Here is a 137,186-nt window from a genome sequence, read left to right on the forward strand (position 1 = left end):
ATACTGCAGTTGTGAAACCTATGTACTATATGGTGTGGTGGGCTGATGGACGCAGCTTTAAAAGTCCACCTATAGTTCAATACACGGCCGGATCCAAAGGATTGCCTGTTTGTGCGTCACAGCCACACTGGCGACGACAACAAATTGGGGGTTTAAACTGCATATCATGCACTGGCTGTATACTGCAGTTGTCGAACCTATGTGATATATGGTGTTGTGGTCTGGTGGACGCAGCTTTAAAAGTCCACCTACAGTTCAATACTCAGCCGGATCCAAAGGATTGCCTGTTTGTGCGTCACAGCCACACTGGCGACGACAACAAATTGGGGATTTAAACTGCGTATCATGCACTGGCTGTATACTGCAGTTGTCAAACCTATGTGCTATATGGTGTTGTGGTCTGGTGGACGCAGCTTTAAAAATCCACCTACAATTCAATACACAGCCGGATCCAAAGGATTGCTTGTTTGTGCATCACAGCCGCACTGGCGACGACAACATCTGATGAACTGATTAGTGCCTCTAGATATTTTCGCTGGACAAAATTCTAAGACTTCTGCTGTGAGGCTAAGGGAGCTTTCTCTTTAGTTATACACCAGATATGGGCACTGTGTTATCCTTGATGCAATGCCCAAAGTTCCAGGCAGTGTTTATTCCAAATTACTTTTTATACCCCCCACCATAGTATATCCCCGTACACTAATCTAGTCATTCCGTTTGTAACACCTCGAAATATTGATCTAGGACCCCATCAGGGGGTATATATTCTGGATTGTCTGGACATTCTGAGTCGAACTAGCCATGTCCGTCCATCTGTCGAAATCACGATGGCGGTCGAACACGCACAGCTAGCCGCTTAAAATTTTGCATAGTTACTTAATATTGATGCAGGTCATTGGGGATTGCAAATGGGCCATATCGGTTCAGATTTGGATATAGCTCCCATATAAACCGATATCCCGATTTGACTTCTTGAGCCCTTACAAGCCGCAATTTTTGTCGGATTTGAATGACATTTTGCTCATAGTGTTCTGTTATGACTCTCAACAACTGTGCCTTTTCTTAAGAATCTGGATCGACCTGGAATTGAGTACCTTACAAGAGCCCTCAACCTGTCTTTGACGGAAGCCTGGAAAAGACCCAACCAAGGGGGAGTCGTACAGAGCGATCTTCCATCTCTCAACAGCAACCAAGATGCTCTAGATGCATATAATACGATCCCTATGCCGTCTGCAGGGGGTGGAAAGTAGGATAGGTCGAGTTTACACTGTGCCGGAAATATCCCCCAGCTCTGAGGAATTCCGTTTCACTGTACGGGGTTTCTAGTAGAAGGAAACCCGTACAGTGGTCTCCGAGCTGATGGAAAGCCATCACAATTTACCCTGGACGGAGTAAGGGTAAGGAGGAGTTGGGCCCCGACGGCATCTCCAAGGAGTTGGGCCCGACGACATCTCCACACTGATGCTTAAGAATCTGAATCTACCTGGAGTTGAGTACCTTACCTCAATCTGTCTTTGGACACTCTTATAGTTCCCGATGGCTGGAAGATGGGCAGAGTGATCCCGCTACTTCAGCCTGGAGAGGACCCAAGTTTGGGGGAGTCGTACAGACCGTTATCCCTTCTCTCACCAGTAGCCAAGACGCTTGAGGCACTACTCCTCCCGAACCTCATATAAGAATTTCTGTTCGCCGGGCATCAGCACGGATTTCGAAGAATGCATAGCGCAACAACTGCTTTGCTTTTGCTCGGCACGGGATAGCTGTGAGCACCACACAGGCTGGAACATTGAGGTTCGATCTGTGTTCCCGACACTGTTCCCGCGGTTATCGGTTCTTTGGACCGGAACGAGTTTGCCATCTACACATGAAAATGTGGCTACAACAGCAACAACTGCTTTGCATGCCATCGCGGCACACATTTGCCGTGGCTTCAATCAGCTCTGGCCATGTGATGTAAGTGTCCTCTTGGCACTGGACCTATTGAAGTCATTCGACCCGGTCAGCCATATCAAGCTATCCCTCCAGCCAAACCTGAAACGCTGGGTCCCATAATTATCTGTGTGGTCGCCAGTCATTTGTGGAATTTAGGGATAAGAAGTCGAATCACCGTAGAATAAAACAGGGAGTTTCACAAGGAGAGGTGATATCTAACCTCTCCCTACCCTCCATTCCAACCCCTCCAGACGGCATAGAGATCGTATCATATGCGGACGATTGTACGATCATGGCATCAGGCCCCCAACTCATTGAGGACATCTGTGAACGTATACCTGAACGAACTTGTCTCATATATCGCTGGAAGAAATCTGAAGATATCTACCACCAAATCTTCAGCCACTTTTTCACTGCAAATACGAGTGAGGTGAATACTGAGCTGAGTGAGGTGAATACCCTGCACGGGATAGCTGTGAGCACCACACAGGCTACACCGCACATTGAGGTTCGATCTGTGTGCTGTTTTTTTGCTGTCACGAGAAGCTTAGCTGAAAGCTACCGGCGTGCGTCCACAGGTTACGGATAGTGGAATGCTCCATAAGGAGTAGCTGCAACGGCAGTCGCGGACAATCAGCAGTATCGAGCGGAGAGTCTCAGTGAGAGGCCGGGCGGCACCGGTTCTTGCACAAATACTGAGTGCCTGTGATGCTTGATTACGACAAGGCGAGTTAATGGCACCTTTAAATAACCAGTGGCCAACCTGTTCCCGCGGCGATCGGTCCTTTGGACCGGAACGAGCTTGCCCACCTACAGGAACTGGACGAGGATCGCCACCTCTGCATGAAAATGTGGCTACAACAACAACAACTGCTTTGCATGCCATCACCGCACACATTTGCCGTGGCTTCCATCAGCCCAGGTCATGTGATAGGACGGTCCTCGTGGCACTGGACTGGACCTATCGAAGGCATTCGACACGGTCAGCCATGCCAAATTATTTGAGGACATTGCCAACACGTCCCTCCAGCCAGGCCGGAAACGATGGGTCGCGAATTATCTGTGTGGTCGCCAGTCATTTGTGGAATTTAGGGATAAGAAGTCGAAACACCGTAGAGTAAAACAGGGAGTTCCCCAAGGTGGGGTGATATCTCCGGCACTGTTTAACCTCTACCTATCCCTCATTCAACCCCCTCCAGACGGCATAGAGATCGTCAGGGCCCCCACCCTTTGATGACATCTACGATAGGTTAAACGTCTACTTCAACGAGCTTGCCTCATATTTCGCTGCAAGAAACCTGAAGATATCCGCCACCAAATCTTCAGCCACATTCTTCACTACAAATACGCGTGAGGTGAATACTGAGCTGACTGTGATGGTCGATGGAGAAATGATTCCGACCATCAAGTGTCCCAAAATACTTGGCATCACATTTGACAGCTCTTACACATTCTCCCCACATGCCACAGCAATCTGCAATAAAGTCAAAAGTAGAAACAAGGTCCTCAAGTCACTTGCTGGCAGCACTTGGGGTGCAGACAAAGAAACCTTGTTGACCACGTACAAAGCAATTGGCCGGTCTGTGGTAAGTTATGCAGCGCCAGTGTGGTCTCGTCAACTTTGTGACACGCAGTGGAATAATGTTCAGATCTGTCAGAATGCCGCCCTCCTAACTGCGACGGGCTGTCTCCCCAGTTCTCATGTGGACCACCTCCATCAGGAGACAGAGATCCTACCAGTGCGAAGACATAACTACATGCTGTCTAAGCAATACTTTTTGGGCTGTAATCGCAGAGACCATCCAAATCATCATCTTGTGGATAGATATCCACCACCCAGAAGCCTTAAGGTAGATCTACACGATCTAGAGCGTGAGGTTCAGCGCTACAAGAGAGAACCTCTAGATCAAGCGGCATATCAAGCGGGTCTGAACAACATTCATGCAGACACGCTAGCAGATGCGGTAATTGCCTACCGGGTGAATGTAGTCCTTGGAGAACGACCGCCACCCACTGCACCCGGGGAAATCGACCTCCCCCGGCAAACCAGAGTAGTTCTGGCTCAATTACGTTCCGGCAGATGCAGCCGCCTCAATTCCCACAGAGCTAGGATTGATGCCGACGTGCAAGATGTATTGGGTTGCCCAAAAAGTAATTGCGGATTTTTTAAAAGAAAGTAAATGCATTTTTAATAAAACTTAGAATGAACTTTAATCAAATATACTTTTTTACACTTTTCTTCTGAAGCAAGCTAAAAGTAACAGCTGATAACTGACAGAAGAAAGAATGCAATTACAGAGTCACAAGCTGTGAAAAAATTTGTCAACGCCGACTATATGAAAAATCCGCAATTACTTTTTGCGCAACCCAATATGTCCCGATTGTAACCAGGGACCGCACGTCACCTGTTTAACTGCCCGGCCAGACCCACTCGACTCGGACCCAGATCCCTGAGGACGCACCCCATCTTAGTCGCAGAGTTCCTGGGTCTTGACACTCAACAGAATCAAGCAGACCAAAGATAGAACACAATAAACTGCTACAACAACAACGATGCTTGTGAGCCACCGCTGTCTATGCAACATTTTCAGTGAGACTATACTCCCGTAGTAAGGCCAGAGCAAGATCGTAAAAGCACCCAGTTCATGTTACGGTTACACCTCTGGCAAACCCAACAGAACCAGGGTACGGTTTTTTTTCAATCCCGGCACAGACCAGAAGCGTGCGAAGAAGGCACTCCGGGATGTGCCTCCCCCATGACAAAATAAGGACGACTATGTACATTAGGGCGGCAGCCTTTGCCAATGCAGGACTGCATCGGGTCAATTCGATACCTACAACCGACTGTCCTGGAATTGACCACTTCGAAGTGGTTAGTGAACAAGGCGTTACAAAAATGTGTGTACTGAAACCGATGGTCATCTTAACAACTACAATAAGTTTACATTTCAAGTCAGATTTTTTTTTTTTTTTTTTTATAAATATATTACATTTATTTATTATCATAAACATACATGTCGTTATAGTTTTATTGAAAATGATTCGGTGTATACATGATGGTTAATTGTATATAATATTTGTATGTACTTATGCTTGTATAATATATTATTACAGAACAAAGTATTTTTACATAAAATAAATTAAAAAAAAAAAAAATTTAGGGTTCCATGGTAAAGTTGTAATAATGAAATGGAAATGGAGATAAATTTACTTTCGTAAATATTTAGCCAATAGAATTACACAATCAAAGGATGAAAAAAAAATTGTCTCAATGTGCCTAATAACGAATTGTTAGCCTTTCACTTTGAAATTTTCAAGTTTTATACCTCGAATGTATTTCGTTGTTGGGTCAACAAAAAACGCCACGAAGTCATTGTTTGACAATTTGTGATTATTTATAAAATTCATTTAAATTAAGAAAAGAAAAATTAAATAATTAAATGTGAATTATGCATATGTTGATTAGAACAAAAAATCCTTAAAACCACTCCCGGAAACGGTTATTAAAAAAACTAAGATAAAGGTTTCCGGCACAGCTACATTTGAATCGTTACAAATCATTATCGTTCTCAATTTAATTTCTCATATCACAGTTACTAATCATAATAAATAAAAAAAGATCAAACACAAAGAAAAATAATTTCAAAACAGAATTAATCTGAAAAATTAAAAACCCTACTTGATTTGGAGATCAATAACCATGTTTAGTAATCCAAAAACACTGTTTGCTAAAATTATTGCTTGGGACGCGCATTCAAAAAAAAAACAAAAAAATTCAAAAAAAAAAAAAACTTTTTCTCTAACAGCACATTGAAATGATTATCCTAAACTTTAAATGATATGTCCTTTAAAAGCGAATGAAAATGTTTGCCGACTATCAACAACGTCCATCACCACTCTTTCCATCACCGTTATTTCTTATTTCTTACTTCTCATACGAAATATGCTTTTATCTGAAACATCACCCTGGACAACAGGTGAGCTGAGCTTAAAAAAAGTCCCCCAACCCTAGTTAGTACCAATGTCTAGATTGGAACATACTCGCACACACATGGTTACAATGATCATAAATTAGGCATAACAAATTTAAGACAGCTCAAAGCCAGTATTACTGGTGACCGCATAGCGCAATTTATCTCTTAACGTTGACTTCTTCTGATAATTTGGCAACTTGAGTAGATTAAAGCAGGTCGAAGAGGTGGGTAAACGATTCAAGGGGTCCTTTTTGCGTATGGTAAAGAAACCTCGTATAACACTGCCAATGGTATCGCCGGTATCCTCGTCATCGCCGACTTCAACGCAGCGTATAGAAAACGGTGGTTCCAAGTGTGCAAAACCCAAAAGAGGTGGTTTGGAGCAGCTTGTGACAAACTGGAAAGAACGGTGAGAAAAAGAATGGAAAATCAGAAGAAATATTTAATTTTGTACCATGATTAACAATCATGTCGACAAATATCCCCAGAAATCTTATATGTAAAAATCAATTTGTGTTTGTTTGTAGATTTGTATGTTTGTGTGTTCCTTATAGACTCAGAAACGGCTGAACCGATTTTCTTTAAATTTTCACAGATGGTGCATAATGACCCCGTGGTGAAAATAGGGTACTATATTTTTTGATATCTGAAGGGGGGCGGACCCTCCCCCTTGCCCTAACTTTCAGAAACGCCAGCTCTCGGAATGGGTGTTGCGATTTAAGCGAAATTTTGTGTGCTCTCACATAGTACCCTAAGAATAGAAATTTCGAATGGGGTACCTAGGGGGGCTGCCCCACCCTAAAACCTACCAAACATATATTTAGACCAATCACGACAATATGGGACTCAAATGAAAGGTATTTACGATAAGCAACCGTATCTGATATCCAATTGTCCGACCAAATGCTGGCGGGACCACCCCAAGCCCCAAAACACCTCTAAATCGGACATATTTACCGACCATGGCAATATGGGACTCAAATGAAAGGTATTTGCGAGTAGAATACGAATCTTGATATCCAAAGGTGGGACCACGTTTCTGGGGGTCCACCCCTTCCCCACAACACCCCCCACACTGGACTTATTTACTGACCATGGGAATATGGGACTTAAATAAAAGGAATTTTAATGTAGAATACGAATCTTATATCAAAATATGGGACCAAGTGTTTAGTGGGCCGCCTCTTACCAAAAACATCCCCCAAAGGGGACAAATTTACGACCACAGCAATATGGGGCTCAAATGAAAGGTCTTTGAGAGTAAAGCACGAATTTGATATCAATATTCACACACAACACCATCCAAATAGTAAGTATTTTCTGACTATTGCAATATGAGGCTCAAATAAAAGGGGTTTTAAAATGGAACACGAATCCGATATATATTTTCAAGGCCAACTAACTGAGTGGCTGCCCATTCCCCAAAACACCCCCCAAGGCGGTCATGTTTGCCGACTATGGAAAAATGGGGCTCAAATTTAAGGTATGTGGTAGTAGACCACGTATCTGATATCGACATTAGGGACCAACTGTCTAGCGGACGTCCCACCACCATAACAACCCCCAAATAGGAAGTATTTGCTCACCAAAACAATTTGGGTCTTAAAGAGAGTGGAACTAAATATTCATAGTTTTTAGCGCCAATAACCCAAACCGGACATTTTTGCTGACTTTTGCAATAAGCAGTTCAAATGAGATTACAAAACGAATTTGATATCCAATTTTAAGGGTAATAGCAATATGGGTTTCAAATAAATGATATATGAGAAAAGAGCACGTTGCTGATATATTTTCCGGGCTCAGTGTTTGGGGAGACCACTCCAATCCCCAAAACACCCCTAAATCGGGCATATTTACCGACCATGACAATGTGGAGCTTAAATGAAAGATATTGGGGGGTAGAGCAAGAATTGATAGCCATTTTCGGGACCAATTTTCTGTGGGTCTACTCCCTTCTCAAAATACCCCACAAACAGCAATTTTTTATGGAAATGCTCCAATCTCTCATCATCTCCCCCGCATGCCCTACGCATGCTATCACTTGCCGCACCAATTTTACATAAGTGAGCTTGTAGTCCTATGTGTCCCGTTATGATACCAATAGCTAAACTGACCTCCTTCTTGGTTCCTTTCAGTAATAGCCTCGTCTTTTCACGATGTGGATCCCCCCATAGGATTTTCGCCGTCCTACTGACCGTTTTGCTGTTCCAAAATGTTGCTCCCACTCCCTTAACTCGGTCTGCGTCGACCCGAAAGGCTTCGGGTTAACCAAGTTTACCGACGGCAGTTCTCTGGCCTTCACTGCCAAATCGTCTGCCCTTTCATTTCCCCTTACTTCGTTAAGGCCGGGCACCCAAACGATGCGGATTTTGCCATCCTTAATATAATCTCCTTAATACACTGCAAGACTGTTCGTAACCTTAACGTCCTGGTTTTTATTGCTCTTATGGCAATTTTACTGTCGGTAAAGATGTTCACACTCGACGTCCTCGCGTTAGCACCACACCACTTCACGCATTGCGTGATAGGCTGGATCTCCGCCTACAGGACCGTATTATGGTCAGGCAGTCTAAAAACAGATCTCAGTCCCTGGGTTCTCGATATAAACCCCCAGGCCCACTCTGTCCTCTTGCTTTGATCCTTGCGTGTAACATGAACTTCCAGATGGCAATACTAGGGTTCCGTCAATCCAAGACTGTGCCGATGGCAGCAGTGCCTCGCACTCGACTTCAAGGTTCATCTCAGGTATCCTATGGGAAACCTCTTCCCTTCCAAGTTTCCTATCGTCGCCTCGATTATACCGCGATGGTATGAGCTGCTCCCATCCTCAATCCATTCTCCCATCGCCTTAAGGCAGCCGCAGTGGCTGCCTCACACTTAATTTGTATGTCAATGGGTCGGATATCTAGACAACAAGTTCTCTCAACCTGTTGTATGGTCCTTATGTTGCACTTTTTCTCCATAGCAGTCCACCAAACTACTGAGGCGTAAGTAAGGGGAGTGGTATTGAAAACAATTAAGGAGGGGAGTGGTATTGAAAACAATTAAGGATTTTGTAAGTAGCACGGAATTCCTAACTTAAAATTTTCTTTTTAGAGGTTACTTTAAAGTTTTTAGAGTGCACAACAAGCCGATTACTGTCTTAAGTGTATGTCCATATGGCATGGGGCGGATTAATATCTGCACCCTCTTTTCAACCTAACCTAAACCATAAAGGTGCTCAGGAGGGAGAGCAGAAGCCTTTTTAACAAGGCCAAGAGGGAGAACACGGCAGAGGGCTAGGACGAGTATCGTGACGCTCTTGGCAAATTCAAGAAGGAAACGAGAAAGGCCAAGAAGCGTTCCTGGGCGAAATTTTGTGGGGGATTGGAAAGAAATGGTGAGGCATCTAGGTTGCGCAAAGTGCTCTCGAAGGATCCCATCACACCTAGCTCCCTGAGGAGGGAGGGCGGGACTTCACTGAGGGTGGGCAGGAGACGGTGGAACTCCTGATGGAGGCTGATTTCCCAGGCGGCCAGGCAGAGGTCGGCGATCAGGACATCGCAATACCTACACATGTGGCCTTAACGGATGATCTCATCAGGGACATCGTGGACTAGGAGAAGATAGCGTGGGCGGTCTGCACTTTCCGGCCATTTAAGTCGGCCGGTCCTAACAGAATTATTCCGGCACTGCTGCAGGAGTCCCTGCCATGGCTTGAGCAGATCTTCAGGGCGATCTGCTCAAGCATGGTATTCAGGTCCGAGGGAATGGCATGGTCTTCAGGTCCGAGGAAATGGAATGAATGGAGGGAAGTCAAGGTGGTCTTTATCCCCAAGGCGGGAAGAATAAACCACAGTACGGCGAAGGACTGTAGACCTTTTAGTCTATCATCGTTTTTGCTAAAAACACTGGAAAGACTGATTGACCTGAAGGTGAAAGGGGACTGACGCCCGAGAACTTCAGTAGGGCCACGATGTGGTACAGAAGATCGAGACGTCTCTCCCACAGAAGAATTACACTTTGGCGGCCTTCTTGAATATTGAGGGGGCTTTCAATAATGTGGAGATTGGGACGATAGTCGCCGCACTGGACCGCACGGGGACTCACCCCTTAATCTCCCAATGGACAAATAATATGTTTTATGGCAGGACTATAAATGCAAACCTGGAAGATTGTGTGGTCAGAAGGCGGACGACCAGAGGACCGCCCCAAGAAGGAGTGTTCTCACCGATAATGTGGAACATCGTGATAAATGAAATTCTGATGGATCTCGATGGGGACGGCACGAGAATTATCGCTTATGCGGACGACGTCGTGCTGCTGCTCCGAAGCAAATTTATGTCGACGGTCAGCGAGATCATGGAAGGGCCATTGAGGAGTTTGTCGCGATGGGCTACCAGAAATGGGTTGAGGACCAACCCAGGGAAGACGGAGCTGGTGCTTTTTACGCGTAGATATAAGATACCAAAGTTCAGACTCTCGTCCTTGAACAGGGTCACCCTGCGGCTGTCGAACGAGGCGAAGTACCCTGGGCATAATCCTCGATTCGAAATTGTCCTGGAAGAGGAACAGAGAAGAAATAAGCCGTTAAGAATTGTGCGCTTCTTACTCCAGCAGGAGGATGTTCGGTAGGAAGTGGGGGGTGACTCCCAAGATGATTTATTGGATGTATACGCCCATCGTGAGACCACTACTGCCTTATGGAGCACTGCTATGGTGGGACGCTGTAGGGAAAAGGACGCGTGCGAAGGAGTTCGAGAAGGTCCAGAGACTGGCCTGCGTCGGGATCACAGGGGCGCTGAGATCCGCAGCGCAGGCAGGCCTGGAGGCGATGCTGGATATGGAGCCCTTTGGGGCCTATATTTGTAACTGCGCCGCCTGGGTCGCGCTTAGGCTGAGAGAGCTCGGCATGCTGAAGGAGGATGGTTGCGGCCTCAGTTTGATTCTGGGTGTTATGGATACGGAGGGTAGATTGAAGAGGATCTCCGACTACCTGGCACGAACACGGACTGCAGTGAGGGAATTCGCGATTCGTTTTCTTGAGAGGGACGAATGGTGGGCGGATGGTGTACTTAAGGAAGATGACACCTCGTCTCTACACAGATGGCTCCAAGATGGAGTCAGGGATAGGATTGAGGGTCTACTCCAATGCACTCAATATCAGCATGTCTCTGAGACTGCCGGACGAGTGTACGCTCTTTGAGGCAAAGGTTTGTGCCATTGCAGTAGCCGCAGGAGAAATTCTGGCTTACCGCCCTCGAAACTCAGAATTTATGTGGACAGTATGGCGGCGCTCAAGGCCTGGGGGTCGAGATGACTGGCGAACTGTTTGAAATCGTTGGATAGGCTCCTCCAGGTAATCAGAAGGCGGACGAGTGCGCCAGGCGGGGTTCGTCTGCGCCGGGTGGAAAAGTCATCGGTCTTGCCTTCGTGTCATTTGACGAGCTACTGAACACAGTAGAGGGATGGCCAGGGCGGCGTCGGTGGCGAGGTGGGACACGGTAGATGGTTGCCGGACTGCGAAGGCGCTATGGCCGGTCATTGACCGGAGGAGGACGAGGGAATTGCTGGCGTTCGATAAGTGGTCGATGAGTACTTTGACAGGGATCATATCCGTACACTGTTCCATAGACCGCATGGCGACGCTCTTGGGGATACGCACAATGACTTCTGTAGGAGTTGCCTCGATGAGGATCAGGAGAAGCCTATTGAGCACTTGCTTTGTTCCTGTCCTGGTCTGCAGAGACGTAGGCTCTCCTTTCTGGGGGCCGTTTCTTCTATGATCTGGGTGAACTTGCGAACGTACCCCTGGTATCTCTCCTGAGGTTTATTGGGGGTACCGAATGGTTCCGACGGAGAAGTGACACAGGCTCCGGCGTAGGTAGGTATGTGCTTGCGTAGGGAAAGGCGGTTCTTCGCCTCCCGCTCGGGTTTCTCCACTTCTCCTGTATTTATCTTTTCAAAAAGTCAAAATTTCCCATAGAAATAAAATTTTAACAAAATTTTCCGTAGAAATGATATTTTGACAAAATTTCCCATAGAAATGAAATTTAAAAAAAATTACATTAGAAATGAAATTTTGAAAAATTTGCCATAGAAATGAAAATTTCAATAAATTTCCCATAGAAATGAAATTTTAAAAAATTTACCATAGAAAGAAATTTTAAAAAAATTTCCCATGGAAATGAAGTTTGAAAAAAATTCCCTAGAAATGAAATTTTGGAAATAAAATTTTGACAAAATTTCCCATAGAAATGAAATTTCGACAAAATTTCCTATAGAAATGTAATTTTGACAAAATTTCCCATAGAAATAAAATTTTGACAAAATTTTCCATAGAAATGAAATTTTCAATAAATTTCCCAAGAAAATGAAATCTTGAAAAAATTTCCCATAGAAATTTTCAATAAATTTCCCAAAGAAATGAAATTTTGACAAAATATCCCACAGAAATGAAATTTTGACAAAATTTCCCATAGAAATGAAATTTTGACAAAATTTCCCATAGAAATAAAATTTTGACAAAATTTCCCATAGAAATGAAATTTTCAATAAATTTCCCAACAAAATTAAATCCTGAAAAAATTTCCCATATAAATTTTCAATAAATTTCCCAAAGAAATGAAATTTTGACAAAATTTCCCATAAAAATGAAATTTTGACAAAATTTCCCATAGAAATGAAATTTTGACAAAATTTCCCACGGGAAAGAAATTTTGACAAATTTTCCATAGTAATGAAATTTTGACGAAATTTCCTATAGAAATGAAATTTTAACAAAATTTCCCACTGAAATGAAAATTTTACAAAATTTCCCATATAAATGAAATTTTCACAAAATTTCCCACAGAAATGAAATTTTGACAAAATTTCCCATAAAAATGAAATTTTGACAAAATTTCCCATAGAAATGAAATTTTGACAAAATTTCCCACGGGAAAGAAATTTTGACAAATTTTCCATAGTAATGAAATTTTGACGAAATTTCCTATTGAAATGAAATTTTAACAAAATTTCCCACTGAAATGAAAATTTTACAAAATTTCCCATATAAATGAAATTTTCACAAAATTTCCCATAGAAATGAAATTTTGACAAAATTTCCCATAGAAATGAAATTTTGACAAAATTTCCCATAGAAATGAAATTTTTGAAAAAATTTCCCACAGAAATGAGATTTTGAAAAAAATTTCCCAAAGAAAAAAATGTGCCACAGAAATGAAATTTTGACGAAATTTCCCATTTTCTTTCCCATGGGAAATTTTGACGAAATTTCCCATTTTCTTTCCCATGGGAAATTTTGTCAAAATTTCCCATAGAAAGGAAGTTTTTACAAAATTTCCCATGGGTGTAGACATTTTGATCGAGTTTCTCATAGGAAACAAATTTTGACAAATTTCCCATAGAAATGAAATGTTGACAAAATTTCCCATAGGAAACAAATTTTGCCAAATTTCCCAAAGGAAAGGAATTTTTGACAAATTACCAATGGAAATACATTTTTGACAAAATTTCCTTTGGAAATAAAATTTAGACAAAATTTCTTATAGGAAATACAATTTGACAAAATTCCCCATATTAAAGGAATGTTCACAAATTTTCCCATAGGAAAGAAATGTTGGCAAAATCTCATAAAGGAAGAAAATTTACTGTGATTTTGACATTTTTGACACTTACCTTCAAAAACAATTTCTTCTCCTCTTCTGAGAAATCCTTAGCCAATATATCCCACAACCAACCAATAACACGATGAGAATCGTGAAATCCACCATAATACTGTGTGTGTTTACGTAAGTCCCTCAAATCCAAGGGCACTGTGTCGCCAGATATTAAACGCTGCAGCTCGGGCGGCGAAAACAACGACAACCATTCGGGATTGACTATGCTGCGGAAACCGCGATTGAATGCTTGTGTCTGCTCACGTATTTGAGTGTTCATATGAAAATAGGCCATATAATGAATGTAGACCAATTTATTGTGATCGGTCACCGAACGTCCCTTGCCTCCAGGATGCAATTCGTGGGTGACAATTTTGCCCATAACATCTTGGTCCACGGAAAAGGTTAAATTCAAATCAGCCACATCTTGCTCATAGTGTTTTATGAAAGTCAGACTTTTGTAGAGTTCAGCATCCAAGGAAGGTAGCTCGTCCATGCACGAATATAAAGCCTGGTGAGTTTGACCCAACAGTTGTGACAAAAAGAACGAAGCGAAGGGCACATCAACCACTATGCCTTCGTAAACGGCTTTACCCAGCATGCGGCCCACAAATTCAAAAAGCTGCAAATGATTGTCTTGGACATATGATATGGGCGAGGGGTAAAGACGTTGATCTGAAGTCGTTTTGAAAAGATTAAGGGCAGGATCAAAAACTTTCTTAATGGTCTCTTCCAGAAATTCCTTAAAAACACCATCCTGATCAATGCCAGCCTCGTGGAGACCTTGTTGATTTATAAAACGTACGCGTATGACGCCCTGGAAAACAAAAACAGGGTATAAAAAAGGCATTACAATAAAAAAAAAAGAGTTTCTCGGTTTACCTTTAGAGCATGCGGTTTTAAGGCCGCCAATTGCCTATAGCCATCTTCTACTATACGTTCACGATGCACAACTATCAATGCCGAACGCGGCGAGGCACATGCCGATTCGGTTAGTCCCAAAACGGCTTTCTCATTCTGCACAAATTTGCGAAATAGTTTCACTCGATCTTCATGGGGTATAATATGAGGCATTTTTTGCAGCAATATGACAGCATGGCGCTTGCCCTTTTCCAAATCATTGATAAACGTGGAGGGTTTAACTTCGTGAATCAACCAATGATTAGGTGGGGTAAAACGTCGACGGCAATCTCTTTTATACAGACACAACATTAGGGTGTGAAGAGATACAAAAACCGGTGTTTGGGTTATATTTTTCGTAGTACCTGTAAAAAGGGCCAAAGACGAGCTAAGGTTAGACAGTGCGCTTTAAGGATTGGGGTGAGTGATGAGTTATACACTTACCAAATATGTCTTCGTTTATAATGCGGTATAAAATGTTATTGAGAAAATATGTCAACATAACGAAATCATTGAGTTGAAAGCATTTCTGTTCGGTGTACATTTCGTGCTCATCAAGCACCCTGAAAAGAAAACGAAATTACAAATATTATCTATCAATACAAAACACAGTTGCTGAGTTCTCAACTTACGTCACATAGTGCGTCATACAGTCACAGAACAACATTAGCATAGCTGTCTGTGGTTTCTTTTGGAAATCTTCACACTTAAATAAGTCCAAATACTCTTTCAAAGCACAATTGGGTCCCATGGATGTAAGAAATAGCCATAAATCATAAAAGACTTTGTCAACAAAGCATATACCAGTTAGAATTTCCAATTTTAGCTGCGACAAGGTGTTAAGAGCCGAATAGTACATGGCACATATGCGTGACACCTGTATAACTTCGGGAGCATCCAATTTGCGCCATGCAATTTTGGAGGATTTATTTAGGTTTGTGCGCGTGGAGCTGCGTTCGAGAGCACGACGCAACAGATTGCTGGTGGAGGCTAGACTAGGTGCTTGAAATTCAATGCGTTCAAAATTCACATTGATTTCCTTGAGCAGATCACCCACCATTATTTGCAGGCAGCGTAGAGCCCACAACATGTGAAATTGTTTTTTAATCAAAGCCACACATTGATTTTGTGCAGGATCCTTGGAAGGTGTATGCCAGCCCAATAGTTCATGCCATTGCGTAAAGACACCCTTGGACGATGAGGTGCTGGGTATATTTTCAAAAAGTAAAGTGACGGTATTCTGAAAAATAGCAACTTTGGAATAAAAGGACTACTCGAAACTATTCCCCTTTCAACTTACCGTCAGCAAGGGATATGCCAACAGCTTGGCCTCTGTTATATTTTCAATATTAAATAAATTAATGATATTCCCCAGCAATGCCAAACTTTTTGTTGCAGGCATTTTCGCCCCATAGTCCTTGAACCAATTGATGTCTTCGGATATATTCAATGCCCGCTTCAGTATCCACATCGAGGACATTTGTTCTATACACTGAGGAGCCACTGTGCTCAAATGATAAATCAGTGCCGGCACCGACAGAATTTCTATAAGAAATTGGGCCATTATGTTGCGTGTAAAATCCCCATCTATCAAAGGGCGAGTACACAACGTCATAATGGCTATTAAAGAAACAGGCTTCAGTGTTAAATCTTCACGTGAAGTGCCCTTCAGCAGTAGACTCTATAAAACAAAGGGGGTCAATATTGATGGTAATAAAAGTGGAAAGGCCCTGCATTTCAACTTACCCTCATTATTTTGAAGAAATCATTTTGTATGAGGTTGCCCTGAATGTTGCAGCATATTTTCTGCATTGCTGGTTGGACTTTCTCAAATTGTTTATTCCTCACAATTCCCCAAGATTTCGGTGAGGTGAATACAACCAAAGTATGAAGATATAAAGCCAATGATATGCTGTCAGCATGATTTTCTGTAAGAAAAGCAAAATATATTGTCCCAATTTTTCTAAAATTTTTTTTCCAAAAACATAATTTCTAGAAAATTTTCCTAAAAATACAAAATTTCTTAGAAATTTTCCTCTAAAGACAAAATTTCTAGAAATTTTCCTCTAAAGACAAAATTTCTAGAAAATTTCCTCTAAAGACCAAATTTTCCTCTAAAGACAAAATTTCTAGAAATTTTACTCTAAAGACCCAATTTCTAGAAATTTTCCCTTAAAGACCAAATTTCTAGAAATTTTCCTCTAAAGACAAAATTTCTAGAAATTTTCCTCTAAAGACAAAATTTCTAGAAATTTTCCTCTAAAGACAAATTTTCTAGAAATTTTCCTCTAAAGACAAAATTTGCACATTTTCATGTTTAGGTGGAGATCCTCGTCAAGCTGCTGTAGGTGGGCAAGTTCGTTCCGGTCCAAAGGACCGAACGCCTTGGACACAGGGTGGTCATTGATTATTTAAAGGCGCCAATAGCTCGCCTTGTCATATCGAGCATCATAGGCACTCAGTATTTGTGCAAGAGCCGGTGCCGCCCGGCCTCTCACTGAGATTCTCCGCTCGATACCGCTGATCGTGCGCGACTGCCATTGCAGTTACTCCGTATGGAGCATTCCACTATCCGCAACCTGTGGACGTGCCCGGTAGCTCGCAGCTAGGTTTGATTAGGTTTAAGTGGCAGTCTGCCATCAGACTCACTTAGACGTTTTCGTCCATTGTCATACCACAGTAACAGAAGAAGGAAGATGCTATCTAGTTCCTACCGTTGAACTATCCAGATCACTTTAAAAAGCCCAATAACTTGCGAATGTTCAAATCAGAAAGGTTCTCAAAGAAATGAGAATCTAAAGTGGAACTCCTTCTAACTGCTAGAGCGGGACACACACACAGAAGGTGTTCTATAGTCTCCTCTTCCTCGATGTCCCTACAGCTTCTGCAAAAGTCATTGCTGGCAATCTTCAGTCTGTCATTATGTTTTCCGATTAAACAGTGACTTCTCATGCCGGACACAATGACTGAGACGTCTGTTCTTGCCAATGACAGCAAAGCAGTAGACCTCTTCAAGTCTAGATGAGGCCACATAGTTTTGGAATGCTCACAGCCCCCTCTTTGGGACCATCTATCATTTGCTTCCCCTTTGGGCCTGGTCCTGAAAACTTAGCTTACATGTCGCTAGCCATTCCACCACTTCCTTAATTGCAAGGATCTCTGCTTGATACACACTGGAGTGGTCGAGTAACCTCTTCGATATGACCAGTTCTAGATCTTTAGAGTACACCCCAAAGCCCACCTGGTCGTTTAGTTTGGAACCATCTGTATAGAAGTCTATGTAACTTCTGTTACCAGGGATATCGTAGTTCCAATCGGTTTTATCAGGAATAGTGGTACAGTAATTTTTATCAAAAAGCGGCTCAGGTAGGGTATAATCCACACTGCCTGGACCATCGGATATTGTATCAAAGATAACACAGTGTCCGTAGCCGCCACATGACCAATGAGAAAGCTTCCTTAACCTCACGGCAATGGTCGCTGCAATTTGGGTAGCCAAAATGTCCAGAGGCATAAGATGTAGGATTAAATTCAGTGCATCAGATAGTGTAGTCCTCAGTGCGGCTGTGATGCACAAACAAGCCATCCTTTGGATCCGGTTAAGTATTGAACAGTAGGTGGATTTTTCAAGCGCCGTCCACCAGACCACAACACCATATAGCATAATAGGTCTGACAACTGCAGTACATACCTAATGCATGACACGCGGTCTAAATCCCCAACTTTTGCCAATGGCTCTCTTGCAGGTGTATAGGGCAAGAGTGGCCTTTCTTGCCCTTTCCAAAATGCTCGCAGCTAAGCTTCTCGTGGCATAAATGAACACCACACAGATTGGACCTCAATGCTCCAGCTTGTTTGGTGCTCACAGCTATCCCGTGCCGTGCCGATGCCAATTATGGTAGCTTGATATGGCCAGTAGATCGGTGATTTCCGATGCTGTGAATGTCCCACATCCCCTGTGCAGTGAATGTCCCACGTCCCCTGTCTTTATCCCCTAGGGGATAGGAAAGTCTATTCGGGGGTTAAGTCGTTCGAGCTTTACAAATCGACGGGACCTGATGGTATATGTTGTTGTTATTGTTGTAGCCTTTTTTTATGTGAAAGTGGTGATCCTCGTCAAACTACTGTAGGTGAGCAAGCTCGTTCCGGTCCAAAGGACCGATCGCCACGGGAACAGGTTGAGGTTAGAGTGGTTTTCATTTCCAAGGTGGGAAAGCCGAGTTACTCCCTGCCCTTCTTCTCCCGTTCTTCTTCTTGAAGAACCTGAAAGAATGTTGGACGCATACATCAGGGATCCTATTGACCCAGCTAGTGCCCTTCACGACGCGGTGGCTTACATAGAGGGGTATTTGGGGATAGGAGTCTTTACTTTGGCAACCTTCTTGGATGTAGAAGGGGCTTTTAATAGTGTGAAGCTGGGGTCCGTACATGATTCTTTGTTTGGTATGAGAATCCCCCTCTTCTAATGAATTGGATTGAGGGTATGCCGAAGGGCAGAATGTTCAAAGCTTCACTAGCTGAAGGCTCGATTAGGAAGACTGACACCGCAGCAAAAAGTTTTTTTTTTATACCCTCTCTTGTGGCTCTGGGTTATCAATGGGATTCTCAAGTCCATTGAGGAGGATAGAGTGAAGGTGGTTGGCTATGCTGTTCGAGTTGCCATCACGAACCTTCTTCAGGATGTGCTGCGAAAGCTGTCTATATAGGCGAGGGCTAATGGGTTTGACATAAGCCAGAGAAAGACTGAACTGGTGCTACTCATCAGACGATACAGGTATGGCGAGTTTGAGGGATCGGTTAGCAATGGTGTGGAGCTGCCTCTCTCTCAGGAGGATAACTATCTGGCCGTTATTCTTAAACAGAGGTTGAACTAGAGAAGGAACGGTTAGGGGAGAGTCAAACGGGGATTGAATGCGGAATTAGAGCTGAAGAGTTTATCTGGTTGTTCACCGCTGTGGTTAGACCGTTCTCACCTATGGGTGCCTGTTGTGGTATTAGGCCCCTCTTGGCGAGTCTTCACGCTATGCTGGAGAAGGTGCAGGGTATCGCATCGGTGATATCGGGATCGAGAAGCAGTGTTCCCGGAAAGATCTTGAATGCGACACATGGTCTGAGACCGTTTCAGAATGAAGTGGAGCTGCTGCTCTTTCAGGAGGCTAAATACCTGGCCGTTATTCTTAACCAGAAGTTGAACTAGAGAAGAAACGGTGAGGGGTGAGTCAAACGGGGGTTGAATGAGGATTAAACCTGAATAGTTCCACTTGTTCTTTACCGCTGTGGTTAGACAGTTCTCACCTATGGGTCCCTGGTGTGGCATCAGGCCCTTCGTGGCGAGTCTTCGCCGGATTGCTGAAGAAGGTGCAAGGTATCGCGTCGGTGATATCGGGAGCGAGAAGCAGTGCCCCGAGAAAGATCTTGAATGCGATAAATGGTCTGAGAACGTTTCTGGATGAAGTCGAGCTGACGCTCTCTCTGGAGGCTAAATACCTGGCCGTTATTCTTAACCAAAAGTTGAACTAGAGAAGGGACGGTAAGGAGAAAGTAAAACGGCCGTTGAATGCGGAATTAGACCTGAATCGTTGCACTGGTTATTTACCGATGTGGTTAGACAGTTCTCACCTATGAGTGCCGGGTGTGGCATCGGCCCCTTTTGGCGAGTCTTCGCGTTTTGCCAGAGAAGGTGCAGGGTGACGAGTCGATGATATCCGGAGAGAGAAGCAGTGCTCTGAAAAAGATCTTGAATGCGATCTTGAGGGGTCTAAATACCTTGCCATTATTCTTAACCAAAAGTTAAACCAGAGAAGGAACGGTAAAGAGAAAGTCAAACAGGGGTTGAATGCGGACTAAGACCAGAGGCGTTTCACTGGTTGTTCACCGCTGTGGTTAGACCGTTCTCACCTATGGGTGCCTGGTGTGGCAACAGGCCCTTCATGCCGAGTCTTCGTGGTTTACTGGAGAAGGTGGAGGGTATCGTGTCGGTGATATCAGGAGCGAAAAGCAGTGCTCCCAGAAAGATCTTGAATGTGATACATGGTCTGAAAGCGCTTCTGGATAAAGTGGAGCTACCGCTCTCTCAGGAGGCTAACTACCTGGCCGTTATTCTTAACCGAAGTTGGACAAGAGAAGGAACGGTGAGGACAAAGTCAGGCTGAATGCGTACTAAAACCAGAGGCGTTCCACTGGTTGTTCAATGGCTGTGGTTAGACTGTTCCTAAAGAGGGTGAGTTTTGGCGGTTTGGTTTACTGAAGAAAGTGCAGGATACCATGTCAGTGATATGAGGGGTAAAAAGGAGTGCGCCGAGAAGAACTTTAATGTGATATTTGGTCCGAGCCCTCTGTTTCTTTATGTGAAATTTGCGGCAATGAGGACTGACCTTAGCTAAGAATGTTAGGAACTTGGCGCTCATAGGATTAAGAACATTTGTCTGGAATGCGAAAAAAACCGCGGGAGTAGCCAATCGATTACGAGGCATAGGCGACGCAACGAAATATGTGCCAGGCGGATCTTTTGTCCATGAAGACCTGAAAATTTTTCCTACCTACACTTATCGGGCCTGACTTTGTCCTCACCGGGTCTAAGCTGGATGGGTGTTTGTTGAGTTCCTAAGAGTTAAGTAGCGCCATAGAATCGGGACGGCTGCACCTTTTTTCAAGCTCAGGTTCTTGCTATCTTCAGGGCTTTGATAACAAACTGCTACAACAACAACAACTGCGGATCTTATGAGGCCGAGGCTTGTCAAAGGCTACGATGAGCGTCTATGAAGTTTGGTAGTTGCTGTCAGATTGTGTTGGCTGTATTCTGAGAGTGCTATAAATATGGTCCTGACTGGCCATTAGCCAATCAGGCTGCCAACATCACGATGAGCTCGGGACGAGTAGGACTTCTGAAAGGTTTGTGGGGATGAGGAAGAATTGTAGACGGTAGAGCACTAGCTGTGCCAATGTCCCGCCTTGATGTGGAGGAACGGTAGGATCATGGTTGAACACCTGTTTTCTTCTCTAAGCTCCCTTCAAACACTCACACCTGGACTTCTTTCTGTATGGTCTTGGGGTGGATGGCGAGGCGAAACTAAGTCACTGAGGCTATGTCGTGCGTCCATAAGTCAAAGTACTCTGTCTCTACATTCCTTTTCAAATGCAAATTTGACCATGATTATTCCATTAAGGAACTCCTCACATATCAATGACTGTCCGTTTCAAGTTTTAGCTCAATGATAAGGGGCCTCCTTTTTGTAGCCGAATGTTGCCAGCATTAGGAGGTTGTTGTTGTTGTAGCCACATTATCATTGCCGATTGCCGCGAGAACAAGGTAGCCATTGGTTATTTAAAAGCGCCAATAACCCGCCTCGCCATATCAAGCATCTAGGCACTCAGTATTTGTGCAAGATCTGGTGCCGCCCGACCTCTCTCCGCTCGATACCGCTGATTGTCAGTGGCTGCCGTTGCAGCTACTCCGTATGGAGCATTCCACAATCCGCAACGTGTGGACACGCCCGGTAGCTCGCAGTTAAACTTCTCGTTACAGCAATGAACACCTCACTCAGATCGGACCTCATTGTTCCAACCTGTGTGGTACTCACAGCTATCCCGTGCCGGGAGCATTAGGAGGTGATAACCACCGCTGACAATATTTTCTGATGTTCTCGCCAGGATTGAAACCAGGCGTTCAGCATCATAGACGGACATGCTTAACTTTGCGCTGCAGTGGCCTTTCGTCTTCACTACCTCTTATTTTAACTCTTTCTAGGACGAAAACAATGGACCAAGGTTCTCCAAGTGAAGAGGCTGGCAATTACGGTTGCCATAGGTGTGTGTCCTTTAACTTAAGCGTACCTAACTAACGTTGATGGTAAAACAAATGCATTTCTATACTTCTTACCTGGTTTTATGTCCTGTAAGAGCTGAAGGATAAAATTCAATAAAATCTTAATATGCGCTATCCAGGGTAAACTAGAAAAGAGTAAAAAGTTTATACAATGTTAATATATATGCATATAGTTCCAAAAAAATTGAAAACAACATTATGGATTCATTCCATACAAGTTTCTCTCAGAGAATATAAGAGTTATTCCAATGACTTTTTAAAGTTTTGTTTTATCCAACTTCTGTGATGTTGGATAAAACTAAAGCACGGCTTCCTACCTTTTATCCTTTTGCAAACACAATGTTGCATATGATAATTTGGGCGATTCCGTTTCCATGGACTTGTTCAAATAGCGACACAATCTCTCAAAACGTTCGCGTGTCTCATCGCAATTTTTGGCCAACTTATGATGTGTCAAGAAACGATGAAATACAGGATACACAACAGATGACGCATGTAAATCGATTTTTTCTTTCTCTCCATCTCCGCCATCCAGTAACAAGGCATCAAAGTCAGTCCTGAAGATGAAACCAAAGTTATAGTACTCTCTACGGCTCTTTGTGGGGCCTTAACTTACAGTATGCGCTTCTGAAAACGTCTTCGTGCTGTAAAACCTCTAACGGTGGACTGAATTTTAACGGCAGCGCATTCTCGTTTCTTTTCCAGGGCGCGCTCTTCTCTTGCCGCCTTGGTCTGCTCCAAAAATGAGGTCTTTTGAGATTCTGTCCCGCTAAACATTTTGTTAAATGCCTAGCCCCAGACAAGATTGATTGATTTGTATTTCTGATGAACGATGAGGGGAATTTAATTCAGCACCGATTGCACACCAGTGAGCTTTAGTATTCAGTTTTGGTGAAAAAGCCGTAAGATGTAGGCAACAAAACTAAAATCCTTGCAAGCATTTCCAGCTTTTACAAATTACTTTGAGCTTCAAGACTTTGATTCTCGGGAATTTAGTTTTCTTTAGGTTTTAATCATTTTTTTATTATTATTGTTACTTGTTGTATTATTGAAAAATTGTTCGTGTTACGTTTATTGGTAACCGATTAATAATTTAAATAATCGATTATCTCAAAATCGATTAAATGAACGTAGCCGATGGCCAACCGTTAGGGAGCCCTAGCACTGGGAGAATAGTTGTTCAAAATGGATGTTCGTCCTCTGAGGGTTCGTTCTGTAAGCGTTTGAATTTCTTAAACATTTTTCAAAGTAAAACAAAGTTATTTATGCTTTGCTGCCTCTTTTTTGAAGTCAGCATTTCAAACGCTGCCGATAACACAGAATTGACTTGCAAAGGTATTTACAAAACATAAACCCCGTTTACACTGCTCATTACATCCGGATTTAAGGCTCTAGTCAGCTGATTTTATGAAGGGAAAACAAATGATCGAGCCATTAAATCCGGATTTAAAGAGCAGTGTAAACGGGGTTTCAATGTAGATTTGATATAGGTTTATTTGACAGATGTCCTTTATAGAACTGTCAAGTAAACATATTCTAAAGCTTTATGAATAAGTTCGTTAAAATACAACCTAGTCCTTATTTGCTACATAGGATGTGAATGATCATAGCATTGTATAAAAAAAGGCTATGAACTAGTTTTATGGGAAGTTTACATGGCACATTATGTTACATGGTAATTGCAATAGTGGCTGTTTTTTATTCTGGGCCTGTACCAAGGCGGCTTTAAAAAAGTGGTCTCACATGGTCAGATTTGACGGTATTAAGATGTCAAATTTTTGTTTGCATTCTCTTTGTTGTTATCATCTTTCTCGCATATTCTCCACTCATGCACGCACACTTTATGCACATACGCTGCTGGCAAAATGTCGATCAGCTTGATGCCAATATAACGATTTCACAAATCCCATGGCAGCCGGTTGTACGTACCGGATTGACCCGATGGATTTCTTCATCGGCAAGGGTTGCATCCTCAGTGTTTAACACACTGCTACAACAACAACAACAACAAACCGATTTCACCATATGGCTTTTATGTTGTTTTTGTACTTTAAAATAATACAACCATGGGTGTAAGCGTCACATGTACACATGACCATCAGTCATGTCTATAATCGAATACCATTTTAACAGAAATGTGTTATCATTACTAGACGGATGTTGAAAAAAAGATGTGACCAAAGCTCAGAAAAGAAGAAATCGATTTATCGTTCTTTGGAAAAACTGTAATCAAAACTTTAACTCGATTAATAAGTGATGTGCCGTGTAAAGTCCCTATTAATTTGGTAATGTACTGTATAAGGCACATACGTGATGTCGCATAGTATCGATAACTATCAGCCTGAATGATAAAAAAAGGTCCAGTTAATACATAACAGCTGATGTTTGTAAACAATTTTATTCTTAAATTAATTTGAATGTCGCTGCTGGCAAAGCTTTATGTGTGTGCTCTTGAAAACTGAAAAAGTTACAAAATATTTGACAATGACGATTGAGACAGTGCATGTAAATAAATACATAATAATTTTCTGGCATACATATCCTCATTCCGTCTGTAGTCAGTGCTATGAACAATTTGAAATTTTGCATCAAATTGAAGTTGGAAATAAAATTCTGCTGCTCCACCACTGTGACGCATTTGTTTGCAATACTATGGTAAAGAAACATACAGCCCTTTCCAGTGTAGCAATCGATATTGGCATATTGGAGGAAATAGTTTCAGATTCAGCCATGCTTCATGTCATGGGCTTGCACTGATTGACTTGAATTTCATTCCTGCCTAGCTCTTTAGAGGAACACGGAATAAGGTTCTTGACTCTCTCATTCTTAGGGCGAGTGTCGTTCACGCACGCCCAATGAAAGGGTGGAAAGACATTAGATAAAGTGTGGCATTCAAGATCAGGAAAGAAGGTGTAGGTTAGGTAAGAATGACAGTCCTTTACAGAATCACTTAGACAATTTTATTGTCCATTGTGATACCACAGTAGCGACAGACCAAGGCTTCTGGCGGGAATCGAACCCACGACCCCTGCACTGGTAATCCAAGCTCGCTACCAACTCGGCTACCGGGGCGCACTCAAGGTGTAGTGTCAACTCCAAATTCTTCAGCATCATTGTATGTAGAAAGTATGACGGGTCCAGCGTTTTGGACGATTTGACACTACAGAGGGCGTTTGTAACTAAGCCCACAGTTGTTGTTGTAGCAGTGTCTTGTGTTCTATCTTTCGTCTTCTTGAATTTGTTGAATATCCAGATCTAGGTACAAAAGTGGGGTGCGTCCAGAGGAATCTGGGTTTGAGGGTCTGGCCGGGCAGTTAAACTAGTGACGTATGTCGTATGTTCCCAGGTCACCATCGGTCCAACTTGCAGAATGTGTGCACGTTGGCATCAATCCTTGCTCTGTAGGAGTTGAGGCGGCTGCATCTGCCGCATCGCAATTGAGCCAGAACTACTCTGGTGCAATCGGAGTAGGTCGTTCTACAAGGACCAGATTTTCCCGGTAGCTATTCACCGCATCTGTTACCGTGTCTGCATAAATGTTGTCTGTAGATCATGTAGCCCCACCTTAAGGCTTCTGGGCGGTGGATACTTATCCACAATATCATGATTTGGATGGTCCATGCAAAAACATTAGTTATGTCTTCGCACACCATTGCCTCCTGATGGAGGTGGTCCACGTGTGAACTGAGGAGACAGCCCGCAGCAGTTCGAATAGCGGCATGTTGTGGTTCTAGCAGTGTGTCATACACTGAGGCGACAGCCCTTGCCGATGAAGAACTGCATCGGGTCACCTCGGGACCTCGCTGTTTCACTCTACGGTGTTTCGACTTCAAATTCCTAAATTCCACAAATGACTGGCGACCAAATAGATAATTCGCGACCCAGCGTTTCAGGTCCGACTGGAGGAACATCTCGGCGATGTCCTCTAATAGCTTGGCATGGCTGGCCGTGTCGAATGCTTTGTTGTTGTTTTAGCAGTGTGTTGTACCCTGAGGCAGCCCATGCCAATGAAGGATTTCACCGGTACGTACAACCGGCTGCCATGGGATTGAATGCTTTCGATAGGTCCAGTGACACGAAGACCGTCCTATCGCATGGCCTGGGCCGATTGAAGCCACAACAAATGTGTGCGGTGATGACATGCAAAGCAATTTTTTGCTATGCAGAATTCGAATTCCATGCTGATGCTGGGCCAATGGAAACTCTCCAACGAGGCTCGGGAGGATTAGTCCCTCGAGCGTCTTGCCTACTGGTGAGAGAAGGTAGATCAGTCTGTACGACTCCCCCTTACTCGGGCCCTCTCCAAACTTCAGTAGCGGGATCACTCTGTCCATCTTCCACACATCCGGTGCTATAAGTGTTCAAAAACAAGTTGAGAACAGTTGTAAGGTTGTTGTAACCACATTTTCATGTGAAGGTACTGATCCTCGTCAAGCTCCTGTATGTGAGCAAGCCCGTTCCGCTCCAAAGGACAGATCGCCGGGGGAACAAAGTGGTCATTGGTTATTTAAAGGCGCCAATAACTCGCCTTGTCATATCGAGCATCATAGGCACTCAGTATTTGTGCAAAAGCCGGTGCCGCGCGGCCTCTCATTGAGACTCTCCGCTCGATGCCGCTGATTGTTCGCGACTGGAGTTACAGCTACTCCGTATGCAGCATTCCACTAAACGCAATCTGTGGACGTGCCTGTTAGCTCGCAGCTAAGCTGCTTTCAGGGGATCAAGAAGTCAAATCGGGAGATCGGTTTATATGGGAGCTATATCTAAATCTGAACCGATATGGCCCATTTGCAATCCCCAACGACCTACATCAATATTAAGTATCTCTGCAAAATTTCAAGCGGCTAGCTTTACGCGTTCGACCTCTATCGTGATTTCGACAGACGGACGGACATGACCAGAATGACAAGGCGATCAAGAATATATATATTTAATGGGGTCTTAGACGAATATTTTGTGGGGTTACAAACGGAATGACTAGATTAGTTTATCCCCATCCTACGGTGGTGGGTATAAAAAGTTACAAGTAATGGAAGCTTTAACAGTTGCACTTGTGCTTAATTTGATCGCAGAATAAGAGTGTCAATAACCTATGATTATGTTAATCAAAGAGCGTAAGAAAGATGAGAGCTGGCGTTAGAGGACAATACGTGATGACGAGTGACAAAATTTAAAGACACAACATATTTGAATTGCTCACGATATTTCGTTTTTCCTTTATTGCAACTTTCGGTTGCAAAGAAACAAAGCAAAATACGAAAAAATGTTCGAACGAATGCTCGAATCAAAACAGAATAACCCGAAAATGTTGCAGCCCTCAATGTGAATCCAATTGGAATACAATAAAAATGTTGTGTCTTTAACGCGAGTTATTTTACGGTACGGGGAAGACAAAGCAGAAACTCTCTCTTGATTATCTTACGCTCTTTGGTAAGTAGAAGATCAGCAAGTTTGTATGTGTGTGTGCATGTACGCCAAAGCAGCAGCAAACAGAACAACAGCATACATGCAGAATTAGAAATCTGTATGTGTGCGTATCTTCTGCCTGTAAGTCTTAACATTCCAAAGAATGTTAAAATGTTAACAACTGTTTTGTGTGACAGGGTTGCCATGTACAACACAGACATTCTGCGATGTGTTTTTCCCAAGACAAAAAATTGCCAAAAAGTACACCGAGACCGCAGCCTCTGGCCGATGAGGACTCTATCGCGTCAATTCGGTACATAGAACCGCCTTCCTTGCGATGGATCATTGAGATTTCTTTAAGATTTCGAAAAGTAGTGTCTACCTTTTCTTGTATGAATACAAATATCGCCCAACAGCCATTTTGAAATTAAGAAAAATAAAAACTGCTTCAGTTAACTCAGATCGAGCATTTATTGCGTACGTTTTGTTGTTAACAATACATTTGATTTATTTCACTTTTAAACTTTAATGTTTGTTTTTAGACACTAATATATATATATATATAATTTTTTTTAATAAGATGTATTGTTGTTGGATCTGAGGCGGATGCTCTCTGTGTATGTGTTTGTGGATTCTAATACATTTTATGCACGAAATTTATTTATGTGGTGTAATGTGGTTTTATTTCTTTTTCAATATTCAGCCTTTGGGGCTACCTGTCTTTTATTGTTCAGAAGAAGACATTTTTTCTTTCAGTTGGTTTCTAAAGAGAGCATTCATTACATACATAAATATTCACTTATTTTGTTTATGTATACAAGAAAAACAATAAAATTTTGTAAATCATCAAAAAAAACTATTTTTGTTGCACATATATTTTTAATAATTTTTGTTACACTTTTGAAGGTTTGGTTATTTTGAATTACTTTCAAAAAAAGGCAATACTTTTTAATAATATTTTTTCTTTCATTTTGTTTTATGTAAAAAAATAAAAAGTTATTTTTTTGTGTTCTTATTAATGATGGTTTTATGAGTGTAATTTTTTTTTTGTTTTTTCTCTTAAAAATCAAAGAATAAATGTAAATAAAAAAACTATAAATAAAATGTAGCATAATAAAAATTTATATATTTTATTTTTTTTATTTAACACTCAGCTATATAAATCACAAATAGTTGGATTTAAAGAAAATTAAATAAGAAGAAAATTAAATTAGAGCGTGCTAAGTTCGACCGGGCCGAATCTTATATACCCTCCACCATGGATCGCATTTGTTTAGTTCTTTGCGCGGTATCTCTTTTCAGGCAAATAAAGAATATTGAATAAGAACTCTTATGCTATTGGAGCTATATCAAGTTATAATCCGATTCGGATCATAAATGAATGCTGAACATTGGGAGATCGGTTTATATCGGGAGCTCGGTTTATATGGGAGCTGTATCAAGCTATCGATCGATTCAGGCCATATTGGACACGTATGTCGAAGGTCATGAGAGAAGCCGTTGTACAAAATTTCTGCCAAATCGGATGAGAATTGCGCCCTCTAGAGGCTCAAGAAGTCAAAATCCCAGATCGGTTTATATGGCAGCTATATTAGGTTATTTACCGATTTGCGCCATAGTTATGGGAAGTCATAACAAAACACCTCATGCAAAATTTCAGCCAAATCGGATGGGAATTGCGCCCTCCAGAGGCTCAAGAAGTCAAGACCCAAGATCGGTTTTATATGGTCCATGCTATATCAAAACATGGACCGATTTGAACCATACTTAGCGCTTAATTGTTGTAAGTGATACCAAAACATTACGTGCAAAATTTTAGTCAAATCGGACGAGTATTGCGCCCTCTAGAGGCTCAAGAAGTCAAGACCCAAGATCGGTTTATATGGCAGCTATATCAAAACGTGGACCGATTTGGCCCATTTACAATCCCAACCGACCTACACTAATAAAAAGTATTTGTGTAAAATTTCAGCTTTATTAGCTGTATTCCTTCGAAAGTTAGTGTGCTTTCGACAGACAGACGGACGGACGGATGAACAGACGGACGGACATGGCTAGATCGACTTAAAATGACATGACAATCAGGAATATATATACTTTAAGGGGTCTCAGACGCATATTTCGAGGTGTTACAAACAGAATGACGAAATTAGTACACCCCCATCCTATGGTAGAGGGTATAAAAATAAGTAAATTTCTATTTAAACTATTCTTCTTTGGAGATTTGCAAAGGAGAAAAAGTCCGTGCCTTAGAAGGCTGTATGAAAAACACAAATTTATGATTGAAATGGAATTGTTGAGATGGCAAGAAATGGAAAATGTGTTAAATGTCTTGTATGTACAGATTTCGCTCCAATTGAAATGTTTCCAGCTTAAATACCACATTATGTTCGATTTGATTTCCTTAAAATTTTCACTCTATATACTCTTTTGAAATTGTAAAAAGAAATATGAATGACAGGAATGGGTTGCCAAATTTTCGCCATTGTATGAGAAACTTTGGATAAAGATATCTGCTGACGTAGCTCTGGCTCTAGCAAAAGCAGACAAATGCCATTTATTAACTCCAACCCCTAGAATGGCTGAAGAATGTGCCCAGGAAAACACTGAATGTTGATAACTATAACTTTGATATAATCAACGACTTTGACTCGTCAGGCAAGGTGGCTTTGAGACATTCAAGATGAAAATCCTTAAAAATATATGACAAACGTACAGGGCAGGACATATGATTATTTTTGGCCAAAGGTTGCTGCCCTCCGCGCTTCAGCGAACTGAAAGTTTGGTTGAAGAGATACACCACAGTAAGACTGAGTTCAGTCGGAGGGTAGTTTGGCTCATGTGTCGTGTGGTCTCAGGACATAATCGGGACACACATCCTGTACGTAGGCATCAAGCCTTGCTTTGTAGGAATTGAGGCGGCTACATCTGCCGGATCGTAATTGAGCCAAAACTACTCTGGTTTGCCGGTGGAGGTCAATTTTTTCAGGAAGGATGGGTGTCGGTCGTTCTCCAAGGAAAACATTCACCCGATAGCTATTCACCGCATCTGAAGAATGTTGTCCAGATCCGTTTCATATACGGCTTGATGTAATGGTTCTCTCTTGTTGTTGTTGTAGCAATTTGTTGTGTTCTATCTTTCGTCTGCTTTATTCTGTTGAGTGTCAAGACCCAGGAACTCTGGGACTTAGATAGGGTGCGTCCACAGATATCTGGGTCTGAATCGAGTGGGTCTGGCTGTGCAGTTAAACAGGCGACGTGTATCGTGCGGTCCCTGGTTACAATCGGGACATACACCTTGCATGTCGGCATCAATCCTTGCTCTGTAGGAGTTGAGGCGGCTGCATCTGCCGGAACGTAATTGGGCCAGAACTACTCTGGTTTGCCGGGGGAGGTCAGTTTCTTCAGATGCAATGGGAGGCGGTCGTTCTCCAAGGACTACATTCACCCGGTAGCCATTTACCCTGTCTGCATGAATGTTGTCTAGACCTGCTTGATATGCCGCTTGATCTAGAGGTTCTCTCTTGTAGCGCTGAACTTCACGCTCTAGATCATTTAGATCTACCTTAAGGCTTCTAGGCGGTGGATATCTATCCACAAGATGTAGATTTGGATAGTCTCTGCTATAACAGCCCAAAAGGTATTGCTTAGACAGCATATAGTTATGTCTTTCAGGTTCTAGGTCCTTGGCGCTGGGGACCGTCCTCCTTTTTAGTGCAGCCGGCAAGTGCGATAAGGACCTTGTTCCTACTTCTGACTTTATCAGGAATTAAAGTAGCATACGCGAAGCATCTGTAAAGGCTGCCAAATGTGATCCCAAGTATTTTGGCATAGTTGATGGTGGGAATTCTGTCGCTTTCGACTGTCACATATCACAAGTCATTAAAATTTGGTGGCGGATTAAATTGCTGGCAGTGAAATAAACGTCAAGATCAGCAAGTTAGTTGTTGTTGTTGTAGCAATGTGTTGTACACTGAGACCGAAGCCCTTGACAATGAAGGACTCCATCGGGTCAATCCGGTACGTACAACCGGCTGCCATGGGATTGGGCAAGGTAGTAGTTCAATCTCACTCAGATGTCATCAACATGTCGTCGGGAGGTTGTGGAATAGAGGAGAGTTAAAGGTTAAATAGTACCGGAGAACACCCTCCCCTGTTTGTAGTCGTTGTTGTAACAGTGAGCTGTGCTACATTTCGTCTGCTTGGTTTTGTTGAATATCCAGATTCAAAAACTCTGCGACTAAGGTGGATTGTGTCCAGAGGGATCTGAGTCTGAGTCGAGTGGATCTGGCAGGACAGTTAAACAGGTGTCGTGTGGTCCCTGGTCACATACGGAGTAGCTGCAATTGCAATCAGCGGTGTCGAGCGGAGAGTCTCAGTGAGAGACCGGGCGAGCTTGATCACCCAAAGGAGCTAGATGAGGATCGCCCTACAGACATGTGGCTACAACAACAACAACAGGTTGCGGATGCTCCATAAACTGAATAGCTGTAACAGCATTTGCGAACAATCAGCGGTATCGAGTGGGGAGTCTCAGTGATAGTGTTTATGATGATCGATATGGCAAGGCAAGTTATTGGCGCCCTTAAATAATCAATGGCCACAACGTTCCCGCAGCTACCTGCCCTGTGGACTGGAACGAGCTAGCCCACCTATGGAGTTTGACAAGTATAGCTGCCTCCACTTACAAATGTGGCTACAACAACAACGGAATCCGTGCTGGTTGTTGTTGTAGCAGCGTGTTATACACTGAGGCGGCAGTCCTTGTCGATGAAGAACTCCATCGGGTCAATCCGGTACGTACGATCGGCTGCCATGGGATTGCCGTTACTGTTGCTCAGCGAAATTAAATTCTCCAACTAGTCTCGGGAGTAGAAGTACCTCAAGCATCTTGACTACTGGCGAGAGAAGAGAGATCGGTCTGTACGACTCGCCTCGTGTCTTTTTCACGTTTCAGTAGCGGGATTACTCTGCCCATTTTTCAGACTTCGGAAACTAAATATTAGAGTGCTCAGAGATAGGTTGAGGATCTATGTCAAGCTCGTTCCGGTCCAAAGCACCGATCGCCGCAAGACCCGGTGCTGCCCGATCTCTGACTGAGACTCTCCGCTCGATAGCGGATTGATTGTTCGCGACTGTTGTTGCGGCTACTCCGTATGAGGTACAATCCGCAACCAGTGGACACGCCCAGTAGCTGCCAGCAAAGCTTCTCGTGACAGCATTGAACACCACACAGATTGGACCGCAATGCTGCGACCTGTGTGGTGCTCACAGCGATCCCATGCCGGGATCTATGTCAAGTGCTCGACTCCCGGTACATTCAAGTTTTTTTTGCATTGCGCCTTGAAAGACTTAGCGCTACGGATGACATTTGTAACCTCGTTCAGGGCAAACTGCAATGGTTGTTCGTCGGTCCGAAGACACCACACAGATTGGACCGCAATGCTCCGACCTGTATGGTGCTCACAGCTATTCCGTGCCGGGATATATGTCAAGTGCTGGACCGTTACATCCAAGTTTTTTTTAGCATTAGTGGAGATTCCATGCGGGCCCAGCGCCTTGAAAGACTTAGAGTTACGTATGCGCCATTTCTAACTTCGTCCACGGCAATTGTAATGGTTAATCGGCCCGGAGACCACGAATACGACTTATGGTTATCCTTGCCTTGTCCCTCACGAGATGCTCAATGAAAAGTAAATGAGGTCTTGTCATCCAATGCCAGAGCCTAGGTAACATTGCTCCAAGTGCTCTATACAAAAATTCCGATTATGTTTTTTGACCCCTTATTGATTCCCAGATTCAGGTGCCTGATTCTAGGGTTATGTGCCTTGACCCCTTATTGATTTCCAGATTCAGTTGCCTGATTCTGGGGTTATGTTCTTTGACCCCTTATTGATTTCCAGATTCAGTTGGATGATTCTGGGGTAAGTAGGATCGGAGTGGCGAATTCTACCACGCTCATATGCGGATACCACTGCGTGCACCGGGAAGTTAGACCACACTTGAGATATTAGACCGATTGGCAGAAGGCGAGCGACTCTGCCTCGCTTGCTTTATAGGAATTTATCACTAGGGCTTTTGTTAGCACATTATTTACGAATCAGCTGATTTTAGGAAAAAGAAACAGACGAAATGTATGAATAAAACAAAGCAAAGATATTCGTTCGAGTGCTAAATGCTGGCTGCGAAAGCAGAACGAAACCCGTTCATTTGGTTTTGATGGATTGCCTGTAAATGTGTAAAAATTCATATATACGTACATATGTACATTTATGTGATTGTAGTTGAAAACTTAAGTAAACTAAATATGCGTGTGTGTGTGTGTTCAAAATTCGTAAACATAACAAGCATTCTTTTTGGAAACAAATCATAGTGTACATGGGTGGAATCATCGGAAAATTTCCAAAGTGACAACGAATAAAACACCTACATAGCAAAAACAAGCAAAAAAAGATCATAAGCTTTGTGTGTGTGTGTATTGGTTCAATTGTAGCTGATTGGTATAACAGTTGTCGTTGTTGTTGTTGGATTTTGTTTTTAATTGTTACCCTTCGTTCGTTTTTATTTCAATATAAATAAATTATTTATTTTTCCATTTTGTTTGTTTGTATAATTTAATAACAATGAGTATGTGTGGGGCTTGTTATTTTGTTTGTTTTTTATGTGTGTACGTCAAAATAAATTATATATTTATCATCACAGGATCGATCAATGAAAATCAAAATCAAAATCTCTTGTTACTGTTGTTGTTGTTGTTTTTGCTTATGTGTTGTCGTTTATATTGTTGCTAAAGGTGCTACATTTACTACGGATGCTGCAATTAAGTTATTAGTTGCCTGCTGCAGTAGGTTGTCTCCTCCATTGGAATCGAAATCTTCGTCATTGTCGTCTATTTCTGTGGCTGTTAATGAATATTGAGTTGCGGCACTGCAACTAAACGTTTGTCATTGTCGCGGCTGCATTGTTGGTCCTTGTTCTCGGTAGGTCTTCAGTTTCGTTTCAATTGCCTGAAAATTAAAAGACATTCATGAATAACTCATCACTTTGAGGTGTTTAAGTTCGCCATCAATAGCTGGTTGTGATTTTCCAGTCAAATATAACGAAACGCTTTCTTATCTCAGAAGCAAATGCTTTTGGTGGCTTGTAAACAATATAATGAGATGTTAATAAAGCAAATGCCATGTGGCTGTCATTTCTAGTTTGACAGATATACGAGTACCAGTGTGAACTTAGTAACACTTCATGTCACCCACCCCGTAGATATCCAAATTTGTGGTACAGTATTCGAGTATAACACACCCCCTAAAACCCTAAACAAATATATGTTTACACAGATGACAATATGGCACTTTAAGGAAAATTAATTAGCAGCAAATTATGAATATGTAAAGGGTGATTTTTTAGCTATTATCTTTTTGGCAACACTGGTTTAAACAGCTCACGCACGTTTTGTGCTTTGTTTTACTGTCAAACATCTGCAGTTTGGTCTATAATTTAACCATGAATCGTCGTACAAACGAACAACGCTTTCAAATTATTGAATTTTCTTATCGAAATGCATGCTCTGTTAAGAAAGGTCATGAATTGAGGATGGGGGCAGCTCATACCATTGCGGTATAATCGAGGCGACGATAGTAAACCTGGAAGGAAGGGAAGAGGTTTCCGATCGGATACCTGAGACGACACTTGAGCTCGAGGCACTGTTGCCAGCGGCACAGTTTTGGGCTGACGAAACCCTGGTATTGCCGTCTGGAAGATCACGTTACAAGGATGGATCAACAGAACCCTGGAACTGAGATCTGTTTTAGACTGCCTGACCATAATATGGTCCTGCAGGCAGAGATCCGTGCGATCACGTAATGCGTGAGGTGGTGTGTTACTAACGCGAGGACGGCGAGTGTAAACGGACAGTAAAATGGCCATAAGGGCAATAACAACCAGGACGGTAAGTCACAAACAGTCTTGGAATATAACGCCTTCTCAGAGGATGGCACAATCCGCATCGTTTGTAACACTGTGGAACAGCGAAACAGTCGTTAGGACGGTATAGCTTTTGGCGTCATAACGGGACATATAGGACTACGAGCTCACTTATGCAAAATCGATGCGGCAAGTGATGGCATGTGGGGAAGATGATGAGACGTTGGAGCATTTCCTATGTCATTGCCCGGTTTACGTGGCTAACAGACACCGGAACTTAGGTGGGGACACGATACCAGACATCAACCAACTTAGGGGAGTGGCATGGAAGCGGATGTGTTTTTATTCCGCTACTCAAAGAAAAAAACTATGTATCCGTATCTCGGAATAGGTACTACTACTATCTCGGAATAGGTACTACGTATTACGAAAAATTTTTTAAAGCCTTTTGGAATAGGCTGGAAATGGACTCCAAGGACTCAACATCTGAGGTGGTGGCGTCAAGCCGTAGCGTGTTGTCCTCCCCTCCTATAGGTGTGTGTGCCTTGGCACCTGTAGTCGAGAGTAATGCTTCAAGCGCACAATTTTGTAAGTAGCATGGAATTCCTAACTTAAAATTGTAGTTTTTAGTTTTTAGAACGAGGTTACTTTTTAGTTTTTAGAGCGCACAACAAGCCGATTACTGGCTTAGGTGTATGTCTATAGCGGCATGGGGCAGATAAATAACTGCACCCTCTTTTCAACCTAACCTAAGAAAGTGCATGGCGGGCTTCTTCCATTGAGTGACGAAGCGCACTTTTGACTCAATGGTTACGAATATTAGCAGAATTGTTGATTTTGCAGTGAAGATCAGCAAGAAGGATTGCAAGAGCTACCAATGCATCCAGAAAAAGTCACAGTTCTAAGAGGTTTATGGGCTGGTGGCATCATTGGACCGTACTTCTTCAAAGATGATGCGATACGTAACGGTAAATTTTTTTTTTGCCCACAATGCAAGAGGTCGACCTGCATGACATATGGTTTTAACAAGACGGTGCCACATGCCACATGCCACACAGCACGCGTAACTATGGACTTATTGAGTGGCGAGTTCGGTGAACAATTTACTTTACGTTCGGGACCGGCCAATTGACCGCCTAGATTGTTCGATGTAACGCCTTTAGACTATTTTTTGTGAGGCTATGTTAAAGCTCATGTCTATACAGCCAGGCCCACACATTGGATGATAACATTGAAGCATTTATTCGTGAGATACCGGCCGAAATATATGCCAAAATTGGACTAAGCGGATGGACCATTTGAGGCACAGTCACGGTCAACATTTCCATGAAATAATCCTCAAGCATTAAATTATATGGACCATTATATGATTTTTTTTTGGAAAACTTTCCTATAGCTCTTAAAAAATCACCCTTTATAACATACACAACATGAATTATCTTGGGATCCTCCCCAATTTCAAACGGTAGGTAAGGTTGGAAAGAGGATATTAATCATTCTCATGTCACTATGGACATGAGATGAGTTTTGTCAACCTCATATCCCTGTATCAGAGGGGACAGTGAGTATTCCAAAACTATGTGGCCTAATCTAGATGAAGACGTCTACTGCTTAAAGCTGGGTTGGGGTCTACGAGAACTCACTGTGCCAATTTTCATCGAAATCAGGTATTAAATGGATCTTTAATGGCTCTAATACCCTATATCGAGAGATCGGGCGGTCAGTCTATAGGGCTGCTATATCCGAATATGGTCCGATCTGGACCATAGCTATATATAACTAAATTCCGATTTTATGAGATCAGAAGATTGTTTGGAAATTTTTTTTATACCCAAGATATATGCAAAATTAAAAATCCCCTGGGTAAATACCCGGGTATTACTCAATTTACCGGGTAAATACCTCTTGGGTATTTATCCATCGCCCATGTCTAGGCATCAGACATCAGAATAAACGCAGGAAGAGCAAGAAGGGCGTGTTATTGCAGATATTTAAATCTGCTTTGATTTTAAAAATAGGATCTCACTCCTCTCAGCGAAGTGACGGAGTACACGAGTGAGGTGGAAGAGAAACTTAATGTCGTCTCTCCAGCCCCCTGTTTCCATAATCTCAGTTTTACTATTGCTGAAGGCTGCTTTCAATTGGTCATAATTATTCCCACCACCATAGGATGGAGGTATACTAATCTAGTCATTCCGTTTCTAACACCTCCAAATATTCGTCTAAGACCCCATAAAGTATATATATTCTTGATCGTCTCGACGTTTTGAGCCGATCTAGCCATATCCGTCCGTCTGTCGAATTCACGATAGAGGTCGAACGCGTAAAGTTAGCTGCTTGAAATTTTAATATTGATGTAGGTTGTTGGGGATTGCAAATTGGCCATATTGGTTCAGATTTAGATATAGCTCCCATATAAACCGATCTCCCCGATTTGGATAAAATTCTGCATGTAGTGGTCCGTATTAACTTCCAACAACTGTGCAAGAAGTACGGTCGATATCGTGCCAAGTGCGGTCCAAATCGGGCTATAACCTGATATAGCTCCCATATAAACCGATCTCCCAATTTGACTTCTTGAGTCCATAGAAGCCTCAAATTTTGTCCGATTAGGCTGACAATTTGCATGCGATGTTTTGTTACGACTTCCAACGACTTTGCCAAATATGGCCAAAATCAGTCTATAACCTGATATAGCTCCCATGCAAACCGATCTCTCGAACGTGATCCAGCACATGGTGCTGACAACTGATGAACATTGGTGTGGGGTGACCTTTCTCATCGAACATTTGCTGCAGCCGAACTACAATGCTTGTCTTTTTGTTGTTAACCACGCTTGTTGAATCGGAAAGAACCATCACAATTGATACCCATAGGTTGAACTCATCGAAGACATTCTGAAATCCTTCTGTGATTCAACTTTCAAGGTGCATGCTCCACTCCTACGAGCATACCAAGTAATCATTCGCCTGAGTAGCTTTCTTTGAAATAGCCTCGTGGATTCCTGACTGACATTCCTGACTGACATGTAAGATTTTCTTACAATAGAACAAAAATTGTGGCTTTCTACAGCCTTAAAAAGCCATATCAGTCAAGTAGAACATCTCACGCCCAGTATTGTAAAGATTGTACTAAAATGGTGGCTTCTACAGCCCTAAAAGGGCCATATCGGATGAAAGGTATATATGGGAGCTATATCGAAATCTGAACCGATTTTGTTGTTGTTGCAGCCATATTTTCATGTGGAGGTGGCGATCCTCGTTAAGCTCCTGTATGTGAGCAAGCTCGGACCGATCGCCGCGGGAACAAGGTGCCCATTGGATATTAAAAGGCGCCAATAACTCGCCTTGTCATATCAAGCATCATAGGCACTCAGTATTTGTGCAAGAACCGGTGCCGACCGGCTTCTCACTGAGACCCTCCGCTCGATACCGCTGATTGTCCGCGACTGCGGTTACTCCGACTGGAGCATTCCATTATCCGCAACATGTGTAAAATAAAACACCTCGCTTTATCGTTTGTTTCTCTTTCGAGACGAGCTCAATGATCGGAGATTTTTGCAATGAAAAAGGCCAAATCTTAAGATTAGACTAAAATTGTGGCTTCTACAGCCTTAAACGCTATATCGGATGAATGGTATATATGGGAGCTATATCCAAATTTGGACCGATTTTTTTGAAATTTTGCAAACATAATTGGATGTCAAATAAAACGCCTCACGCCTTCTACAGCCTCAAAAAGCCATATCGGACGAAATATATATATATGAGCTATATCTAAATCTGGACCGATTTTGTTGTTGTTGTAGCCACATGGAGCATTTCATTATCCGCAACATGTGGACGCGCCCGGAGCTCGCAGCTAAGCTTCTTGTGACAGCAATGAACACCACACAGATCGGACCTCACTGTTCCAGCCTGTGCGATGCTTACAGTTATCGCGTGCTGGGACCGATTTTGTTGAATAGCGTTTGTCCTTGGCCCAAAAAAGCGACATGTGCAAAATTTTGTGACAATCGGACCATAAATGCGAACTGTATACCTGTAGGTACAGCTGTACCTTGATCATAAAATAAATACATGTTGCTGTTGATTCCAACTCTCTTTCCCTCGCTGTCCTTACGGGTTCCAGTCCAGGACATTTCTTGCAATATAACCGCGCGATCGTCGTAGGATAGGACCCAATCAAGTCCATTTCCTCTTCCGGATTTCTACATCGACAAGGAAAGTGTTTGTTCTTATTTGCAATACTTCATTTGAAACACGGTTTGGCCAGAAAATTCGAAGTATTTGTCGTAGGCAGCGATTTATGAAAACTTGGACTTTACGGGTAGTTGCTTGTGTCAAGCTCCAAGTGGTACAACCATATAATAAAATAGATTTCACACTACTGTTGAAGATCCTGACTTTTGTATTATGTGAGATGTCACTGCATCTCCAAACTTTGTTGAGTTTAAGAAAGGCGCTTCTAGCCTTGTTGATACGTACGCGTATGTCTGCCTCTGATCCTCCGTCCTTTGTTATTTTGCTGCCAAGATAGGAGAAGATGTCAACGTCTTCAATGATATGGTCGTTTATAGTGAGCGGGGTCAGATTTCATGTTGCTATCCTCATCAATTTGGTCTTTGCTATGTTTATCCTCAGGCCTATTTTGGCAAAATGTTCATTCAGTCGTTCCAGCCTTTATGTGGTCGAAGCGATGCGCAAAGAGGCATATGTTATCCGCGTAGTCGATGTTTCCGAGGAAGTCGTTAATACCCCAGCGTTTGCCATAGGGTGCCTCAGCAATAGTTGCTTCTAATACGGAGTCTAATAACATTAAAAATAGCGTCGGTGACAGAATGCAACCCTGCTTCACTCCTTTGTCGATCCCGAAAGGTCGGCTCTCTTTGCCATTGAAACGAACTGAAACTGCAGCAATCCTATACAGCTCTTTAACTAGTGTCACGATTTTTTCAAGGATGTCCTTATTCAACAGCGTGCTCCACACTGAACTTCGCGAAACTGTGTCAAAAACACGCTCGAAGTCAATGAAAAAAAGGTAAAGGTGTGTATTAAATTCTGTAGACTGTTCAATGATTATGCGCAGGTAGTTAATGTGGTCGACGCAAGAACGTCCTGTCCGAAAACCGGCCTGTCCCTTCCTCAAAATGCTGTCAAGTGCAAGCGAAATACGCTGCAGAAGAAGACTTATTTATTGCGTTTAGAAATGAAATCCCCCTTCAGATCTAACACTGGGTTAGGTCACCCTTCTTTGGGATTGTGAGCACGATTCCCTTCTTCAATTCCGTGGGGACAGCGCTTGTATCATAGGCCTCCTTGGTTATTGGGGTTATAGCTTGAGCTATGGGGTATGCCCCATACCGCAACAGTTCAGCAGGTATATTATCAGGGCTGGCTGATTTGCCATTTTTGATTGAGACCAGAACGGCCGCAACTTCTGCGCAGGTGGCTGGGACCGTAGATATATCCCTGCGTGGGTTTCGGTGCGCAGTTGGATTAAGAAGGTCGAAACTTACGTCCTCAGTTGCTGGTCCTTCGGAGCTGAAGAAACCGCGCCATCGCTCTAATTGCTGTTCGGGTGTTGTTAATTCTCATCCATCCTCATCTTTTATTATTGTCGTTGGCCTTATATTGTTGCCGTTCATTTGTTTTACTGACTCGTAGACACCACGTTTCCAATATTAGCTGCATTTTCAGCTTGCTCTGCCAGCATATTAAACTATATACGCTTATCTCTGCGAACTAGTAGCTTGACCAGCGAGGCAGAGGCGCGATATTCAGTCCTAGCCGCGATTTTTGTTACACTTGATTTTGCACGTAGCAGGGCGTTGCGTAGATGTTTCCGGTGTTTTATTTCCTCTATATGGGTACCGTTATGATACCGAAACCTATACTGACCTCCTTCTTACTTCCTTTTCATAAAAATTCCGAAAGTTGAACAGAGTACCCTGCTTTACAGAGTCGAATATTTCATTTGTTTTCAGTAACAGCCTCTTCTCATGATCCGGATCTCACCAAAGGATTTTTGTCGTCCTACCGACTTTTTCGCTGTTCCAGAGTGTCACATGCGCGTTCGTCGTCCACGTTCTTAACTCGGGCTGCATCGACTCGAAAGTCTTCGGGTTAACCAAGTTTATTGACGGCAGTCCTCTGGCCTTTACTGCCAAATCCTCTGCTCTTTCATTCCCACTTACTCCGCTGTGGCTCGGCACCCAAACAATACAGATCATGCCATCCTCAGAAAAGGCGTTAATCTCCTTCTTACACTCCAAGGCTGTTTGTGACCTTACCGTCCGGGTAGTTATTGCCCTGATAACCAGTTCACTGTCCGTAAAGATGTTGACACTCGGCGTCCTCGCGTTTACACCACACCACCTCAGGCATTTCGCAATTGCCTGGATCACCGCCTGCAGAACCATACTATGGTCAACAAGTTATAGTCCGATTCGGACCATTATAGTCCGATTTGGACCTTCATAGGTTCTTCTGGGTCTATATTCATAGAATTTTGTATGGCTAATCGACCTAATAACACTTAATATTGGTAACACCTTTGATAAAAGGATTAGGGAGGAGGTATTAGATGTGACGATATGTTCGGAAAATTTAATCGATGAGGTTCAGGATTGAAGGGTCTTCATGGAACACTCTTTCTCTGACCATCGCTACATTAGGTTTAGAATAGCACCGCCAGCGCCGAATCCGAAAAGCTTCCGGATTAAGTTGAAAACCAACTGCACAAAATTCGGAAGGCTACTCAGAAGAAGACTTGGGCAAGATGATTTAGATTGTCCAAGCATAGAAGCCATTTATGAAAATGTCAATAGGATAACGACTGCACTGGTGGGGTCCTTCGAAGATAGTTGTCCTCTTCGGGAAAGGAAATAAGCCCAAGAAAAGCCCTGGATTACCGGGGAGCTTCGCAATATTGGGAAAGAGGTCCGCAAACTTTTTATCAGAGCACGACGTAAAAAAGCGAAAGTTTATTGGGATGCGTATTACAAACGGCTCAAGGAATACAATAAGATTACCAGAGCGGCAAAAAGTGACTCCTGGAAGCTTTTCTGCGAACAGGTCGATAGCGTTAATAACGCCGCCAAGATAAAAAATTTCTCTCAAAAACCCATGTCTAAACTGAAACTTTAGTAGACGACATGGGAGTGAGAGCAGAGACAACGGAGGACATGTTGAGGCTTTTGATAAAATCCCATTTTCCACAGGATACGACGGGACTCACGGAGACCCCGGAATTTTGGAATAATGACGTTGATCGAAGGTTTATAATTACGGAATTTATGGTGGAGGAGTCCTTCAAGAGCTTCAAACCTTTTAATTTACCCGGACCTGATGGAATATTTCCGGCATTACTACAGAAAGAGGCAGATTATTTGGCGCCTCGTCTGGGAAAAATTTTCACAGCGTGCCTAGGACTTGCATATACTCCGAAAGCCTGGCAGGAGGCAAGGGTGGTGTTTATACCCAAGCCCCGCAAGGCAAGTTATGCGACACCAAAGGCCTACAGACCCATAAGCCTTACGTCTTTTCTACCCAAAACCATGGAACGTATGGTGGACACCATACGTTTAGGACATCCAGCAAACTGCTCAAATACAAATAGCATGGCTATGTCAAGGGAAGGTCGGTGGAGACTGCTCTGCACAAGGTTATGCATAAAATAGAAGAACCCTTCGATGACCAACAATTCGATGATTAACAATGTGCGTACCGATACATTGATCCAATCCTTAGACCAGTACCGGGTGGACCCGGTCCTTAGAGACTGGATAAACCATATGCTAAGGAACAGGTGGATATATTGCAGGTACCATGACATAAATATAAGGGAGAAAGTGGTACAAGGCACGCCACAGAATAGGGAGGCATTTTAATCGCCACTCCTATGGGTGACCACCATAAATGACCTATTGCGGATGCTGACTGAGGAGGGATTTAAACCCGTCTGCTACGCAGACGATGTTATAACACTTCTAAAGGGTGGGGATCCGAACGAGCTATGCAAAAAGGACGAAAGGGTCTTGCATATGGCATATGAAGCCCAGTCATATGCAGATCCAGAGGTCTCAATGAGGAGCGACTTTAACACGTCTGCTACGCAGATGATGTTACAACACTTCTAAAGGGTAAGGATCCGTACGAGCTATGCAAAAGGGTTGAAAGGGTCTTGCATATGGCATATGACTGGACTAGACCCAGAGGTCTCACGAGGACAACGAAGGTGGGCCAATTTAACGCACCACGTTTCCTCAATAAGACGATTTCGATATCTGACATGGTCAAATACTTAGGAGAGATCTTGGACAAGAAACTGAATGAGAAGTGTCACATTCAGGAGTGTACTCAGAAGGCTCAAACATGTTGGGCACTATGAAGACGGGCCGCAGGCTCGAAATGGGGCCTGAATCCGAAGATTGTCCACTAGCTCTACAGGAGTGTGATTAGACCTCAGTAGTTTGGTGGACTGCTATGGCGAAAAAGTGCAACATAAGGACCATACAACAGATTTAGAGAACATGTTGTCTTGGCATAGGCGGAACGATGAGGATCACGCCCACTAGGGCACTAGAGACTATGGTAGATATCCGACCCATTGACATACAGATTAAGTGTGAGGCAGCCACTGCCGCTGTGAGACTTAAGGCGATGGGAGCAGCTCAAGCCATCGCGGTATAATCGAGACGATGATAGGAGACCTGAAAGGAATGGAAGAGGTTTCCGATCGGATACCTGAGATGAAACTTGAGGTCGAGTGCGACCCACTGCTTGCCAGTCGGACAGAACCATTGTATTGCCATCTGGAAGATCATGTTACACGTAGGGATCAAAGCTAGAGGACAGAGTGAGCCTGGGGTCTACATTGAGTTTTAGACTGCCTGACCTGCATGCGGAGATCCGGGCAATCACGGAATGCATGAAGTGGTGTGGTGCTAACGCGAGGACTTCGAATGTGAACATCTTTACCGACAGTAAAATTGCCATAAGGGCAATAACAACCGGGACGGTTAGGTCACCAACAGTCTTGCAGTGTAAGAAGGAGATTAACGCCTTCTCTGAGGATGGCAAAATCCGCATCGTTTAGATGCCGGGCCATAACGCAGTAAGGGGAAATGAAAGGGGAGACGATTTGGCAGTGAAGGCCAGAGGACTGCCGTCAATAAACTTGGCTAACCCGAAGCCTTTCGGGTCGACGCAGTGCGAGTTAAGAGAGTGGGCGACGAATGCGCATGCAATATTGTGGAACAGAGTAACGGTCGATAGAACGGCCAAATCCTATGGGTGGATCCAGATCGTGAGAAGCCGAGGCTATTAATGGTATCATAACGGGACACATAGGAGTACGAGCTCACTTACGTAAAATCGGTGCGGCAAGTTATAACAGGTGTAGGGCATATCGGGAAGAGACGTTGGAGCATTTCCTTTGTCATTGCCCGTCTTTCGCCTCTAACAGGTACCGGCACTTAGGTGGAGACATAATATCAGACATGAATCAACTTAAGAGAGTGGTATTGAAAACAATTAAGGATTTTGTAGTAGCATGGAATTCCTAACTTAGATTTTCTTTTTAGAGGTTACTTTACAGTTTTTAGAAAGCACAACAAGCCGGCTGGAGGCCACCGTGGCGCAGAGGTTAGCATGTCCGCCTATGACGCTGAACGCCTGGGTTCGAAACCAGGCGAGACCATGAGAAAAAATTTTCAGCGGTGGTTTTCCCCTCCTAATGCTGGCAACATTTGTGAGGTACTATGCCATGTATTGGGTTGCCCAAAAAGTAATTGTCGGTAATATAGTCGGCGCTGACAAATTTTTTTAACGGCTTGTGACTCTGTAATTGCATTCTTTCTTCTGTCAGTTATCAGCTGTTACTTTTAGCTTGATTTAGAAAAAAAGTGCGCGAAATTTTGTTTACATTTGTTTGTTTGGCGTCAATTAATATGGGTACCACATGTATTGAAAGAAATTCATTTAACAAACCGAATCAACGCTTGTGATATGCACTTTAAACGCAATGAATTCGATCCGTTTTTAAAACGAATCATAACTGGAGATGAAAAATGGATTGTTTACAACAACGTTAGTCGAAAACGATCATGGTCCAAGCATGGTGAACCAGCTCAAACCACTTCAAAGGCTGATATCCACCAAAAGAAGGTTAGGCTGTCTGTTTGGTGGGATTGGAAGGTTGTGGTATATTTTGAGCTGCTTCCAAGGAACCAAACGATTAATTCGGATGTTTACTGTCAACAATTGGACAAATTGAATACAGCCATCAAGCAGAAGCGACCAGAATTGGTCAATCGTAAAGGTGTCATATTCCACCAGGACAACGCTAGACGGCACACATCTTTGGTCACTCGCCAAAAACTGAGTGAGCTTGGCTGGGAACTTTTGATGCATCCACCATATAGCCCTGACCTTGCACCATCAGACCACCATTTATTTCGATCTTTTCAGAACTCCTTAAATGGTAAAACTTTCGGCAATGATGAGGCTATAAAATCGCACTTGGTTCAGTTTTTTGCAGATAAAGGCCAGAAGTTCTATGAGCGGGGAATACTAAATTTGCCAGGAAGATGGCAAAAGGTTATCGAACAAAATGGCAATTATATATTTGATTAAGATTCATTCTAAGTTTTATTAAAAATGCATTTACTTTCTTTTAAAAAAAAATCAGGAGGCCCCTTATCATTGAGCTTGAACTTGAATTGGACAGCACTCATTGATATGTGAGAAGTTTGCCCCTGTTCCTTAGTGGAATGTTCATGAGGTTGACACAAAAAAGTGATTATATGCCGATTGGTATCATACTTATCGATAGACCTATAACTAACTGTTCCTGTCGCATGACAGAAACAAATCTTCAAAGTAGCAATGTAGGGTAAAAATATGTTGGCAATATCCTTTGTTTAAGGCATAAGAATTGGGGCCTCTTTGTAACATATCCTATGTATTGCAAAGTTTACTTTCGATTATGGTATCTACGTGAATGATCACAAAACAGAAAACGTTAAAGCAAATGAATTACCAAAGAAAAGGTTACAAAAAAAATAATTTACATTTATTAAAAACAAATGCTAAATAAAATACATAAAGGGTCATAGGTAAATTAAACAAATTTATAAATAAACATTAACATTAAGGTTAAGGTTAAAACTAGAAAGAAATATGTCTTCTAATGCTAAAACTAAAGACTATGTTTGCGGCTTAGTGAGTGAGCTTTTGTTTTATCTTTTGTAAAATCATCAGTCCTTTGCTATTTTTTTTTTGTTTCGAAATAGAAAAATATGCGTATATATCTCACACATACATATATATACATATGCATATGTACGTATGTATGTGCAGTCGTCGCAGTTATCATGGGTCTTTTAGTATGTCGTTACTTGATGTCGCCGATCTTAGAGTGGTAGCCAAGAAATTATTGTTGGCACTCATGCGTTCGGCAAAACGTTTGAAAATATTTGTACCAAAATTGAGACTAGTATTACTTTGACTTGTCGAACGTCGCAGTAAAACGTTATTATTATCGGGTGACTCCTCGGCTGCCGGTGTCCTATTGCAATTCAATTGATCTGTAGAGCTTCGAGGGGCATTGGAGTCGTTTGATGCTGTTGTGGCGGTGCTGACACCGAGGGTTTTTTCAGCGGCTGGCGTTCGCTCACATACACAACGGAATCTCTCACATTGATGACACAAGAGAGCTTTATCCAACTGAAATATAATGTGTTGAGCAATGATGAGAATGTTTATGGGGATAGATTCCATTTTGAAGTTACAGTTTACTTTGTGGTTAATGATAGAGGGACCATTATTCCTTGCAATTGGATGATTTAAGAGTTGATTTAATAGTATAGCGTCTTTTTTTTACTTTGATAAAGAAAACTAGTATTCTGATAAAAGTGGTGCAGGAGGTCGTTGGTGACCCCTTGGACTTCATTACAATGGCATAATTTTATGAGAACCATTTTGCATACCCTGGGGTGTTTAGTCTTTTCTACCCACCACTATAGGATGGGGGTACACTAAACTAGTCATTGCGTTTGTAACACCTCGAAATATTGATCTAGGATCCCATAGAGTATATATAGTCTTAGGGATGGGCGATGGGTAAATACCTGGACCGGGTAAATATCTGGATATGTACCCATTTATACCCAAAAGCTGGGTATTTATAATTTGGCAGATATCTTGGGTATAAAAATATTTTCCAATCCATTTTTGATGATTTCGTATTCTTTGTATATAAACCTGATCTTCTGATCTCATAAAATCGGATTGTAGAGACATATGTAGCCACTATATAGACCGATCTCCAGACTTTAAGTCTTGAGGCAATAAATTGGTAATATTTCTTCCAATTTCGATGAAATTTGGCACAGTGAGTTCTGGTAGACCTCTACCCATTTCTGTGAAGGGGAACACCCCACGCTAAAACCCCCAAACGACCATATAGACCGATTGGTACAATATGGGACTTAAATGAAAGATACCTAGGAGTCGAGCACGAATCTCATATAGAATTCGGAGGCCAAGTATCAGAGGTCCGTGTCTTTGCCAAATCTTTCCAGAGGCTCAATAAGTCATATAAGGCGACTTTTGCATGAGGCATCTGTTTCTAAATATAAACTAATAAGGAAGGGCAAAAGTCGGGCGGAGCCGACTGTATAATACCCTAAACTTACCCCATAAGTACAATGTGAGAGCTATATTCAATTCTGAACCGAGTTTGATGGACCTCGGCGATTAACTAATGACCACATTATTGCAAATTACCCAAAATCTGACGATATATGGGAGCTATATCCAATTCCGAACCCATTTCGAGCAAACTAAACTAGTCATTGCGTTTGTAACACCTCGAAATATTGATCTAGGATCCCATAGAGAATATATAATCTTAGCGATGGGCGATGGGTAAATACCTGGACCGGGTAAATATCTGGGTATGTACCCATTCATACCCAAAAGCTGGGTATTTATAATTTAGCAGATATCTTGGGTATACAAATATTTTCCAAGCAATTTTTGATGATTTCGTATTCTTTGTATATAAACCTGACCTTCTGATCTCATAAAATCGGATTTTAGTTATATATAGCCGCTGTATAGACCGATCTCCAGTCCAAATGTGGCAATAAATTGGTAATTTTTCTTCCGATTTCGATGAAATTTGACACAGTGAGTTCTGGCAGACCTCTGCCCATATCTGTGAAGTGCGGTTCAGATCGGTCTATATTTGGATAAAGCTGCCCTATAGACCGACCACCCGATCTCCCGATATATTGTATTGAGGCCATAAAAGATCCATTTATTACCCGAATTTGATGAAATTTGGCTCAGTGTGTTCTGGTAGACCCCTACCCATTCCTGTCAAATGTATTTGGATATATGGGTTGCCCAAAAAGTAATTGCGGATTTTTTAAAAGAAAGTAAATGCATTTTTAATAAAACTTAGAATGAACTTTAATCAAATATACTTTTTTTTACACTTTTTTTCTAATGCAAGCTAAAAGTAACAGCTGGTAACTGACAGAAGAAAGAATGCAATTACCGAGTCACAAGCTGTGAAAAAATTTGTCAACGCCGACTATATGAAAAATCCGCAATTACTTTTTGGGCAACCCAATAGCTGCCATATAGACTGGTCTCCCGATATAGTGTAATGAGCCTATAAAAGGAGCATTTTTAATCCGATTAGAATGAAATTAGAGACGGTATCCTTTTTGGTATCCCTCGAAAACTTTTTGTTGAATATCGTCCAGATCGGACCATATTTGGATATAACTGCCATAGAGACCGATCTTCCGCTATGGAGTATAGAGCTCATGAAAGGAGCATTTTTCATCCGATTTTGATGAAATTAGTGTAGGTTGGTGGGGATTGTAAATGAGCCATATCGGTCCATGTTTTGATATAGTTGCCTTTGGATATTGACTTCTTGAGTCACTAAAGGGCGCAATTCTTATTCGATTTGGCTGAAATTTGGCATGAGGTGTTTTTTTTATGTTTTCCAACAACTGTGCTTAGTATGCTTGAAATCAGTCCATAACTTGATAATGCTGTCATATAATCTGATCTGGGGTCTTGACTTCTTAGGCCTCAAGAGGGCGCAATTCCCATCTGATTTGGCTCAACTTTTGCACAAAGTATTTTGTTGTGACTTCCAACAACTGTGCCAAATATGCTTCAAATTAGTCCATAACCTGATATAGCTACCATATAAACCGATCTGGGATCTTGCCTTCTTGAGCCACTTAAGGGCGCAATTGAATTGAACTCGACAAATGCGTTCCATGGTGGAGGGTATATAAGATTCGGCCCGGCTGAACTTAGCACCCTTTTACTTATTATTCGTATTATCTATCTATCAAAACTATCAAACGCACTGTTTCAAAATTCATACAAGTCGGACACAAAATGCTCCTTTTATGGGATCACTACTCTGTATCGGGAGATCGGTCTATATGGCAGCTATATCCAAATAGGTGAGCTTACCGTTCCGCAGAGGTTAGAATATTTGTGAGTTATCTAACCAGATATCTTTTCAAAGTGGTGTCACTATGCGACTCGCCATTCGAACACGGCACATCGTTGAACTAAAACATTAAACGGATTGCACTCTGTAAATGGAAGCCAAAGACGAAGGGTTTGCGATATATCCGAGATGTACATATGTCAGAGATGATTGGACAAATTTGTGATTGCACAATGATAGTAACCCAAAAATAGAAATCAAGTATTCAAATGTCCACTCAAGTAACTAGGGGAACACCCCACGCTAAAACCCCCAAACGACCATATAGACCAATTGGTACAATATGGGACTTAAATGAAAGATACCAAGGAGTCGAGCACGAATCTTATATAGAATTCCAAGTATCAGAGGTCCGTGTCTTTGTCAAACCTTTCTAGAGGCTCAATAAGTCAAATAAGGCGACTTTTGCATGAGGCATCTGTTTCTAAATATAAACTAATAAGGAAGGGCAAAAGTCGGGCGGAGCCGACCGTATAATACCCTAAACTTACCCCATAAGTACAATGTGGGAGCTATATCCAATTCTGAACCGAGTTTGATGGACCTCGGCGAGCAAGTATGTTCAAACTGTAATAACTACGGTACAATATGGGACTTAAATGAAAGATACCTAGGAGTCGAGCACGAATCTTATACAGAATTCGGAGGCCTAGTATCAGAGGTCCGTGTCTTTGCCAAATCTTTCTAGAGACTCAATAAGTCAAATATGGCAACTTTTGCATGAGGCATAAGTACAATGTGGGAGCTATATCCAATTTTGAACCGAGTTTGATGGACCTCGGCGAGCAAATATGTTCAAACTGTAATAACTAAGGTTAACTAATGAGCACATTATTGCAAATTACCCAAAATCTGACGAACGTATATATGGGAGCTATATCCAATTTCGAACCCATTTCGAGCAAACTTCGCAGATAAAGTGTTGTGCAAAATTGTGACAGCTATATCTTAATCTGAAATTCATCAGTAATATCGAGAGTCTTAAGAAAATACTTTCTGCGAAATTTCGAGCGAATCGGTAGAAAAATGGGCACTTCTTGCTACATTTCTCAAAATCGGACGAACATATATATGGGAGCTATATCTAAATCTAAACAGATTTCGAGCAAACTTCTCAGATACTCTGACAGTCGTCGAGGAAAGCGTTGTACGAAGTTTTGGGAAGTTTGGTCAATAAATGGGCTTGCAGTGGCTCTAGTAGTAAAAATCGGGTGATATATATATAGCAGAGCTATATCTAAATCTCAACCGATTTTCAAGAAATTCACCAGTAATGTCGAGAGTCATAAAAAAGTTCGAGAGAAACGGTTAACAAATGACCATTTTATTGCATTATTACTGAAAATCGGGCAAACATATATATGGGAGCTATGTCCAAATCTGAACTGATTTTTTCCAATTTCAATAGGCTTTGTCTCTAGGCCGAAAAACATGTCTGTACCAAATTTGAAGACGATCGGATGAAAACTGCGACCTGTGCTTTGTACACAAATTAACATGGACAGACGGACATAGCTAAATCGAATCAAAAAGTGACTCTGAGTCGATCGGTATACTTAACAATGGATCTATCTCTCTTCCTTTTGGGTGTTACAAACAAATTCACTAAGTTATAATTCCCTGTGCCACAGAAGTGGTGTAGGGTATAACTATGATACGCCCCCTTACAATCTCCAGGCGGTCTGCATAACCCAAATTCGATAGTCGTATGGACTTGATTCGATCGACTTTCAATTGAATATCCCTATTTTATCGTGGCAAATTTCGTTAAGTGAGAAATTCTCGCCTCTTTAGACAAAAAAGGTTCGAAAACAATCGAATTGTTTGAAAAATTCTTGTGCTTGAAAAGGTACTAAATCCATCGCGGGAGTACTACGGTACTCTTCGGGTGGAAAAAGTACTGAAAAAAGTACTTAAGTACTGACTTTTCCACCCCTGCTACAAAGCACTAAATGGGCGTTGTTTTTCAAAATGGTTGTCAAAATTATCTACTAAACAGAAACTTGTGTGTTTTACTCTGTCTTCTGTTTCTAGCCCTTCAGACAACTTAAAAGACAACAACATGGCAGCCGGTTGTAAGTACCGGAATAACCCGATGGAGTTCTCCATCGGCAAGGGCTACCGCCGCAGTGTTACACACTGCTACAACAACAATATGTGGGTTCATTGTTCACCAGTTCAGCAAAAACAGTCACCAATGAATAGTTTTGTGCAGGCCTTCGAAGAACATAAACCCATGGGCTTGGAAATATTGTGCACTCTAACACATGTGCTCAACTCTGCTTTAGAGTGATAGTTATCTAAATGGAGTCAATTAAATTGATTGAACTTTAGAGCATTGTAGGAGGCCACCGTAGCGCAGATTTTTATTACAAATTCATTTTCATATAAAAAAGACTGCATATTTTTCAAAGTTTAAAAATAAATTATTGTAGTGAAACACAATTTTCTGGGAACTGCAAAACCCCAGGAGCTTTTCTACGGTTTCAGTCAGAGTAAACGAACTATTAGTCACAACTTGTATCGATAATAAGAAAATTTGGCTTTCTGTTCTGCTAAAAATGTCCGCCCTTTAAAAAACCCCAATCACATAGAAGTTTTGATCAGATTTTATATGAATTGTATGCAAGTGGAATGAACTAAGTAAATGAAACCCCACTTTTAGTCAGAATTACAATATATTTATGTAAAGTTGTAAATTTATTGAGAGATCAGTCAGAGTTTAGTGAGTGGATAGTTAGAAAAATTTGTGGATAGTTTGGTATGTTAATGGAAATGTTTCATGTTAGAAATGCAGGCTGGGTCAATTTAAACGTTTCCAAGTAAGGACTTTTGATGCATGGTTTGTTTCTGAAGACTATATTTTACAAAAGTAATTCTAGACATGAAATGCAAATTCGAAAATTAGCCGCAAACATTAAAGAACAGCGGCAACACCTCTTTTACAACTAAGAGAACATTCTAATTCAAAGTTAAAGCTCAATGATAAGGAAACACATTTATTGATGATTTTCATACCGACCATCATTCCGTTTGTAACACCTCGAAATATTGATCTAGGACCCCATAAGTACACATATTTTTGATCGTCTCGCCATTCTGAGTCGAACTAGTCATGTCCGTCCGTCTGTCGAAATCACGATAGCGGTCGAACGCGTAAAGCTAGCCGCTTGAAATTTTCCACAGATACTTAATATTGTTGTAGGTCGTTGGTAATTGCAAATGGGTCACATCGGTTTCGATTTGGTTATAGCTCCCATTATAACTGATCTCCCGATTTGACTTCTTGAGCCCCTGGAAGTTGTAATTTTTGTCCGATTTGGTTGAAATGTTTCATGTGGTGTTCCGTTATGACTTCCAACAACTGTGACAAGTATGGTCCAAATCTGTCTAGAACCTGATATAGCTTCCATATAAACCGATCTCCCGATTTGACTTCTTGCGACCCTAGAAGCCTTAATTTTTATCCGATTTGGCTGAAATGTTGCATGTGGTATTCCGTTATGACTTCCAACAACTGTGCCATCTACGGTGCATATAAACCGATCTCCCGATTTGACTTTTTGAGCCCTTATAAGCCTCCATTTTTGTCTGATTTGGCTGAAATTTTGCATGTGGTGTTCCGTTATGACTTCCAACAACTGTGACAAGTATGGTCCAAATCTGTTAAGAACCTGATATAGCTCCCATATAAAACGATCTCCCGATTTGACTTTTTGAGCCCTTACTAACCGCAATTTTTGTCTGATTTGTCTGAAATTTTGCATGTGGTATTCCGTTGTGACTTCCTACAACTGTGCCAAGTACGGTCTAATTCGGTCTTTAACCTGATATAGCTCCCATATAAACCGATCTTCCGATTTGACTTCTTGAGCCCCTAGAAGCCGCAATTTTTGTCCGATTTGGCTGAAATGTTGCATGTGGTATTCCGTTGTGACTTCCAACAACTGTGCCAAGTACGGTCTAAATCGGTCTTTAACCTGATATAGCTCCCATATAAACCGATCTCCCGATTTGACATCTTGAGCCCCTGGAAGCCTCAATTTTCATCCGATTTGGCTGAAATTTTGCACATTGTGTTCTGTTATGACTCCCAACAACTATGCCAAGTACGGTGTAAATCGGTCAAGAAAATGATATAGTCCCCATATAAACCGATCTCCCGATTTGACTTCTTGAGCCCTTACAAGCCGCCATTTTTATCCGATTTGGGTGAAATTTTGCATAGCCAGATATGGTCTATAACCAGATATGCTAATTTTGCCCATGAACATTACACTAAGGAACAGGGGTAAACTTCTCGTATATCAATGAGTGCAGGATGATTTAAGTTTTGAGCTCAATAATAAAGCGCCTCCTTTTTATAGCCGAGTCCGAATGGCGTGCCGCAGTGCGACACCTCTTTGGATAGAAGTTTTACATGGCATAGTACCTCACAAATGTTGCCAGCATTAGGAGGGGAATACCACCGCTGAAAATTTTTTTCTGATGGTCTCGCCAGGATTCGAACCCAGGCGTTCAGCGTCATAGGTGGACATGCTAACCTCTGCGCTACGGTGACCTCCATAACCAGATATATCTCCAATATTTTAGCAGAATCCATGGTGGTGGGTTTACTTACTTTTACTTGTTGTATTTTAAGCGGACATGCCAATCTCTGCCCCACGATGGCCATTATTATTCCATACTCCAATTAAACTAAAGGGTGATGTTTTAGCTATTATCTCCTTGGCAACACTAGTTTTAAATCATATTGGGACGCACAGTTGTATTTTAAGCGGACATGCCAATCTCTGCCCCACGATGGCCTTTATTATTCTATGCTCCAATCAAACTTAAGGGTGATTTTTTAGCTATTACCTCCTTGACAACACTATGTCATTGCCCGGCTTTCGCGTCTAACAGATACCATCCCTAAGGTGGGGAGACTATACCACCAATGGGGACACTATGAACCAACTAAGGGGAGTTGGATGGAAAACAATTAAGGATTTTGTAAGTAGCATGGAATTCCTAACTTCAAATTTTCTTTTTAGAGATTACTTTTTTTGTATTTAGAGCGCACAACAAGCCGATTACTGGCTTAGGTGTATGTCCATAGTGGCATGGGGACACTATACCAGACATGAACCAACTTAGGGGAGTGGCATGGAAAACAATTAAGGATTTTGTAAGTAAATAGCATGGAATTCCTAACTGAAATTTTTCTTTTTAGAGATTACTTTTTTATACCCACCACCGAAGGATGGGGGTATATCAATTTTGTCATTCCGTTTGCAACACATATCCATTTCTGACCCTATAAAGTATATATATTCTTGATCAGCGTAAAAATCGAAGACGATCTAGACATGTCCGTCCGTCTGTCTGTTTAAATCACGCTACAGTCTTTAAAAATAGAGATATGGAGCTGAAACTTTGCACAGATTCTTTCTTTGTCCCTAAGCAGTTTAAGTTTGAAGATGGGCTATATCGGACTATATCTTGATATAGCCCCCATATAGACCGATCCGCCGATTTAGGGTCTTAGGCCCACAAAAGCCACATTTATTATCCGATTTTGATGAAATTTGAGACAATGAATTGTGTTAGGCCCTTCGACTTCCTTCGTTAATTTGGCCCGGATCGGTTCAGATTTGGATATAGCTGCCATATAGACCGATCCGCCGATTTAGGGTCTTAGGCCCACAAAAGCCACATTTATAATCCGATTATGCTGAAATTTGGAACAGTGAGTTGTGTTAGGCCCTTCGAATTCCTTCGTTAATTTGGCCCGGATCGGTTTAGATTTGGATATAGCTGCCATATAGACCGATCCTCCGATTTAGGGTCTTAGGCCCACAAAAGCCACATTTATTATCCGATTTTTATGAAATTTGAGACAATGAATTGTGTTAGGCCCTTCGACTTCCTTCGTCAATTTAGCTCAGATCAGTCCAGATTTGGATATAGCTGCCATATAGACCGATCCGCCGATTTTGGGTCTTAGGCCTATAAAAGCCACATTTTTTATTCGATTTTGCTGAAATTTGGGGCAGTGAGTTGTGTTAGGCCCTTCGAATTCCTTCGTTAATTTGGCCCGGATCGGTTTAGATTTGGATATAGCTGCCATATAGACAAATCGGCCGATTTAGGGTCTTAGGCCCACAAAAGCCACATTTATTATCCGATTTTTATGAAATTTGAGACAATGAATTGTGTTAGGCCCTTCGACATCCTTCGTCAATTTGGCTCAGATCGGTGCAGATTTGGATATAGCTGCCATATAGACCGATCCTCCGATTTAGGGTCTTAGGCCCACAAAAGCCACATTTATTATCCGATTTTTATGAAATTTGAGACAATGAATTGTGTTAGGCCCTTCGACATCCTTCGCCAGTTTTGCTCAGATCGGTTCAGATTTGGATATAGCTGCCATATAGACCCATCCTCCGATTTAGGGTCTTAGGCCCATAAAAGCCACATTTATTATCCGATTTTGCTGAAATTTGGGACAGTGAGTTGTGTTAGGCCCTTCGACATCCTTCTTCAATTTGGCCCATATCGGTTCAGATTTGGATATAGCTGCCATATAGACCGATCCTCCGATTTAGGGTCTTAGGCCCACAAAAGCCACATTTACTATCCGATTTTGCTGAAATTTGGAACAGTGAGTTGTGTTAGGCCCTTCAACTTCCTTCGTTATTTTGGCCCGGATCGGTTCAGATTTGGATATAGCTGCCATATAGACCGATCTCTCGATTTAAGGTTTTGGGCCCATAAAAGGCGCATTTATAATCCGATTTCACTGAAATTTGCCACAATGACTCATTTTAGGCTTTTCGAAATACGTGTCGTATATGGTTAAGATCGGTTTATTTTTAGATATAGCCACTATACTTATTAGTATTTGGTCCAAATCGGAACATATTTTGATATAACTGCAATGGGACATAAGGTATGAAATTTTTTCACCGAATTTTGATGAATGGTGGTTTACATATATACCCGAGGTGGTGGGTATCCAAAGTTCGGCCCGGCCGAACTTAACGCCTTTTTATTTGTTTGTATTTAGAGCGCACAACAAGCCGATTACTGGCTTAGGTGTTATGTCCATAGTGGCATGGGGACACTATACCAGTTAATAAGGATTGTGTAAGTAGCTCGGAATTTCTAACATAGATTTTGTTTTTCGAAGCAAACTTTTTTTGTATTTAGAGCACACAACAAGCCGATTACTGGCTTAGGTGTATAGTGGCATGGAGCGGATTAATATCTGCAATCACTCTTCAACCTAACCAAACTTAATTTGAAAAAACAAAAACATATTCAATGAAAAAATGATTGAATCAATTAATTTTTAGTTAAAAAAACGATGTTATTTTCAATTAAATTTTTAATTGAAGATTTTTAGAGGACTTAGAGGACTTGACCCGGCCGAGCTTTACCTTTATATAGTTGTTTTTTTTTTATTTCTTGAGTTAGCACAGTTTTTTCAGGACACTTACACTTAACGTACACAACCACAAACACATGCATATTGTTATTATGCACAATAATTAAACAAAAATATATGATATGTGTTAAACAAAAAGCAAAATGAACGATTACAAACACCATTTGAGAATAATATGCATAAAAAAAACTAAAAACTACAAAAAGAAGACAAATGCAACAAACAAATTTGTGTGTACTCACATTGATTTTTCTGAGCATATCGGCAACGATATTCAATGCAGTTGTACGTGAAGAAGCGGTCATTGCTGCATTGCCATTAAGTAAATTATCCGGATCGCCAAATGGTTTTCCTAAAAACAAAAAAAAGAGTATAACAAAAAACACACATAATTACCAATCAAAAATTTCGTTTTGCACATCAAAACATAAAAAAGTTAAAAACAAAATCCGACAATTACTTAAGCCATAAGCTACAATAGTAATAGTTAAAACATATGAATTGAACATATGAATATGCAACTAGATATTAAAATTGTCAAGGGACGTACACAACAACACAACAACCTATGTAAGTAAAAGTATGGAGAACCTTAAGGTTAGACTTAAACAACGTCCTGTTTTTTTTTTTTCAAATTACCTTTTAGGTTTTTATTTACAAATTGAATTGTGTGGCTTATTGTTGACTTTGAATATTTATTTATTGAGCATTTGACATTTTGGTATTCCAATGGGTAATTTATAACCTTATACACATCGTATCGTTTTTAAAAATTAATATTTTTAATATAAAAACAAAATAATAAGTTTGTTCAAATATGTAAAAAATATAACACAAAATAAAATTAACTTACAAAACTTAAACATATTCGAGAGATATTGCCAAAGAATTTTATAACAAATTTCATTAACAAAAACAAATGTAGTCTCATTTTCGTAAAGGTTTTGAGAGTTGCAATAAACTACAAAAGCATTGCCTTCATGTGCACAGTCTTTTAAATATTAGATTAGAGATTACAATAAAGTTGATATGATAAAGCTATAAACATGGGATAAGATACTGAGTTTCTGAAAAACAGTTTTCAATTGAAAAAGTTTATTTTTGTAATTTCATGACATTAAAAAAAAAAACACTGATAAAATACGTTTTTGAAACCCGAAATAAAGAATTTTTAATTTAACCTTGGAGATGACGGAGTTTCTATGATTAAGACTGATAATTCTACATTTGTTTTTAGATAGATAATCCAAAACTTTTTTTGTTTTGCTTTATTTACATTTATACAAAAAGAGATAAAGTCGACATAGCCAACTTTGAATACCCTTTGCCATAGGAAGAAATCATCATATATATTAAAATCAATTTGTGTTTGTTTGTGTGTTCCTTATAGACTCCAAAAACGGCTGAACCGATTTTCATGAAATTTTCACTGATGGTGCATAATGATCCCGTGTTGAAAATAGGGTACGAAATTTTTTAATATCTAAAGGGGGACGGGCCCTCCCCCTTAACCTTAACCTGGTATAGTAACCTAAAAACAACAAGAAAAAAAAGCGTTATACCCACCACCTCGGGTATATATGCAAACCACCTTTCATCATAATCCGGTGAAAAATGCATAATTTATGCCCCCATAGCAGCTTTATCGAAATATGGTCCGATTTCGGACCAAATTCGTCACGGATTGGGATGTCTAATAAGTACAAGTCATTGTTCAATTTTGTAGAATATTGCTTTTTTGGTAGCTATATCCAAGTATAGATCGAACTGAACCATATACGACACGGATGTCGAAAAGCCTAACATAACAAATTATAAATGCGCCTTTAAGGGGGCCAAGACTTTAAATCGAGAGATCCGTCTGTATGGCAGCTATTTTCAAATCTGTACTGATCTGGTCCAAATTGAAGAGGAATGTCAAAGGGCCTAACACAACTCACTGTCCCAAATTTCGGCGAAATCGGACAATAAATGTGCCTTTTATGGGTTCGAACCCTTAAATCAAGAGATCGGTCTATATGGCAGCTATATCAAAAACTGGACCGATCTAGGCCAAATTGCAGAAAGTTTTTTACGAGCCTAACACAATTCACTGTCCCAAATTTAGGCGACATTGGACAATAAATGTGGCTTTTATGGGCTCAAAACCTTAAATTGAGATATCGGTCCATATGGCAGCTATATCCAAATCTGAAGCGATCTGGACCATATTGAAAAAGGAATTCGAAGGGACTAACACAAATTTAAGAAGGATGTCAAAGGGCCTAACACAACTCACTGTCCTAATTTTCGGCGAAATCGAACAATAAATGTGCCTTTTATGGGTTCAAATCCTTAAATCGAGAGATCGGTCTATATGGCAACTATATACAAAACTGGACCGATCTACGCCAAATTGCAGAAAGTTTTTAAAGAGCCTAACACAACTCACTGTCCCAAATTTCAGCAAAATCGGACATTTAATGTGGCTTTATGGGTCTAAGATCTTAAATCGAGAGAATGGTCTATATGACAGCTATATGCAAATCTGGATCGATCTGAGCCTAATTGAAGAGCGGTGTCAAAGGGCCTAACACAACTCACTGTCCCGAATTTCGGCGAGATCGGACAATTAATGCGCCTTTTTTGGGCGTAAGACCTAAAATCGAGATATCGGTCTATATGACAACTATGTCCAAATCTGAACCGATCTGGGCCAAATTGAATAGAGGTGTCAAAGGGCCTAACACAACTCACTGTTCCAAATTTCGGCGAGATCGGACAATAAATGCTCCTTTTATGGGCCCAAAACCTTTAATCGAGAGATCGGTCTATATGGCAGCTATATGCAAATCTGGATCGATCTGGGCCAAATTGAAAAAGGAAGTCGAAGAGCCTAACAAAACTCACTGTCCCAAATTTCAGCAAAATCGGACAGTTAATGTGGCTTTTATGGGCCTACAACATTAAATCGAGATATCGGTCCATATGGCAGCTATATCCAAATCTGAACCGATCTGGACCATATTGAAAATGGAAGTCGAAGGCCTAACACAAATTTAAGAAGGATGTCGAAGGGCCTTACACCGCTCACTGTCCCAAATTTTGGCAAAATCGGACAATAAATGCGCCTTTTATGGGCCCAAGACCTTAAATGGAGAGTTTTATGTGACTGAAATTTTGCACGTGATGTTTTGTTATCACTTCCACCAATTGTGCTAGGGATGGTTCAAAACGGTTCATAACCTAAAATAGCTGTCATATAAACCCATCGTGGGTCTTGACTTCTTCAGCCTTTAGAGGGCGCATATTTTATCCGATTTGGCTGTAATTTTGCACGTGGCATTTTGTTATCACTTCCAACAACTGTGCTAAGTATGGTTTAAATCGCTTCATAACTTGGTATAGCTGCCAAATAATCCGGTCTTGGATCTTGACTTCTTGAGCCGCTTCTCATACGATTTGGCGGAAATTTAGCATGAGATGTTTTGTTATGACTTCCAGCAACTGTGCTTAGTATGGCGCAAATCGGTACGTAACCTGATATAACTGTCATATAAACCCATCTTGGGTCTTGACTTCGTGAGCCTCTAGATGCCGCAATCCTCGTCCGATTTAACTGAAATATTTGCATGAGATGTTTTGTTATGACTTTCAACAACTGCCCTTAGTATGGCGCATATCGGTACATAACCTGATATAGCTGCCATATAACCCGATTTGTGATCTTAACTTCTTGAGCCTCTAGAGGGCGCAATTCTCATCCGATTTGGCGGAAATTTTGTACAACGACTTCTCCCATGAACTTCAGCATAGGTGTCTAACATGTTCTGAATCGATCTATAGCCTGTTACAGCCCCCATATAAACCGATCTCCCGATTTTGCTTCTTGAGCCCTGAAATATTGAGCACTTAAATATTACACAATGATTTATACAATGTTCAGCATTCAATTCATTTATGGTCCGAATCGGACTATAACTTGATATAGCTCCAAAAGCACATTGGTTCTAATTCATTATCCTTTTTTTGAGGGTATATATGATTCGACCCGGCCAAACTTAACGCGCTCCTACTTGTTAGAGCTAAAATCGGAAAATTGGCACTTTAAATTTTTTGAACCTAAAAATCGGCAAAATGCCTAAAAATCAATAAATCTGGTAGCCCTACTACCAAGTGGTGTCGCTATGCGGCACGTCGTTCGGATTCGGCCTAAAAAAGGAGGCCCCTTATCATTCAGCTTACACTTTAATCGGACTGCACTCAATGATATGAGAGAAATAAATATCCCCTGTTCCTTAATGGCACCTTTTGTGAACTGAAAAGTTTAATCTGAAAATCGGTTGACTTCAAGATGGGGCCTATATTAGAACTTTATCTGCGCAAAATAACAATACCTCCTTAAAAAACCTTTTTTCAATTTTTTTTCAAAAATTTGCCTTTTTAGAGCAAAAATCGGCACTTTGTTATTTTTAAACCTAAATATGCCGAAAAATCGAAAAATCTGGCAGCCCTGCTACCAAGTGGTGTCGCTATGTGGCATGCTTCTCGGACTCGGCCTAAAAAAGGAGGCCCCTTATCATTAAGCTTAAACTTTAATCGGACTGCACTCATTGATATGAGAGAAGTATCCCCTGTTCCACCATTCCATTGTTCATGGGAAATTAGAAATTTAGTAGAATTAAGGGAAAAATTTTTCTTTAAAAGTTTTTTTTTGGGATATGAACACATGCGGCCCAATTGTTAGTGGCGTTTGTATGTCCATTGGTTTGAAACACTACCTCATTTAAATGAAAAAGTTTACCCTTATTTCCTTAGAAATGGAAACTTGGTAGGTAAGTGGAATACAAACTTAGACTTTAGGATGTATCAAAATGTTTGGGTTTATATAGGGGTTAAGAACGTAATGACATCAGCATTTTCTATAACCCTACTAAGCGTGGCTGCCCTAAACTGGTTTTAAACAATGAAGTGAGTGTTGCACACCAGCGAGCACTGTATTCGTCCATATGATTTCAATTGCTTCTCCAATTTTGTGGAAACAACATTTCATTTGTAATATGGCTAAGGGTATAATAAACATGAGATCACTGAACTAAATATAAATTAAAACTTGATGAACTAAATCAAAAAATGAAATACAAAAATGATGACAAATTTCAAATGATAAAAAAAAAATCTAAGCACAAAAATATAGAAACATACAAATTGTTGCAAAGAATAAAACAAAAAATAGTTCCCGCTTATTAAAAATAAATATGAAAACAATATATACATAGATACATAAATCGAAAACAAACAAAAAAACCGATTGATTAAAAATAGAAACATTATGACGAATGGATTCAATGGACACTTTGAAAGGGGTTATTTGACAAGTTGCCTAGTGAAATACATTTAGAATGTTTTGTTGTTGTGCAGGTCCCGACATATTAAACATTTTTTACCAAGACTAGATAGACGAAATGAAAGTGAAAATGAAAATGGGCGCTAATCACGATTTCGATATTTCTTGGTTAGTTTTAAAACACCTTTGGTTTTTTTCAAGGAACGACAAATCTTACTTTTTAATGAGCGCTGCTGCAGTTGATAATCATTGATGTTTGTTGTTGAATTTGTTGTGTTGGTGTTATTCAAGATGTTTGTGGTCGCTGTCGCCGTCTCAGCATGCGACATAATATCACCGTTAATACCATTCGGTGTGGTAACTTCCGATCCCGGACTAAGACCATTTTGTTGTGTGCCATTGGGGCTGGTGTAACGTGTTTTCACATTAAGTTCCTGTTTAAGATCTGTGCGGAAAAAAAAAGAAGAAATAAACAAACAACAATCAAAACATTAGAACCCCAAATAAATTAGTTGAAGAGCTTAGAGAGTTATTGTTTTGTCCATAGCCCACCTCTTGTCTCATCCATAAGCCTTTGTAGTTTTTCTTGTAACACTTCTTTCTCATCGACTTCCATTTCAAGTAAAGCATTCTTTTCATATGCTTTATCCAGCATTCGTTCAAAATCGACAATACTTTCATTGAGTATGCGATGTGCTCGTTCGAGATCATCATTTTTCTGTTCCAATTGACGCAGGTATTCTTTCATCGAGTCTCGTTCTAATTTTACATTTTCCAACTGTTTTTCAACACTGGTAAAATCTACATTATGCGATTCGAGTTTGAGCTGTAAATATATAGAAGAGAGTGGGTTATGGTTAGTATGTCTTCAAAGCTTTTCTTTATTGTTATGATAATAAACTGAGAAGCTTTTGCAGCAGACACTAGCCTCTGCTATTTTAACGAATCGCCTCGGTATTAACTTAAAAATGCAGAAAAACAGCAATAACAAATATATAGCTGAAGCGGATTTTTTGCAGGAGGCCACCGTAGGTCAGAGGTTAGAATGTCCGCCTATGACGCCGAACGCCTGGATTCGAATCCTGGCGAGAGCATCAGAAAAAATTGTCAGCGGTGGTTTTCCCCTTCTAATGCTGGCTACATTTGTGAGGTACTATGCCATGTAAAACTTCTATCCATAGAGGTGTCGCACTGCAGCACACCCTTCGGACTTGGCCATAAAAAGAAGGCCCCTTATCATTGAGCTTAAAAAAAACTTGAATCGGACTGCAATCATCGATATGTGAGAAGTTGGCCCCTGTTCCTTAGTGGAATGTTCATGGGCAATATTTAAATTTGGATTTTTTGCAGGTGGTACAGCCCCAGACATTTCTTCCCAAGTGTGGATGATGTCAAATTCGTGCTCGAATCCCAAATAACTTTCTTTTGAGCCCATATTGCCATAGTCGGTAGGTATATCTGTCCGGTTTGAGAAAGCTTTTTTGAGGTGGGGTGATCAGATTCATTTTCTTCTCTCAAGTACCTTTCATTATACCCTCCACCATAGGATGGGGGGTATACTAATTCCGTCATTCTGTTTGTAACTGATCGAAATATTCGTCTGAGACCCCATAAAGTATATATATTCTTGATCGTCGCGACATTTTATGTCAATCTAGCCATGTCCGTCCGTCCGTCTGTCTGTCGAAAACACGCTAACTTCCAAAGGAGTAAAGCTAGCCGTTTGAAATTTTGCAGAAATACTTTTTGTTAGTGTAGTTCGGTTGGTATTGTAAATGGGCCATATCGGTCCATGTTTTGATATAGCTGCTATATAAACCGATCTTGGGTCTTGACTTCTTGAGCTTCTGGAGGGCGCAATTCTCATCCGATTTGACTGAAATTGTGCACATAGTGTTTTAAAATCACTTCTAACAACTGCGGTATGTATGGTCAATCCCATGGCAGCCGGTTGTACGTACCGGATTGACCCGATGGAATCCTCCATCGGCAAGGGCTGCCGTCTCGGTGTAAAACACACTGCTACAACAACAACAACAACGGTATGTATGGTTCAAATCGGTCCATGACCTGGTATAGCTGTCATATAAACCGATCTTGGGTCTTGACTTCTTGAGCCTCTAGAGTGCGCAATTCTTATCCGATTAGAATGAAATTTTGCCCCACGTGTTTTTTTATGCTATCCAACAATTGTGCCAAGTATGATTCAAATCGGTTCATAACCTGATATAGCTGCCTTATAAACCGATCTGGGATCTTGACTTCTTGAGCCTCTAGAGGCCGCAATTTGGTCCGATTTGCCTGAAATTTTGTACGACGGATCCTCTTATGACCATCAACATACGTGTTTATTATGGCCTGAATCGGTCTATAGCCCGATACAGTTCCCATATAAATCGATCTCTCTATTTTACTTCTTGTGCCCCAAAGGGTGCAATTCTTATTCGAATTGGCTGACATTTTACACAGGTCTCCAACATATAATTTAATTGTGGTCTAAACCGGATCATATCTTGATATCGCTCTAATAGCAGAGCAAATCTTTTCTTATATCATTTTTGCCTAAGAAGAGTTGCCGGGAAAAGAACTCGACAAATGCGCTTCATGATGGAGGGTATATAAGATTCGGCCCGGCCGAACTTAGCACGCTTTTACTTGTTTGAGTCTCATATTGTCATGATTGATTTATACATCTATTTGGCGGGTTTTGGGTTGGGGTGGGGTGCAAAAGGTATTGCTAGACAGCATTTAGTTATGTCTTCACACTGCTAGGATCTTTGTCTCCTGATGGAGGTGATCCACATGAGAACTGCGAAGACAGTCCTTCGCAGTTCGAAGGGCGGCATTCTGACAGATTTGAATATTATTCCACTGCGTGTCACAAAGCTGACGAGATCACATTGGCGCTGCATAACTAACCACAGACCGGCCAATTGTTTTGTACATGGTCAACAAGGTTTCTCTGTCTGCACCCCAAGTGCTGCCACCAAGTGACTTGAGGACCTTGTTTCTACTTTTGACTTTATCGCAAATTGTTGTGGCATGTGGGGAGAATGTGAAAGAGCTGTCAAATATGCCGCCATCACAGTCAGCTCAGTATTCATCTCACGCGTATTTGTAGTGAACAATGTGGTTGAAGATTTGGTGGGAGATATCTTCAGATTTCTTGCAGCGAAATATGAGGCAAGTTCATTGAGGTAGACGTTCAATCTATCACAGATACCATCAATGGGTGGGGGGCCTGATGCCATGATCGTACAATCGTCCGCATATGATACGATCTCTATGTCGTCTGGAGGTGGTGGAATTGAGGATAGGTAGAGGTTAAACAGTACCGGAGTCATCCACCTTGGGGAACTTCCTGTTTCACTCTACGGTGCTTCGACTTCGTATCCCTAAATTCCGCAAATGTATGGTGACTACACAGATAATTCGCGACCCAGCGTTTTAAGCCTGGCTGGAGGGACGTGTTGGCGATGTCCTCAAATAATTTGGCATGGCTGACCGTGTCGAATGCCTTCGATAGGTCCAGTGCCATGAGGACCGTCCTATCACATGGCCTGGGCTGATTGAAGCCACGGCAAATGTGTGCGGTGATGGCATGCAAAGCTGTTGTTGTGCTATGCAGTCTTCGAAATCCATTTTGATGCTCGGCGAATGGAAATTCTCCCCCAAGTCTCGGGAGGAGTAATGCCTCAAGCGTCTTTGCCACTGGTGAGAGAAGGGAGGTCTGTACGACTCGCCCAAACTTGGGTCCTTTCCAGGCTTCAGTAGCGGGATCACTCTGCCCATTTTCCAGACATGCCGCACCGGGGGTATTCAAAATATAAGAGTGTTCAAAGACAGGTTGAGGACAGAGGTAAGGTACTCAACTCCAGGTGAATCCAGTTTCTCCAACATTAATGTAGAGATTCCGTCGGGGCCCAACACTTTAGATGATGTGGCGCCGCGGAACACATTCGTAATTTCGTCCACTTTAAATTGTGATGGCTGTTCATCGGCTGGGAGACCACGAATACGACGAATGGCTTTCCATCTTACCCTATCCCTCTCGGAATGCACAATAAATTGACGGTTGAACAACCTGGCGCATCTCTTCGGATCAGTCACGGTTATTTCGCAAAAAGTGACTGAGGCCCTGTCATCCCGTTTACCGGGGTTCGAGAGTGACTTAACAGTAGACCACAGTTTGCCTACACCGATGCCTAAGTTACATTTCTCCAATTGTTCCAACCACAAATTCCCCTTATGTTCGTTGACCACCCTGTTTATTTCCAGATTCAGCTCCCATCACGCTCGTCTGTGATTACCACAGCTTGCGCCGGGAAATTGGGCCGCACTGGGGGTATTCGACCGGCTGCTGCGTTAATGATGTCTCGGAATTTCCTCTTGGCCACGATTGGTATACTCTCTGAAACCAGCCCAATCGGCCTTCTTGTGATTGATAAACGTCCGGCGCTCAGAGGTTATGAAGTCGGATGCTCGGCCGATGGTGAGAATTGTGAGGAGGTGGTCTGACCCCAAAGAACTGACGGCTGCCAGGATACGTCACTCAGAAGATCAGGGGATACAATGGAGATGTCTGGCGAGCTGCTGTACTTCCTCGTAATCCTAGTGGGGGCATCATCATTAACCGTGCAAAACGTGGAGCTTTCAATCTGCTCTGCAAAACCTATGCCACGCTGGTTGTTACCTAGGGGAGAATGCCATGAAGTGTGTTGCGCATTAAAGTCCCCTAGAACCAGACGATTATGGCCAGATAGTAACCCACTTATGTCGGGGTTGTAAGCTTGGCCATAAATCGGGACACAGCGACCAACCGGCGGTATTTACACGTTGTATAGCTCTATCTCGGCAGTACCGGACCTGACTGCTATCCCCACGCACTCCAAGTAGGGGTCACTAGCGCTAGGCGCAGGCGAGATGGGTCTATATTGCACGGAATGGTGTATCACGAAGGCCAATCTCCCACCTCCATTCCTTAAGCGATCCTTACGTAGCACATTGTATCCGTGACAACTGTTCAAGCTGCAGGTGTTGGTCAGCTTTGTCTCCCGAATCGCTGCGACCAATATTTCATTCCGACTCATGAAATCCACAATCTCATCGATCTTGCCATGGAGTCCGTTGCAGTTTAGCTGCAAAAACGATACACTTCCCGGCACTGGCCTGGCAATATTTGAGCTGGGATTTTGCCGTTGCGTATATTGCCGTACAGGAGAAGTTGGGGTCACATAGTCCTATGACGAGACCGCAGAAGGCGACGACGTTGACGCTTGTGACCCACTGCTGGCTATGTTCGCACAGCACCTTGCGACATAGCCAGTATGACTATACTCCCGTAGTGAAGTTAGGCCAGAGCAAGAACGGAAATGTACCCACTCCATGCACCGGTTACACCTCACCGACACCGACCGATGATGAAGGCGGTTCTGGCAAATTGAACAGAACCAGGGTCCGGGGATCTTTTCAATCCCGGCACGGACCAGAAGCGTGCGGGGAGGCACTCCGGGATGTGCCTCTCCCATGACGAAAAAAGACGAACACGTACACTGAGGCGGCAGCCCTTACCGATGAGGGGTTCCATCGGTTCAATACGGTGCGTACAACCGGCTGCCATGGGATGTTTTATGGTGATGGGGACAAGAGGAAGACGGTTGGGCAACCGGTCTACATGTCCGACTATAGAGTTTTTGGGGTTGGGCTGGTCCCCGGATAGTAAGAATAAAAAGAAGGTCCCTTTCCATTGAGATTAAATCTTGAATCCGGCTCATTGATAGGTGGGAAATTTGCCCTTGTCCCTTAATGGAAGATTCATGAGTAAATTTGGAAATTTTGATTATAAGGGTTGCCGATGAGGGTTCCATCGGTTCAATCCGGTGCGTACAACCGGCTGCCATGGGATGTGGACGAGATGAAGACGGTTGGGCAAGCGATCTACATGTCCGATTATAGGATTTTTGGGGTTGGGCTGATAGTAAGGATAAAAAAAAGGTTCCTTACCATTGAGATTAAAACTTGAATTGGACTCATTGATAGGTGGGAAGTTTGCCCTTGTCCCTTAATAGAATGTTCATGAGGAAATTTGGTAATTTTGACCGTTAGGTTTGTATAAATAGATAAAATAAAATATAAAACGATTTTACAAAAATCCCATTAGGCACTCGCTCCTTGATATAGTAGAAATTCGCCCGTTAGTAATTTCCCTGAATTGTGCAAATAGTACATAAAAAGGTTAGGTTAGGTAAGAGCGGCAGTCCTTTACAGACTCACTTAGACATTGTGATACCAAATTAGCGAAAGACCAAGGCTGCTGGCGGGAATCGAACCCACGACCCCTGCACAAGTAATCCAAGCACGCTACCATCTCGGCTACCGGGCGCCCATAGTACATACATACCTTAAGTGATTCATTTTCTTTCTCCAAAGAGGTTATCTTAAACCTGAGATCTTTAATTGTGGCTGTTTTTTGATCAAGTGTAGCATCCATTTCGGCTTCCATTTCCCGAGATTGCTCCACATATTCGTCATACTCTTGCTTAACATCTGTCCACCTATGTTGTGAGGAAACGAGAAGAAAATAAACTCCAAGTAAATACAAAAAATATCAGATCTTCAGTAGTATTATACAACTTACTCTTTGTGATAGAGTTTGGCTCTTTCCTTCCAATAACGACATTCATCTTCAACACTATTGAATAGAGGAGGGGACTCCATCATTGCACTACAGCAGGTATGTTGTTGTATATATTGGTATAATGTATGTCGGTGGTGTTTTTGGTTGGCCGATCAAATCGTCCGAAGGAATTGAAAAAACAACTCTTGCGAAAGAGTTCAGAGAGCAAAAGTATCGTTTAATAGAATAAAAATACGTTTTAATATTTTCCACGTTAGTTTTCCGCTGTGAGGGGAATGGGGGATTTTTGGGGAGTGATTAAAAACACCTTTATCTTTGAAATCCAAATTTTTCTCAAGATCCACAGAAAAATATGCTTAAAGATATTTCAATTGTTTTGTTTGTTTGTCTTTCCCCCAAAATTAACTGTTTTTGTGGTCGTCGATTTTCCTTTTTGTTTTGCTGTTGAAAAACAAAAGAAATTAAATTTATCACTTTTAGTTGCTTTTTTGTTGACTTGTGGGAAAAATCAATTCAATTCAATTAGTTGTTGCTTCTTGTGCTTGAGTCCATTGTTTTTGTTGTTGTTACTGCTCATGGATGCCATGCAGAGTTTTCCCTGAAGTTTTCATTTATATCACGTCGTTTTTTTATCTCCTTGTACATATGTTTTCTCTATTTTTTTTTTTCTTTTTTTGTTTGTTACAATAAGCAATTGGTATCGTTTCTTTTTCGTTTTTTCGCGTCTATTGTCTGCCTATCGGTCTATGTCGCTATAGCTAATTAAAATTACGGAAGACAACAAAAATGAGTTTTCAAGTTTTGTCATCGACAATTGTGGGTCTCTTCTTTCCCCAAGGCAAAATGAAATCATCGCATAACTTTTGGTTGCGTTTTTTCCAACTAATTCAATTCATATAAACAAAATACCATACGCAAATCATTTGACCAGATTTAAATATATACGTTTACACTCACTTTAAAAATTAGCTTTCACGTTTCTTTTGTTAAATTGTAAAAAAAAATCTGTTAAACTAGAACAAAACTGGTAGGTTTTGGTTTTTGATAAATCAGGGTTGGAAAACAAGTTGATAAAAAATCGATTTGTTTAAATCGATATTTTTCAAACCGATATAAAGTATTTTTTCCCATTGGAATTTGAAGTATCATGATTAGTTACATCTCTTATAACTATATTTAATATAAAAACAGTATATCTAAATTAAAATGATGGAACGATTGTTATGATGATATGAAAATATTTATTTATTTATATCCTAATAGTAATACATAAGCCTCCTCGGCCTTCATGGCAAAGATAAAACAAATACATTTCGATAAGCTGTTACTACAAATTTAAACATGCGCATCACTGGCGCGTCCCTGGCTTTGAAAGGAAAACGAATGTTGCCAATAGTTGAACGAGTGATATAACGACCCATTAAGGTCAGATGTTAATGAACATTTATTTTTATACATATATACTTATCAAGCCTGGTACCGACTTCGACTTTTCACACGACCAACTGTGAAAACACACTATTAAAAAAAATGGTTACGAAGATAATGCGAAAACATCCCGTAAAAGTGGTACTGACTTCTATGAGCAAAATAGTAGCGACATGTCGTTGCATCAGGACAAATTTCGCACAATTTTAATTGTACAATAAATGTAATTAAATGCTCACGAAATGGGCCGAATCAACTCTGCTTTAATACTGTTGTCTTGTTGTGTGTTGTTGTTTAACTTTTGTTTGTGTTCTGACAAAGAAAAGAGTTCGTCGCATTTCGCAATAATTTAATAGGCATTTTCGTTGTGAATGAAGTCAGTACCAGGCTTTAGGGTTGGTTTCTATTTTGCTTTCGGAATAGCCGCTGAAATTTGTAATTGTTTCGCGAGCGAAATTTGACAGCAATCAAATGTTTTTGTTTCGATACCAAAACACGCTTCTTTATCTGCACTTATTGTTTTGTGTATTTTATATATATTTTCTTAAATAAATAGAACCAATTGAAAGTAATGAAACAAACTAAAATAATGCCGGCAATAGTTTCAAGTGTTGCCACTATAATAGTTTTTTTTTACCATTTTCCTCACTAGAAACAGAGTACTACATTTCCGCCGATTTTCAGCCCACGTTTCGCCGACGTTTTTTTTTATAGAGTTTGACAGCAATCCGCTCGAAAAACTGAACAGAATAGTCAGCTTTACGCAGGTTTCACTAATACAAGGTTAGGTCACTTGCGAAAACAAAAAGTGGATAGGCCCCATGTACATCATTAATGATGTCAAATCTGCTGTTTGAAAATGTCATTATATATGAGAAAAAAAGAAAAAGAGATCAAGATGACATCCTCAAAGCCAAGTTCTGCCAAAAACGAAAAAAATGTATGTGATGACAACCACAAAGCCATGTACTGCCAAAAACGAAAAAATGTATGTCCGCTGATCGCTTGACCTAGTACCTACGCTAGTACGTACCTTGGAAATGTTATTTATGCTAAGATTTTTTTTGACCATCGGGTCAATCTGGTACGTACAACTGGCTGCCATGGGATTGACCGTATCGTAACACAAAGAAATTTTTACCGCGTTGCTTTTGTGGGATTTGTGTGCAGAGTTGCATTTTTGCAACGCGACGCTCAAAACTGAAGTTCAACGCTCAACTCATTCTGTTTTGGTCATATTTTCATTGAGATTTTTTTAAAAAAGTAACCGTGAACAACATGTGTTTTCACCGGTGAAATGCGAACATAGTACCAGCCATTAAGAAAAAAATTTCATAAGTAATGAGGGAATGTCCTACTGAATGCAAGATTTTTTCCTCAAAATCTACTGTCTAAAAAAAGTAAACTCGAAAAAATGTTGCGAAAAACAAACATAGTACCAGCCACTAAGTTGTGTGTATACACGCATAAACCGTTGAGTGTGAGCACCCCACAGCATCGCCTTAGTTTTTAAAATGTATGTGCATCCCTTAATATAACCAACTCTGTTTTTGCCACAGAAGTACTCGTAATTCAAATACTCGCAAGTCTACCGACACTATAAAATTAATTCGGCGAATTTTTCCATTCTTCGGGAAGAATCAATTTTGCGAGTGATTTGTTAGAAAAAATCGGAGGAAATTGCGTCGAATATAAAGTAATCCAATAAATATTATATCTTAAAAAAATCACCAAAAGGTAATAATGTTTAAAACATATAGGAAAAACAGTTTGCAATCATATTCAAGTGAGTGACACGAGTCTGCCCAATCTTGCAAAATGGGAGTAGAAAAGAATAGCAAACAAATTCAATTATTTATCGACTAATAAATAAATGCATAAATGCGCACGTATGTATGATTTTATGTGCGGCTTGTTGTGTATTGCAAACGTTGGAATTAATTCAGACGTCTAATTTTTTTCGTAGCACACCACAAAAAAATTGTGAAATAGGAGTAAAACAGTGACAAACAATAAACAAAAAAATATAAATGGGGCAACCCGCATAGCAGCGAAACAAAGAAAATGTGAATTGGTTTAATGCAAAAGTGCAGAAGAAGAAATAGCTTTTATGAGTTCTGCGTATAATTTTTTTTCTTACTATCTGTCGTCTTGTTTTACAGGCCATTTTCTCAAAAAATAAAAAAAAAACATTTAAGAAGAATAAGACAACGTATGAAATACCAAAGCAAATGAAAAAGTAAATGTGAATAAAAAGCCAAAGAAGATCAAAAGACAAAGGAAAAGTAAAACTACGAAATTATCCAAGAAATTTTTGTTGGTTTTCCGTTTCCTTACAAAAAAAGAACAACAAAACAAAAAATAACAGAATGGGTGATTCGGAACGGCAATCTCTATTGAAGAATGAGGAGAACACCACCTCGATGTATACATCCGCTGCAGCTGGCGCCACTCAATCTCAGGTATCCGACGTGGGAGTAGCATCGTCCCAGCAACAGCCACAGCAGCAGACAGAAGGTAAGTGGGTTCATTCACCGCTCCATACCGCATCGTTTGTTTGTAAATGGCAATAATACGGTAATTCTCTCAGCTCTTGTGTGTGTGTGAGTGTGTGGTTGAAACCTAACAAGTGTCTCAAAGCCTTTGCAACGTATCATCATCTAAAGTCATGTGAGGCCACTTTCTTGTCAATCACATCACTGCATTACAGCCACCGATTGTATAAAGTTTCCTCTCAAATGAAGTTTGTAGTCTCTTAAATTATTGGCGTCTATGTGGGGCCACAAATGCTGCAAAGTAACTTAAGAAATATGGGCGGAGGCGAAATACAATTTTTTTTACCGCTTCACATGTACATCGATGGCCCGTGATAGTTTTTAATGGATGGATGGGTGGTGATATTTTTAATGAAAATATTCTCGAAAATAACCTATATTGTAGCTACCAACTTAGTTTTGATAATTTTCGCCGTATTTATAAGTTTGATCAGTTTTAAGTTATGGGCCGGGTATTACGTCATTGGGCATGACATAGACCAGCCCATCTCCACCCACACTCAGTCCCATAGACTCGATGGTCCTAAGCACCGCATTAAGCTGATAAAGCCTACTGCATTGCATATTGCCTATAGTCGGCGTCATTTCGCTTGATGAGGGTTAAAGCCCGTTTTGGGCTCTCAGGCTCGAGTCCGGACTTGATTTTCGGGTTCCTGGTGTTAATTAAGGTGGGTGTGCAAAAAATTGGGCCTTTTTTCATTTTCACCGTAAACTGCACTTTTGACAACTGGAATTTGGAACTTTGTACTCTGATTTGTTTGGTGTTGTTCGTCATCAAGAGAAGCTCAAATGAGAGCTTCCACAGGTAGTGGTAAGTGGAATGTTGTTGTTATTGTTGGAGCCACATTGCATGTGGAGGTAGCGATCCTAGTCAAACTCCTAAAGATGAGTAAGCTCGTTCCGCCCCATAGGACCGATCGCTGTGGGAACATGATGGACATAGGTTATTTAAAGGCGCTAAGAAAACTCGCCTTGTCATAATGAGTGAGTATTAAAGCAAGGACCGTGGCCACCTGTCCTCTCACTCCAATCGATACCGTTGGTTATCCGCGACTGCAGTTGCAGCTACTCGTATACGAAGCATCCCACTATCCGCAAACTGTGGACGTGCCCGGTAGCTCTCAGCTGAGCTTCTAGTGATAACTAGATATGAGGAACAATGAGGTTCGATCTGTGTGGTGTTCATGGCTGGGACGTCCACAGGTTGTGGATAGTGGAATGTTGCAACGGCAGTCGCAGACAATCGGACAGCGGAATCAAGCGGAGAGTCTCAGTAAGAAGCCGGGCGCCACCTGCTCTTGCACAAACTCTAATTGCCTATGATGTTTGATAGGACAAGTCGAGTTATTGGCGTCTTTAAATAACCAATGGCCACCCCAATCCCATGGCAGCCGGTTGTACGTACCGGATTGACCCGATGGAGTTCTTCATCGGCAAGGGCTTCCGCCTCAGTGTATAATACACTGCTACAACAACAACAACAACAACCAATGGCCACCCTGTTCTCGCAGCGATCGGTCCTTTGGAACGAGCTTGCTCGCCTACAGGAGCTTGACAAGGATTGCCAATAGCAAAGTGGCTACAACTGCAACAAAACCCCAATGTGGTTCGAAGATGTACTTTGCAGCTCCTAACTAGCCTCGACCTCACTTTGCCTTCTTCGCCCTCCAGAGCCTTAGGCGCCCATTGAGTGTCGATGTAAATCGATATAATAATATCGGCCTCCCGCAGACGGGACACCCATCCAGGATGACAAGAGGACCAAAGGACTGTAGTAAATCCAGGCACTGAAAAAGTTCTTAACACATAATCCTATGTCTACTAACGCAATTGTGGAACAGTGACACAAAGGGTGCTCCATCGCTTCTTCTTAATCGCACAACCACTCTGCATCTCTCTGTGTCTATTGTGACGACAAAGATATTGCAATGACCGGTCTTCGATCAGCAGTCCAAAGTAATGCTTCCTCAGCTCCAGAAAAAACGATGTTCTGATTCTCAAAATACTTTACTACAAGCCTTCGGAGCACCTCCCCTCCGCCTCATTCGATCAATCATCTGAGTAGGCGTCAACCCTATTGCAAACTGATTCCGTAGCACGATATACGCTTATCGGCGAATCATTCATGGCCAAAACTTGCCGGCGAACCCGTGATTTCCCATCAAGAAGGTGACGTCACACTGGTTTCGTAGCACGATCTGCGCTTATCAGTTGTATATTACTGAGTAACACGTCGGCCAACTCGTTTCTAGCCACCCGTTGATGATCCGGCAGCCAACCAGAGCCTAACATCCCTACCCATGCCTTGAAGAAGCTTCTTGCGTCTTCTAACCAATCTCGGACTAATGGCCGTACGCTAGACCATTCAGTGCCGCCTAACCGTACACGTTAATGGTGACAGCCCGAATTGGCCGCCTAATGCAGGACAAAGTTGCTTTTTCGAGAAAACAACGTACAAACTGCCAACAAGAAAGGTCTCACCTTATTAGGTGATAATATATTTATATCTTCATCCTCCAGAAAATTAGAAATGTGCCCAAATCTTAAGGGCGCCAGATTCCGATTCCCTCAGTCAAAGGACAATCTTTGTAGGCCACACACCCAATAAACAGGTGTGAAAACCCAAGATCGAGTATGGCGTCTCACGGCACACTTCTCCTTGTTACCGAAATCAGCGCCGCCGCGGTTGAACCACCAACGTACACATCCAGTGCAACGTTACCGGCCTAAGCTCCAAAGTCCTGCCAATCATGTTGCGACAGGAATAAAGCGTACTCGGTCCCCTTTTGACTCTATTCGACTTTCCTTCTTTAGTTTAGTCTTGGCCACCGGAGGCATCGGCAGCTTCATAACATCCAAGACATGTCCCTTGACAACATTAAGCCTTTTGGTGAATAGTAGCAGATTCATATTTCCGGGGTTTATGCCATTCAGATCTATACAGTGTAGTACGAGGACTTTGTCCAGAATGTTGTTGTTGTAGCATGTGTGTTATGCTCTGTCATTCGTCTGCTTGATTCAGTCGAATATCCAGATCCAAGAGCTCTATGACTAAGGTGGGGTGTGTCCAAAGGGATCTGGGTCTCAGTCGGATGGGTCTGGCTAGGCAGTAACGGGTGAGATTGTTAGTGTGGTTCCAGGTCACAATTGCAGCAAACGTCTTGCACTTTGACATCAATTCTTGCTCTGTAGGAGTAAGCACTCAGTATTTGCGCAAGAGCCGGTGCCACCTGATTGTCCTCGACTCCAGTAACAGCTACTCATGAGCATTCCACTATCCGCATCCTGTGGACGCTCCCGGTAGCTCGCAGCTAAGCTTCTCGTGACAGCAATAAACACCACACAGTAGCAAACTTAGAAGGGTTAAACACAGACCATAGGTAAGGAGTTAAGTTCTCATGATAAACTAAAGTAGTTTTGGCTGAGCTACGATCTGGCATAGTATTTCGCCTCAGTTCATAGCTTTTTGTGATTATCGTCAATCTTCTGGTTGTGTGGCAGTTTATAGACAGAACTATGGCGAGTAAAGTTCTGCAGGATTTTTTTCAAAACAAAGCATTTGATTTTTTTACTCTACACCATTAACATAGTTCCTCCTCTTAGGCCATTAAACTCCTCGGAGGCTTATGTTAATGTAGGTCGTATCAAATGACATGAGGACTTCTTTGTGAGGTGAGACTAAAATTTGTTGTCTTTATGGAGCCTACTTAAGCCGATTGACTACTCTTACTTTTACTTCTTACATATCTCGTTTCGTTGTCGCATTGTACCGTTAACATTGCTCTTTTGTTTTGTTGTCATTGGCGGTGTTGGAGTGCCCGTTTATCATATCAAAACAAAAAACACACATATACATATATAAATAAATGCATACTGTGATTCAAAATACTCATTGCTATGACTCATTCATTTTAAGTTATCGCCTTTCCCAGTTGCTGTGAGCGGCAGTACAGCACAGCTGTTTTCATACATATATATGTAATATAAAGCCCATTTTTTGCTCAAGACAGTTGCAACTCAAAATTGATAACTATTCACAAAGGGCTAACATTTAGCTTTCATATATTTGAAAAAAAAAAATAAATAAATAAATGTAACTTTGTACGAATTGAAATACTGCCGCTTTAAGGAATACTTTGTAACGCAGTGGATTCTTTGAAGGTTGAATCCAATTTTAACAACGTAAAATCATCCGCTTGCTGCCCGGTACGGGATAGCTGTCAGCACCACACAGGCCGGAACATTGAGGTCCGATCTATGGGGTGTTCATTGCTATCATAAGAAGCTTAGCTTAGGTTGCGGATAGTGGAATGCTCCATACGAAGTATCTGGAACGGCAGTCGCGGACAATCAACGGTATCGAGCGAAGAGTGTCAGTGAGAGGCCAGCTTTTGCACAAATACTGAGTGCCTATGATGCTCGCCATGACAAGGCGAGTTATTGGCGCCTTTAAATAACTAATGGCCAATTTGATCCCGCAGCGATCGGTCCATTGGATCGGAACGAGCTTGCTCACCTACAGGAACTTAACGAGGATCGCCACCTCCACATGAATATGTGGGTACAACAAAAACAACCCGATTGCTGCTGTTTTTGGTTATGTTCACTCAGCACACAATTCGAAGATATACGTTGTTGGTTGATATATACATTTTTTTGTTTTACTTCAGTAAGCATTCATTTATACGAAAAGGATTTAACCCTATTTTTTATCCTGTGAGAGGCACATTGTGGAGTGCCTGCTTCCGGACGCCAATGGACTGTGTGGTTTAAAAAAAGGACGCCATATTCTCTCCTAAGAAACGACCAGAGGAAGCATGGGTTTGGCAGAGCAGATTAATGGCTCTACGGGTTTTACCGTGAATGAGGAAGCCCCATCAGAATTTTTTGTGATTGCATCAATTCTTGCTCAGAATTCGTGACACATCTCCGCAGCGTCAACTGATGTTTTTAATTAGCTATCCCATTATTTAATCGAGATCAGACTTAGAGGTGTGCACGTGAGTCGTGAGTTGTCGTATCACGCGTGAGTCACGTGATTCGTGAGTAGATTCAAAACTAATCACGTGATCGTGCGTGAGCTTGATTGAATTAAATTTCTTTATGCGACGCACGAGAAAATCACGAACCACGAATGGTGCAGAGTAAAAAAATCAATCCCATGGCAGCCAATTGTACGTACCGGATTGACCCGATGAAGTCCTTCATTGGCAAGGGCTGCCGTCTCAGTGTACAACACACTGCTACAACAACAATAACAACGAACCACGAGATATTACGACTCATAAGAAAATCGCGACTTAGGGTTGGAAACAGGAAACAAAAAATAGCACAAAATTTTTCTTAAAAGAGTTTTTTACTTAGGTTGGGTTAGGTAAGGTTGAAAAGAGGGTGCATATATTTATCCGCCCCATGCCACTATGGATATACACCTAATCGGCTTCTTGTGTGCTCTATATACAAAAAAAGTAACCTCGAAAAAGAAAAACTAAGTTAGGAATTCTGTGCTACTTACAAAATCCTTAATTGTTTTCAATACCACTCCCCTGAGTTGATTGGTATTGTGTCTGGTATTGTGTCTCCACCTAAGTGCTGGTATCTGTTAAACACAAAAGCCGGGCCATGACAAAGGAAATTTTCCAATATCTCATCATCTTCTCCCGCATGCCCTACACATGCTATCACTTGCCGCACCGATTTTACATAAGTGAGGTCGTAGTCCTATGTGTCCCGTTATGATACCAATAGCTATACTGACCTCCTTCTTGATTCCTTTCAATAATAGCCTCGTTTTTCAACGATCTGGATCCTCCATAGGATCCTACTGACGCGAAAGCCGGACAACGACAAAGGAAATGTTCCAACGTCTCATCATCTTCCCCGCATGCCCTACACATGCTACCACTTGCCGCACCCATTTTACATAAGTGAGCTCGTAGTCCTATGTGTCCCGTTATGATACCAATGGCTATACTGACCTCCTTCTTGCTTCCTTTCAATAATAGCCTCGATTTCTCATGATCTGGATCCCCCCATAGGATCCTACCGACCGTTTCGCTGTTCCGCAATGTTACATGCGCATTCGTCGCCCACTCCCTTAACTCGGACTGCGTCGACCCTAAAGGCTTCGGGTTAACGAAGTTAATTGACGGCAGTCCCCTGGCCTTCACCGCCAAATCGTCTGCGTCTGTTTTTTACTTAAATCAGCAGATTTTGTTTGCTGGTTTAGCTGAACGAAATGTTTGCTAAAACAGCAGCAACGCTGCTTTCCCATTTTCAGCAAATAAAAACTGCTGTTTTTAAGCAAACATGTTTGCTGTTTTAAATAACAAGGTTTGTTGAGTGTAGGGATTTCTAAGAACATCATTCAATTGATAGCTGTTTAGTGCTTTCGCTGCTTTATTCTCGTTTATATCTCTCGAATGCTAATTAGGACGACCAGATAAGCCGCTCCATCTACAGTTTTGAGATAAAGCGAAGAATAATACTGGCAAAAAGATGTTACTTGGAATAAGTAAGCAGTTTAGAAACAAGGCCACCTCTCGACAGACGAAGACTACACTTTACAAGACACTGATACTACCCGTGCTGTTATATGGTTCTGAAGCATGGGTACTTGTGAAAGCAGATGAGGCAGTGCTTGGAGTATTTGAGAGAAAGATTCTTCGTAAAATATATGGACAGGTTTGCGTTAACGGAGAGTATAGGCGACTTATGAACCACGAGATGTATGAGCTGTATGACGACGATAGCATAGTTACACGCATCAAAATACAACGGCTGCGTTGGCTAGGTCATGTTGTCAGAATGGATGAAGAAGCTCCAGCAAAGAAGTCTTTCGAAGGCAAACACGGTGGTACACGCAAACCGGGAAGACCAAAAGCCCGATTGAAAGATCAAGTTGTGGGAGACACCTCGAAACTTGGTGTCAGAGATTTTAGAATGAGCGCAGAAGATCGAGGCGCTTGGAACCCTATTCTACGTTCGGCTAGTGGAAGAAATATTCTGTCATAGCCAATTAAAGTAAAGTAAGTATCTACAGGATCACTTTTGTAGCTGGAATCCTCTCGCTCCAGATAATGAAAATCCAACCTCATGCCTTTAGTAGTAATAACAACCTAGTTAACCCGTAGAAAAAATTAGGCACGGCGTTGTCAAATTGACTCCATGGTGCATGAAAGTGAACAAACACACAGTTGTTATCAAATCAACAAAAAATGTTTATAAATCAAAACCAGTTTGTTGTGAACGAAACGATGGAAACTGTCCCCAGGTTTTCACATTCCGACAGCAAGGCCAGTTTCGTCGTCCGATCGTTCTTTGTGAGAATGTTTCTTTTTGGTCGGCTGCCATAACTGAACTCCCCCCACCCTTTGTTTGGATGCTCAGTTCAACCATCGGCCAGCAGTCGCTCTGCAATTCTAATAACCCAGTGTGAAACTGAAACTCACCATTCGGCATTTGCACTGCTCTCATACTTTGAAACGCAGAGCATGGGCAGACCAAATACAGAGAGGGAGAAATGATATGACGGTGGTGTTTAACTTCTACAGTTCTGTTTTTTTTTTTTAAGGATTGTATCCAGTCCATGATTTAGTGTTTACAAATGCCTTACCACTTTGGTGCAAGGCGCCTATGTGCATATTGGGTTGCCCAAAAAGTAATTGAGGATTTTTTAAAAGAAAGTAAATGCATTTTTAATAAAACTTAGAATGAACTTTAATCATATATACTTTTTTTACACTTTTTTTCTAAAGCCAACTAAAAGTAACAGCTGATAACTGACAGAAGAAAGAATGCAATTACAGAGTCACAAGCTGTGAAAAAATTTGTCAACGTCGACTATATGAAAAATCCGCAATTACTTTTTGGGCAACCCAATATAACGTTTCAAAAGTCATATAAACTTAAGATTGCTCATAACGGTCGGTACATGATATTGAAAACCAGCGCTCACAAAATCATTCCCCACGTCAATATTTTGAACTACGCCTGGTTATGATAATAACACCATTATACATAATTTTGTAACGTTAATTTTCTAACAGTGTAGAATCGGTGTAGTCTAAGTAGTATCTACACTGTAGATACTGCTAAGACAACATATAATTGTGGAAGGATCTTTGCCTCCTAATGGAGGTAGTCCACATAAGAACGAGAAGACATCCCATAGACAGCATTGACTTTAGAACTTTGTCTATTCTGTGACTGAAAAGTCGATAACATTTTTTTTGCGAGCGAAATTTCAAGGCCATAATTGTTTATGTTTCCATACCAAAACACGTTGTTTTATATGCACTTATTTTTCTTTCTTTAACGATTTTCCAAAAATCGTTATAGGTACCTTTGGGTTTGCAAAACAGTTTCCTGTAGAGACGAAATCATACCAATCTTCCATTCTTTTCTCATAGTTTTTCTCTTCTTCATCAGTGAAGCAATATCAACTAATACTTATCTTAAATGGTTTGCTACATGGGACGCTTTAGAAAATAATTATCTACGTTGTTCTCTGTGCTCTCCCATTTTTATAGAATTGTTCATGTGTTTGCATATTCATAGAGCTTATGAAGATTGCTCTTTAATTTTTATCGCTTATGTAAGTCTTCCAATTATGCTTTTGCAAAACCTCGTTGAAAGAAGATGAAAGAATATGAGATCAAAAATACACAGCAGCTGAACCATCGCCGCCATACAATTCCAAAGGGTTTGCTTTGTTTAGATTTATATAAACTATGGTTACTTTAAATGACTGTGTTGCAACTTTGTTTACTGGGTTCACAAAAAATAAAATAAATAAAAAAAAACTTTGATATGCACTTTGGTAACAATACTCATGCATGCGTCAAGCTATTATCAGCAATTTAAAGAAATCACTTTATTCATATACCCAGACAATGAACATTTTTTTCGTTTCGATGGCTCTGCGAGAAGTGGGGGTGTTAAGTTTAAATAAGGCGTAAGTAAGCCTTTCTATATATATTGTCATGTTATTATCTGCGCATAGATGTAGTAGTGGGTGTTTGTACAAATAAAAAAAGGGTATGTTTGTTAGTTTTACTACTACTACTACTATTGGGTCAGAATTTTCTCAATGGAATGTTTGTATGTGTGCGTAAATGTATGTTCATGCCTCTTTCAATCTGAATGTAAACAAGCATTTTGTTTTGTACCGATAAAGGCCGGTTGAAGCAAAGAAGTTTTTGTAAGAATAATCTGTATCAAGAAAGTTCATTCATCTTCATGCAGGAGGAGCCAGGGTATCAAATGAAACATTCGATTTTTGTAAAAGTAACCATTGAATGCCATGAAGTCATATTTTACATAAAAAATCATATATAAATTGGCGTTATTGTTTACAAAAAAATGGGGTGATATTGCCTTTACTTGTTTATATGCGATACAACAAAGTGTTTGTTTGATAAATTATCAATAGATGTTGGCAATGAAAAAATTGTAGCACGGTCATCATTAAGCATCGAATTTCTTATGTTCATCACAATGGAGTATAAACAGTAAAATAGCCATTTTATCTCACAAATTGGAGACAATTGAGGGTTGTTGAGAATTATTTTTTTTGTTAGCCACCACAATAGGATATTGAGTTGTTGTTGTTGCCACATTTTCATATGGAGGTGGCGATTCTCGTGAAGCTCCTGTAGGTGAGCAAGTTCGTCCCGGTCTAAAGAATCGATCGCCGCGGGGACAGGCCATTGGTTATATAAAGTCGCCAATAACTCGCCTTGTCATATCGAGCAGTATTTATGCCAGAGCCGGTGTCGCCCGGCCTCTCACTAAGACTCTCTATCCCGATGCCGATGATTGTCATATCGAGCATTATAGTCTCTCAGTATTTATGCAAGAGTCGGTGCCGTTCGGCCTTTCGCTAAGACTCTTTGTCCCGATACCGATGATTGTCCGCGACTGCCTTTGCATTCCACTATCCGCAATCTGTGGACGCGCCCGGTAGCTCCCAGCTAAACTTCTCTTGATAACGAAGAACACCACACAGATTGAAGGTCATTCCAGCCATTGGGATGCTCATAGTTATCCATTGCCCGGTAGGTGTTTATCTTTAACGAAAAATCGTGGTTCAGCATTAGAATTGTTCTTGAAAAAAGTCAAAAATCTTAGGAGATCACCACGAGAGCACGTTTAGACGTAAAATAATGGGGCGTCGAATGTTTTCGCTTTGATCGCTGTTGCTTTGGTTCACCCATCCGAAAGCGTAGATCAAATGCCGGGTAGAACTTCAGAAAATATTTTCAGTAGCGGTTATGCCTTCATTCAGTAGAGGTTTTCTCTCTCATTAGTGTTGTACTCAGTCCTTTAAGATATCTACGAAGAGGTGTCGTTAAGTAATACGCCAAAATTTTAATCATTGATATGAGAAAAGTATCTGATATTCCTTAATGGAACGTTTGTGGGAAAATCTGTGTTAAATGAAATGGGCTAGTATAATGGTCACCGTTACAAAAACAGACAGCAAAATTCTAAAATTTACATAAAGGGTAAAAAGCATGGTCCGACTCGGCTATAAAAAGGAGGCCCCTTATCATTGAGTTTAAACTTGAATCGGACTGCACTCATTGATATATTAGAAGTTTGCCCCTGTTCCTTAGTGGAATGTTCATGGGCAAAATTTAAAATTTGCATTTGGTTTCTTGGTAAAATTAAGCGGGTTCTTACTATTGCTTTATTTCCTACCATGTTTTGTAATAATTATCACCTCTATTTCACCGATCTTTCTTAAATTTTTTTTTCGATATTTTTTGGATTTAAAAAAAATTTTGTCTTGAAAAATTTTAATTACCGAATATTTTTTTTTTTACCCTCCACCATAGGATGGGGGTATACTAATTTCGTCATTCCATTTGTAATACCTCGATATATGCGCTTAAAACCCCATATGATATATATTCTTGATTGTTAGGAAATTTTAAGTCGATCTAGCCATGTCCCTCCATCTGTCCGTCGAAAGCAAGCTAACTTTCGAAGGAGTAAAGCTAGCCGTTTGAAATTTTGCACAAATACTTCTTATAAGTGTAGATCGGTTGATATTGTAAATGGGCCAAATCGGTCCGTATTTTAATATAGCTGCCACATAAACGGATTTTGAGTCTTGACTTCTTGAGCATCTAGAGGACGCAATTCTTATCCGATTTGGCTGAGATTTTGCACGTGGTGTTTTGGTATCACTTCCAAAAACTGTGCTAAGTATGGTTCAAATCGGTTCATAACCTGATACAGCTGCCATATAAACCGATTTTTGATCTTGACTTCTTGTATCACTAGAGGGCGCAATTCTTATCAGATTTGTATGAAATTTAGCATGAAGATGTTTAGTATGACTTCCAAATACTGTGCCAGATATAGATCAAATCGGTCTATAACCTGATATAGCTGCCATATAAACCGATCTTGACTTCTTGAACCACTAGAGGGCGCAATTCTTTTTTGATCGATACCTCACCTGATATAGCTATTATATTTTCAAATCGATACTTCACCTGCTATAGTTGCCATATAAGCCGATCTAGGATCTTGACTTCTAAAGCCTGTAGAGGGCGCAATTCTTATCCGTTTTTGCTGAAATTTTTTACAACTGCTTCTCTCATGACTTTCAACATTCTTGTCTAATATGGTCTGAATCGATCTATAGCTTGATACAGCTCACATATAAACCTATCTCACGTATATCTCCAATAGAGGTACCGCGCAAAGAACTCTACAAATGCGATCCATGGTGGAGGGTATATAAGATTCGGCCAGGCCGAACTTAGCACGCTCTTACTTGTTTGAATTTAAAACATTTTATAACTTAAAACTAGATATAGTTATATAATATAATATTGTCTAAAAAATTGTTAAATTTTTTCAGGTGGAGCTCCCCAATCGAATGTGCCTTTCATTGGGCCCGATGAGGTGCCACCACCCTATCAACAAGGCACAGCTGGTGGTGTGCCCATGGTCACTTGTCGTGTGTGCCAAAGTATGATCGATATTACCTCGAAACGAGATCAGCATGTGGTAAAATGTCTTCAGTGTAATGAAGCCACAGTAAGTATCATTATCAAGCATACATAATTTGGCCAAGAAAGGCAAAGAAACAAAAATTTTAACATGTCTTTTTCATTTTAGCCCATACGTAATGCACCGCCTGGCAAGAAATATGTTCGTTGCCCTTGCAATTGCTTGCTCATTTGCAAAAGTTCATCTCAACGTATTGCTTGTCCTCGTCCCAATTGCAAGCGTATTATTAATTTAGCACCCAGTCCCGTTACACCACCTGTACCCACTATGCCGGGTATGTGTCGTGTAATATGTGGCCATTGTTCTGATACGTTTTTGGTAAATTCAATATTCGTTTTAAATAATGTAGAGCAAAATAAAAAAAAGTTTGATAATTGATCCTTTGTTTTGCAGTTTAACACATTTCACAACTCTTTGGCCCGTTGTCCACACTGCAGAAAAGTGTCTTCGGTTGGTTCACGTTTCGCTTGTGGCCGTGGAATTATATTTATTATTGTAGGATTAATTGTTTTGTTTACTGGTATTGGTATTACAGTTGGTACACACCGATATGCTCAAGTAAGTGATTGTATAGTTATTTTAAAAATTTGCTTTTATAAACTATTATCTTCTAAACTTTTTGAGAGTGATTATTTTCTATTGTCGTGCAAATTTATTTCTCTTGATTGAATTAGTTTGACAATAAGAATGTCTAACAATTGTAAGACCTACTTGAGTATAGAGAATTCAAGGACATTTTCTTGGATTCTTTCTGGAAGAAGTCAAACAATTTTTAATGTTTTCATTTGAGTATCATAATATTATTATCCAAGATACTAAAATACGAACTTTTGGGCAATCCCATGGCAGCCGGTTGTACGTACCGGATTAACCCGATGGAGTCCTTCAACGGCAAGGGCTGCCGCCTCAGTGTAGAAAACACTTCTACAACAACAACAACTTTTGGGAGAACGTTGTTTTCAAATGAAAAGGGATTTCATATTCGTAACATTCTTTCAATTTTCTTACATCTTAGTGTTATACTGCGAAGTGTCATATCTATACATTCTCGTCGTCTAGAAATGCATTAACAACTTAAAGATTGAAGTGAGAAGATAAGAAATCTTGTGGTTTCAAAACCCCTCAGAATAAATGGGATTCCCTTAAGAGAGCTCGGGGTGTACTTACATACAGTGAGCGTCAAAATAAAGCGTACAAAAACATTTGTTCAAAAAAGATTTTTATCTCTGCTTTAAATTGAAAATAATTTTCAATTTTCAGACTTCGAATCCAGTCCACTCATATGCCGATGACAGTAGTCTGTGTCATTCACATTCATTCGACCATAGGCCCAGTCCTCCAGAAATTGTGGACAGGAGGCGCATTATGGATGAGACACTTCAATCGTCGATATCTATCGATGGTATAAATATTGAGCAGTCAGATGCTCTTAATGTTCTGCGCATGAAGATACAATGTGATGTCGGTTGGTCAAAACACGTATTCGAAGTGTCGAAAGAAGCATTCAAGTGTTTGGGCTTTTTGAAGCGGTGCAAGAAATATTTCACCTCTTCTGATTTCTCAATATCTATACTACCTACATCAGGCCGGGGATAGAATATAAATCTCATATGTGGGCAGGAGCTGCAAAATCATTCTTGGAGCTACTTGACCGGGTTCAACAGAGAGTGATGGTGTTAATTAAGGACGGTAGAGTATCCAACTCTATTGCATGTCTTGACCATCGTCGGAATGTGGGTAGCGTTGTACGGCTCTATCGTTATTTGTGTGTTCCAAGGATATTCGTTTTCTTATCCCTGAAGTTAGGATGTTTACGGGGATTACAAGACTTGCCAGGAACTCACACTCTTTTGTAATTGATTGGCCAGTCGACCGAACCGAGAAAATTCATTTTTCGCCCTTTCGCTTTCCCACGACGTTCAGTAATTTATGACGAATATCCATAAACACTACTCCCTCTCCAAACCTTAACTTTCCTAATTGCCAACGCAATGCACTGCATATTTAGGGGACATCCCCTGCGTGTTGGATAAGTGAAAAAAATGCAGTGCGAAGCCATCATATATCCTATAAACATTCACAACACGCTTGAGAATACTTTTCTATCATAAGTTAAAAAACGCAATTTTTACCTTCCGAAACAAGGTGTAGTTTAGCGATGAAAATACTTTTGGAGTTATTTGGCCATAAAAAACTCTAAAGGTATGGCTATTGTACACCTCATATTTACGCTCACTGTATATGGTAGAGTGGGAAAAACAATAATGCGAAAAAAAGTGGGTAAAAACCATAAAAACCTGTAAAAGTATGGTTTTTGTACACTTCATTTTGACACTCACTGTATAGTGAAGAATGAAAAAAAAAACCAATTCTGGGGAAAAAAGTTTATAAAAACATTGCAAAATAATCATTAACAGATGCAAGTCCATGTAGCCTATAAGGGAATAGAAGGGCTTCTAAACACATGGGGTTGTTGTTGTAGCCACAATTACATGTGGAGGTGAGCAAGCTCGTTGCGGTCAATACGACCGATCGTTCCGGGAACATGAGGGCCATTGGTTTTTTAAAGGCGCCAATAACTCGCCTTGTCATATCGAGCACCATAGGCCCCCAGTATTTGCAGTGGCATAGATATGTCTACATTTTCCGAAATAGGCACTTGCGTAAACTGGCAGTAACGTACTTAGGATAAGATTTTACACTTTTTACGTTGGTCGAGCTTAAATGACCACGAGAATTTGTGTTAGTAGAATAGGTTAGGTTAGGTTGAAAAGAGGGTGCAGATATTAATCCGCCCCATTTCACTATGGACATACACCTAAGCCAGTAATCGGCTTGTTGTACGCTCCAAATACAAGAAAGTAACCTCAAAAAATAAAATCTAAGTTAGGATGTCAGTGCTACTTACAAAATCCTTAATTGTTTTCCATGCCACTCTTCTAAGTTGATTCATATCTGGTATAGTGTCCTAACCTAAGTGCCGGTATCTATTAGAAGCGAAAGCCGGGCAATGACAAAGGAAATACTCCAACGTCTCCTCATCTTCCCCGCATGCCCTACACCTGCAGTCTCTTGCCGCACCGAACTTACATAAGTGAGTTCGCAGTCCTATGTGTCCTGTCATGATACCAATAGCTAAACTGACCTCCTTCTTACTTTCTGTCAGTAATAGTCTCGTCTTCTCACGATCTGAATTCTCCCATAGGATTTTCGCCGTTCTACCGACCGTTTCGCTGTTCCACAGTATTGCATGCGCATTTGTCGCCCACGCCCTTAACTCGGACTCCGCCGACCCGAAAGGCTTCGGGTTAACCAAGTTAATTGGCGGCAGTCCTCTGGTCTTCCCCCTTACTCCATTATGGCCCGGAAACCAAACGATGCGGATTTTGCCATCCTCAGAGAAGGCGTTAATCTCTTTCTTACACTGCAAGACTGTGTGTGACCTTACCGTCCTGGTTGTTATTGCCTTTATGGTAATTTTACTGTCCGTAAAGCTGTTCATACTCGACGTTCTCGCGTTAGCACAACACCACTTCACACATTCCGTGATCGCCCGGATCTCCGCCTGCAGAACCGTATTATGGTCAGGCAGTCCAAGACAGATCTCAGCCCCTAGGTTCTCAATGTAGACTCCCAGGCCCTCTCTGTTCTCTAGCTTTGATCTATCCGCGTAACATGATCTTTCAGATGACAATACTAGGGTTCTGTTAATGCAAGACTGTGCCGCTGGCAGCAGTGCCTCGCACTCGACCTCAAGGTTCATCTCAGGTATCCGATCGGAAACCTTTTCCCTTCCTTCCAGGTTTCCTATACCGTCACGTCACTGTAACTTGTATAGGAGTTCTCGCCACCTGTATCAACAATGACTTACGCCAGTCCATATTTGGATTAACTACCGATATGGCAGGGGAGTTATAATAAAATAGGATGATGAATATATCCATGGTGGTGGATATCCAAAGTTCGGCACGGCTGAACTTATACGTTTTTACTTGTTATACCTACAACCATAGGATGGGGGTATACTATTCTAGTCATTCCGTTTGTTACACCCTAAAATATTGATCTAGGAGCAGATAACGTATATATATTCTTGATCATCGCGAAATTCTGATTCGAACTGGCCACGTCCGTCTGTCGAAATCATGATAGCGGTCGAACGCATAAAGCTAGCCGCTTTAAATTTTGCACAGATACTTAATATTGATGTAGGTCGTTGGGGATTGCAAATAGGCCATATTGGTATAGATTTAGATATAGCTCCCATATAAACCGATCTTCCGATTTGACTTCTTGAGCCCCTGGAAGCCTCAATTTTTAATCCGATTTGGCTTAAATTTTGCACATATTCTGTTATGACTCAAAGCAACGGAGTCAAGTACGATCCAAATCGGTCTATAATCTGATATAGAGCCCCCATATAAAAACCAATCTCCCGATTTGACTTCCTGAGCCCCTGGAAGCTGCAATTTTCATCCGATTTGGGTGAAATTTTGCACATAGCGTTCTATTATGGCTTACAACAATTGTGCCAAGTTCGATTCAAATTGGTCTTTAACCTGATATAGCTCCCATATAAACCGATCTCCCGATTTTACATCCTAAGCCCCTGGAAGCCGTAATTTTCATCCGATTTGGCTGAAATTTTGCACATAATATTCTGTCAGGACTTCCAACAACGGAGCCAAATACGATCCAAACTGGTCTTTAACCTGATATAACTCCCATATAAACCGATCTCCCGATTTTACTTCCTAAGCCCCTGGAAGCCGTAATTTTCATCCGATTTGGCTGAAATTTTGCACATAATATTCTGTCAGGACTTCCAACAACGGAGCCAAATACGATCCAAACTGGTCTTTAACCTGATTAGCTCCCATATAAACCGATCTCCCGATTTTACTTCCTAAGCCCCTGGAAGCCGTAATTTTCATCCGATTTGTATTCTGTCAGCACTGCCAACAACTATGCCAAGTATGATCCAAATCGTTCTGTAACCTGATATAGCTCCCATATAAACCGATCTTCCAATTTTACTTCCTAAGCCCCTGGAAGCCGTAATTTTTGTCCGAATTGGCTGAAATTTTGTACATGGTGTTCTGTTATGACTCCCAACAAATGTGCCAAGTACGATCCAAATCGGTCTATAACCTGATATAGCTCCCATATAAACCGATCTCCCAATTTGACTTCTCGAGCCTCTGGAAGACGCAATTTGCATGGGATTTGGCTGAAATGATTTCCAACAATGGAGCCAAGTACGATCCAAATCGGTCTATAACCTGATATATCTCCCATATAAACCGATTTGACTTCCTGAGCCCCTGGACGCCGTAATATTTGTCCGATAACTCCCATATTTTAGCAGTGTTCGTGGTGTTGGTTTCCCAAGATTCGGCCCGGCCGAACTTGGCACGCTTTTATTTGTTTTATTTTCGATTTATACATTATACATTTTTTATTCCAACACTTTCTTTTTTTTTCATTATAGGATCATGCGGGCATTTATGTGGTATACATTGGTATGTTTTTGATTGGGGCATTCTTGTGTGCCCGCTCGCTTTACTACTTCCGCTTGAAAGTAAGCCACGTAGATGGACCCATGTAAGAGCGTATTCAAATCGGCTTTTAATAGCAGAGCATTCCTTTTGATATTAAAAAAAAAGCTAAACAAACAAACCATAATACGTGAAACCCGAAAAAAATTCAATATGTTTTTCTACACTCTAATTATAACAAAAAAAAAAAAACAACAAAACTACGACAGAAATTGAATTCTGTAAAAATCAGGAAAAATGATGTCAAGGAAAGTGAACAGTAAGACATCAGACACAAACAACAATAGACCAACATACACACGCCACATACACACTATAACACATGCATGCATAACAATGTAATTTTGAGGATAAAACCACAACAACAACATAGTATTTTTCTTATAAAATTGTAATGCTAGAAAAATGTTTAAGAAACGAAAAACAAAACAGCCCACAGCATTGTACATCATAACACCTTAAAGCTGCTGGAGGTGATAGCGAGGACAAATAACAAACAAAAACACAACAACAATGATGATTTCATTAATTCTGAAGATAGATGATGATGATGGTGATGAAGTGCGCTGAATGATGATGATGATGATGATGATGATGATAGATCATTAAGCCATAGATGTATGTACGTTTTCTAAATTACATATACATATATAATATATATAAAAATATACAAATACATCTTAAGAAATGTTAAAAAGGAAAATTTTCCCAATAAAATACCACAAAAATAGAAAAAAAAACACACACAAATTGATTGAACCTCTAACAACAGACCCGTAATAGATACAGACCCCAGTAATTGATGAGCTAAATAGAAAACAGAAAATGGACACAAGGAAATGTTCATTGTTTGTCTTATGGACCAGATTGCATAACATTAGTATTGGGATTTTCTTTGGCGCTTCTAATAACTTCTTAGCTTTCTCAAAGAGAGAAAGTTTTTGTAAAATCTATTATTTGTAAGTGAGACACACATACATACATACATGCAACAAATTTCCTTTAGACCTTTTAAAGTTTTTAGCATCTTTATTAGCATCTTTATTCATTTTTCCAAAAAATATATTTTTTTTCTCCAAAAAATTCTTATAAGTATGCTATAATCCTTTTATGTTTTTCCTCTTAAAAATGCCAGCGCATCGACCACATTCATGGCGTTTTTAAATCTTGTCTTGTGTTTTTTTTTCATTATTTTTTTTTTTTGAAATTTCTTAAAATTTAATTATTTTTCTTGCTCATATTTGTAATGGTTTTATATATATTATTTTTAATTTTAGCATTTTATATCAATATAAATATATATAAATATGAAAAATACATTTATCAATACATAAAGTATATTTACGTTATAACCCTCCTCCCCGCCCCTGTCTCTCTCCCTTTCACTATCTCTGTAGTATTTTTCTTTACCTTCCCTCTTAATTTGTTCGACTCAAATACCCTACAGAATATCTCTCAGCTTTCGATTTTATTTTTAATTCTTCCTTTTTGCTCGAACAAATTAAAAAACGTAAAGCAAAATGTATGCGGAAAAAATTATAATTATATTTAAATTGATTCTTACAATTACGATACCATTTATTGTAAATAAAAAAAAACGTAAATAAATAAGTTAAAAGCCCTTAACGATCAAATGTGTGTTCATTATCTTGGGGAGGATCTTTGAGGTGAGCATACATGACACTAAAATCATCAATCAGCCTTATTTGTGCCCATGCCCCGACGGAAGACAAGGGCGAGCAGACCAAGGATATCTTCTACGAGCGCCTATAGAGAGAATATGACCGCTGCCCAGCATTACCGTTGTGCCACTTTCGTATCAAATTTGACACTTTTTTTGGGCGATGCCACTTATGTGCCACTTTCTTATATTCTTATTGGGTTGCCCAAAAAGTAATTGCGGATCCAATATTACCCAATATTATCTTCTTATTTGCCATACTTTTGACATTTTTGCGCCACTTTTCCATCAATTTGTGACACTTGTTCAAAAATACAACTAGGTAGCGATTATCTATTGTTTATCGTCCAACAAATCGCATATACATGTTCAATTTTTCGAAAAATTTAAAATATTCGAGCTGAATGAGAGTAACTGAACAAAACTAAAAAAGAGGTCAGTTGGGATTGTAAATGAGCCATAACGGTCCATGTTTTGATATAGCTGCCATATAAACCGATCTGGGGTCTTGACTTCTTGAGTTTCTAGAGGGCGCAATTCTTATCCGATTTAGCTGAAATTTAGCACGAATTGTTATGGAATGACTCCCAATAAATGTGCCAAGTATGGATCAAATCAGTCCACAACCTGATATAGCCGCCATATAAACCGATCTCCCGATTTGACTTTTTGAGCCTCTAGAGGGCACAATTCCCATCCGATTGTTGCGAAGGCACCGAATGATATGGATTATGGAATGCTTTTATTCGACTTATTGGCTCAAGATTGAAATGGAAGATCATGGATATATAGCATGGATATTTTTTGTCGTTTTACTGGCGATGCCCCATTATGATAAGTGCCCCTGGTTGACATCACCAATGGCCGACCATACACCGAAGAGACCAGACGTATTGACATATGGCTCATCTTTTCGGCAGGCGTTGGAAAGTGCTTTGTGTTGTTGCTTTGGCGATTATTGGGTGGATGAGCTATAGCGATAGCTTTGTGCTGGAATTATAGTTATGAAGACAGCACAGTATATTTTGTTGGAATTCATTTCGATTCGTTGTTGCTTAATGCCCATATTCATAAAACTTAAAAGAAGCGTTAGAGTTGGCTTATTTGACAGATTCCAGCAAAACTGTCTAATAAGCCTACTATGAAGCTGTTTTGGGTTCTGTGAATACGGGTGTGAGTCTATATGTTTTGCTTGATTCATATGTATGTAGGCCGGCATGACAGAGATGTCACCTCGAAGTATTGCTATTGGGCCGGTTGGAAGACAATACATCATTGGGCAGGTGCGTTTTGCCCACCCCATTTCATGAATCTGGCAGGGAATTGTTTCCCGTGCTTTGCCATGTCTGGTCCAGAAGACAATTATTTTGCTTGTAGATTTATATTTTTTTTCTGCCATAAACATGCATTTCGCTGCATAGCCACATTTACGATACGAAGTGGTTTTTGGTGGCGAGTATGTATGTATGTGTGTGCGTGCTCTATAAGCAAATGACTTGATTTTCTTTTGTACAATTTCTGGCCGGTATTTTTTTATTTGCCATGGGCCAGAAGGTGACCAGTAGGCTGATGTATGTTTTTTATTGTCAGTGGAATGGAATGTGCCTCAGTTTTTATGCGGTGAAAGAAATTAATTTTAATTTCTTTTTATCCTTTTTTTGATATTTGTGTGTCTGCTCTGTTGCTTGCTTTGTGTGGAATGGCGTGGTTTGTCTGACAGCAACATGTTAGGAAGTGGTCGGAGGCATCGAAGTTTTTACGATAAGCGGAGTTGCATAAAATAGTAGTCGTCCATTCATAAATCCCGGAGGACATGGGGAATGACGACAATGGGATGTAGGACTGGGGAAAAGCAACGGGTGAAAACTTTAGAACAAAAGAAAATCAAAACCTGGTTTCGAAGATAAAATGCAGATTAAAGAAATGGCGTATTGCGGCTTGGGTAGATTGAGTATAAATAGGGTAGAAGCGTCAAAGATTGCCATTTTTAAAAAAGTCAAATATTGCGACGGACGGATCTCTGGTGTTTAAATAAAAAAAAAAAAGAAATAAAAAGTAAAGTAAATACGTGCAAATAGTGGAATGGTTAACATTTGGTAATATATTGTTGTTTTAGTCACAGATTTTTTTTCATTGGGTCCAAGGAATTTAATTGAAGAATTCCAATTTTTGAAATAATTTTTCGCGCGCAATATCGAAATAAGAATTCGTGTGAGTATAGACAACGAAGTGAAAAACTTCACGTGAATTACCATGTTTTTAATTTGATAGGAAGCTATTGGCCTCCTGATCTATCAGGAGGCGGCAGTCCCTTTTTGGAATTTTGGTGCCCTATTTGGAGGTACATGGTCTTTGACACACGTTGCGCCCAGAATTGTGTATTGACAACATCCATTCGTGCCAGAGTAAACACCCTCATATACCCAACCAACAGTAATATTCCCCCCAAATCCGTGGACATAAAGGTAGGAATCAAAAGTTGTAATCCCTGATAGCAATCTGTGGGTGTAAAGCACCAGCAACCTTTAGTCCGTCCGACCGTGTGGCCACTCTTGCCTTTTGTTGTCCAATTGGAACAGCGCTAATAACATCTCGTAATTGGAAGAATAACATAACCCCCAGTACTGGCTGTTAGATATGTTCGTGTGTGTGTGTGCCTGTAACTCATAGCAGAGCATTGTATTCGGTGAGACGTGTGTTTAACAGCCAAGCAAGAAGAAAGCCCGATTTTTAATTTAATGAATTTTGTGCTGATAACGTCATAATTGTCATTAAAGACATTATGAGATAAAAAGATTTTTATATTCCCAAAGAGAAAGAATTATTATGAACCTAAATAATCATTCATTTTTATATACATATTGACCCTATTTATGCAAATTTTTTTTTATAATATATTTATTTTTATGATTTATGTAGTGTCGTAGTTATAAGTTTAACCATCTTTTTATCCTTTCCTTACCTTTTTTTTTGTGTTTTTTTTATTAAATATTATTTGTTAGGGATACTACAAAGTGAATCGGAAGCCATGTGTTGTTGATAGGGGCATATTTACTAATGTTTAACCCCAGATTAGAATCTACTTAATAGAGCTCTTTTAGGTAGGAAAAGTAACGTAAATTTTTAAACCCAGTATTTGGGATGGTCCCAGGAACTTTGTAGGTCTCATGTTTTCTTCTGATTCGTTTTTTTTTATTTTTTTTATCATATTGACCAATTTTGACAATATTGATTATTTTTACCAAATTTTATTATAAAAGAAAGGAAAATATGAATAAATATGTGTTTTGATTTAAGGGTATTAATAACCTATATGTTTTGAGTTCTTGATTCATTGAGAGGCAATATGTGAAGGCATAATGGAGTGACTTGAGGCTTAGGAAAAGGGGTTCACGGAAAATCAGGATTTGGTATGAGTGAACCATGGTAGGGAGGGCTGAGTGGGAGGTCTGGTCATCAAGGACCTCATAATAATGCAGATATCCCTTTACGTAGCGTGTTTTTGTTTTGTCAGATGTGTTCATTTTTTTTTGTAAGCATACTTTTTTTTTTCTTTGTTATGCCTCAGGCTGGGTTTCGGCAGGTTAAGAACCTCCTGAGTATGGTTGAGCTGCCGGTTTGCCGGACCTAGTGCTATAAAGGGGACATAACACGATTTGGCTGAAACTTTGCGTGAAGTGTTCTGGTATGACTTCCAGCAATTGTGCTTAGAATGGTTGAAATCGGTCCATAACCGGAAATAGCTGTCATATAAGCCGATCTTGGCTCTTGATTTGATCCATATAAACCGATTCTTATCCAATACGGTTGACATTTTGCATATGTCGTTTTGGTATGACTTCCAACAATTGTTTCAAGTATGGTCTAAATCGGTATACAACCTGATATAGCTGCCATGTAAACCGATCTGCCAGATTGACTTTTGAGCCTCTGGAGGGGGCGATGTGTCACTTTTTGCGCCACTTCAAAAAAAAACTGCCACGTTTTTTTTTTTTAAATTACACTTTTTGTGCCACTATATGAAAATTTCCCACTGTAACGCTGCCGCTGCCCCACCCATGGTATTAGAATCGTTCTGGGAGATTTTAATGCGAAGGTAGGGAAGGCAGGCCTTTTTATGGTCCAATAGTCGAAAAGTTTAGCCTCCACGAGATAACGCCCAGTGATGGTTTGAGGCTGATAGATTTCGCCGCGGCAAAAAACATGGAAGTTAGGTTAGGTTGAAGTCGCAGTCTGCCATCAGACTCACTTAGACATTTTCGTCCATTGTGATACCACAGGAACAGAAGAAGGAAGATGCCTTCTAGTTCTTACCGCTGAACCATCCAGATCGCTTTAAAAAGCCCAATAACTTGAGAATGTTCACATCCGCTAAATCAGACAGGTTCTCAAAGAAATGAGAACCTAAAGTGGAACTCCTTCTAACTGTAAGTGCGGGTCTCGAGTCTCTTCTTCCTCGATGTCCCTACAGCTTCTGTAAAAGTCGTTGCTGGCAAGCTTCAGTCTGTCAGCATGTTTTCCGATAGACAGTGATCTGTCATGACGGACACAATGACTGAGACGTCTGTTCTAGCCAATGACAGCCTAGATGAGGCCACATAGTTTTGGAATTCTCACAGCCCCCTCTTTGGGACCATCTATCATTCGTAGCCCTTCGGGATGGTCCTGAAAACTTAGCTTACATGGCAGTTAGTAGCATCAGATTTCAACATAAAAATATTCACAAATATTCACACGGCTGTCACCCGTTTAAAACACGAGGAACCAAATTAATTACGTTGTGATAGATAAAATGCATTCATTCAGCGTGCTAGATGTACGATTGATCCGTGGAGCGAATATAGATTCGGATCATTACTTTGTTGCAGTAAAGGTTCGCACCCGTTTGAACATGGCAAGGAAAGGCTGACACTGCACGGAAGCTGGACATTGAAAAGCTTCATCCAGCGTGTTAGATGTACGATCGATCCGTGGAGCGAATATAGATTCGGATCATTACCTTGTTGCAGTAAAGGTTCGCACCCGTTTAAACATGGCAAGGAAAGTACGATCTGACACCGCACAGAAGCAGGACATTGAAAAGCTGCAAACACAACAGATGGCAGCGACATACTCCACTCGACCGACCCAACTGCTTGAAGAAAGCACTCCTAGCTCCGATATAATGGAGCAGTGGCAAACCATTGCTCACTCCATGGAAAATGCTGCGAAATTCGTACTTGGGTACCGGAAGCCTCCCCCAAGAAACACATGATACGACCAAGAATGTCGAGTTGCTTTTGAAGCCAAGAATGCGGCATATAGAGCCACCCTGCAATCAGTATCAACGCGCCAAATGGAGGAGAGGCAGAAAAGGAGAGAGCCGAAACGTCTATGCCGCAAAAGGAACAAGTAAAAGAGCATATAGTTCGGCCGGGTCGAACTTTGGATACCCACCACCTCGGGTATATATGTAAACCCCCTTTCGTCACAATCCGGTGAATATTGGATAACTTATGCACCGAAATTCGGCGCGGACATTGAGTGGTCTAATAAATATAAGTCACTGTTAAGTTTTGTAGAACAAAATATTGTTCTTTTTGGCAGCTATATCCAAATAAAAACAGATCTGAACCATAAGGGACAGGGATGTCGACAAGCCTAACATAAGTCACTGCGTCAAATTTCAACGAAATCGGATAATAAATGGCCGGATAAATAATGGATAAAATCCTAAAGGCAAAAAAAAAATTAACTGTTTCCAATTTCAGCGAAATCGGGTAATAAATAAAGCTTTTATGGGCTTCAGACCCTTTATCGGCAGATCGGTCTATACGGTAGCTATATTTAAATATAGTCCGATCTAAACCATATTTGGGTCGGATGTTGGGTGGCCTAAAACTACTCATTAATTCAAATTTAAGTGAAATCGGTAAAAAAAAATTAAGCTTTTATGGGCTTCAGACCATTTATCGGGAGATCGGTCTATAGGGCAGCTATATCTAAATATAGTCAGAACTGAACCATAATTGGGTCGAATGTTGGAAGACCTAAAACTACTCACTGTTTCAAATTTCAGCGAAATGGGATAAAACATAAAGCTTTTATGGGCTTCAGACCCTTTATCGGGTGATCGGTCTATATGGCAGCTATATCTAAATATAGTCCGATATGTACCATATTTAGGTCAGATGCCGGGAGGCTTAAAATAACCCACTGTTTCAAATTTCAAGAAATAACCCACTGTTTCAAATTTCAGTGAAATCGGATAAAAATAAAGCATTTATGGGCATCAGACCCTTTATCGGGAGATCGGTCTATAGGGCAGCTATATCTGAATATAGTCCGATCTGAATCATATTTATGTCAGATATCAGAAGGCATAACCCACTGTTTCAAATTTCAGCGAAATCGGGTAATAAATAAAGCATTCATTGGCATTAGACCTTTTATCGGGTGATCTGTCTATATGGCAGCTATATCCAAATATGGTCCGATTTGGCCCGTTCAAGAACTTAATCAGCGTGCATCAAAAAGACAAATCTGTGCCAATTTCAGCTCAATATCTCAATTCTTTAAGGCTGTAGAGTGATTACAACAGACGGACGGATAGACGGACAGACACACGGACATCGTTAAATTGTCTTAGAATTTAAAAAGGTGGTCTCACGCGAACAGCTGGTCACAACCGGCCGGGTTTGACGGTATTAAGATATCAGATTTTTGTTTGCAGTCTCTTTATTGTTATCTTCTTTATCTCAAATTCTCCGCTCATGCGCGAACACGTATACACACACGCACACAAATTTGTTTGCGTGACGATCAGCTTGGTGGTAGCATGGCGGATTGCACCATATGATTCGTGGTTGTTGTATTGTACAATTGAGATCACATTTACTTATTTCGCCATGCGGGGTTTAAGATAACGCATTTTAAAACCCCGTTTACATTGCTCTTAAAACCCGTATTTAATGGTTCAATCATGTGTTTTCTCTTTATAAAATCAGCTGACGAGAACCTTAACGGGGTTTAAAATTTTTTTTTTCTGATTTCATTCATTAAGTTAAATTTTAATAAATAGTTAAAATGTGCTTTCAATAAATACTACGATTTTTATTCATGATATTTCACACCTTTTAGACTTTTTTTCGTTGATTTCTATTTGTTTACACTTTTTCTCGCTGCTGGAAGGACAAAACACTATTATCGGCATCAAGTTATACAAATTTTTGCTTTTGGTTTTCTTTTCAGACGACAACTCTACTGAACGTTAGTTGCTATTGATGTTGTTGGAGCAGTTTGTTGTGTTCTATCTTTCATCTGCATGAATCTGTTGAGTGTCAAGACTCAGGATCTGGGGTGCGTCCACAGGGATCTGGGCCTGAGTCGAGTGGGTCTGGCTGTGCAGTTAAACAGGTGACGCGTGTCGAGGTCTCAGGTTACAATCGGAAATACATCTTGCACGTCGGCATCAATCCTTGCCTTAGTGTACGTGTTGCTATACACAATCAAGCCTAAGCGTTTTTTAAGGTCCCGGAAGGCGCCCTGCCAACCCCTTAGCAGGATGCCTTCCATAAATATTTATGACATGACATTTGTTTTAAATTTTAGTACCTATTCTTTTATCTTATCATTTGTTACTCAAAATTCAAAATTTGCAATGGCTGATGATGATAATGATAAACCAAAGAAACATACTTTGGAGTCACTGTTTCATCTTTATGCCAATAACGTTGTCGTGCGTTTAGACTTGGATAATGTAGACTATGATTGTATTTTACTGTCTCAGATTGACTATTGGCTAGAGCAGGCCAAACTTTTGAAAACTGTCTTCTCGATGACCGAAACGGGTTTGGTTTACATGAAATTTAGGTAAAATCCTGCACCTATATTTTTGTGTAAGAATTCCCAAACAAAATTTTCGTTATCTCATTTGCAGAAAATGGAGATTGAATTATGAAGAATTTATGGATTTCATTGAACAAATATGTGAGGGAAAGATTATCACCGTGGATGATGTAAAATCAATTCTCTTGGAGGCCGGTGTTCCAGGTTCGGGCTCTGGAGATGTTGTAGTCGTCAAATAGTTAAAACAGACACCATATTTCCTATAAATCTTGTTGTTCTTCACATTAGCTAGCCGTTTTATTCAGTACAGATATCTTGACATGTTTGAGGGCTTTTTAGTTATGTGTTCACCAATTTTCAGACGCCATCTGACAGCACATCACCGATCCACTTACGGATGTTGTAGCAAACGGATATGCCTTCGCTCGATGTTAGACGAACCATCACCTATATTTGCCCTGCATGCAACACGGGACCCCATGACACCAATCACCTATTTATATGCCCGGTGAAAACTCATCTGACTGCAGAATTACTATAGACCGCTTCAACTGAAGCAGCCAGATTCCTGGAGACGGTGGCCGAGTCAGAATAATCTTAAAATGTAATAGTCTGTATACATACAGCGAATGTGGCTACAACACCAACGCAGCAGCCGTTCCTATAGGTCGGAACGACGAGGATCGCTAACTTCACATACAAATGTATGGGGTTACAATAAGTGTGTTCGTGTGCAAATTTGCACAAATTGTTACTGGAAGTCGTTCGCGTACTTTATTTGCCAGCAAAAGAGAGCGGTAGAGTGCGTGAAAGCAAGCAAATTTTTTAAAAGTTTGGTAAATGAGAGCTTGGAAATTTTTACTGGATGTTTTTTTCCCAATAGAAATTTGCATCATTGAACAACTGTTTTATGAAAACCAACGATTTAATTCAAAAAATAGCAAAAGAGACTAAAGGCTGTTATTACTCCTGCAACTTTTTACGGGAAAAGTACGCGAACGGACTTTTTCCCAGTAGAAATTTGCAGCATTGAACAACTGTTTTATGAAAACCAAGGGTTTAATTAAAAAAATAGGAAAAGGGACTTAAGGCTGGTATTACTCCTGCAATTTTTTACTGGAAAAGTACGCGAACGGACTTAATAATCACAACCTGCAGAGTTTATTGATCTGGGTTATCAACAGATCCAGAGGTTAGGTCACTTGCGAAAACAAAGTGGATAGGCCCCATGAACATCATTAAGGATGTCAAATTGAAAATGTCAAAAAATAGGAGAAAACACAAACAAAGAATTAATGTAAAAAGGAGACAAGTTGATATCCTAAATGGTAAGTACTGCCAAAAATTAAAAAAAAAATATTTATGTCGACTGATTGCTTGGCTTAACCTTATTCAGTGAATCCTGCAACAGATCATAGCAAAACATTTTTATCCTAGCGCTATACAGTACTTGGTATTTATCGATATAATGTGATACGATCCGTTTACATGTTCTTTGTACTGTATATCACTTAAATAGGCTGTGGCGTAGCATTTGTTAATGTTGGTTGTTGCGAAGGCACCGAATGATATGGATTATCGAATGCTTTTATTCGACTTATTGGCTCAAGATTGAAATGGAAGATCATGGATATATAGCATGGATATTTTTTGTCGTTTTATTGGCGGTACCCAAACGGATGGACAGGACGGGGCTAAGACGGCTATGCCAGGGACATATTGGGATAGTACCAGTATACCTGTGGGGTCAAAAGGCATACGGACCCCAGTATATATGATTCCAGCCATGGTATATGCCATCTGCCTGGCGATGCCCCATTATGATAAGTGCCCCTGGTTGACATCACCAATGGCCGACCATACACCGAAGAGACCAGACGTATTGACATATGGCTCATCTTTTCGGCAGGCGTTGGAAAGTGCTTTGTGTTGTTGCTTTGGCGATTATTGGGTGGATGAGCTATAGCGATAGCTTTGTGCTGGAATTATAGTTATGAAGACAGCACAGTATATTTTGTTGGAATTCATTTCGATTCGTTGTTGCTTAATGCCCATATTCATAAAACTTAAAAGAAGCGTTAGAGTTGGCTTATTTGACAGATTCCAGCAAAACTGTCTAATAAGCCTACTATGAAGCTGTTTTGGGTTCTGTGAATACGGGTGTGAGTCTATATGTGTTGCTTTATTCATATGTATGTAGGCCGGCATGACAGAGATGTCACCTCGAAGTATTGCTATTGGGCCGGTTGGAAGACAATACATCATTGGGCAGGTGCGTTTTGCCCACCCCATTTCATGAATCTGGCAGGGAATTGTTTCCCGTGCTTTGCCATGTCTGGTCCAGAAGACAATTATTTTGCTTGTAGATTTATATTTTTTTTCTGCCATAAACATGCATTTCGCTGCATAGCCACATTTACGATACGAAGTGGTTTTTGGTGGCGAGTATGTATGTATGTGTGTGCGTGCTCTATAAGCAAATGACTTGATTTTCTTTTGTACAATTTCTGGCCGGTATTTTTTTATTTGCCATGGGCCAGAAGGTGACCAGTAGGCTGATGTATGTTTTTTATTGTCAGTGGAATGGAATGTGCCTCAGTTTTTATGCGGTGAAAGAAATTAATTTTAATTTCTTTTTATCTTTTTTTTGATATTTGTGTGTCTGCTCTGTTGCTTGCTTTGTGTGGAATGGCGTGGTTTGTCTGACAGCAACATGTTAGGAAGTGGTCGGAGGCATCGAAGTTTTTACGATAAGCGGAGTTGCATAAAATAGTAGTCGTCCATTCATAAATCCCGGAGGACATGGGGAATGACGACAATGGGATGTAGGACTGGGGAAAAGCAACGGGTGAAAACTTTAAAACAAAAGAAAATCAAAACCTGGTTTCGAAGATAAAATGCAGATTAAAGAAATGGCGTATTGCGGCTTGGGTAGATTGAGTATAAATAGGGTAGAAGCGTCAAAGATTGCCATTTTTAAAAAAATGTCAAATATTGCGACGGACGGATCTCTGGTGTTTAAATAAAAAAAAAAAAAAAGAAATAAAAAGTAAAGTAAATACGTGCAAATAGTGGAATGGTTAACATTTGGTAATATATTGTTGTTTTAGTCACAGATTTTTTTTCATTGGGTCCAAGGAATTTAATTGAAGAATTCCAATTTTTGAAATAATTTTTCGCGCGCAATATCGAAATAAGAATTCGTGTGAGTATAGACAACGAAGTGAAAAACTTCACGTGAATTACCATGTTTTAATTTGATAGGAAGCTATTGGCCTCCTGATCTATCAGGAGGCGGCAGTCCCTTTTTGGAATTTTGGTGCCCTATTTGGAGGTACATGGTCTTTGACACACGTTGCGCCCAGAATTGTGTTTTGACAACATCCATTCGTGCCAGAGTAAACACCCTCATATACCCAACCAACAGTAATATTCCCCCCAAATCCGTGGACATAAAGGTAGGAATCAAAAGTTGTAATCCCTGATAGCAATCTGTGGGTGTAAAGCACCAGCAACCTTTAGTCCGTCCGACCGTGTGGCCACTCTTGCCTTTTGTTGTCCAATTGGAACAGCGCTAATAACATCTCGTAATTGGAAGAATAACATAACCCCCAGTACTGGCTGTTAGATATGTTCGTGTGTGTGTGCCTGTAACTCATAGCAGAGCATTGTATTCGGTGAGACGTGTGTTTAATAGCCAAGTAAGAAGAAAGCCCGATTTTTAATTTAATGAATTTTGTGCTGATAACGTCATAATTGTCATTAAAGACATTATGAGATAAAAAGATTTTTATATTCCCAAAGAGAAAGAATTATTATGAACCTAAATAATCATTCATTTTTATATACATATTGACCCTATTTATGCAAATTTTTTTTTATAATATATTTATTTTTATGATTTATGTAGTGTCGTAGTTATAAGTTTAACCATCTTTTTATCCTTTCCTTACCTTTTTTTTGTGTTTTTTTTATTAAATATTATTTGTTAGGGATACTACAAAGTGAATCGGAAGCCATGTGTTGTTGATAGGGGCATATTTACTAATGTTTAACCCCAGATTAGAATCTACTTAATAGAGCTCTTTTAGGTAGGAAAAGTAACGTAAATTTTTAAAACCAGTATTTGGGATGGTCCCAGGAACTTTGTAGGTCTCATGTTTTCTTCTGATTCGTTTTTTTTTATTTTTTATCATATTGACCAATTTTGACAATATTGATTATTTTTACCAAATTTTATTATAAAAGAAAGGAAAATATGAATAAATATGTGTTTTGATTTAAGGGTATTAATAACCTATATGTTTTGAGTTCTTGATTCATTGAGAGGCAATATGTGAAGGCATAATGGAGTGACTTGAGGCTTAGGAAAAGGGGTTCACGGAAAATCAGGATTTGGTATGAGTGAACCATGGTAGGGAGGGCTGAGTGGGAGGTCTGGTCATCAAGGACCTCATAATAATGCAGATATCCCTTTACGTAGCGTGTTTTTGTTTTGTCAGATGTGTTCATTTTTTTTTGTAAGCATACTTTTTTTTTCTTTGTTATGCCTCAGGCTGGGTTTCGGCGGGTTAAGAACCTCCTGAGTATGGTTGAGCTGCCGGTTTGCCGGACCTAGTGCTATAAAGGGGACATAACAGAAATGGCGCCCAAACGAAAATTTGATACTTTTGTATTACAGATGATAGTGATAGGGACCGGAAGTAGAGTGGGTGTTGTCCTGAGGAACTTTCACTTTGTGATATTGGAAGTAGTGTATAATAAGGGTACGCAACATCTAAGTACCACGCAATAGCATACTAGTTGATTATAATAGCCCGGATCGAATCGAGTCGATACTAGATATGTCTAATAAGTGTTGCAGCCGGACTTTCCTATAAAGTCATTTGTTGTGCAATATTATGATTAGATTTATTTTAGTGGATAGACTGGATTTTAGGATATCTTAATGGGTCAAGTGCAATATCTTGTTCGTCTACGTGTAACAATGATTGTTTGTAAGGATCTGTGTTATATGTCGTAATTATACTTTTTATTTATACATATTGTTTGTGTTTGATTCTTTCCGAGGAAAGGAGGAATGTATTAGCCGTTGTAGAGACATGTTTTTTGCAAGTCAGATGTAATACGATACTCCACAATTCTTGTTTTGATTCGAATGGATACGAAACTGCCAGAATTTCGGAAGATCAATGCATGTTTGTTTTAGAATGTTAATTTAGATTTGTCTTGGATATCTGCATCAGAATTCCCCATAGGGGAACACTCTAATATATTTCTAGGTTGATTTGCCTCAGACTTTGGCACCTTGGTATATATTCCAAGCAGTCGACTTTTGACCGTCATGAATACAGGATTGGTCTACGAATCATAGCCTGGATCGGATTGTCAAGTTTAGGAGAGAAAGGGCAAATCGAACGATCTCGTCACTCCCATGTTTATATGCACCACATATTCCTCTCAAGATTTTTGTTTTGTGTTATCAGAAATCGTGAAAAAGCTTCCAGGTGAAGTGGGTTGTCTTTAATTATCTTATTCAATAATTTTTTTTGTTTTCATGAATAATTAATATACGTATAGAACTTTGATTAAAGCAATTATATTTTTTTTGTATACTACTGTAGAAATATTTTTTTTTGTGATTAAATTATTTATAAATAAACAAATACTTTAATATATACCTAAAATAATCACTCAAAGAAGAAGTTATATAATAACATAAATAAATAGATTAACAATAAATAAATCAAATAGAATATTGGGGAACTTGTGGCAAAGGGAGATTTATACAGTAGATTGTAGGTTATGAATACACGGTCTCGAAGCCGGAGTAAGAGAAATCGCGGTCAGGCTTTTGACCCAAATACGTCAGTGGCTGAGATAGAATTGAAAAGGCAAAGAATGGCCGAACCGGGCACATCAGGCAACGCGAATGAGGGTCAAATACGGGATCTCTCGAATACCATAATTAATCAGCCAGTTACGGCACCTGCTGGAACATCGGAAAATAGGTTAAACGATAATAATCAGGGTATTGAGGGTACCGTAAAGGCTATAGTTAGCAATGAATTGATTGATATACGCAGGACAATGGAGACGTTGGCCAGGTCGATTAAGGATTTGTCTATGGTAGTAGGGCAACGACAAGCTCCACCTAGTGAGCGTGCCATTTCTGGCGTAGGTGACGGTGGCTTGGTTAACGAGGCTTTAGTACAGAGGCCAATGGCAGATACGCATGATTCTGCGGTGGCCACGGATAGGCCCGGATCCGCCATGCACTCCACAAACAGCAGTAGCCACTATCCAAACTCCGCGATAAATGATCAAATAAGGATTAGAATTGACAAGTTTGGAATAAATTTTGACGGTAACGTACAAAGATTGACCGTAGAGGAATTTATTTTCCGTCTCGAGTGTCTGCAGGCCCAGTACGCGATTCCATGGGAAGAGGTTTTGAGAGATTTCCGCTTGTTAGTTTCTGGCCCTGCTCTGGAATGGTTTTGGCACTCGCAGAAGACCAAATATTTCCGAGATTGGTTCCAATTGAGAGAGGCATTATTGTGCCAGTATCGAACCACGAAATCAGCGTTTGAGGCCATGAGGGATTTGGTAGATCGGAAGCAGGCAGGAAACGAGACAGTAGACGGGTACTTTCACAGCATGGCCCAGCTACGCGCCAGATTGGTGCAGCCTATAGGCGACCTAGACATGGTGAACATTTTGAAGGTGAATGTCAGGGATAATATAAAGATGATTGTTTACCCAATGTCCATTTCCACTGTGGAGATGTTACGAACTGAATGTAAGGAGGCGGAAAGAAATTTCCCCCGTAGAGAGCACAGATCCATGCCAGTATCCCGCCCCGTTAGGCAGGTCAGTGAAGTTTTTGTAGACGGTTATGAGGGTTTTGAACCAGATTATCAGCAGGATACTTCCGAGGAAGTGGCAGCTATTCGAATTCAAAACCAAAGGCAACCGAAGCAACTAATTTGCTGGAATTGTAACGAGGCCGGACATGTTTTTATGGAGTGTACTTCATCGGTAAGGTCCCTATTTTGTTATAGGTGCGGGAAACCGAACACCATAACTCCAAAATGTCCGAATTGCCAGCAGGGAAACCACCGGAGGGGCGTGGAGAAGTCAGGGGAACCGCGTCCGTCGGAAAACCCTGCGAACTAGCTCCAGTCGAGATTATATCCCGCAAGGAACAGAGTGTGAAGGAGAGAAATCGAGATGATATGATAGTGGAGCAGGAGGTGAAATTGACAGCTGGAAATAGACATTACATACCTGTTGAGATTCGGCAACAAAATTATAATGAGGCTCGAGATCGGATAATGGGCCCGGATTACAGTCCAAAAGAATTATCTAACCGAATCATTAAGATACGTCAGAGGACGGCAGAACAACGAAGATGCAAGCGTCTTGTAGTAGAGTCGATTGAGCGAGCCACTCGAGAAGACGGTGATCCTAGAGCATATGCTATTATTGAAGTGAGGAACAGTTTGATAAAAGGGTTATTAGATACTGGGGCTTCCGTCAGTATATTGGGACGAGGTTGCAGAGAAAGAGTTGAGGAATTGCAACTTGACATAAAACCTATGTTCAACAATGTTGCAACGGCGAGTGGCCACAATTATAGGATTCTAGGCAAGATTGTTTGCGACATCAGATACAAGGATGTCTCAAAGGAGATGAATTTATATCTTTGCCCAGATCTGGAGCAAGAACTGTACCTAGGTATTGACTTTTGGCGAGAGTTTAATCTTGCTCCAGAAATATTAGGGTGTGCCGAATTGGATGTCCATCGCATGGCTATGGATTTCGTTGAAGCGCGACAAGAGTGCAAATTGAGACCTCACGACCTGACAGAGGACCAGAAACGAAGATTAGATGAGGCTATAGACCAATTTGATACTTTTGAGCAGAAGGGCTTGGGGCGTACCCAGCTCGAGAAACATACCATAAGATTGATTGAAGGGGCGGAGCCCGTGAAAGACCGATATTATCCGATATCTCCGGCCGTGCAGAAGATAACGTACGAAGAAATCGATAACATGCTGCGCTTGAATGTTATCGAACCTAGCGAAAGTCCTTGGAGCAATCGGACTACCATAGTAAGAAAACCCGGAAAGAACCGTTTTTGCCTTGATGCGAGAAAATTGAATAAGTTGACGGAAAAGGACGCCTACCCGCTTCAAAATATCGACGGTATTTTGAGTAGGATAGATGAGACGTATTTTATCAGTAGCGTCGATTTAAAGTTCGCATTTTGGCAGATAGAATTGGATGAGGAGAGTAGAAAATACACGGCCTTTACAGTTGCTGGTCGACCTTTATACCAGTTCCGCGTCATGCCCTTTGGGCTATGTAATGCGGCGCAGAGACTATGCCGTTTAATGGACAAGGTCGTACCAAGCAAGCTGAAGGAGAACGTATTTGTATACTTAGATGATTTACTGGTAATATCGAGCGGTTTTGAGGAGCATATTCGCCTTTTGAAGGAGGTGGCTCAATGTTTGAGAAACGCTGGTTTGACAATAGGCCTAAAGAAGTCTCAGTTTTGCTTCAGGGAGTTAAAGTACCTTGGATTTATTATTGGTGATGGTATGCTCCGAACGGACCCCGATAAACTCGAGGCTATACGCAAGATTCCGATCCCGAAAAATCCAAGGGAGGTGCGTAGCTTTCTGGGTACTGCGGGCTGGTACCGCAGATTTATAAGGGATTTCGCGACTATATCAGCCCCTTTGACGGATACCCTTAAGAAAGCGAGGAGATTTACGATGACTGAGGAGGCGAGGTGTGCTTTTGAAGAATTGAAGAAGGCTCTAACGTCAGCGCCGGTTTTGCGGCATGCTGATTTTACACGAAGATTCTTCGTACAATGTGACGCCTCAGACTACGGTATAGGGGCTGTTCTTTTTCAGTTGAATGACCAAGGGGAGGAGCACCCGATTGCGTTTTACTCGCAGAAATTGAACCAATGCCAGCGCAATTACAGTGTGACGGAGAAGGAGTGCCTTGCTGCCGTTATGGCAATAAGGAAATTTAGACCATATGTGGAGTTGATGGACTTCACCGTCATAACTGATCACGCGAGTTTGCAATGGTTAATGGGTCTCAAGGATTTGAGCGGAAGACTCGCCCGTTGGTCATTACAGCTGCAAGCGTACCGTTTCGACATAGAACATCGCAGAGGAAAGGATAACGTCGTTGCCGATATGCTGTCGCGGGTACCCTGTATTGAGGAACTGGATCTCAACCAGGTCCTGGATTTTGAGACTACAGAATTTGAGAGCGAGGCCTATCAAGACCTGATTAGAACGGTGGAAACCAATGGCGATAGACTCCCGGATTTGAAGGTGAAGAACGGTATGGTCTTTAAGAGGGTTCGAGGAGAGTGCGACGAGGAACTCCAGGAATACGTTTGGAGACTGTGGATACCCGACGCCTTGACTCATGTACTCATTCAGAAAGCCCATGACGGACCTACGGCTGCTCATGGTGGAATGGCTAAGACCCTATACTGACTTCGACAGACTTTCTACTGGCCTAATATGTGCACTCAGGTGAGGCAGTACGTTAACAATTGTGCTACGTGTAAGGAGACCAAGTCGGTGAATCGTAGCACTCAACCTACGATTGGCAATGAGGTGAGAACGGAGAGGCCGTTTCAAAAATTGTATATGGACTTTTTGGGTAAATATCCCCGGTCCAGAAGCGGTAACGCCTATATTTTTATTGTGGTAGACCACTTTTCGAAATTTACCTTCCTGAAGGCGATGAGAGAGGCGACTGCTACGAACGTGGTTAAATTTCTGGTCGAGGAAATTTTTAGGAAATTCGGTGTCCCAGAAACCATACATAGTGACAACGGGGCCCAATTTGTGTCAAAACATTTCAGAGAAATGGTGAATTCGTATCAAATCAGACACATGCAGACAGCGCCGTACTCTCCTCAATCTAACGCCTCAGAACGGGTAAACCAATCCGTTCTGAATGCGATTAGGGCTTACTTGGAGAAGGATCATCGAGACTGGGACCTCTACTTGTCGGAGATAGAGTGTGCACTGAGGACCTCGGTACATACAGCGACGGGCGTGACCCCGTTCTTTTCGCTTTTCGGATACCATATGTATTCAAGCGGGTCCGATTATAATCTGGCCAGGAGATTAGGTTCACTGACGGAGCATGAACTGGTACATATGGATAAAGCGGACCGCATGGCCCTTATTCGCGGAAAAATCAAGGATAATATGCATAGGGCATTTGAAGCTAGCTCCAGGCGATACAATCGCAGAGCGCGAACGGTCAAATTTGTCCCCGGTCAGGAGATATATCGCCGCAATTATGCCTTGAGTGATTTTGGCAAAAATTTCAATGCTAAATTTGCAAGGAAATTTTCGAAGTGCAGAATAAGCGGTATGGTGGGCAATAATATGTACCAGTTGGAGGATCTCAAGGGCAAACCTCTCGGTGTCGCCCATGCCAAGGACCTTAAGGCCTAACTTTACTGTGATAACATCTTTACCGTACTAAGTGCAATATTATCTGTGATCTAGATTAAACCGCGTGCAATATGGGATCAAGTATATGTTCGAGTATTTGTCCTAATTGTCTGTGGTTGTCTCTAGGTTATAGGATATTGGGGTAGAGGTGCAATAAGGGTGTCGTTTACCTTGGTATATGACGGAGTCGATCCCAACTGTTTGTTGGAGGCGGTATTGTGATAAGCGAGATGTCTTTGGGTTTGAATCTGAAATGGGAAAAAAATGAAGGGACCACAAAGTAAACTCATTATCAGTGAAATTGTGGAGATACTTCCCTAATTCTGATCTAGGTGATAGTTGCCCGGCTAATGAGACGTCAGGGTGTGGGAGTTCCCCACGTTGAACGCCCGATAATTGCCGTTCGCACACCGTTCATTCCGGCGTCAACTTGAAATCCTCGGTGTTTTGTTGCGAAGGCACCGAATGATATGGATTATCGAATGCTTTTATTCGACTTATTGGCTCAAGATTGAAATGGAAGATCATGGATATATAGCATGGATATTTTTTGTCGTTTTATTGGCGGTACCCAAACGGATGGACAGGACGGGGCTAAGACGGCTATGCCAGGGACATATTGGGATAGTACCAGTATACCTGTGGGGTCAAAAGGCATACGGACCCCAGTATATATGATTCCAGCCATGGTATATGCCATCTGCCTGGCGATGCCCCATTATGATAAGTGCCCCTGGTTGACATCACCAATGGCCGACCATACACCGAAGAGACCAGACGTATTGACATATGGCTCATCTTTTCGGCAGGCGTTGGAAAGTGCTTTGTGTTGTTGCTTTGGCGATTATTGGGTGGATGAGCTATAGCGATAGCTTTGTGCTGGAATTATAGTTATGAAGACAGCACAGTATATTTTGTTGGAATTCATTTCGATTCGTTGTTGCTTAATGCCCATATTCATAAAACTTAAAAGAAGCGTTAGAGTTGGCTTATTTGACAGATTCCAGCAAAACTGTCTAATAAGCCTACTATGAAGCTGTTTTGGGTTCTGTGAATACGGGTGTGAGTCTATATGTGTTGCTTTATTCATATGTATGTAGGCCGGCATGACAGAGATGTCACCTCGAAGTATTGCTATTGGGCCGGTTGGAAGACAATACATCATTGGGCAGGTGCGTTTTGCCCACCCCATTTCATGAATCTGGCAGGGAATTGTTTCCCGTGCTTTGCCATGTCTGGTCCAGAAGACAATTATTTTGCTTGTAGATTTATATTTTTTTTCTGCCATAAACATGCATTTCGCTGCATAGCCACATTTACGATACGAAGTGGTTTTTGGTGGCGAGTATGTATGTATGTGTGTGCGTGCTCTATAAGCAAATGACTTGATTTTCTTTTGTACAATTTCTGGCCGGTATTTTTTTATTTGCCATGGGCCAGAAGGTGACCAGTAGGCTGATGTATGTTTTTTATTGTCAGTGGAATGGAATGTGCCTCAGTTTTTATGCGGTGAAAGAAATTAATTTTAATTTCTTTTTATCTTTTTTTTGATATTTGTGTGTCTGCTCTGTTGCTTGCTTTGTGTGGAATGGCGTGGTTTGTCTGACAGCAACATGTTAGGAAGTGGTCGGAGGCATCGAAGTTTTTACGATAAGCGGAGTTGCATAAAATAGTAGTCGTCCATTCATAAATCCCGGAGGACATGGGGAATGACGACAATGGGATGTAGGACTGGGGAAAAGCAACGGGTGAAAACTTTAAAACAAAAGAAAATCAAAACCTGGTTTCGAAGATAAAATGCAGATTAAAGAAATGGCGTATTGCGGCTTGGGTAGATTGAGTATAAATAGGGTAGAAGCGTCAAAGATTGCCATTTTTAAAAAAATGTCAAATATTGCGACGGACGGATCTCTGGTGTTTAAATAAAAAAAAAAAAAAAGAAATAAAAAGTAAAGTAAATACGTGCAAATAGTGGAATGGTTAACATTTGGTAATATATTGTTGTTTTAGTCACAGATTTTTTTTCATTGGGTCCAAGGAATTTAATTGAAGAATTCCAATTTTTGAAATAATTTTTCGCGCGCAATATCGAAATAAGAATTCGTGTGAGTATAGACAACGAAGTGAAAAACTTCACGTGAATTACCATGTTTTAATTTGATAGGAAGCTATTGGCCTCCTGATCTATCAGGAGGCGGCAGTCCCTTTTTGGAATTTTGGTGCCCTATTTGGAGGTACATGGTCTTTGACACACGTTGCGCCCAGAATTGTGTTTTGACAACATCCATTCGTGCCAGAGTAAACACCCTCATATACCCAACCAACAGTAATATTCCCCCCAAATCCGTGGACATAAAGGTAGGAATCAAAAGTTGTAATCCCTGATAGCAATCTGTGGGTGTAAAGCACCAGCAACCTTTAGTCCGTCCGACCGTGTGGCCACTCTTGCCTTTTGTTGTCCAATTGGAACAGCGCTAATAACATCTCGTAATTGGAAGAATAACATAACCCCCAGTACTGGCTGTTAGATATGTTCGTGTGTGTGTGCCTGTAACTCATAGCAGAGCATTGTATTCGGTGAGACGTGTGTTTAATAGCCAAGTAAGAAGAAAGCCCGATTTTTAATTTAATGAATTTTGTGCTGATAACGTCATAATTGTCATTAAAGACATTATGAGATAAAAAGATTTTTATATTCCCAAAGAGAAAGAATTATTATGAACCTAAATAATCATTCATTTTTATATACATATTGACCCTATTTATGCAAATTTTTTTTTATAATATATTTATTTTTATGATTTATGTAGTGTCGTAGTTATAAGTTTAACCATCTTTTTATCCTTTCCTTACCTTTTTTTTGTGTTTTTTTTATTAAATATTATTTGTTAGGGATACTACAAAGTGAATCGGAAGCCATGTGTTGTTGATAGGGGCATATTTACTAATGTTTAACCCCAGATTAGAATCTACTTAATAGAGCTCTTTTAGGTAGGAAAAGTAACGTAAATTTTTAAAACCAGTATTTGGGATGGTCCCAGGAACTTTGTAGGTCTCATGTTTTCTTCTGATTCGTTTTTTTTTATTTTTTATCATATTGACCAATTTTGACAATATTGATTATTTTTACCAAATTTTATTATAAAAGAAAGGAAAATATGAATAAATATGTGTTTTGATTTAAGGGTATTAATAACCTATATGTTTTGAGTTCTTGATTCATTGAGAGGCAATATGTGAAGGCATAATGGAGTGACTTGAGGCTTAGGAAAAGGGGTTCACGGAAAATCAGGATTTGGTATGAGTGAACCATGGTAGGGAGGGCTGAGTGGGAGGTCTGGTCATCAAGGACCTCATAATAATGCAGATATCCCTTTACGTAGCGTGTTTTTGTTTTGTCAGATGTGTTCATTTTTTTTTGTAAGCATACTTTTTTTTTCTTTGTTATGCCTCAGGCTGGGTTTCGGCGGGTTAAGAACCTCCTGAGTATGGTTGAGCTGCCGGTTTGCCGGACCTAGTGCTATAAAGGGGACATAACATGGTGTGTTTCTATTTGTTAAAGCGCAAGGAGATAATAAACTTCTTGTTTTCCCATTACTTTCTTATGGAAGCAAAAAAACTTACAGATTTCTTTAAGTAGGACATTATTTCTTATTAATTATGTTAAAATTGTAATAAGTGTATTATGTTATCATTGAAGTTTTTGTAGCGTTTCACGAAAAGCGAACATTGTACCAGCCTTTTTAAGTTCAAATGATGAAACGATAAATCCACGTTCTATCGATATGTATGTAAATTTCATGTTATCGATAATTGTTGGTATCACCCCGTAAATTAATGGCTTTCAATTGTCTTACCCCCAATCTTAGTCAAGGAATGTAAACAGAAATGTTCAGGAGTTTTTAAAGTGAAAAATTTTTCCAGAATACTGCATTTATAATTGCAAATATGGAAGCAGAGTTGGATCTAAAGATAAAAGAACAACCTTCGAGGCCTTTTAAATTATAAGTATTCCAAAAATTCGTATTCGTTATTGAGAAAAGTAATGTTTTATTTTCGTCTAGCACGGCTCATCAAATAGTAAGCTTGACCGGCATTAGTTTCGAGAGAAAAAGCATAATTGTAAGTATGGAACTAGAAAAGTAGTTTACTCATTAAAAGTTAATTTAACTTTTTTTCCATAGGGTGCTGTTGAGCTGACCATTGTTCCCACCAAGGAGAACCTACGTATCATACGTCTGAATGCCAAACAGTGTCGCGTTTATAGGGTACTACTCAACGATGTCTGCGAGGCTGACTTTGTGTATTTTGATCCATTCTTGGATATTTGTCAGGGAGATGCGAAAACGTAAGTAAGAAAATAGGAAAAACGTATGTAGTTTCCCCATATAGTGACGGACTGAGTAAAGGTGATAGTGTGTTTCATCATAGGAGGGGACTTATCCTATGTCAACCTGCTATTCTTGTTGTGGAGGAAGCGATTCTCATTAAGACCTTATATATAAGCAGGTCGTTCCTATCCATAGAACCGATCGCGGTGTGAACGATATAACCATTGGTTATTCAATGGCGACAATAACTTGCCTCGTCATAGCGAGTATCACAAGCACTCAGTATTTATGCAAGAGTTTTCCCAGAGACTCCACTCGGTACCACGACTTAAATTGCATTTACGGCGTATACCTACGGAGCATTCCTCTATGCCCAACCTATGGAGGCGGCCGGTACCTCTCTGTTGAGCTACTCATATAACGATGATGCTGTTGTTGTTGTTGCAGCCACATTGTCATGTGGAGGTGTCGATCCTCGTCAAGCTTCTGTATGTAAGCAGGCACGTTCCGGTACAAAAGACCGATCGCCGCGCGAACAAGGTGGCCATTGGTTATTTAAAGGCGTCAATAATGCTGATGCTGTTGTTGTTTGCCTTAGCTGTAGTCCTGACTGCAGTGAAGAAATCGTGTTTGACGAATTGATCGGAAGGCAAAGTACTTATTTAGTCTAAGCATATCTCTAGCTAATCCAAGATTCAGAAAACTCCAGTTTGCAGTAATGTCTTTGAATTGTGGGTATTTTGATTTTTCTTAGAATTGTTATGGAATAGTAATGGCCAAGCAATCTGCACAGTAATATTTGCGTGTATTGTCAAAATAAAGTCCGTATTCCCTATTCTCGAAAACATAATATATCCCTAAATTTTTCCTTAAAATTCTTCCAACTCTTTTCACAGTCGCTGCTTGGAGACATTCTCAAAAAGTCATTTGATTGCTGCTCAGAAAACCGATCCCGATGCTAATTGTGGAGAGTTATTGATACAAATTCCTCCCGAAGGCTATCACATGATTCAGGAGGGACGAGGCCTACGTATTGGCATTGAGTTTTCTTTGGAAAATCCCGAAGGTGGCATTCATTTTGTTATACCACCCACAAGCGAAGATGACCCTCAACCAAACAGCGCCCACATGTATACCCACTCCTATGAGAATTCGTCGCGTTTATGGTTTCCCTGTGTGGACAGTTTCGCAGATCCCTGTACTTGGAAGTTGGAGTTTACGGTCGATAAGCAATTGACTGCTGTTTCCTGTGGCGAGCTTATGGAAGTTGTTATGACTCCAGATTTACGAAGGAAAACGTTTCATTACTCATTGAATGTGCCAGTATGTGCACCCAATATTGCCTTGGCTGTGGGCCCATTTGAGATATACGTTGATCCTCATATGCATGAAGTGACTCATTTTTGTCTGCCTCAATTGCTGCCATTGCTAAAGAATACCGTGCGCTATTTGCACGAAGCATTTGAGTTTTTCGAAGAGACCTTGTCCACGCGCTATCCCTTCTCGTGCTACAAACAGGTTTTTGTAGATCAGGCTGATGCGGATATAAGTGCTTATGCCACCATGAGCATTGCTTCGGTGCATCTTTTGCATAGCATAGCAATAATAGATCAAACTTATGTGTCGCGCACTCTAATGTCCAGAGCTGTTGCGGAACAGTTTTTTGGCTGCTTTATAACATCACATCATTGGTCTGACACATGGTTGGCCAAAGGTATAGCTGAGTATTTATGTGGTCTGTATTCTCGAAAATGCTTTGGCAATAATGAATATCGAGAATGGATACAAAAAGAGCTTGCCAGAGTGGTGAAATATGAGGAGCAATATGGTGGCATAATTTTAGATTGCAGTCAACCTCCTGCCCCATTGCCTGTAAGTGGTACAAATCCAGCGGCAGCTGCTGCCAAACATCAGGAAATTGTGCATTATTTTCCCATTAAAAGTTTGCACACAGTCTCACCGAAATATGTGGATGCCATGCGAAAAAAGGCACATTTGGTTATACGCATGCTGGAGCATCGCATTGGCCAAGAATTGCTGATACAGGTGAGAGAAGTTCAAAATGCCAGTGTAGAATAAGGACTTAATGCGGTGGTGCAATGTTTTTCCTTTTTAGGTTTTCAACAAACAGTTGGCTTTGGCCACCAATGCAGCTGGCACAAAAATTGGTTCTGGCCTTTGGCATCATTTGCTTATATCCACCAATATTTTCATTAAGGCCATATTCACTGTCACCGGCAAGGATATGTCTGTGTTCATGGATCAATGGGTACGCACTGGTGGCCATGCCAAATTTTCTCTTACTTCGGTCTTCAATCGCAAACGTAATACAATTGAATTGGAAATACGTCAGGATTTTGTCAATCAACGAGGCGTTCGAAAATATAATGGCCCTCTGCTGGTGCAGTTACAGGAATTGGATGGTACATTTAAACATATGCTGCAAATAGAGAATACTGTGGTAAAGGCAGATATAACATGTCACTCCAAGAGTCGTCGTAATAAGAAAAAGAAGATTCCTTTGTGCACAGGTGAAGAGGTGGATATGGATCTGTCACCAATGGAGTAAGTTTATAAATCTCTTTTTTTCAATATCATAAATTTTGGTCACAATAATACAAGGAAAATGCAAAAAACTACAACTCATGCACATAATTCATAATATTCAAACTATTGATTTATCTGAAATGCTTCTTGTGGAGGATGACAGTGTGGCACTTTTACACTCTCAAGTCCAAGTTTGACCTCTTCAAAAGTATAGAAAATTATTCGAAAATTGCCAATATTCGTCTAAATTGGTCTTGGTGTGCTTGGAATATGCTATGGCTGTCTGTGCTATGCATCGGATGCAACCGATGTAAACTGCTTAAGCCGGGGGCTGTCGACTCAAAGTGCCTACTCTGTTGACTCTTAGTCTGTACCAGGAATGAAGCCAACCTCGAAACTCTGGTTAAGTGCGATCCATCAGAACCGTATTCATTACTGGTCGGTTTCCGTGAGATGTAATCGCTGCGCGGAGTAGATGACTTTTTGACATGCTATGGATTGACCACGGCTCAGGGCTGATTGCGTTGCCAGAGTTATCAACAATTTGTTACCTGCGTCGTTGTCGGACTATGTGTATTGCCGTGTCAATGCCGAAAAGTGCATCTGTCTTGCAATTCAATTCTACCCAGCATGATTACTGAGTTCCTAGGAAGTGTGAGTCTACGAGGATTATGGAAATAAAGCTTAACAATACATGCAACATGCACAATTGTCACCAGTACTATTTTCTACGTTAAAATCGCAAAGCCAGTTGCATATGCAGGTGGCGATACTCGTCAAGGTCTTATAGGTGAGCAAGCTCGTTCCGGTATTTACGAACGATTTCCGCGGGAACATGATGGCCATTGGTTATTTAAAGGAGCCAATAACTCGCCTTGTCGTTTCGAGCATCGCCGGTGCCACCCGGCCTCTCACTGAGACTCTCCACTCGATACCACTCATTGTCCGCGACTGCAGTTGCAGCTACTCCGTATGGAGCATTCCACTATCCGCAACCTGTGGACGCGCACGGTAGCACCCAGCCAAGCTTCTCGTAGTAACGCAAAAACACCACACAGATTGGAGCTCAAAGTTCCAGCCTGTATGATGCTCATAGTGTTCCCGTTCGGTGTGTTGTGTTCTATCTTTCGTCTACAGGGATCTTGGTCTGGCTGAGCTGTTAAACAGGCGACATGTGTCGTGTGATCCGAGGACACAATCGGAACACACATCCTGCACGTTGGCACCAATCCTTGCCCTATAGGAGTGGAGGTGGCTGCATTAGCCAGAACTATTCAGCCAGAACTACTCTGGTTTGCCGGGGGAGGTCAATTTCTTCGGGTACAGTGCGAGGCGGTCGTTCTCTAGGGACTACATTCTCCCGGTCGCTATTTACCGCATCTGCTACCGTGTCTGCATGAATGTTGTCTAGATTCGCTTGATATGCTGCTTGATCTAGAGGTTGTAGCGCTGAACCTCATGCTCTAGATCATGTAGATCTACCTTAAGCCGGTGGATACCTATCTACAAGATGATAATTTGGATGGTCTCTGCTTAGACAGCATGTAGTTATGTCTTCGCACCGGTAGGATCTTTTTCTTCTGAAGGAGGTGGTCCACATGAGAACTGAGAAGGCAGCCCGTCGCAGTTCGAAAGGCGGTATTCTGGCAGATCTGAATATTATTCCACTGCGTGCCACAGAGCCGACGAGACCACATTGGCGTTGCGTAACTTACCACAGGCCGGACAATTGTTTTTGTATGTGGTCAAGGTTTCTTTGTCAGCACCCCAAGTGCTGCCGGCAAGTCACTTGAAGACCTTGTTTCTACTTTTGACCTTATCACAAATTGCTGTGGAATGTGCGAATAATGTGTATTTTGGGACAATTGATGGTCGGTTACTTTCAGCTCAGTATTCACCTCACGCGTATTTGTAGTGAAAAATGTGGCTGAAGATTTGGTGGCAGATATCTTCAGATTTGTTGCAACGTCGTTGAGGTAGACCTTCAATCTATCGCAGATGTCAACAATGGGTGGAGGGCCTGATGCCATGATCTGTACAATCTATGCCGATATACGATACGATCTCTATGTCGTCTGGAGACATATCCCTAATTTCCACAAATTCCACATATCTTATCCCTAAATTCCACAAATGACGGTCGACCACACAGATAATTCGCGACCCAGAGTTTCAGGCCTGACTGGAGGTACGTGTTGGCGATGTCCGCAAATAATTTGGCATGGCTGACCGTGTCGAATGCCTTCGATAGGTCCAGTGCCACGAGGACCGTCCTATCAAATAGCTTGGGCTGATTGAAGCCACTGCAAATGTGTGCGGTGATGACATGCAAAGCAATTGTTGTGCTATATACAATCTTCGAAATCCATGCTGATGCTGGGCGAGTGGAAATTCTCCAACGAGGCTCGCGAGGAGTATTACCTCAAGCAATCTGCCTACTGATGAGAGAAGGGAGATCGGTCTGTATGACTCCCCCAAACTGGGTTCCTTTCCAGGCTTCAGTAGCGGGATCACTCTGCCCATTACAGTAGACCACAGCTTCCTAAACATGTGCTTACATTGCTCCAAGTGTTCCAGCCACAAATTCCGTCTATGTTCGTTGACTACCCTGTTTATTTGCAGATTCAGCTCGCTGATTCTCGGGTTAGTGGGGTCCATACTACGAATCCCATCACGCTCGTCTGCGAGTACCACTGCCTGCGCCGGGTAATGGGGCCACCCTTGGGGTATTCGACCGGCTGGTATAAACCGAGCGGCTGCTGCTTTAATGATGTCTCGGAATTTCCTCTCGGCCACTAGCACATCCGAGGGGGGTGGCAGTTCACTGAAGCGGCGATTGATATACTCTCTGAAGCCAGCCCAATCGGTCTTCTTCTGATTGATAAACGTCCGGCGCTCAGAGGTTATGAAGTCGGGTGGTCGGTCGATGGTGAAAATTATGGGGAGGTGGTCTGACCCCAAAGAGATGACGGCTTGCCAGGATACGTCACTCAGTAGATCAGAGGATGCAATGGAAATGTCTGGCGAGCTGCTGCACCTACTCGTAAACCTAGTGGGGACTTCCTCATTCACCGTGCAAAACGTGAAGCCTTCAATCTGCTCTGCCAAAGCTATGTCACGCTGGTCGTTGCCTAGGGGAGAATGCCATGATGCGCATTAAAATCCCCTAGAACCAGACGATTATGGCCAGATAGTAACCCATTTATGTCGGGGTTGTAAGCTTGGCCATTAATTGGGACACAGCTACCAATCGGCGGTATGTATACGTGGTATAGCTCTATCTCGGCAGTACCGGACCTGACTGTTATCCCCATGCACTCCATGTAGAGGTCACTAGCGCCAGGCGCAAGCGAGATGGGTCTATATTTCACGAAATGATGATGATAACGAACGCCAATCCCTCTTCTCCATTTCTTGAGCGATCCTTGTATCCGTGACAATTGTGCAAGCTGCAGGTGTTGGTCAGCTTTGTCTCCTTGATCGCTGCGACCAATATGTTCTTCCGACTCATAAAATCCACAATCTGATCGATCTTGCCACGGAGACCGTTGCAGTTAAGTTTAAAAAATGATACACTTCCCGGCACTGGCCTGGCAATATTGGGACTGGGATGCTGCTGTTGCGTATATTGTCGCACGGCAGAGGTCCGCCGGTCGACGCTTGTGACCCACTGCTGGCCATGTTCGCACAGCACCTTGCAACATATCCAGTATTACAATACTCCGGTAGTGAAGTGAGGCCAGAGCAAGATCGGAAATGTACCCACACCACACCGACATCGGCCGATGATGGAGGCGGTTCTGGAAAACCGAACAGATCCAGGGTCCGGGGGTTCTTTTCAATCCCTGCACGGACCAGAAGCGTGCGGAGAAGGCACTCCGGGATGTGCCTCTTCCATGACGAAAAAGACGAACAATGAGGCGGCAGCCTTTGCCTATGAAGAGTTCCATCGGGTCAATCCGGTGCGTACAACCGCCTGCCATGGGATTGAAATTTATTTTGTATACATTTTTAGCAGAATCCTTGATGGTGGGTTCCCTAGATTCGGCCCGGCCTAACTTGGCACGCTTTTACTTGATTTGAAACAAAACCAAGCAATTTTTTTTATTATTTTTGTAACTCGAACCAAGCCAATTTTTCATTCAAATTGAAAAAAAAAATCTTTTACATTTTCATATAAATAGCGATTCACCTGTTTTATGGATAAGACTGGATCCGGAAATGATACTCATAAGAGATCTCAATATTGAACAACCCGACTTCCAATGGCAATTTCAATTGCGACATGAACGTGATGTCACAGCTCAATTTGAAGCCATAAAGGCTTTGGAAAAATATCCCACACCTGCTACCAGATCTGCTCTAACGGATACCATAGAGAGTGAGCATTGTTTCTATAAAGTGCGCTGTGAGGCAGCACATTGTTTGACAAAGGTAAGACACTTCATAAACATTTCAGTATTAAAAGGCACTAACAAAACACTTTTCATCAGGTTGCTAATCAAATGGTTACGCAGTGGACAGGACCACCGGCCATGTTGAATATATTTCGTAAATTCTTTGGATCATTTAGTGCGCCCCATATCATCAAGCAAAATAACTTTGCAAATTTTCAATTATATTTTTTGCAAAAAGTTATACCGGTGGCCATGGCGGGTAAGACAGGCAGAGGGTTGAGTTTGGGCAGTGCTTAATTTTAATTTTCTTCTCGTGCAGGTTTGCGCACCTCCCATGGCATTTGCCCGGCAGAGGTCATACGTTTCCTATTTGATCTTTTCAAATACAATGATAATACACGCAATCACTACAGTGATGTCTACTATCGATCTGCCTTAGTGGATGCTTTGGGAAATTCAATTACCCCTGTAGTGTCGGTGGTCTTAAGAGGCACTCCCATTACATCAGACAGCCTCTCCACAGATGCCAAGTAAGTTATCAGGTTTCTTTTGCCCATATGCTTATGCAGTAAACAAAATGTTCATACTTGTCTGAAAACAATTCACCTTCGCACAGGCTGGTTCTTGAAGAGGTCACACGTTTATTGAATTTGGAAAAACATTTGCCTTCGTACAAGTACATGGTATCAGTTTCGTGTCTAAAAGTCATCAGAAAATTACAAAAGTGTGGCCATTTACCATCGCTGCCGAAAATTTATCGCTGCTATGCTGCCTATGGCCAATATCTGGATTTACGTATAGCAGCCATGGAATGCTTGGTGGATTTTGTAAAGGTTGATGGCAGGTGGGAGGATTTGGATCATTTGATAACTTTGCTGGAGACAGATCCGGATCCAGCGGCTCGCCATGCTTTGGCTCAATTGCTCATAGATAATCCACCCTTTACCAGGGAGTCAAGAAGTCGTCTGGATCGCCCAGAATTGGTGGAGAGACTATGGAATAATATGAAGTAAGTCAAAGTGGGGTAGGGATTTTTTAGCTGATATTCTTGGTCTCTAATGAGTTTCTGCTTCCTTAAGTAATCAATTGGCATTCGATACTAAGTTACGTTGTGACATGGTGGATCTTTTTTATGCTCTCTATGGCATCAAACGCCCTCTCTGCCTGCAATCAGCGGAAATGAATAACATGTACAAAGAGTTTGTCAGAGAAGGCATCACAAAGAAGCCTTCAACTGTGGCAGCCTCCATACCAAAACCTATGCCAGAAATTAAAACTGAAACTCGACGCGAGGAAATTCATGAGGAGCCAGACAGCAAACCTACGACTACTGCAGTTAAGCGCACTGCCAACGAAGCCTTTGAGTTACCGGATGATGAGGTTGTCAAAGTGGAGAGCCATGATGAAATAACTGTGGTGAATGAGCTCATCAAAGATGAAGTGTTTGAGGGCGAAGTAACCAAACTAGAGGTTACACATGTTGAAACTGATAACTATGTGTCCGAGACGAAAAAATTAAAAAGTGAAATGTTCGATGAGGACGAAAATTCCGTTACCATCATTGACATTTCGGAGACAACGGTAACACGCATGGATAGCAGCTTTGATTCTTCAAAGGCGGAAGGAGAATTTAAGCAAAAAATGGATGCATCTTCAAAGGTTGGCACTCAATGCTATAAAAGATTATTATACCCACCACCGAAGGATGGGGGTATATTTATTTTGTCATTCCGTTTGCAACACATCGAAATATCCATTTGCGACCCTATAAAGTCAGCGTAAAAATCTAAGACGATCTAGCCATGTCTGTCCGGCTGTCTGTTGAAATCACAATACAGTCGTTAAAAATAGAGATATTGAGCTGAAACTTTGCACAGACCCTTTTTTTGTCTATAGCCAGGTCAAGTTCGAAGATAGGCTAAATCGGACTATATCTTGATATATCCCCCATATAGGCCGATCCGCCGATTTAGGGTTTTAGGCCTATAAAAGCCATATTTATTATCCGATTTTGCTGAAATTTGGGGCAGTGATTTGTGTTAGGCCAGTCGATATCCTTCTTCAATTTGGCCCAGATCGGTCCGGATTTGGATATAGCCGCCATATAGACCGATCCGCCGATTTAGGGTCTTGGGCCCATAAAAGGCGCATTTATTATTCGATTTTGCTGAAATTTAGGGCAGTGAGTTATGTTAGGCCCCTCGACATCTTTCTGCAATATGGCACAGATCGGTCTAGATTTGGACATAGCTGCCATATATACCGATCCGCCGATTTAGGGTCTTAGGCCTATAAAAGCCACATTTTTTATTCGATTTTGCTGAAATTTGGGGCAGTGGGTTGTGTTCGGCCAGTCGACATTCGTCTTCATTTTGGCTCAGATCGGTCCGGATTTGGATATAGCCGCCATATAGACCGATCTCTCGATTTAAGGTCTTGGGTCCATAAAAGGCGCATTTATTGTCCGGTTTTGCCGAAATTTGGGACAGTGAGTTGTGTTAGGCCCTTCAACATTCGTCTTTAATTCGGCCCAGATCAGTCCAGATTTGGATATAGCTACCATATAGACTGATCTCTCGATTTAAGGTTTTGGGCCCATGAAAGGCGCATTTATTGTCCGATATCGCAGAAATTTGGGACAGTGATTTGTGTTATGCCCTTTGACATCTTTCTGCAATTTGGCACAGATCGGTCCGAATTTGGATATAGCTGCCCTATAGACTGATCCCTCGATTTAAGGTCTTGGGGCCATAAAAGGCGCTTTTATTTTGCTGAAATTTGTGACAGTGAGTTGCGCTAGGCTCTTCGACAACTTTCTGCAATTTAGTCCAGATCGGTCCAGATTTGGATATAGTTGCCACATAGACCGATCTCTCGATTTAAGGTTTTGGCCCCATAAAAGGCACATATATAATCCAATTTCGGTGAAATTTGACACATCCGTGTCGTATATGGTTCTGATCGGTCTATATTTGGGTATGGCTACCAAAAAGATCAATATTTTGTTCTACTACATTGAACAATGACTTGTACTTATTATACCACTCAATGTCCGTGTCGAATTTGGTCAAAATCGGACCATTTTTCGGTATAGCTGCTATGGTGGCATAAATTATAAATTTTTCACCGGATTATGACAAAAGATGGTTTACATATATACCCGAGGTGGTGGGTATCCAAAGTTTGGCCCGGCCGAACTTAACGCCGTTTTACTTGTTTTTATACTAAACCTAAATGTTCCCCCTTTAAGCAGAAGAAAAAGAAGAAGGACAAAAAGAAGCACAAACACAAGCATAAGCACAAGCACAACAGAGAAAAGGACAAGGAACGCGAGCGGCGAGAGAAGCGTGATCCCAACATTTCACGTTTGCAGACAAAAGAAGCTACTCCCGAAACCCTTAGCTCTGCCGATAGCAGCAACAGCAACAGTAATCCCCCATTTAATTTTCATACATAGCATAGGTTTATGAATCACTCCATAAAATTTGAATCGTTCTTAATGAAGAAGTAGTCCTTCTAAAAACCCTTCTAAAACTAAGAATTTTTAAGTATATCGTATATTGTAAAAGCTGCTTTAAAGTAAGCGCTCTAGTAAGGTCGTATCATTTGGTCTTTGCCAAAAGGTGTGGGACAAATATTCATTACGGTTAATAGCTGTAAACAACCATTTGTAACTTAGATACAACTTTTTTATTGGGATTTTTACTATTTTAATTCTACTTTTATGGTAATGTAACATACACTGTTTTAATATACATAAGACTTGCTGGCTTTTTCAAAGCCTTTTAGGTGTAAGCATAGAATTTAATTTGGCGCTGCAATGCTGCAATTTCTAAAAATTGCCCAAAATTTCTAGTGAGTTAAGTGAAATTGATAAACAATTTCGAAGAAAAAATTGCAATCCCATGGCAGCCGGTTGCAAGTACTGGATTGACCCGATGAAGCCCTTCATCGACAAGGGCTGCCACCTCAGTGTGGAACACACTGCTACAACAACAAGAAAAAAATTAAAAATAATAAATGTTACTCATGTAAATTGTATGTCATTGGATTGCTTACTTATGTATATCTATTTCGGGGCCAAGCAGTGAAGAAGAAGAAAGCTCTCAATTCTTTTCCAAACACACTCTAGAGGTATGCTATTCAATTTCACATTGTCTTTTTTGGGATTTGATAATTTTTAAATGAATTCCTTATTATTGAATTATTTTTCTAAGTGTATTTGATTTTTTTAAGTTATACTACTATTTTTTAAAGTGTAATCCCATTATTTTGTTTGTTGTAAGTATTGTAGATGAATCAAGTCGCATTATACATTGAACTTTCTCCGAATTTCTCGATTGATCGAATTGGCACTCTTACTTGCTAAAAACATTTTCCAAACTCATCATAACATTATACCTTAGGGTCCACCAACGAACATAACAGAAGTGAACAGTCATAAGGAAACACAAACTAGTCAAAGCTATTGGCCCAGACTGGTCGCTAACACCATGAATATGCACAATAATGCTATGCAATCCCATGGCAGCCGGTTGTACGTACCGGATTGACCCGATGGAGTTATCCATCGGCAAGGGCTGCCGCCTCAGTATACAACACACTGCTACAACAACAACAACAATAATGCTATGATGATGATGAGGTTAGCAGTAAATCGTTGGGTGATCAGTGCCAAAGTCATGAAGAGGAAATTACACAAGGTGAGTAGAGCAAAGTGTACAACATCAACAAAGCCAGTGACCTTGTAAGTATTTCAATTTATTCGGGAACTCTTATCGTTTGACCATATTAAACAATGTTCGTAAGTCATTGCAACGTGTTTGAGTTGTTTTATTTACCCACTAGCTGACGCGGGCCTGCTCCGCTGCGCCTTCTTTTACTTTATATGGAACAAAAGTTTCCTTGGAATATTTATTTTCGACAATTAAAGATCTTTTAGTGAAATACCATGCTAACTTGACTAACAGTTTAATAATATAAGTGCCTTTATCTGAATGCCATATGATCTTTATTGGTCTACGAATTTAAGTTTGGATGTAAGGTGTACACCATCCTTAAAATAATTCATTTCAGCCCGATATTCTCATGATGTCTGATTTAGTGGTGTTTTCGTGGGAGAGGTGGTCCCCAGATACTTGGTCCCGAAAAAATATCAGCATCGTGCTCTTCTCTCAAATACCATTAATGTAAACCCCATATTGCCATTGGCTTAAGAGGAGTTTACAGGATGCGGCGTCCCCCAAACACATGACCCCAAAATAGGTAATCAAATTGGTTTTCTAATCTCTAATACCTTTCATTTGAGCCACATATTGGCATAGTCGAAACATTTTTCCCTTTGGTATTGCGATGGTCACTAAAAAATTGCTGTTTGTGGGGTATTTTGGGAAAGGGGTAGACCCCCAGAAAATTTGTCCCGAAAATGGGTATCAATTCTTGCTCTACCCCCAAAACCTTCCATTTAAGCTCCACATTGACATGATCGGTAAATATGCCCGATTTAGGGGTGTTTTGGGAATTGGGGTGGTCCCCCAAACACTAAACCCGGAAATATATCAGCAACGTGCTCTATTCTCATATTTCTATATATCATTTATTTGAACCCCTTATTGCCATTGGCCTCAAAATTGGGTATCAAATTTGTTTTCTAATCTCATTTAAACTCCTTATTGCAAAAGTCAGCAAATATGTCCGGTTTGGGGTATTGGCCCTAGAAACTATGAATATGTAGTTCCCCTCTCTTTAAGACCCAAATTGTCTTGGTGAGCAAATATGTCCTATTTGGAGGTTGTTGTGATGGTGGGGCGTCCGCTAGACAGTTGGCCCCTAATGTTGATATCAGATACGTGGTCTACTCCCACATACCTTTAATTTAAGCCCCATATTTCCATAGTCGGCAAACATGACCGGCTTGGGGGGGTTTTGGGGGATGGGCGACCACTCAGTGTGTTGGACTTGAAAATATATATCGGATTCGTGCTCCACTTTAAAAACCCTCTCTTTTGAGCCTCATATTGCAATAGTCAGAAAATACTTACTATTTGGGTGGTGTTGTGGGGGTGGCGTGGCCCCATAGACACTTTTCCCGAATATTGATATCTAATTCGTGCTTTACTCCTAAAGACCTTTTATTTGAGCCACATATTGATATGGTCGTAATTTGTCCCCTTTGGGGATGTTTTTGGGAACAGGCGGTCCTCCCAGATTCAGATTCGTATTCTACATTCAAATACCTTTTATTTAAGCCCCATATTCCCATGGTCAGTAAATAAGTCCAGTTTGGGGGATGTTTTGGGAAAGGGGTGGACCCCCAGATACGTGGTCCCACATTTAGATATCAGATTCGTATTCTACTCGTAAATACCTTTCATTTGAGTCCCATATTGCCATGGTCGGTAAAAATGTCCGATTTAGGGGTGTTTTGGGGCTTGGGGTGGTCCCCCTAGCACTTGGTCCGACAATTGGATATCAGATACGTTTTCTTATCCTAAATACCTTTCATTTGAGTTCCATATTGTCGTGATTGGTCTAAATATATGTTTGATAGGTTTTAGGGTGGGGCAGCCCCCTAGGTACCCCATTCGAAATTTGGATACCAAATTTTTATTTTTAGGGTACTATATGAGAGCACACAAAATTTCGCTTAAATCGCACCACCCATCTCCGAAATCTGGCGTTTCTGAAAATTAGGATAAGGGGGAGGGTCTGCCCCCCCTTCAGATATCAAAAAATGTAGTACCCTATTTTCACCACGGGGTCATTATGTACCATCTGTGAAAATTTCAAGAAAATCGGTTCAGCCGTTTCTGAGTCTATAAGGAACACACAAACATACAAACAAACAAACAACAAACCTACAAACAAACACAAATTGATTTTTATATATAAGATTAAGCGGGTTTGCTCGCTTAGTTTGTATGGAGGACAACAAGCGTGCTAAGTTCGGGCCGGGCAGGTTATAGACAGATTTGGCGCAGTTGTTAGAAGTCATAATGGAACACCACATGTAAAATTTCAACCAAATCGAATAAAAATTGCGGATTATAGAGGTTCAAGAAGTCAAATCGGGAGATCCGTTCATATGGGAGCTATATCAGGTTATAGACCGATTTGGACCGTACTTGGCACAGTTATTAAAAGTCATAACAAGACACTACATGCTCAATTTCTTCCAAATCAGACAAAAATTGCGGCTTGTAAGGACTCAAGAAGTCAAATCGGAAGATCGGTTTATGTGGGAGCTATATCAGATTATAGACCGATGCGGACCGTACTTGGCACAGTTGTTGGAAGTCATAACTGAGCACCACATGCAAAATTTCAACCAAATCGGACAAAAATTGCGGCTTGTAAAGGCTCAAAAAGTCAAATCGGCAGATCGGTTTATTTGGGAGCTATATCAGACTATAGACCGATGCGGACCGTACTTGGCACAGTTGTTGGAAGTCATAACTGAACTCCACATGCAAAATTTCAACCAAATCGGACAAAAATTGCGGCCTGTGAAGGCTCAAGAAATCAAATCGGGAGATTGGTTTATATGGGAGCTATATCAGGTTATAGACCGATTTGAACCGTACTAGGCACAGTTGTAGGAAGTCATTACAGAACACTATGTACAAAATTTCAGCCAAATCGGAAAAAAATTGCTGCTTCCAGGGGCTCAAGAAGTCAAATCGGGAGCTATATCTAAATATGACCCATTTGCAATCCCCACCGACCTACATCAATGGTAACTATATGTGCAAAAATTCAATTAGTTAGCTCTACGCGTTCGACCGCGGCGGTGCAGAGGTAGATAAAATTGCTGAGAATCTCAATGTTTGGTTCCTAACTTTCTCCATTTTCTTTATCTGCTCGGTTGAATAAGGCTTTTTGGGGAGTTGAAACCATCCATTTCGTCTTATCTCCATTTACTGCTAGACCCATTTTCTCTTACCCTCTTTCGTTTCTTTCAAAGGCTGCAGTTACTAGACCTATATTGTCGATGTCGCCGGCATAGGCGAGTAGCATGTGTTCTCTTGCGATTAGTGTGCCATATCTATTCACATCTGCGTATCGTATAATCTTCTCCAGCAGGATATTAAAGGGATCACAGGATAGGCTGTCTTCTTGGCTGAAACCTCGTTTGGTATTAAATGGTTCGGAGAGATTCTTTCCTATTCTTACTGAGGAACGCATATCAGCAAATGTCATGCTGCAGAGTCTTATTAATTTTGCAGGGATACCAAACTGAAATACCTTTCAACGTAAAGGGCTGTCCAAAGCGGCTTTGAAGTCAATAAAGAGATGGTAGGTGTTGATTTGTCCTTCTCGGGTCTTTTCCAGGATTTGGCGCAGTGTGAATATCTGGTCTAGGAAAGATTTACCAGGTCTAAAGCCGCATTGATAGGGCCCAATTATCTCATTGACTTTAGGTTTTAGTCTTTCACACAGTACACTCGAGAGTATCTTGTATGCGATGTGCCTCTGTAGTTGGCACATTCCGTCTTGTCTCCTTTCTTGTGTACGGGACATAGCATACTGAGGTTCCAATCATCGGGTAAGCGTTCTTCTAGCCAGATTGCGTAGATAAGCTGATGGATACGCCTTATCAGCGTGTCGCCTCCGGTCTTAAATAGTTCAGCGGGTAACCCGTCAGCTCCTGCTGCCTTGTTGTTCTTCAGTCAGGTCATGCTACTTTGACCTCATTCTGACTAAGAGGTAAACATTCTATACCATCATCATTGATTGGTTCAATCAATGGCGACGAACCAATCAATTATCATTGATTGGTTCGTCGCCAATGTCGGTCACTAGCAGTTAGGTAAAATGTTTTTTCCATATCCTCAGCATGCTATCTGTGTCAGTTACCAGATTCCTTTCTCTGTCTCTGCAAGAGAATGTGCCTGCACCACAGCCATCGGTTAGACGTTTAATTCTTTGGTAGAATTTCCGGACTTCATTCTGACTCCTGTACATCTCAATTCGCTCGAACTCACGCATTCTTGACTGCAGTAGCATCTCGACACTCTTGTTCGTACCATGAGTTTCTTGGGGAAGGCTTCTGGTACCCAAGTACGGATTTCGCGGTATTTTCCATGGAGTGGGCACATGGTTTGCCACTGCGCTATTATATCATCGGAACAGGGAGTGCTTTCATTAAGCAGTTGGGTCTATCGAGTGGAGTATGCCAGCTAGCGAATCAAATCCCGTTTACAAAAAATTGCAAATGTTGCCCATGAACATTCCACTAAGGAATAGGGACAAACTTCTCACATATCAATGAGTGCAGTCCGATTCAAGTTTAAGCTCAATGATAAGGGGCCTCCTTTTTATAGCCGAGTCCGAACGGCGTGCCGAAGTGCGACACCTCTTTGGAGAGAAGTTTTACATGGCATAGTACTTTACAAATGTTGCCAGCATTAGGAGGGGAAAACCACCGCTGAACATTTTTTTCTGGTGGTCTCGCCAGGATACGAACCCAGGCGTTCAGCGTCATAGGCGGATATGCTAACCCCTGCGCTACGGTCGCCTCCGTTTACACTGCTCTGTAAATCTGGATTTAATAGTTCGATCATCTGTTTTCCCTTTATAAAATCAGCTGACGAAAGCCTTAAATCCGGTTTAATGAGCATTGTAAACACAAAAATTACCATATGCAGTGGCACAACTGAAATATAGAGGGCCGTCCCGGCACGAGATAACTGAAAACCACACATACTGAAACTTTGATCTCCGATCTGTGTGGTGGTCATATGCAGTAATCACGAGGAGCTTAGCTGTGAGCTACCGGGCGCGTCCACCCTCCCCCTTACCCTAATTTTCAGAAACGCCAGATCTCGAAAAATGATGATGCGATTTAAGCGAAATTTTGTGTGCTCTCTTATAGTAACCTAAAAACAAAAATTTTACTTCCCAATTTTGGATGGGGTACCTGGAGGGACGCCCGACCCCAAACCTACAATATATATATATATAGACCAATAACGACAATATGGGACTCAAATGAAAGGTATTTAAGATTAGAAAACGTATCTGATATCCAATTGTCGAACCAAGTGTTTGGGGGACCACCCCAACCCCTAAAACACCCCTAAATCGGACATATTTACCCACCATGGTAATATGGGACTCAAATGAAAGGTATTTACAAATAGAATACAAATTTGATATTCAAATGTGGAACCAAGTTTCTGGGGGGGGCCCCCCTTCCCCAAAACACCCCGCAAATATGACTTATATACAGGCTATGGCAATATGGGGCTTAAATAAAAGGTATTTGAGTGTAGAACACGATTCTGACATCCAAATGTGGGACCAAGTATTTGGGAGGCCGTCGCTCCCCAAAAACATCCCCCAAAGAGGTAAAATTTACGACCATAGCAATATGGGGCTCAAATGAAAGGTCAAATGTTAGTCAAGCGATATGCATATACTATTTTCATAGCATGGTATTTCGCTAAAAGCTCTTTAATTGTCGAAAATAAATATTCAAAGGATCATTTTGTTCCATATAAAGTGAAAGAAGGCGCAGTGGAGCGGGTCCGGTTCAGCAAGTCATGCATAAAAATGAATATCGAACCACAAATGCATTCGTAAATTGCAAAATATGAAACCAATCTCGGCGGAAATTTCGATAAATAAAAATTAAAACTCGTATATCAAGCGGACTTTTTTGTAGGAATTTTTGAACACTGTCCAGCAAAAAACCTTTGCCAAATGCAGATTTGGCAGCCCGATACATTTTTCAAAATACCAAGGTGACCAACTTTAGGGGCCTACCAAAAGGCGCCCAGACAAAATAGGGCCTGGAAATTTTGGGCACGATCTGACACCTCAGCTCTAACCATTTCGAATTTCAAAGAAATATCCCTACCCGTTCTTACGCGGCATATTTATACCCTACACCACTACTGTGGTACAGGGTATTATAACTTAGTGAATTTGTTTGTAACACCCAAAAGGAAAAGAGATAGACCCATTGATAAGTATACCGATCGACTCAGAATCACTTTCTGATTCGATTTAGCAGTTTTCATCCGATCGTCTTCAAATTTGGTACAGGCATATTTCTCGGCCTAGAGACGAAGCCTATTGAAATTGGTGGAAAAAATGGGTTCAGACCTGTATATAGCTCCCATATATATGTTCGTCCGATTTTCAGTTATAATGCAAGAAAATGGTCATTTGTTAACCGATTCTCTCGAAATTTGGCAGGAAGGATTTTTTTACGATTTTCGGCATTACTGGTGAATTTCGTGGAAATCGGTTCAGTTTTTGATATAGCTCTCATATATATATATATCGCCCGATTTTCACTCCTAGAGCCACTGTAAGCACATTTCTTGACCAATCTTACCAAAATATTCCACAACGCTTTCCTCGACGACTACCACAATATATAAAGAGTTTGTTCAAAATCGGTTGAGATATAGATATAGCTTCCATATATATGTTCTTTCGATTTGCAGTAATATTGCAATAAAATGGCATTTTGTTAACCGATCCGAAATTTGGCAGGAGGGATTTTCTCTTGACTCTTAATATTACTGGTAAATTTCGTGGAAATCGGTTCAGAGTTAGATATAGCTCTCATGTATATATATATCGCGCGATTTTATCTTCTAGAGTCATCGCAAGCGCATTTATTGACCCATTTTGTCAAAATTTTGCAAAACGCTTTCCTCGACGACTGCCACAGTATCTGTGGAGTTTACTCGAAATCGGTTCAGATTTAGGTATAGCTCTCATATATATGTTCGTCCGATATTGAGAAATATTCCAAAAAAGTGCTCATTTGTTAACCGATTCTGTCGAAATTTTGCAGGAAAGTTTTTCTTATGACTCTCAATATTACTGGTGAATTTCATCGGTTCAGAGTTAGATATAGCTGTCATATATGTATATCGCCAGATTTTCACCCCAAGAGCCACTGCAAGTGCATTGTTTGACCAATCTTGGCAAAATTTTGCACAACACTTTCCTCGACGACTACCACATTCTCGAAGTTTGCTCGAAATCGGTTCAGAATTAGATGTAGCTCCCATATATATGTTAGTCAGATTTTGGGTAATTTGTCAAAATGTTGTCATTTGTCAACGTTAGTTTTGCTCGCCGAGGTCCTTCAAAATTAGTTCAGAATTGGATATAGGTGTAGGGTTTTATACAGTCGGCACCGCCCGACTTTTGCCCTTCCTTACTGGTTTTTACTCGTTTTTTCGATTTCCTCCCACTGTGCGTTAGATAAATATCTTTTCTTTTTTCACAATGTTTTTGTAGAGTTTTACGAGTTCCATCTTTCAAAAAAAAAGGATCATGCCGGTCGGCCCATAAAGGACTGTTTGGCAAGCAATTCAAAGTTTGACTTATCGAGTTGAGCAACTTTCTAGCCCCATGTGTCTGGCTCTAGACCCACTAGGGTCCTCAAATTTTGCATACTTATTGGAAAACAACATTGACTATGCTAACTTTCGTGTACATACCTCTATCCGTTCAAAAGTTCCAGGATTATTTCCAAGATTTTTCGATTTCGCAGCACTGTGGGTCCTTAATAGAGCGAACGGTTGAGCTATGTTCGGCGCCTCTAATTAACATTATCGACAATACGGTTACGAAAACGGTGAACATCTACAGATTTAATATATTTCAATATTGTACTAGGAGACCATCTGCCGCTTAAAACTATCTGAAATAGTTAACCTCCCCGGCAAATCAAAGTAGTTCTTCTCAACTACTTACCGGCAAATGTGGCCGCCTCAATTTCTACTGGGCTAGGATTGATGCCAACATATGAGATGTGTGCCCCATGTGTGTGTCTCCTGCTCACTAGCCGAACCGGGCCCGCTCCGCTGCGCCTTCTTTAACTCTCTTATATCTTTTAGGGTGGGGACACTTCGCCTTGAATGCGGATATCGAATGCGTGCCATTGTAGCCTATGATGCTGAATTCGTTTGAATCCTGGCGAGAACTTTGGATAAAGCGGTGTTTATCCCCTCTAATGTTGGCGACATTTGCGAGGTACAGTGCCATATTTTTCCCAAAGAGGTGTTGCACTGCGGGACGCCGTTCGTACTCGGCAATAAAAAAAGGTCCTTTATGATTGAGTTTAAACTTGAATCGGAAAGCACTCATTGATGTGTGAGAATTTGTCGATTCCTGGTGTTCTTCCTTAGGGTACTGTTCTCATTACGGGAGGGATGGCACCTCAGACATTTCGACTCAACTAGGGATATCCAATTCGTGCTGCACTTCCAAATCCCTTTAATTTGAGCCCCATATTGCCATGGCCGGTATATATGAACCGTTTGGAGGGTGTTTTGGGGTTGGGGCAGTCACCGGCACTTTGCAGTGAAAATAGATGTCAAATTAGTTCTTTATTGCCAACGGAAATGAAGTTCAGTTTAGGCGGTGCTTTAGGGCGTACCCCGAAACACTTGGCTCCAAAACTGGATATCAAATTAATTTTCTACTCCCAAATACCTTTCATATGTGTCATAATGGGTCATATATTGTCATAATGGGTCAAATAAACCATTTGACGTATTTTTAGGACGAAAAGCGCCACCTAGACTTGAACGAAAATTTTAATGTCATATTCGTAATCTAATCATGCATGCCCTCCTATCGTGCCCAAACGCCCGGGTTCAAATCCTGTCGGCGAGAACACCTTTAAACATTTTTCAGCGGTGGTTATCCCCTCACCAAATGCAGGCGGCATTTGTGAGCATTTCAGCCATGTACAACTTCTCAACCAAAAGGTGTCACTTTTTAGGAGGTCCCCTTATCATTGAGCTTAAATTTGAAACGGGCAGCACTCAATTGATATTTGTGAGAAGTTAGTCCCTCTAATTTGTTCCGCAATGGAATGTTTGGAAAACACTAATTCGTAATCTACTCCCTAATACCTTTCACTGGAGTTCCATATAGCCATGGTTGGCTAATATGCCCAGTTGGAGGTATTTGGGGGTGGGCGACCTCTGATTATTTGGATCTAATTTTTTATGCCATATTTTTAATTTACTGCCTAATACTTTTCATTTGAGTGGCATGAACTTCGAATATATCTGTTTAGAGGAGTTTTGGGATTGGGAAGGGGCCCGCTGGGTACTTGGACCCAAATTTTAATACCATATTCGTTTTCTGGTCTCCAATTCCTTTCATTTGATACCCTTATTGTGCCCATCGGACCACTTTAGGATATGGGTGGTGATTTTGGGGTAAGGGGGAGGGTCCGCCTCCTATCGATATCTAAAAAAAATTATATAGCCTATGTTTCCTTCCAGACAAACGTACACAATCTATGAAAATTTTGAGTAAATCTGTACAGCCAAGTATCATGTAACCATAATGGATCTAATGGCGTTTTTGAGGGTTGGCGTGACCCCCTATACTTCGATCTGATTTTGTATGCCAGATTCGAAATCTACTCCCGAATACCTTTCATTTGAGCCCCATATTGAAATGTACGTCCAATATGTCTGTTTGAAAGAGTTTTGGGGTTGGGGCGTCCCAATGGGTACTTCGACTCAAAATTTAATACCATATTCGAAGTCTACTCTCTAATACTAAACTTGATACCCATATTTTCCCGATCGGCCCACTTTTGATTTTGGGTGGTGTTTTTGGGATATCGGTGGAGGGTCCGTCCCTGCCGTTATGAATAAATAAAAAATCCTTTTCCTACTTCCTGACCATATTCGTAATCTACTCCCGAATACCCGGCCCGATGGGTACTGTGACTCAAAATTGAATACCATATTCGTATTCTACTCTCTAACACCAAATTTGA

The 137,186-nt window shown here is 41.0% G+C and overlaps 4 protein-coding genes and 1 long non-coding RNA gene across 8 annotated transcripts; 2 read left to right on the plus strand and 3 right to left on the minus strand.

Annotated features, from left to right (window-relative positions):
- Window positions 1–4,947: 4,947 nt before the first annotated feature.
- Window positions 4,948–23,335, minus strand: LOC106093468 (ubiquitin-protein ligase E3B). The gene is made up of 10 exons (XM_059360450.1): window positions 22,888–23,335; window positions 22,589–22,828; window positions 22,326–22,396; window positions 16,193–16,374; window positions 15,747–16,127; window positions 15,079–15,686; window positions 14,891–15,009; window positions 14,429–14,811; window positions 13,566–14,363; window positions 4,948–6,303 (listed from the first exon to the last, which is right to left on the minus strand). Exons 1-10 carry the CDS (start codon window positions 23,046–23,048, stop codon window positions 6,019–6,021), a joined length of 3,228 nt encoding a protein of 1,075 aa, XP_059216433.1. The 5' UTR covers window positions 23,049–23,335; the 3' UTR covers window positions 4,948–6,018.
- A 23,359-nt stretch (window positions 23,336–46,694) lies between these two features.
- LOC106093466 (nuclear distribution protein nudE homolog) lies at window positions 46,695–70,590 on the minus strand. 2 transcript variants are annotated; one of them, XM_013260518.2, is made up of 7 exons: window positions 70,506–70,590; window positions 69,549–69,989; window positions 69,312–69,465; window positions 63,464–63,737; window positions 63,129–63,356; window positions 57,828–57,937; window positions 46,695–47,326 (listed from the first exon to the last, which is right to left on the minus strand). In XM_013260518.2, exons 2-7 carry the CDS (start codon window positions 69,629–69,631, stop codon window positions 46,973–46,975), a joined length of 1,203 nt encoding a protein of 400 aa, XP_013115972.1. In that variant the 5' UTR covers window positions 69,632–69,989; window positions 70,506–70,590; the 3' UTR covers window positions 46,695–46,972. The 2 variants fall into 2 exon arrangements, with proteins under 2 accessions (XP_013115972.1, XP_059219613.1); XM_059363630.1 differs by lacking the exon at window positions 70,506–70,590 and adding an exon at window positions 70,119–70,384.
- Window positions 70,591–72,580: 1,990 nt separating this feature from the next.
- LOC106093469 (type 1 phosphatidylinositol 4,5-bisphosphate 4-phosphatase) lies at window positions 72,581–91,861 on the plus strand. Of its 2 annotated transcripts, none has more exons than XM_059370987.1 (6): window positions 72,581–72,713; window positions 73,139–73,493; window positions 85,410–85,588; window positions 85,670–85,879; window positions 85,955–86,119; window positions 91,053–91,861. In XM_059370987.1, the coding sequence occupies exons 2-6, from the start codon at window positions 73,346–73,348 to the stop codon at window positions 91,167–91,169; spliced, it is 819 nt and encodes a 272-aa protein (XP_059226970.1). In that variant the 5' UTR covers window positions 72,581–72,713; window positions 73,139–73,345; the 3' UTR covers window positions 91,170–91,861. The 2 variants fall into 2 exon arrangements, with proteins under 2 accessions (XP_059226970.1, XP_059226971.1); XM_059370988.1 differs by having other exon boundaries at window positions 72,599–72,672.
- A 7,999-nt stretch (window positions 91,862–99,860) lies between these two features.
- On the minus strand, window positions 99,861–101,612 carry LOC106093465 (uncharacterized). Its single transcript, XR_001222358.2, has 2 exons — window positions 101,252–101,612; window positions 99,861–101,195 (listed from the first exon to the last, which is right to left on the minus strand). It is a non-coding gene; the product is annotated as an uncharacterized LOC106093465 (long non-coding RNA).
- Window positions 101,613–115,017: 13,405 nt separating this feature from the next.
- Window positions 115,018–126,454, plus strand: LOC106093467 (transcription initiation factor TFIID subunit 2). Of its 2 annotated transcripts, none has more exons than XM_013260520.2 (11): window positions 115,018–115,142; window positions 115,206–115,260; window positions 115,323–115,486; window positions 116,366–117,515; window positions 117,586–118,034; window positions 122,201–122,450; window positions 122,510–122,672; window positions 122,733–122,943; window positions 123,030–123,422; window positions 123,493–124,072; window positions 125,664–126,454. In XM_013260520.2, exons 1-11 carry the CDS (start codon window positions 115,087–115,089, stop codon window positions 125,868–125,870), a joined length of 3,678 nt encoding a protein of 1,225 aa, XP_013115974.2. In that variant the 5' UTR covers window positions 115,018–115,086; the 3' UTR covers window positions 125,871–126,454. The 2 variants fall into 2 exon arrangements, with proteins under 2 accessions (XP_013115974.2, XP_013115975.2); XM_013260521.2 differs by having other exon boundaries at window positions 125,667–126,454.
- Window positions 126,455–137,186: the final 10,732 nt, after the last annotated feature.

Source organism: Stomoxys calcitrans, chromosome 1 (genome assembly GCF_963082655.1).
Source record: "Stomoxys calcitrans chromosome 1, idStoCalc2.1, whole genome shotgun sequence".
Lineage (NCBI taxonomy): Eukaryota > Metazoa > Arthropoda > Insecta > Diptera > Muscidae > Stomoxys > Stomoxys calcitrans.

Bases quoted from the DNA above. Each gene is read 5' to 3' on its own strand.
- LOC106093468 (XM_059360450.1), bottom strand. From the start codon at position 23,048: ATGTTTAGCGGGACAGAATCTCAAAAGACCTCATTTTTGGAGCAGACC. The intron at 22,397-22,588 runs GTAGGAAGCCGT...ACTCTTTTCTAG, and splicing joins TGTTTGCAAAAGGATAAAAG to TTTACCCTGGATAGCGCATA. The intron at 6,304-13,565 runs GTAAGTGTCAAA...CGTTCTTTCCAG, and splicing joins AGAAGAAATTGTTTTTGAAG to TTTGTCACAAGCTGCTCCAA.
- LOC106093466 (XM_013260518.2), bottom strand. From the start codon at position 69,631: ATGATGGAGTCCCCTCCTCTATTCAATAGTGTTGAAGATGAATGTCGT. The intron at 63,738-69,311 runs GTATGTATGTAC...ATATATTTACAG, and splicing joins AAGAAAATGAATCACTTAAG to CTCAAACTCGAATCGCATAA. The intron at 47,327-57,827 runs GTGAGTACACAC...ATTATATTTCAG, and splicing joins ATATGCTCAGAAAAATCAAT to TTGGATAAAGCTCTCTTGTG.
- LOC106093469 (XM_059370987.1), top strand. From the start codon at position 73,346: ATGGGTGATTCGGAACGGCAATCTCTATTGAAGAATGAGGAGAACACC. The intron at 73,494-85,409 runs GTAAGTGGGTTC...AAATTTTTTCAG, and splicing joins GCCACAGCAGCAGACAGAAG to GTGGAGCTCCCCAATCGAAT. The intron at 85,880-85,954 runs GTAAATTCAATA...TTTGTTTTGCAG, and splicing joins ATTGTTCTGATACGTTTTTG to TTTAACACATTTCACAACTC.
- LOC106093467 (XM_013260520.2), top strand. From the start codon at position 115,087: ATGGAAGCAGAGTTGGATCTAAAGATAAAAGAACAACCTTCGAGGCCT. The intron at 117,516-117,585 runs GTGAGAGAAGTT...TTTCCTTTTTAG, and splicing joins GCCAAGAATTGCTGATACAG to GTTTTCAACAAACAGTTGGC. The intron at 122,451-122,509 runs GTAAGACACTTC...ACTTTTCATCAG, and splicing joins CAGCACATTGTTTGACAAAG to GTTGCTAATCAAATGGTTAC.